The 117,489-nt window shown below is 41.5% G+C and overlaps 7 protein-coding genes across 9 annotated transcripts; all 7 read right to left on the reverse strand.

Moving 5' to 3' along the window:
* Nucleotides 1–21,528: 21,528 nt before the first annotated feature.
* Nucleotides 21,529–23,231, reverse strand: LOC132817632 (gamma-crystallin S-1-like). The gene is made up of 3 exons (XM_060828133.1): nucleotides 23,217–23,231; nucleotides 22,888–23,130; nucleotides 21,529–21,804 (listed from the first exon to the last, which is right to left on the reverse strand). The coding sequence occupies exons 1-3, from the start codon at nucleotides 23,229–23,231 to the stop codon at nucleotides 21,529–21,531; spliced, it is 534 nt and encodes a 177-aa protein (XP_060684116.1).
* An 11,141-nt stretch (nucleotides 23,232–34,372) lies between these two features.
* On the reverse strand, nucleotides 34,373–36,338 carry LOC132817189 (gamma-crystallin S-1-like). 3 transcript variants are annotated; one of them, XM_060827463.1, is made up of 3 exons: nucleotides 36,330–36,338; nucleotides 36,002–36,244; nucleotides 34,373–34,648 (listed from the first exon to the last, which is right to left on the reverse strand). In XM_060827463.1, exons 1-3 carry the CDS (start codon nucleotides 36,336–36,338, stop codon nucleotides 34,373–34,375), a joined length of 528 nt encoding a protein of 175 aa, XP_060683446.1. The 3 variants fall into 3 exon arrangements, with proteins under 3 accessions (XP_060683446.1, XP_060683448.1, XP_060683447.1); XM_060827465.1 differs by having other exon boundaries at nucleotides 34,373–34,638; nucleotides 35,998–36,244; XM_060827464.1 differs by having other exon boundaries at nucleotides 34,373–34,641; nucleotides 35,998–36,244.
* A 7,342-nt stretch (nucleotides 36,339–43,680) lies between these two features.
* Nucleotides 43,681–46,205, reverse strand: LOC132817190 (gamma-crystallin S-1-like). The gene is made up of 3 exons (XM_060827467.1): nucleotides 46,185–46,205; nucleotides 44,959–45,201; nucleotides 43,681–43,956 (listed from the first exon to the last, which is right to left on the reverse strand). The coding sequence occupies exons 1-3, from the start codon at nucleotides 46,203–46,205 to the stop codon at nucleotides 43,681–43,683; spliced, it is 540 nt and encodes a 179-aa protein (XP_060683450.1).
* A 9,766-nt stretch (nucleotides 46,206–55,971) lies between these two features.
* LOC132817633 (gamma-crystallin S-1-like) lies at nucleotides 55,972–59,520 on the reverse strand. The gene is made up of 3 exons (XM_060828134.1): nucleotides 59,422–59,520; nucleotides 57,470–57,751; nucleotides 55,972–56,247 (listed from the first exon to the last, which is right to left on the reverse strand). Exons 1-3 carry the CDS (start codon nucleotides 59,518–59,520, stop codon nucleotides 55,972–55,974), a joined length of 657 nt encoding a protein of 218 aa, XP_060684117.1.
* A 5,947-nt stretch (nucleotides 59,521–65,467) lies between these two features.
* Nucleotides 65,468–76,587, reverse strand: LOC132817634 (gamma-crystallin S-1-like). The gene is made up of 5 exons (XM_060828135.1): nucleotides 76,579–76,587; nucleotides 73,250–73,448; nucleotides 72,227–72,351; nucleotides 66,441–66,731; nucleotides 65,468–65,743 (listed from the first exon to the last, which is right to left on the reverse strand). Exons 1-5 carry the CDS (start codon nucleotides 76,585–76,587, stop codon nucleotides 65,468–65,470), a joined length of 900 nt encoding a protein of 299 aa, XP_060684118.1.
* Nucleotides 76,588–89,074: 12,487 nt separating this feature from the next.
* On the reverse strand, nucleotides 89,075–93,452 carry LOC132817191 (gamma-crystallin M2-like). Its single transcript, XM_060827468.1, has 3 exons — nucleotides 93,444–93,452; nucleotides 90,049–90,291; nucleotides 89,075–89,350 (listed from the first exon to the last, which is right to left on the reverse strand). The coding sequence occupies exons 1-3, from the start codon at nucleotides 93,450–93,452 to the stop codon at nucleotides 89,075–89,077; spliced, it is 528 nt and encodes a 175-aa protein (XP_060683451.1).
* A 5,614-nt stretch (nucleotides 93,453–99,066) lies between these two features.
* Nucleotides 99,067–100,315, reverse strand: LOC132817635 (gamma-crystallin S-1-like). The gene is made up of 2 exons (XM_060828136.1): nucleotides 100,022–100,315; nucleotides 99,067–99,342 (listed from the first exon to the last, which is right to left on the reverse strand). Exons 1-2 carry the CDS (start codon nucleotides 100,313–100,315, stop codon nucleotides 99,067–99,069), a joined length of 570 nt encoding a protein of 189 aa, XP_060684119.1.
* Nucleotides 100,316–117,489: the final 17,174 nt, after the last annotated feature.

Here is a 117,489-nt window from a genome sequence, read left to right on the forward strand (position 1 = left end):
TGCAGAAAAAAAGGAACAAAAGTCGAGGGACCCCAGTTATACTCAGAATAAAATACACAAAACATTGAACTGTGAACTTTGCTGAATAGTCATAAGCCAGACAACCTTCTTTTGTTCATTAACTATTACACCCACAAGTAGAAAAGAGGTGAATCCTAGTCACATTGACTAAACATAAAGTTAGACAATTATTCTGACTTTTTAATGGATAGCAAATCAGCAACCATTAGGTAATGGTTCATTGTCACCTCTTTCAACCCCTCCACTATTCCCATGTACACACTTAGCCAGCATCTCAACATCTATTCTTTGTAAACTCTAATGTATCTACCCTGCCTCCCATCACTCTTGAGTTCAATAACTCGCATTTGCTTCCAGTTCAGCAACATCTCAATTTCAAAATTCTCAATTTGTTTTAAATTATTCCAAATCGCCCATCTCTGACATCCCCTTATATTACCATGCAGCAAAAGAATGGAATTTGAGCAGGAGCATAGTTTTCATCTTTTATTTATAACCATATTATGCAGCTACAAACCTGCAATCACAGGTAAATCCCCAATTACTGTCTATCATCTGAATGCAATTCAATACAAACTTAATATGCAATTAACATATTTTTGTCGTGTAGATCCCCAGTTATCTAAGATGTTCTTGTGTGCTCCCTATTTTGGATTCTTGAACGGGCTTAGTTTTACTTCCTCCACCCATTTGAAGCTGGTCTTCAACTGCTTCAGTCATGAATTTGGAAATTCCTTGCTAAATCACTCCTTCTCTCCACAACTCTCTGTTCCTTCACGAGGTTTTGTAAAAGTTAATTCTTGGATCAAGACTTTGATCATCTGTTGTAGTATTTCCTAAGTGCTTTGATGTCCAGTTTTGGTTGATAATATTTTCAAGCATGTGAACTTAACTCCATATTCTTTCTATATGGTATATGTTTTCATAACAATATCTTAAGATCTAAAGAAACTTAAAAAAAATTCAAATCCCTGATATTTGAGAATAAACTCAAAATGCTGGGAATGCTCAGAGTGTGGCAGGATCAGTAGAAAGAGAAACAGCAGGATATGACACATTCTGATCGTTGCTCACTGAATTGATATTTTAAGAAACTTGAGAAAATGCTCATTTCTCAGTTGTGATTGGTAAGTAAGTGTGAGAGATCTTTGAATTAATACTTCTACAGATCTGAATAAAATTCTGTAGCAGACTTGACAGTTTCTTAATGCTGGGATCATATATTTATGCAGCACTCATAGAGAATTATTTTTAATTGTACAGTAATTTGATAAATTCCACTGAAATGGTGAGCACCTAGGGTTCAGTCTTTATATTTGGCAGAACGAATTATGGCTACAGAATAATGGTGATATTATTGGCATGGTATTCGAGCTCAATCAATTTGGGACTGTCTAAAGATGTTGAATTGGATGGAGGCTGAGGACCATCAAAAATCATGCTGCTGTGAAAATTATTTCACTAGGATTCGGGCACAAGTTGCCTTTTTAATAATGCCAAGAGCATTTATTATACAGCCTGACTGTAAAATATTCACGATGCTGATGAAGGGCTTTTGCCTGAAATGTCGATTTCCCTGCTCATCGAATGCTGCCTGACCTGCTATGCTTTTCCAGCACCACTCTAATCTTGACTCTAATCTCCAGCATCTGCAGAACCCACTTTCACCCTGTAAAACTCTATTTCATCAAGTTCAATTACCAGGATTTTAAGAAACGGGTATAAACAGATCTTCTCCCTCTGAAAGCTAGCACAATCCAATCAAGTTCTGAGTAACATGGCTATGGGAAGATGTGTGGCAGAATTTTAGCAAGATCCATCTTGATGTCGAGATCATCTGGCCATGCCTCGTACCCTTTTATCAAGCAGCAGAACGAGAGTCTCGCTAAGGAGCAACAGATTTCTAAGTGACTCTCATTATTACTTGTTAAGCATCTATTGGAGAAAGTGAGGACTGCAGATGCTGGGGATCACAGTCAAGAGTGTGGTGCTGGAAAAGCACAGATGGTCAGGCAGCATCCAAAGAGCAGCAGAATTGACGTTTCAGGCAAAAGCCCTTCATCAGGAATGAGACTTGTGAGCCTTGGGGGTGGAGAGATAAATGGGAGGGGGTGGGGCTGGGGAGGCAAGGTTGCTGAGAGTGCAATAGGTAGATGAAGATGGGGGTGATGGTGATAGGTTAGAGAGGAAGGTGGAGCAGATAGGTGGAAAGGAAGATGGACAGGTCATGAGGGTGGTGCTGAGGTGGAAGGTCATATCTGAGATAAGGTGGGCGGAGGGGAAATGAGGAAACTGGTGAAATCCACATTGATCCCATGTGGTTGGACAGTCCCAAGGAGGAAGATGAGGTGTTCTTCCTCCAGGGTCGGGTGGTTAGGGTTTAGAGATCTGCATGTCCTTGGCGGATTGAGTGTGGAGTGGAGTTGAAGTGTTCAGCCACAGGGCGGTAGGGTTGGTTGGCGTGGGTGTCATGGAGATATTCTCTGAAGCGTTCTGCCAGTAGGTGTCCTGTCTCCCCAATGTAGGGGAGACCACATCGGGAGTAACGGATCTAGTAAATGATGTGTGGAAGTGCTGGTAAAACTCTGATGGATGTGGAAGACTCCTCTTGGAACCTTGGATGGTGAGGGGGGAGGTGTGGACACAGGTTTTGCAATTCTTGCAGTGGCAGGAGAAGGTGCCGGGAAGGAAGGGTGAGTTTCTGGGATGTGTGGACCTAACAAGAGAGTCGCGGAGGGAATGGTCTTTACGGAAAGCAGATAGGGGTGGAGAGGGCAATATATCTCTGGTGGTGGGGTCCATTTGTAGGTGGCATCTGCACCAGTTAAGCCCACTACCCTGTGGCTGAGCACTTCAACCTCCCCTCCCACTCTGCCAAGGGCATGCAGGTACTGGGCCTCAAACATTGCCAAACCCTTACCACCTGACCCCTGGAGGAAGAACACCTCATCTTCCGCCTTGGGATGTCCAACAACATGGGGTCAATATGGATTTCACCAGTTTCCTCATTTCCCCTCCCCCCACCTTATGCAGATCCAACCTTACAACTCAGCACTACCCTCATGACCTCTCCTACCTAACCATCTTCCTTCCCACCTGTCCGCTCCACCCTCCTCTCTGATCTATCACCATCACCCCCACCTTCATTTACCTATCGCACTTTCAGCTGCCTACACCCACCCCCTCTCAGCCCTATCTGCCTCCCATTTATCTCTCCACCCCCTGGGCTCACAGGTTTCATTTCTAATGAAGGGCTTTTGCCCAAAATGTCAAATCTGTTGCTCCTTGGGTGCTGCCTGACCTGCTGTGCTTTTCTAGCACCACACTCTCAACTCTATTAAACATCTTAAACAATTTGTCATAGGTTGCAATCATATGAATTAGCCCTTGAGAAAACTCGACATGGAAACCAAAGAAGCTTTTTGCTGAATTCAACTCTAACTTGCTCAAAATGACCTCTATGGTGGACACCATGCACATACTTCTAAGGCACCTCTGTGGACAATATTGAAACAGAACCCCCACATCCAAAGCCATTGGATCTGACATGCACCTGACTCTATAAGCCCTTATGGCACATGTCCAATTCACTTGCAGGAAATTCTTCTGCACTTCAATGCTGCAACTTGGGCTACAAGTAAACTATGTGTCCAGCAACACACTCCCAACTCACGGATTGGGACAGGTTACATCTCAGCGATTTTTGCTTGCTGTCATAACACTCACTCACAGGGTCACTGATCTGATAGGACAATAACACTTAATCCTGAATCAAACACAAAATCATTTGGATGTCCATTATCATCTCTGTCCCATCTGGTTGGCTCGTTCCATAAGAGTGTCTTGACTAATTTCTCTATTGGAAGTATCTCATCAAATACGGGTATGTTTTCTAATGGTGGTGCGTAATGTACCTTGTGGACCACTCTACATATGGAACAATCAATACTTCCAAGTTTCTGAAGCTGTGGCTCATTTTGCATATCTAATGGAGATAGCCTAGAGTTTTACGAATGTAGCTTTCCTTAGCAACGGCTGGATATTATCTGTGTATGGGAGGCCTCATTATCCCACAGACCTGCCTCTGGCTTTATGCATCAGGTGTCTGGCTTTTTCTCTGTGTAGGTTGCTCTTTAGAGTGCCCATATCTTATGAAGTTAATAAAATCTGCTTCCTTCTTGACATCGCGCTAGTCTTTTCATCTCACGTTCTGTCTGTGAGTCTTTTTACTTTCTGCCTCCAGCAAAATTTTGAAATAGCTTCTCCAAAGTATATTCTACATTTGACTGTAAGACATCTGACAAAAGTTCATGAAGAATTCCAACAACAATTCTGTCACTTATGAATTCTGACTTCAAAGCTCCATATTCACAACTTTCCACTCATCTATAGAGGTTATTAATGAAATTGTTTATGGAATCTTCTGGAAGCTGAACTCTTCTTGAACCTTGTTCATTCAAGAATTTTATTTGTTCTTAAATTGAAGTAATTGTTAGAAGGGATAATTTCTGGAATATGTGATTAAGGTAAAGCTTTTAAAATATATTCAAATGTTTCTGTGCTCTCTTTGAAGTCTTGACTGTTGATAACATTATTCCCAAAGTATCCATTGAATATACTGTAATAGTGTATTCATTTGCTCACTCTCAGTTTGAAAGCAGACCTTTCCCCTCCTTGGATGGAGTGAGAGAGGTGACAAGAAGGGTACGTGATTGGGTGATTTGGCTTTGGCAAGATGGCACTCTCCCCTTGCCTTCTTCCCCTGACGCTCTCTCCCCCAACACTTGTTATGGACAAGGCCAGACCACTCAAAACATTCTGAAGCAGGCAGCCCAGACCATAACTTTGCAATTTATTTCAGTAATTGATTGCTGGGCTTCTTGCTGAGATATTTGCATCGTCAATAGTCACAGGTGAGGTGCTGGAAGAATGGAGATTGGCTAACATGGTACCAGTGTTTCAGAAAGGGGGTAAGGAAAACTTAGGGAATTACAGACCGGTGAGCCCAAAATTGGTAGTGGGCAAGTTGTTGGAGCGTACCCTGAGGGACAGGATTTACAACTTTTGGAAAGGCAAGGACTGATTAGGGATAGTCAGCATGGCTTTATGCATGGGAAATCATGTCTCACGAATTAGATTGAGTTGTTTGAAGAAGTAATAAAGAGGATTGATGAGGGCAGAGTAATGGATGTGATCCATATGGACTTTGGTGAGGCATTTGACAAGGTTCCTCATGGGAGACTGGTTTGCAAGATTAGATCTCATGAAGTACAGGGAGAACTAGCCATTTAAGTAGAGAACTGGCTCAAAGGTAGAAGACAGAGGGGGTTGGTGGAGGGTTGCTTTTCAGACTGGAGGCCTGTGACCAGTGGAGTGCCACAAGGATCGGTGCTGGGTCCTTTACTTTTTGTCATTTACATAAATGATTTGGATGCGAGCATAAGAGGTGCAGTTAGTAAGTTTGCAGAGGACACCAAAATTGGTGGTGTAGTGGACAGCAAAGAGGGTTACCTTAGATTACAACAGGATCTTGACCAGATGGGTCAGTGGGCTGAGAAGTGGCAGATGGAATTTAATTCAGATAAATGCCGAGGTGCTGCAGTTTGGGAAAGCAAATCTTAGCAGGACTTATACACTTAATGGTAAGGTCCTAGGGAGTGTTGCTGAGCAAGGAGACCTTGGAGTGCAGGCTCATAGCTCTTTGAAAGTGAAGTTGCAGGTAGATAGGATAGTTAAGAAGGCATTTGGTATGCTTTCCTTTATTGATCAGAGTATTGAGTACAGGAGTTGGGAGCATGTTGTGGCTGTACAGGACATTGGTTAGGCCACTGTTGGAATATGGTGTGCAATTCTGGTCTCCTTCCTATCAGAAAGATGTTGTGAAACTTGAAAGGGTTCAGAAAAGATTTACAAGGATGTTGCCAGGGTTGGAGGATTTGCGCTATAGGGAGAGGTTGAATAGGCTGGGGCTGTTTTCCCTGGAGCATTGAAGGCTGCAGAGGGACTTTATAAAGGTTAATAAAATCATGTGGGGCATGAACAAGATAAATAGACAAAGTCTTTTCCCTGGGGTCGGGGAGTCCAGAACTAGAGGGCATAGTTTTAGGTGAGAGGGGAAAGATGTAAAAGAGACTTAAGGGGCAACCTATCACACAGAGAGTGATGGGTGTATGGAATGTGGTGGAGAAGGTGGTGGAGGCTGATACAATTATAGTATTTAAAAGGCATCTGAATGGGTTTATAAATAGGAAGGAATTGGAGGGATATGAGCCAAGTGCTGGCAAGAGGGACTAGATTAAGTTGGGACATCTGCTTGGATTGGACGAGTTGGACAGAAGGATCTGTTTCCGTGCTGTACATCTCTATGGCTCTATGACTCTAAGTGTACAGTGAAAGTTGCCCAGCGTAAGGTAGTTAGGTTGACTACCAGGTTTTAAAACAGACAAAAATTTATTCACAAAATTACACAATGAAACACAAAGAACAGACTAAACCGCTACAAAACTCAGTCTATCCAAACTAGACTTATAATGCTGTTCTGAATATATACAACAGTCTCCCTTAAGTAAAGTAAAAATGAAACAAAGGCTTACAGGTTGAAGTTAGAAGGGCAGAAGGAGACACAGCTTAGCAGCCTGTTTCCACACAGCCCACAGCTAAACTCCCATTAGTTCTGAACTAAACTGTTCAGCTAGTAAGCTGGCCACACTCCTTTGATTTATATAGACTACTTCTAAAAACATCAAAGCTTTGGCCTAAAGTCTCATCTGTTTATGTATGAACAAAAAGACCTCTCAATACCCTTTAATCTCTGTACCAAACCGGTCTAACTGGGGTCAGGAGCTCTTTACAACCCCTCCGGAAAAAAAACCAAGGACACAGTATCGTTGAGAAAAGGAACAACTTTTAGAAAAATGGACCAGCTTTGTGACACCTCACCTCTTTAAAAAAATGAACCATCACATTCTTAAAACCTTCAAAAACAAACTGATCAGTAGTCTATAAGACCCATATGCACTATACTAATGATACACATGCAAACATGCACAACCGCATTTGAATTCAGGCTGTGGCACACCCGCCACATAATCCTTCTATATCTCATTCGAGTCTCCATAATGCATTAGCAATCACGTTTTTATGACCTGCCACATGCGCAATTGTCAAATTGAATGGCTGCAACACAAGCTCCATCTAAACAGTCTGGCATTTTTGTTCTTAAATTTTTCCACAAATGTCAATGGGTTATCATCAGTGTATACGATTGTCTCAGATGCATTGCTGGTAATATAAGCATGGAAATGTTGTAATGCCAACACCAAGCTCAAAGTCTCTTTCTCCACCTCTGAATATTTCTGTTGATGGACATTCAACTTCCTGAAAAATACCCGATGAGTCTTTCTATTCCCTCATCATCCTCCTGCAGGAGTATGGCACATCACTGGCATCAATAGCCACCTTGAAAGACTTTGGTTAATCAGGTGTGGCTAATATTGGGGCAGTGGTTAACTCAGTTTTTCTGCTGTCAAATGCCTTTTGACAGTCCACTGTCCACTGTAACTTCTTGCCCTTCTTTAACAATTCGGTGAGTGGATCAGCCACACTGCTGAAGGTCGGCACAAACTTTTGGTAAAATCCACTCAATCCCTGGAACAGTACTACTGCTTTTTGCATCGATGGTGTGGGAAATTCCCCAATTACCTTTGTTTTTGCATCCCGTGGGGCCATTTGTCCATGTCCAATAACATGGCCCAGGAAGGTGACTTGGGCTTTGGCAAATTCACATTTAACCAGGTTTGCCACCAAGCCTGCCTTCCTACGTCAATTGAACAAGTCCGATAAATGCTGTAAATGTTCCTGAAGTGACTGACTAAAAATCACCAAGTCATCAATGTAAACATCACAATTGCTAATCCAGCAATGACCTTATTAGTCAGACTCTGAAATGTGGCTAGAGTGCTTTTCAAACTAAATGGCATGACTTTGAACTGATATAGTCCATTTGGCATTACAAAAGCCGAAATCGCATTTGCTCTTTCTAACAGAGGTACTTGCCAGGAGCCTCTGAGCAAATCCAACTGAGAAATGTGAGTTGCTTCTCCCACTTTTTCAATACAGTCCTCCAACTGTGGGATTGGAGATGCATCAGTCTTTGTAACAGCACTGACTTTGCAATAGTCCACACATAACTGTTGGGTTCTGGATCAGTGGTGCTGGAAGAGCACAGCAGTTCAGGCAGCATCCAATGAGCAACGAAATCGACGTTTTGGGCAAAAGCCCTTCATCAGGGGGCTTTTGCCCGAAATGTCGATTTCGCTGCTCGTTGGATGCTGCCTGAACTGCTGTGCTCTTCCAGCACCACTGATCCAGAATCTGGTTTCCAGCATCTGCAGTCATTGTTTTTACCTACATAACTGTTGGGTGCCATTTGGTTTTGGCACTATTAGTATGGGTGAGCTCCAGTCACTGTAACTCACTCTGATGATGCCATCTTGGAGCATGTGTTCGATCTCCTTCCGAACCTGTGTCAACTTTAGAGGGTTATGCCTATAAGGATGTTGTTTAATCGGAACAGCATTTCTTATATCGCCATCAAGCACAATTAGGTTCGCACTTCCCAGTTTATTTCTGCAGATCTCCCCATGTGATAGCAATAACTTTTTCAGGTCATTTTGATTTTCTTGTGGAAGGTAACTCAATAATTTATCCCAATTTTTGACAACTTCCTCATTGTCCAAGTTGATTTGAGGAATATCCAACTCAGAATCCTCTGAACTTGGTTCTTCTCTCTGTGCTGTAATCTTAACACCTTCTCCTCTTTCTTTCCTTCCCTATCAAAGTACCTTTTGAGTATATTTTGAGCATCTGTGTGAGATTTCTTCATTCTAGAGTCCTTATCAAGTAGTTCACCTCACTCCATTTTCTCTTGATTTGATGCAGTCCACTAAACCTTGCTTTCAAGTTTTCACGCATTACTGGAAGTAAATCAATACCTTATTCCAATTGCAAAATTGTGAATTTGTGATATTTTATCTGCTTCTTGTTTCATTGTATGCTGTGATACTTTTAAATGCTGTCTATCCAACTCTCCAGCTCTACGTAGTCATTCTCTAGATTTGAATTGCTTTATTCCCAAGTTATCCATAATCTCCTTGAATAGCTTGGATGTGAAGTTTGACCCTTAATCTGACTGGATCTCTATTGCTACAACCCTTTTAGCTGTAATATTGCATCATGGGATTGCCTCTGGAAACATGGTCGATACATCCATTATTGTTAATAAATGCTTATTCCCACATTTTGTTTGAGGTAGGCAAACTATGTAATCAGGCGAAAGTGAGGACTGCAAATACTGGAGATTAGAGTCAAGGGTGTGGTACTGGAAAAGCACAGCAGGTCAGGCAGCATCTGAGGAGCAGGAGAGTTGATGTGTCAGGCAAAAGCCCTTCCTGATAAAGGGTTTTTGCCTGAAACGTTGATTCTCCTACTTCTTGGATACTGTCTGACCTGCTATCCTTTTCCAACACCACACTCTAGATCTATGCAATCAAACAAGATTGTTGTGAAAGGTTCATCAAATGCTGGAATAGGTACTAAAGATGCAGGTTCAATTACTGCCTGTGGTTTTCTGATTAGCTGACATGTATGACACGTCTAGCAAATTTCAACAGATCCTTGTATAGTCCAGACCAGTAAAAATGTCTTTGTATTTTAGCTTATATTTTCCTCACTCCTAAATGACCTCCAAGTGATAGCTCATGCACCACTCGCAGTATCTCCTTGCTATACCCTACTGACAAAACAATAGGATGAATCTCTGCCCATTTCTCATCTGCTTGAATGTGTGATTGTCTACATTTCCTCATTAAGATATCATTTGTTAAGTAATAATGCACAGGGATGCATTTATTCTCTTTCTCTGTGTATGCCTTTTGATATAACGGTTTTAAATTCTCATCTTTCTGTTGTAACTCAGTAAGCTCAGCAGAGCTAAATACTTGCATGTTTATTTATTTGCTCCTGCTGTGTCCCACTTATTTGATAAAAAAATTCCCTGATAAAGCTATTTCAGTATCCTTATCTGTGCCTTTTGGTCTCTTCTGCTTCAGCTTGTGCCTCTGTGATCTTGTGATTGTACTCTCCTCACTGTATACCCATGACTGCGTCGCCAAATACCAGACTAATGCAACTTACAAGTTCGCTGATGGCACCACCATAGTCGGTTAAATCTCAGATGGCAATGAAACAGACTACAGACGGGAGGCGGAAGACCTAGAAAAATGATGCACTGAGAACAGCCTAGCTCTCAATGTCAGCAAAACCAAGGAACTCATTATTGACTTTCGGCGGGAGGTTACTCATGCACCCCCTCCCCCCCAACACACACACACACACACACACACACACACACACTCACACACACATTATCAGCACAGAGATGGAATGAGTGGAGAGTGTCAAGCTCCTGGGAGTGGTCATCCACAACAAGCTTTCTTGGATTCTTCATGTGGACACATGATCACAAAGGCCCAACAATATCTCTTCTTCTTCAGGCAGCTGAGGAAATTTGGCATGATGGCGAACACCCTTGCCAACTTTTATGGGTGCTCCATCAAGAGTCTAGATGTATCACTACCTGGTATTGCAACTGTACCATTCAAGATTGGAGACGGTTAAAGAGAGTGGTGAACTTGGCCCGGACAATCACAAAGGCCAACCTCCCATCTATAGAATCCATCTACCAGACCCGCTGTCAAGGAAAGGCAGCCAGGATTCTCAAAGATCCATCCCACCCTGGCAATGTTTTTCTATAACCTCTACCATTGGGCAGAAGGTACAGAAGCCTGAACACACACACCAGACGGTTTTGAAACAGTTTCTACCCTACTAGAATACTGAATGGACTCACAAACACTTAACATTCACCTGTACCCGTGTTTTTGTTTTTGCTGCTGTTTACCTATTATTTACTTAACTCTGTGATCTGCCTGTATTCTCGCAAGACAAAGCCTTTCACTGTGTCTCGGTACACATGACAATAAATTCAATTCAATTCAATTTAATTGGGATCACACAATCTGGATAAACATCCTTCATTACCTGCTACTCTTTACCTGCTACTCCTGGCCTATGTGAATACTCTTTACCCTTGCATGTATATTTTTAAGCAGATCTGGCACTTTTTCCTTAATCAACCTCTGATTATCTTGTACACTCTGAGGCAGTTGTCTAACTTCCCTTGTGCTTTCTGATACTAGTTCAACAAAACTCCCAGGCTTGTCTGGTTTTCCTACACCTGGCTTTCTCCTAGACCACCAATACTGTGATTTTGTGTTGCACACTTTATTACAACTAAATCACTGGAGCTTTTTAATTTCTTTGACCCCCTCAAGGGTTTCTTTTTTACCCTGTAATTTATCCTTATGATCTTCACTGGGATCTACCTTTCCCTTTCCAAGTGAGGATTTCTCTTTGCCCAGTTTCTATCTCTCATGGACTGAAATTGATTCTGGAAGCCAAACCGAGTTTTATGAATCAGCTCATAATCCTCAGGCACTTCCGCTGCGAACCTTGCTGTTTTAACTCTCTGCTCTTCCAAATGGGTTTGCACTACTTCAGGCAGTGAATTTTTGAATTCCTCCGAAATAACTTGCTCTCTAAGGGCGTTGTAGGTTCGCTTGATTTTCAAAGCTCTTATCCATCTATCAAAATTACTCTGGTTTGATTCTTTCAAACTCAATATAGGTTTGACTAGGGTCCCTACTTTGATTCCTGCAACATTGTCTATAGGCTGCTGGTACCAGCTCATATGCACTTAAAATGGCTTTCTCACCTTGTCATACTCCCCAGATACCTCCTCTGATAGGGATGTGAATACCTCACTAACCCTACCTCGCAGTTTTGTTTGGATCAACAAAACCCACATTGCCACTGTTGGACCTGTTTAGCCACTTTTTTAAATGATACAAAAAAGGCTTCCACTTTTTCTTCCCTTAGGGGCGGCACGGTGGCACAGTGGTTAGCATTGCTGTCTCACAGCGCCAGAGATCCGGGTTCAATTCCCGCCTCAGACAACTGACTGTGTGGAGTTTGCACGTTCTCCCCGTGTCTGCGTGGGTTTCCTCCGGGTGCTCCGGTTTCCTCCCACATTCCAAAGATGTGCAGGTCAGGTGAATTGGCCATGCTAAATTGCCCATACTGTTAGGTTAGGGGTATGGGTGTGTTGCGCTTCGGCGGGTCGGTGTGGACTTGTTGGGCTGAAGGGCCTGTTTCCACACTGTAAGTAATCTAATCTAATCCTTCTCACCAAATTTAGACAATGCTTGCACATACTTCAACAGTTTCTCATCAGGCTTTCGCCCACCATGGGGTTGCCTGGTCCACTCTCTTCCTCACTAGACTTGCCTTCAGCCTTCATCTCCATCCATTGAAGCTGACTTTCATTTTTAAGTGTCAGTTTCTGAAGTTCAAACTCTCACTCTTTTTCTTTCTCTTCTGAAAAAGCCATTTTTCATTTTCTTTCTCTTCTGCTTTTGACCATAACTCAAACTACTTCATTTTTGCTGCCCTTTCCTTATCTCTCACCTCTAATTCAAGCTACTTCATTTGCAATTGAATTCTTGCCATCTCTATAGATTCTGATGGTGTGTCCAGCAAGTTTAAATGCTGAGCTACTGCTGTAATTATCTCTCCTCACAGAAGGAGCCAGCTCCAACCCAGCTTGTCTGCTAAGTCTTGCAGCTTGGTCTTATTCACCTTTTGCAAAACTTTCAAAGTCACCGCATCTGCCTCTAGAAAACATCTGACAACTGAGAGAGCCATTGCTATCCCAAGCCTTGTCTACCTAATCAAACCAACACCTGAAATAAGACACTAGCACCTACCACTTGCTGTTTAAAATCCCACAAAGAGTCCCCAATCTGTTATGGCCTAGGCCAGATCAGTCAAAACAGTCTTAAGCAGGGAGACATAGACCTAACTTGGCACGTTGTTTTGGTAAGCTACAGTGAAAAATTACCCAGAGTAAGTTAGTTAGGTTGACGACCATGTTTTAAGTCAGACAAATATGTATTCACAAAATTACACAATGAAACACAAAGAACAGAATAAAGAACACCTACAGAACTCAGTATATCCAAACTAGACTTAATTATGCTGTTCCAAATATACACAACAGTCCCAATCAGCAAGCCCTTAACCACAGTAAAAATGAGATAAAGGCTTACAGGTTGAAGTTAGAAGAGCAGAAGGAGAGACAGTTTAGCAGCCTGTTTCCACACAGCCCACAGCTGAACTCCCACTCGTTCTGAACTAACCTACTCAGCCATAGAGCTGGCCATGCCCCCCTGACTTACACAGGTTACTTCTAAAATATAAAAGCTTTGGCATAAAATCACATCTGTTTATGTATAAACAGAAAGGCCTCTCAAAGTCTTTAATCTCTGTACCAGACCAGTCTAACTGGGGTCAGGAGCTCTTTACAACCCCTCTGCAAAAAAAAACAATGACATGGTATCCTTGAGAAAAGGAACAGCTTTTCGAAAAAAGGACCAGCTTTGAGACGAACTCCACCCCATCACAAGAAGAAAGAAAGAATTCAGCTTCTCACTACTGGTGCCCCAAGGATCAGGCCTCAATCAGTGCTCTTGATATACAGGCAGTTTCTGGCTACTTGAGATGCCAATGTTGAGACGTGCAATAGGTTGAAAAACTCACCTACATTCATCTATCGACTCTTAATGAGCTGGCAGGGACACTAGTGAATGGTGTTCACTCAGCAATGGGGGTGGCTTGTTAATACTTAACACTCTCATCACACACTTTCAATACAACTTGGGAAATTATGCCCTGTAAGTTTTGGGTTACAATATAAGTTCTAACTCTAATATATATTTGTTAATTTGAGACTTTAACTTGTCAGACAACAGCAGACAGTCTGGAGAAGGAACTCAAGAGATTTTGCATAAGTTACGATATAGCCCTTATCAAGACAAAGTAATGAGTTTACAAGGTAAACACAATGACTGCAGATGCTGGAAACCAGATTCTGGATCAGTGGTGCTGGAAGAGCACAGCAGTTGAGGCAGCATCCAACGAGCAGCAAAATCGACGTTTCGGGCAAAAGCCCTTCATCAGGAATAAAGGCAGTGAGCTGGAAGCATGGAGAGATAAGCTAGAGGAGGGTGGGGTGGGGAGAGAGTAGCATAGAGTACAATGGGTGAGTGGGGGAGGAGATGAAGGTGATAGGTCAGGGAAGAGAGGGTGGAGTGGATAGGTGGAATAGAAGATAGGCGGAAAAGAAGATAGGCAGGTCAGACAAGTCCGGACAAGTCATGGGGACAGTGCTGAGCTGGAAGTTTGAAACTAGGATGAGGTGAGGGAAGGGGAAATGAGGAAGCTGTTGAAGTCCACATTGATGTCCTGGGGTTGAAGTGTTCCGAGGCAGAAGATAAGGCGTTCTTCCTCCAGGTGTCTGGTGGTGAGGGAGCGGCGGTGAAGGAGGCCCAGGACCTCCATGTCCTGGGCAGAGTGGGAGGGTGAATTCAAATGTTGGGCCACGGGACGGTGTGGTTGATTGGTGCGGGTATCACGGAGATGTTCCCTAAAGTGCTCTGCTAGGAGGCGCCCAGTCTCCCCAATGTAGAGGAGACCGCATCAGGAGCAATGGATACAATAAATGATATTAGTGGATGTGCAGGTAAAACTTTGATGGATGTGGAAGGCTAAAAGCTTGTTACAGTTCTTGCTTTCTTGATTGATTGATTGCCATGTGTACCGATGTACAGTGAAAAGGTTTGCACAGAGATTAGATTAGATTCTCTACAGTGTGGAAACAGGCCCTTCAGCCCAACAAGTCCACACTGACCCCCCCCGAAGAATAACCCACCCAGACCCCTTTCCCTCTGATTAATGCACCTAACACTATGGATAATTTAGAATGGCCAATTCACCTGACCTGCACCCCTTTGGACTGTGAGAGGAAACGTACACAGACAGGGGGAGAATGTGCAAACTCCACACAGAGTGTTGCCCAAGGCTGGAATTGAACCCAGGTCCCTGACGATGTGAGGCAGCGGTGCTAACCACTGCACAACAGGCAGATCATCATAAGCAAAGATGTACAGTTCCAAAAGATTTAGACAGAGGCACACAGATTGTATTGTTTATTGAGGCTAGAGGTTCCATTCATCAGTCTGATAATGGCTGAGAAGAAACTGCTCCTAAACCTGCTGATGCTGCTCCTAAACCTGCTGATTCTGCTCATGAACCTGCTGATGCTGCTCATGAACCTGCTAATGCATATGTTCAGGCTTCCGTATCTTCTGCCTGATGGAAGAGATTATAGGAAGTCATTACCAGGATGTGAAGGGTCTTTGATGACATTGGCAGCCTTTCTGCAGCAGCAAGCCATGTAGATGGAGTCCATGGATGGAAGGATGGCTTCAGTGACGGTCTGGGTTTGCACACCAACTTATGCTGTTTCTTATGGCCCTGGGCAGAGCAGTTGCCAAACTAGGCTGTTATGCACCTGGATAGTGTGCTTCCAACAGACATGCTGAATTTACTGAGCCAGTTTGGCTTTGGGGTTTATTTACGTTTGCTTGTCGTGTTGGAGTCACTAACTTGACTAGTGTTAATGCCCGTCAGTAGTTGACCTTGAAAAGCTGAAGGTGAACCCCCTTCTTGAATTACTGTAGTCCATGTGCTGTTAATTGACCCACAGTCCAAAGGAGGGGAGAATTCCAGGATTTTGACTCAGTCACTCTGAAGGAATGACAATGTATTTCCAAGTCAAGATGATGAATGACTGGGGAGGAACTTGCAGATGGTAGTGTTCCCTTGTATCTGCTGCCATTGTCTTTCTAGTGTTTGTGACCACAAACCATAAGACATAGGAGCGGAAATTAGGCCACTCAGCTGATCGAGTTTGCTCTACCATTTAATCATAGCTGATAGGGTTTCCAATCCCACTTTCCCCCTGTAACCTTTGATTCCCTTGACAATCAAGAACCTATCTGTTTCCGTCTTAAATATACTCAATGGCCTGGCCTCCACAGCCTTCTGTGGCAATGAATTCCAGAGATTCACCACTCTCTGACTGAAGAAGTTTCTTCTTATCTCTAAAAGACTTTTTCTCTAAGGCTGTGACCTCGGGTGCTAGTCTCTCCTGCCAATGGAAGCATCTTCCCAACGTCCCCTCTGTTCAGGCCATTCAATATGCTGTAAATTTCAATCAGATTCCCCCTCATTCTTCTAAACTCCACTGAGTACAGTCCCAAAGTCCTCAATCATTCCTCATATGTTGTGGTTTGGAAAGTGCCATCTAAAGTGGGTGGCATGGTGGCACAGTGGTTAGCACTGCTGCCTCACAGTGCCAGAGACCCGGCTTCAATTCCCACCTCAGGCAACTGTCTGTGTGGAGTTTGCGCATTCTCCCCGTGTCTGCATGGGTTTCCTTCAGGTGCTCTGGTTTCCTCCTACAGTCCAAAAATGTGCAGGTCAGGTGAATTGGCCATACTAAACTGTCCATAGCATGAGGTGTAGGGGAATGTGTCTGGGTGGGTTGCTCTTCGGAGGGTCAGTGTGGACTTGTTTGAAGGGTTTGTTTCCACACTAAGTAATCTAATCTAAAGAGTTTTGGTGAATTTCTGCAGTGCATCATGCAAATGGTATTCACTGTTGCTACTCAGCAATCTCATAAAACAGTGCCTTGATACCTGGGGATCAGCCTAATGAACCTTCCCCAGACTGCCTTCAATGCTGCTATATCTTTTCATAAACAGGAGACAAAAGTTTTTTCCAGTTTTCCAGCTGTGGTTTACCTCGTGGTTTACTTAGTTTTCACAAGGTATCCCTATTTTAAATCTCCATTCCTTTAAAAATAAAGGCCAACATTCCATTTGCCTTTTCTACTAAATTGAATGTCAGCATAGTGTATTATATACACTGAACTGCAAAATTCATCTGTGCTGTAGATTTCTGCAATCTTCCTTCATTTAAGTAAAATGCAGCTACTCTATTCTTCCTCCAACGTGCATAATCTTACATTTTCCTACATTATTTTCCAACAGCCAGGTTTTGGTCACTCTGTTAAAATGACTGTATCCCTCCACACTCTTTGTGTCATTCTCACCACATGCCTTCCCACCTAAATTTTTGCGCTTAATCTGACCTAATCATGAACCATCAATATCCTTGTTAGTCGTGCAGTGCTTACTGTTTAATTTTGAAGCACTGGCGTATCTTAAGAACTGACACTTCCATGAAGTCCAAACTTGTGTACTACGTGGTCCTTCTCTGACCTTGAATCCAATAGAAATATTATGCATTTTTCCATTTAAATGTGCTGATTAGGCTTATGACTGCAATGGTATTTTATATTTGTATCATTTCCATATTGCTTTAAGTCAGCTGTTCTTTGTATATTTGCATTCACTGTTGTAACACCTCACTGGGTTAACACACTGAAAATCAAGCCCCGCTACTCCCAGAGTTGTCACAAAAGTTAAAGATTTTAAAACATGCACAAACTTCCCCAAATTACCTAATTTTCAGACCCAGGCTAATAGAAAGCATGGACCATGAAAGCAGGACCTTGGACAAGAATTACTATTTAGTGCAAATAATTATACTCTAATCATAGGTACACAGATAAAAACCACCTATATGTTGATATACTAATTAAAACTCTAATCCTGTTTGAAATAAAATTCCCCATACACACATGCAGACACACACAGACATAGACAGGGGAAAAGAAAGCAACATGGACAGAGGGAAACTGGAAAAGCAGTTCCGTCATCTTTGATCACGAGATGTGTTATGTTAGTCCTTCTTGATCAAAACATCATGCCCTTGGCACCTCATGGTTTTCTTACTGAATAATTCATATTCTCCAAAAGTATTCTCAGCTTGGCTGCCTCTGCCCCAATTCCCTGAGCTTATTGGGATAAACACCTCCATGCCCTATTCAAGCACATTTTGCCTCAAATATGAGCTTTGATTCTAATTCCAGAAGATGTATGACTGTACAATTTTGCTTTCTAAGATGTTGTGAAACTTGAAAGGGTTCAGAAAGGATTTACGAGGATGTTGCCAGTGTTGGAGGATTTGAGCTATAAGGAGAGGCTGAACAGGCTGGGGCTGTTTTCCCTGGAGCATTGGAGGCTGAGGGTGACCTTATAGAGGTTTACAAAATTATGAGGGGCATGGATAGGGTAAATAGGCAAAGTCTTTTCCATGGGGTTAGGGAGTCCAGAACTAAAGGTTTAGGGTGAGAGGGGAAAGATATAAAAGAGACCTAAGGGACAAGAGGGTGGTACGTGTATGGAATGAGTTGTCAGAGGAAGTGGTGGAGGTTGGTACAATTACAACATTTAAAAGACATCTGGATGAGTATATGAATAGGAAGGGTTTGGAGGGATATGGGCCGGGTGCTGGCAGGTGGGACTAGATTGGGTTGGGATATCTGGTCGACATGGATGGGTTGACCGTAGAGTCTGTTTCCATGTTGTACATCTCTATGACTCGATGACTTAATGGTTTACTTTCCATTGCTATTGCTCCATTTTGTTAAATTTTGTCTCGATTTTTCCTGTGTTCAGGTTAACCATATTGGTGGAGCATAGTGGGTGAAGACAAAATGTTACAAGTTCCTGATTTTCTCATTGTTGTGGCACACTCAGCCCTTTTGTATGAAGATGATACCAACAACTGGGAATGCTGGAGATCTGCAACAACAACAGAAGTTGTTTGAGAAACTCAGTGGCACTAGCAACATCTGTGAGGCAAAAACAGAGTTAATGTTTTGGATCTGGTAACATACAACCGATGAAGAGTCATCAGAGTTGAAACATTAACTTTGCTTTCTCCCCTCAGATGCTGCAGGACCCTGCTGAGTTTCACCAGCAATTTCTTTTCTTGAATGAAAAGTCATGATGTCAATGCCCAGTTGAATGCGTGTCATCCCGTTACCCAGAGAACATCTTCCAAATGCTTCCCCAGTCTCCTGTGGGCAGTCAAGCATCACTGGAAATGATTATCTTTAAAACCGAAGAATTAGCCCAGTGACACTTTAATTCTGATACTGTTAATAGTGTTGAAAAATGTTTAATTCGTTTCCAGTTCAACTCAAGTGTTAGTGTAAGTAGTGTATTTTTATGATTCTTACTTCTGTCGAGCTGTCCTTAAGATTCTCCAACTCCTCAGATGCTGTCTGCCATTTTTTTCAACTCTGACTCTCCAGCGTCTGCAGTCCTCACTTTCTGCCTGGTCTTGGAATTCATTGAAATTGCCTTTATTGGGCCACTACCACAGGGTCCCGGCAGTTTTGTTTTCCATCTACTCATTTTGCATTGATTTATTTTGTGGGTCAAGGGCATCGCAACACACAGTAATGCAGCGTTAACTGAAGTACACATTATGTTATGCAAACTAACCTGTCAGTTGAGAATGCCACTAATGGTGGAAAACCACAACGCCATAAACAAACATATAGATCTAGATACCATCTATCAACCCCTCAGAAATTGAACAGGAAATGACATCACCAAAACCCCCAGGAACCCCATCGAGGACAAACATATAAATAGAAAGCAGGAGACAACAGCTTCGTTTCACTTGGAGGTCACCACTGATGATGTTACCCAGTCAGGTAATGAAACATCTGGATATCTAACCTATAGCTCAGCAAGCAAACCCACACCCTAAATGGTGGAAAATGATGACAATTTGTGTCTCACTGACAAAAGTTTGCTGTTATGTTATTATTAATTCTGAGGCTATGTGCATTGTTAGCAAGGACAAAATATATTGTCCATCCCAAATTGACCTACAGAAAGTGGTGGTGAATCACCTTCATGAACTATTGCAGTCTATCTGACATAGATACGTTGATAGTGCTGTAAGGAAGGGGGTTCCAAGCTTTGACTCAGTGACAGTGAGGGAACAGCATTATAGCTCCAAGTTAGAATGGTGTGTGAACTTGAAGGTAATTTGTAGGTGGTGACGTTGATATGCATTCACTGTGCTTGACACTGTAAGTTGCACTTTGGATAGTGCTAGGGCAGCATGGCTCAGTGTTAACACTGCTGTCTCACAGCGTCAGGGAACTGGATTCGATTTCAGTCTCGGGCAACTGTCTGTGTGGAGTTTGCACATTTTCCCTGTGACTGCGTGGGTTTGCTACAGTTTCCTCCCACAGTCCGAAGATGTGCAGGTTATATGAATTGGCCATGCTAAATTGCCCATGGTGTTCAGGGATGTGAAGGTTAGGTGCATTAAACAGGGGAAATGTAGAGAAATACAATAGGGGAATGTGTCTGGGTGGCTTACTCTTCAAAGGGTTGGTGTGGATTTGTTGGGTCACGTGGCCTGTTTCCAACTGTGGGGATTCTATAAAATTCTATGAAGGAGCTTTGGCAAAGTGCTGCAGTGCTTCTTTCACATTGTATCAACTACTGTCCCTGGTATATGCCCTGGAGGAAGTCAAAATTGGAAGTGTGGGATCGAGTGCCAATCAAGTGGATCATTTTGAAATGCTTGGAATCAAACAGAAGTCAGGTATTTCACATCATTGTATTCAGCCATGACCAGACGTTGCTGAAGGGCAAAATATATGACAATGGATGCGAGCAGGAGCTAAAGTGATATTGTGTGAAAAAGGCACATTAATTTGGGGCTTAAGAGTTTACCCAACAATTTGGACATAATTGCTGAATACCGCAATTTCAACTTGCCTGGAGGTAGTAGGCAGGACAGGTTTACCATTCAAGTGCTGATTTAATACAATGTAAAAAGCTGTATATGTGCATTCCTGGCATTTCAATCCAGTGAATGTTCATCATCCAATTCTTAGTACAGAGTGGCAAGTTACAGAATGGCAGAGGGACCACAGCGAAGGTGCACAGGTCTCAGAGATGGCACTGCAAGCACTAGTTTGAGAGGTACAGAGCAGAAAGATAGTTCTGTGCTTAGGAAAGATATCGCCTTACCCTCCTCACCTTCTCTTCTGCAACTAGTGTCGTTCTACCTTGTGTGACCTAGTTGTATGTCATATTCGGTCCTGAGAACAGTGAGTGAAATGCCCACAAGTAACGGCTCCTGTTCTGTTCCTGACCCTTGTAAGGTGTCACACGAAGTGGAATAGCACGACACTTAATATTTTTAGATGCAACCTTCAGAGAATTTCTAGAATAAAAATTCCTAGTGTCAGTAAATCTTGATTAAGTGCACTAGAATGTCTGAAAGAGATGCAAAATGCTTGAAATTCTGAGTTTGATATTTTCATAAAACTCAGTGAGGACAGTACCTTGCTGCTGTATATTATTTCATTTTCTATAACATAGTTGAAATAATTACTCCTTAATTATTGTCCTCCTAAGGTAATATTGTAAATAGATGGCTAGTGTAAAGAAACACAATCCAGTAAGGGTTATTAATTATGCTATTCACACATTTATTATGTTTGGGAATATTTTAATTTAGCAAAATCTAATTTTTAAGAAGTTAAAAATCTCTCATGCGCCTGAAAGATCCGATAGTTGAGCTGTAGCCTCCCCAGTCACTGTATCTCCTGTATTCACCGGGCCTCATGAAGTACTGTCGCCCTCTGTAGTTGGGATGTTCATAGAAGATCCAGTAACCATCCATCACATGGCAGGAGTGGATGTCACGGTAACGGAAACGATCGTAGACAGATGGACAGTCATCCATGAATTCCATCATCTGTCCTCCAAAGTCAGGCCTCTCGTAAATTCTCATTCTGTAGGAGCCTCCTCGGTACTGGAATAGAAATGAGATGATATTTCTGAGGAAACTACAAATCCATGTTGAGTACTTTCAGAAAAAGAAAAACATTATGAAGAAATGAATACAGTGAGGCAAGTCGAAGACACCAACAGTGAGAGCAAAGGTGATATAATTTATTAACATTGACTCAACAGTTCGATTATATTTGAGGTTTCTTTACCAATAACTAGCACCTACTTTGCATGCATAATCAGTGAAGTGTCTATGAGAGTAGATGAGACTGATATTAGTTGATGCACTGTTAGAGTGGTGCTAGAAAAGCACAGCAGGTCAGGCAGCATCCGAGGAGCAGAATTCCTGATGAAGAGCTTTTGCCCGAAATGTCGATTTTCCTGCTCCTCGGACGCTGCCTGACCTTGCTGTGCTTTTCTCGAACCACTCTAATCTTGACTCTGATCTCCAGCTTCTGCAGTACCCACCTCTGATTAGCTGATGCACACAGACTGAGGTTTAGTAATATCAGTAAAAGTCTAAACTTACTTCCAGTCTAAACTACTGTGAGGAATCTGAGGACAGCTTTGTCTTTCCTGTAATGTCTTAATTATTTACAGTCAGTGAATGGAGTGTGTACAAATATATTTCTCAACATACTGTATGGAGCCAGTCTACCTGTAAATGGCATGATTATTTTCTACACTGTGATTATAACAATTTGACTTTTACTGACTGTCTCATTAATGACAATAAACATTTTATTTACATCCCAGATGTTCACAGTGTTGCAACAGACTATTGTCAGATGTCACCTAGGAACTAAACTCCATGATTGCACAACAATTGACATAAGATCTAACCCACTTAATCTAGCAGGAAGGACAAAATGACAAGGACTGATAATAATTTCAGACATGTGTTGGTGGATCAGTAAATGAGTTGGATGTTTGTCAGGCAGACACTTCACTACCTGCTAACAAACACAGGAAAAACTTAAAATCAGACCTGTGGAAACAGGCAATTGTTCTCCAGATCTGATGCACACAAACGCAAATGTCGAGCACACAGGCCATTTCCAATGTCAGTTTGTGTAGAAAATACAAACCACCAGAAATCACATACCTGTGGGTAGGAGCGACATGACCTGACACAGTCATTGAATCCCATCCAGCGCTGGTAGTCAGGATACGCTCCCCTGGTCAGAACATACTGGTATCCCATGTAATTGGGTCTCTCATACAGCACCCACCAATCACTCTCAACACGGATGGAGTTACAGCGGCTGAAGTAAGGGGACAGGTCGGCACAGTCACTGCTGCACTCATAGTGCCGACCCTGGAAGTTCCTGTCCTCGTAAAAGATGATCTGTGGGGAAAATGTATTGGTCAGTTAATAATTTCACAAGTCAGACAATTTTTAATGATAAATAACATACATAAACTCTGACTTACCCTTGCCTTTCCCATTTTGAGCTCAGAGTTAGATTATCACCGAATGATTCACTGTTTCAACCAGTTTGGTATTTATACGCTGGGCAGTCTCCCTGGATTGTACTTCTGTCATTGTAATGAATTCAATGGCTTCAAATCAGCACAAAACCAGCAAAACAAATGCCATACATGGTCATTGTAAGGAAAGCTAATTAAGGCACTGAAATATCATTGTGTGACGAATGAAAGTCCATTGTGTTTCCAATACTGCACTTGCATTATCATTTTCAAATGGTTGGCATTACACATTCAACTAGGTATGTTTCCAAAAGTTCAGCATTTTGATTGAAATTGTCTCCAATACTGGTCAAGAAGCAAATGCACATTTCCAGAACCATTTGCTTTATTCCCAGTGTTTATACAGTGTGCTGCTCTATAATTGATTGTACATTTAGATTTCCAGATTGTGCTCTAAAGACCATGAATATTTATCAGCATATGCATCTATCTAGTCGGGTTACTGTAGTATTAAATATTTGGTTTCATATTGTAACCAGTGTCATTCAGTTGCAGACAATCTTGCGGTTCATTCTAAATTTTCAATTAGCCACATTTCAAGGTCACACAGAAATGTCAACATACAATTTAGGAACAGAGGTAGGCAACTTGACATTTCGAGCCTGCTCCAGCACTCACAAAGCTTAGGGCTGACCTGACTGTGGCCTCAACTCTATCTCCCCGTCTACCCACAATCACTTTTGTCTGCCTTGCATGTGAAGAATCTATCTTCCTCTGACTTATAAAAAAGTCAATAACCCATTGCTGTCTGAAAAGACAGTTACAAATATTCACAACCTTCTGAAAGCTAATGATTTTCCTCATCTGATTCTTAAATGCGAGACTCCATAGCTTTACAGTATACACTAGTTCTCACACAAGATGAAACAACCATTCAGTATCCAACCCATCAAGTCCCCTTAGGATTTTATAACTTTTAATCAGAACACCTCCAACCTTCTAAAATTCAGCTCAGCCCAAAGGAGAGGACAATGACGCTTTGATTTCCTCAGTGGGGTACAGCGTTATTATACGTTTTGCATTACAATAATTACATGCTACATTATCATTGTTCAATTCCCCTTAATCTATGCATCCAATCCTGTGATACACTTGATCAATGATGAACACCCCTATGGACAGACCTAATTTCCCCATCATCTCATGATACTTACCAGACATTGTAATCATCAGGCCTTGGGATCTTACAATGCATCCCATTAATTCCCATTAATCCAAAATATTCCTTTGGACATTTCCAGACGTGTTTATCTCTAAGGACTTCTCAAATTCTGTTATTCACTTTACCCCTATCAAATTCCATTGCTAATCTTATATTTCCCTCTGTCCTAATCACAGGAGATACAAAATGTAGTCAGGTCTTGCTATAATAGTTAAGATTCACAATATTAGTTCTTTTATAACATTAGTTATATGAATAGTTTTATGTGTACACCTACTGTTAACATTCTTTAGCTAATGAACTGTGAGCAGATTCAATCCCACCTGACCTTGGAGTCTCGGTTAGAACCTGCCCCTCTATCTTGCAACTGCATTACAAATCATTCTAGTCACATACTGTACTGGAGTGAAATTTACTGTCCTTACTCTGACTAACTTTCTTCCTAATAAAAAACATCTTTCTCATTGACAAGACTAAAACTCAATCACTTTCACAGCTCAATGAACTTGTCTGATCTTTTTAGGAGCCACAATCCCACCCTTATCATCGGTGTCTGTTATTGTAGGATCCTATTTTTCTCTTTAATGCCTGCTACAACCTTCAGGCTGTTTGTTCTTAGACATTTCTTATCAAACTGTCTTGTGCAGACCTTTGTACCTGCTGTTTGTGCGGACCTCCCTGTATATTAATTTGTATGATTCTTTGTTCAAAATAGACCCTGTTACCTTGAGATACCCCCTTCCTAGAACTAACATTGTCGTAATTATGATGTCATTTAAATGCTGGAACAGGCAAGATAATTCTATTACTGCAGCCATATTTATGCCAACACAGGCACTACTGCTGTCATAATTATGCCACTTTGATCAGGGACTAGCTCAACATCATCACATCTTGTTAGCCTAAAAAAAATGACCTATTTACACTGACCCTCTATCTTTATTTGATAATAAATCCTCAATCCATGGTAAAATGTTACATCCTGAACCTCATAAGCTCTTATTTTGCTAAATAGCCTGAGATGTTTCATGCCTTTTGAAATTCTAAAGTAAAGGACACCCAACAGTTTTCCTTTATTCATGTTGTTTGTTACTTCCTCAAATAACTACAATGTATCAGTCGCGCATGATTTTACTTTCACAAAGCCATGGTGATCTGCTTGATTGCATTAGGAATTTCTAATTGCCCCCCAAAAAACTCCTTTGTAATCCTTCAAAGAGTTATTTTAGAACACAAAACAAAAGTATAGTAGCGAAGATGGCAATGTGGTTAAAGTTAAAGAAAGGGATCTCGTTTTTTTTTGTGTGTTTCTAAAAAGAAATGCATTTAACAAGGTTCCATATAATTGACAGGATGTAGAGCTGTGCTAAGAAGACGCAGATGGAGTTCAACCTGGAAATGTGAGAAGTGATTCATTTTGGAAGGTCAAATTTGAATGCAGAATACAGTGTTAAAGGCAGGATTCTCGACAGTGTGGAGGAACAGAGGGATCTTGGGCTCTATGTCAATAGATCCCACAAAGTTGCCAGTTAGGTATAGGGTTGTTAAGAAGGCATCTGGTCTGTTGGCTTACATTAGCAGGGGGAATTGAGTTTAAGAGACATGAGGTTATGCTGCAGCCCTATAGAGCCCTGGTTAGACCACACTTGGAGTATTGTGTTCAGTTCTGGTTACCTCATTATAGAAAAGATGTGGAAGTTTTTGAGATGGTGCAGAAAAAACTTACCAGGATTTACCAGAAAATATTACCTGGTCTGGAGGGCATGCCTTATGAATATAGGTTGAGGGAGTTTGGGCTTTTCTCAATGGAGCGAAGAAGACTGAGAGGTGACTTGATAGAGGTGTACAAGATGATGAGAGGCATTGATAAAGTGGATATTCAGAGACTCTTTCCCAGGGCGGAAATGGCTATCACGAGGGGGCATAATTTTAAGGAGATTGGAGGAAGTTTTAGAGGAGATGTCAGAGGTAGGTTCTTTACACAGAGACTGGTGGGTGTGTAGAATGCACTGCCGATAGCGATAGTAGAGTCAGATATATTAGGGACATTTAAGGGACTCTTGGATAGGCATACGGATGATTGTAAAATGTAAGGTATGTGGGTTCATTTGATCTTAGAGTAGGGTAAAAGGTCAGCATAAAGGGCCTGTACTGCTCTATGTTCTATGATCTATAATGGGTTATTTTGCAAAATAAGAAATTAACGTATAGGGACTAACGCTAGTATGGATAGAAGTTTGGGTCTCTGGCAGAAAATAGAGTATTCATAAATGATTTTTTTTCCAGATTGGTAAGGTCTGTTGAATGGGGACCCATGGGGGTCTTTGCTGGACCCTGAACATTTTAAATTTATATCAAGGAGCATGTTGAAGACAAGGAGGCCAAATTTGCAGATGACACCAACATGGGTAAGAAAGTATTTTAAGAAGTTGACATAACAATGTTGCAGACTGATATTGGCAGATAAAGTGAGCAGCAAAAATATGGCAGATGGAGTATAATGTGAGAAACTATGAAGTTATTCACATTGGTAAGGTAAGGATGTCATGCTTCAGTTGTGTAGGTGAGACTACATCTCAAATAATGTGTGCAGTGACACCTCCTTATTTCAGGAACCATATAAATACAATGGAGGCAGTTGAGAGGAGGTTTACAAGATTGATAGCTTGAGTGAGTGGGTTGTCTTATGAGGAAGGATTGGATAGGCTGGGCTTTTTTTCACTGCTACTTAGAAAAGTGGGGACTGATCTTATTGAAGTTTAGAAGATGTTGAATGATATTGACAGCATGGATGTGAAAAGAATGTTCTCTCTTGTGGGGAGTTCCAAACTAAAAAATATTGTTTTGTGATGGCACTATGCCTTTAAGAGAGATCTGTTCTGTCCTGTTTCTCTTGCAGAGAGGTTTTGCCCCAGTGATTTCTCTTTCTGACAGCCAGTTGGTAAGCAGCTTTTGAATTTTCCCTGGGGATTTTTTTATAAAGGAACATAAGTAGATGCAGTCAGGACTCATATAGATCAAGGAAGGCTTTGAGTTTTGCTTCAGTTCAATGAAGATTTCTGCTGGCTGCTTCAAGATGTGCGACTGAAGTCTTAGATGAGAGGCTTCCTCTTAAAAATCAAAAGGAGCAAATTATGTCTTTCTACTGCACTGGAGAGAGATAGCACATGAGAACCATAACTGTTTTGCTGGGTGGTATTTTTGCTAAAGGGTATATTTGTGTGATGCTGCCTATATTTGAACAGCTAATAATTAATGGTAAAATAGTAATTATCTTGTCAAGTATTTCAATAGAGTGAAGTTATGGCAATTCTTTATTTCTTTGCATTTTAACTGCGCTGTAAGAACAAAGTGTGGTTTGATTGAACATAGCAGTGAACCAGTTGAATCACATATGGAACACAGCACCTTCTGCTTGCCTTTAAATGAATATATAAGTTAGGGCCTAGGCTACCTCCTTACAACACTTTGGAGGGAGTTGTGATCTGGTCTGGTCCATAACAGTTTTACCATTAGGGATTACCTTGTAGGCCAGAGATGAGATGGTTTTTGTTTCCTCTCAGTAGATTATGTTACTTTGAAACTCTCTGTTTCAGAATTTGGTGGAGGTGGGAGTCATCAAGTATTTTAAATCCAGATGTAGATAGAAGCTTGTTAGGCAGAGGAATCAAAGGTTTTCAGAACATAAATAGATCAGCCACGATTGTTTTGACTTCACCTGACAAAGGAGCAATGCTCTGAAAGCTTGTGATTTCAGATCAATCTATTGGACTATGACCTGGTTGTTGTGGGATTTCTGATGATTTTATTGAATGTCCGAATAGATTGGGCCAAATATCTTAATCCGATCTATTTTCACCTAACACTTAGAGTCATAGAGTCATAGAAATGTACAGCATGGAAACAGACTCTTTGGTCCAACCCGTCCATGCCAAACAGATATCCCAACCCAATCTAGTCCCACCTGCCAGCACCCAGCCCATATATATCCAAACCCTTCCTATTCATAAACGCATCCAAATGCCTCTTAAATGTTGCAATTGTACCAGCCTCCACCACTTCCTCTGGCAGGTCATTCCATACATGTACGACCCTCTGCGTGAAAAAGTTGCCCCTTAAGTCTCTTTTATATCTTTCCCCTCTCACCCTAAAACTATGCCCTCTAGTTCTGGACTTCTCGACCCCAGGGAAACGACTTTGCCTATTTACCCTATCCATGCCCCTCATAATTTTGTAAACCTCTGTAAGGTCATCTCTCAGCCTCTGACACTCCAGGGAAAATAGCCCCAGCCTGTTCAGCCTCTCCTTATAGCTCAAATCCCCCAACCTTGGCAACATCCTTGTAAATCTTTTCTGAACCCTTTCAAGTTTCACAACATCTTTCCAATACGAAGGAGACTAGAATTGCACACAATATTCCAACACTGGCCTAACCAATGTCCTGTACAGCCGCAACATGACCCCCCAACTCCTGTACTCAATACTCTGATCAATAAAGGAAAGCATATCAAACGCCTTCTTCACTAACCTATCTACCTGTGACTCCACTTTCAAGGAGCTATGAACCTGCACTCCAAGGTCTCTTTGTTCAGCAACACTTCCTGCTGTTGAAGGCAAAACCTTCACAATGAGTTACTTCCATCAGTGAGCATAGATTTCAATGGTGCTCTTCTCTGTTTTTGCCCACCAGCACAATATCACTTCCTACAATTCTGTCCATATACTGCTGGAACAGATCCTGGCTGATAGATAAACCAAGAAGAAGTCTCTGGCATCATCTTCCAAATGGTGTTCTGAAAGTTGTGATTTCTTGAGGTTGAATTGCCAAGTGAATTGACCAGTACCTATGTATGGCAAATTGCTTGGAGAAAATTTTAACTCCTGTGAATTTGAGATTCAGTTCAAATAATGTTGAAATTGTGTGTGGGCATATTTTATGGGAAGATTAGGGTCTAAACATACTCTGATCATGTCATATATCTTTATCATGCATGTAATAGAATTCATTGGTCTGTTCTGATATGCATGACAGATAACATGATTGTGTTTCATACCAAATATCTCACTCTCAAGCTTCTCTTGTACATGAACATTACAGTTTTGAGACAGGCAATTGACTGAACTATATCTTTTCTGAGATGCAATACAATGTGATCTTTAAAGTTTTCTGTGATACTGAATCTGTCTGGGTACAATTGTTATAGTTCCACAGTAACTCAATGTAAGTATTCTTACTTTTTCCTGCTACAATGAGTGTCTTGTTGATCTTGTGAATGGCTACGATATTGGGATCCATGCGTACCAGTAGACGTGCAGTAGGGCAATGCTCTTCCAACTTTAAATGCCGTTGAAAACTAGGAGGGTCCAAATTTCAGGAACGTCAAAATTCATGGCTACATAGACTACAGCTCTAAAAGAAGGAGGGAGAAGATTAAATATGAGGATAATTCAACCGGTAATATAAAAGATCGCAACAGAGGGCAAAGAGAGGCAGAAATGGACATTAGACCATTGGAAAATGATGCTGCAGAAGTAGTAATGGGGAACAAAGTCATGGTTCAGAAACTGAAAAAGTACTTTGTGCCAGTCTTCACACTGGAATACATGAATAATATTCCAAATGTTTAAGAGATTTGGAGTGCAGAGGTGAGTATGGTGGCCATCACCAAGGAGAAGGTGCTAGAAAACCTGAAAGGTCTGAAGGTAAATAAATCATCAGGATCAGATGGACCACACCTCAACGTTCTGAAGGAGATAGCTAAAGAGATAGTGGAGGCTTTAATACTGATATTTCAGGTATCACTGGAGTCGAGGAGGGTCCCAGAGGAATGGAAAATCACTAATGTAATCTCTTTGGTTTAAAAAGAGAGTGAGGCAATTTTGATCTGTGCCACAAGCTCATTTACCTTATTTCATATATTGCATTCATTCAGATTCAACAGCTTCACTCCTGTATTTACTATCCCTCTCCTCACTGTCATCCCTGTCTCCAGTTTGATTGAGGTTAGATTCTTAACCCTTTTGAAACCCTCTAACCTGTTTATGTTCTGGGCTCTTTAATAATGTCTCCTGAGTTCTCTCTTCTTTGCATTTCATTTCATACTTTTCCATGCAACTGAATTCACCCCCACCTGCTGCTTTGTTTCCCATTAGCCATTATACATCTTGGAGTTTTACCATTCTCTTCGCCCCTCATTTTTTAGTTTAAAGCCCTGTTGACAACCCTATTCACCCTTTTCACCAGAACATTGCTCCCAGCACGGTTCAGCCAGAAAATGTCCCAATGGTACAGATCCCATGAAATGGAACCCCTCTTACCCACACCTCTCCTTCAACCATGTGTTTATTTCCCCTATTCTTACATCCCTAAGCCAATTTGCACCAGGCCAAACCAGGGGAGAATGCCAAATGTCCTTTCCTGAAGGAGATTAGTGAATGAGATACATTTTCACATCAATCATTAATGCTTTCATGTTCACCATTAGCCCTTTAATTGCAGAGGTATTGGGCCACAGAACACCACGCATCTAAATGTCTTGGATAAATTTATTGATTGGTTCAGGTCGTAATCTGGAGATTGTAACCCTTGAGGACCTGTTCTTTAATTTAGTTCCTCGTTCCTGATAATCCCTAAATAGGTCCTCTTTCTTAATCTTGCCAACGATGTTTGTCCTGACGTGGAGCATAACAACTGAATCCTTCCCCCCTCTTTCCAATATCCTTTCCAGCCAGTTAGAGATGTCGCTCACCCTGGCACTTGGCAAGCAGCATTTCATCCTGCTTACAAAAGATACTATCAATCTCTCTAATTGTACAATCCCCTACAACTACCACTTGTCTTTTTGCTCCCCCCATTGACTGACCTCCTGTGTCACAATGCTGTAGTCTGCTGGCTCATCCTCCTTACAGCTCTGTTCCTCATGCACACTGGAGCAAGTACCTCATCCCTGTTGGACAAGGTCAAGAGCTGATGCTCCTCTGTTCCTGAATACATGATCCCTCTACCTGCCTCACCTGCAGACACACCCTGCTGTCCCTGACCACTGACTGACTTTGAGGTTGTTAATCTACCAGTTGTGACTACCTCCTGAAACAGTGCATCCAGGTAAGTCTTCCCCCTCCCAGATGTGCCCACAGTGTTTGAAGCTCAGACACCAGCTCATCAATTCCAAACCGGAGTTCGTCCAATAACTGACCCTTGCTGCAGATGTGGCCATTGCAGCTCACAATGAGATCTGCCAGCTCCCACACCATACAGCCTCGGCACATCACTTGCCCAGCCGTCTCTACTTAGTTAATTAATTTATTAGTCAGTTAATCCTGAATTAGTTGATTAATGTATTAACTAGTTTTGCAGGTTGTTTTCAAATTTAGGACACATTTCTGACAGTCAATCAGGTCACAGCTCCCCTGTGATATCACTTTTTCAGTTTGCTCCTCTCTGTGTGCTCCTCTTTCCGACTCCACTTTCTGGAATCAAAGCCTCGAAACCCTGAGGTAGTTAGTTTTATACTTACTGTTGAGAGTGTATTGCTGGAAAAGCACAGCAGGTCAGGCGATGCTTTTCCAGCAACACACTCTCAACTTTGATCTCCAGCATCTGCAGACCTCACTGTCTCCTACTTTAAACTCACAGTGCTCTGTGTGCTCCATGTGCTCCTCTCTCTGACTCCTCTCCATGGAAACAAGGCTATGTTTGGCATGCAAGCAGTCCTGTGTTGTATCTTCACCGGGATGCATCTCATTTTTAGTGCTGGTCCTAGCATCCCTCATGCATGCTTCACTGAACCAGAGTTAGTCCCCCATCTTGATAATAATGACTGAAAGAGGGAAATGCCAAGCCATGACATAACAGATTGTGTGTTTGAATAAAATTCTGCTAGTGCTGATGGTTCACAGCTCTTCACGGGTTTGAGTTGCTAGATCTGTTCAAAATCCACTCCATTTAGCACAGTGATAGTACCACACAACACAATGGAGATTATGCTCAGTGTAAAGATGGGACTTTGTCTAGCACCCATGTCCTTTTGGACTCTACTACCTTGGTCAACAGTGTTGCTACTGAACCCATCACAGAGATGCACCATACAATTCCCCATCCAGAGTACTTTGTGCAAACTTTCCACCCTCAGTACATTTTTCAATTGCTGTTCAACACACAGGAGAACTGATTCATCAGCTAAGGTGAGGCAGTAGGTGATCACCAAGAGGACCATTCCTTCCCATTTTTGATCTGAAGCCATGAGACTTCATTAGATCTGAAGTCAATGTTGAGGACTCCTAGAGTAACGCCCTCCTGAGTGTGTGCCAGTGTGCTGCCACCTCTGCTGGCTCTGTGCTGGTGGTGGGAGAGGAAATATCCAGGGATGGTAATGATGGTGCCTGGGACATTCTCTGTAAGCTATGAATCCATGAGTATGACTCTGTCAGGCTATCGCTTGAGTAGTCTGTGAGACAGCCCTTCCACGTTTGGCCGCGATGTTAGTCAGGAGGAGTCTGCAGAGTGGACAGGGCTGGATTTTCCTTTACTGTTTACATGGCCTTGATCAGAGCTGGGTACATTAACCAGTTCCTTCCCTTTTCTGAGATTTTGTAGCAGTTTGATAAAAACTGAATGCCTTGTCAGGCCAGTTCAAGCAGCATTTAAGAGTCGACCACATTCCTGTGCATCTGGAATCGAATGAAGGCCACACCAGGGGAGAATGCCAAATGTCCTTTCCTGGAGGAGATTAGTGATTGAGATACATTTTTACAACAATCATTAATGCTTTCATGTTCACCATTAGCCCTTTAATTCCAGAGGTTTTGGACCACAGAACACCATGCAGTTTTGATTGCTTGGATAAATTTATTGAATGGATACAGGGCATCCTTGTGAATAGCATAGCGTTTTATTTGGTGTCATAACCTTCAGGTATGGAATGCAATCAGTAAGTTATATTTCACAGGGATATTTTTCCATGAGTTACAAATAATGGAACTCAAAAAGAATTATATATTCCTATCCCAGGAACAAAGTTTTGTTTTATTCTAGTAAAAGGCAAAAAAACAAGCTCAAGATGGATACTGTACTAATAAGACCTGTAAATTTCAAGGTCCAAGTTTTTCACACCATCTGGTCCTGAACTGCCAACTGCAAAATGGTCAACTTGCCTGAAGGTGCTAAACAAGAGACCTTCAGGTTTACCACTCAAGTGCTGATTAGACCAGTCTTCATAAAAGTGTGTATATGGATTCCTAGCCATCAATTCCATTGAAATAATGGATTGTGCTGTCTCGCACACATTACCACTTTATAGGTTAACTAAAGCATTGAAATAGAGAGCATACAGATTCACAGTGTTAAGAGTGGAGGACACCCAGGGAAGGAGAAATGACCTATGTACACTGGGAGGAAAGATAGGACCTTGTTTCCTTGCACTCTCTACCTGCGACAACTGGAGCTACTCTGCCCTGAGTCTTCCTCTCAATCCCAGACCAGTCAGTGGAAAATTGAGCAAGATGTCTATGAGCAAGCATATCCTTTCGTCTGTGAGCTATGTAAGGTGCCCAACACAGTACAGAAGCACACTGCGTAATCTTTTTAGGGAACAACTTCAGAGAATTTCTGAATTTGGCAATGTGTCCCCAAATGTTGGAAACACAAACCAAATGTTGGGAGTGCTGTGCATGGTATCTTTCACAAAATATAGCACAGTTCATCCATCTGCAAAGCTGTCTGAATTCAAAATGAATTCCAAATAAAAATATGGTTGCTTGTGTCCTTCCTTAACTTCAATGTTATGGCTCAACTATATGTCTCCATAATGCCCCTCTTAAGATAAAATAATTGTAACATCAAGGTCAAGAAAACACAATTCCAAATCTGTTATGCTGATAACATATTTATTATGTTTCAGAATATTACATATGTCAGAATTCTGTTTTCAACAAGGAATTAAAAGTCTCTCATGCGCCTGAAAGATCCAATAGTTGCGTTGTAGCCTCCCCAGTCACTGTATCTCCTGTATTCACCGGGTCTCATGAAGTACTGTCGCCCTCTGTAACTGGGATGTTCATAGAAGATCCAGTAACCGTCCATCACATGGCAGGAGTGGATGTCACGGTAACGGAAACGATCGTAGACAGATGGACAGTCATCCATGAATTCCATCATCTGTCCTCCAAAGTCAGGCCTCTCGTAAATCCTCATTCTGTAGGAGCCTCCTCGGTACTGCAATAGAGAAAAAACAAATTATTCATTTACTGGATAAGATCATCCCTGGTCAGGCCAGAAATTATTGCCCATTCCCAGTTGTCCAGAGGGCAGCTAAGAGTCAACCATATTGCTTTGGGACTGAAGTCACGTGTAGGCTGGACCATGGAAGGACAGCAGTTTCCTTCCCTAAAGGATATTAGTGAGCCAGATGGGTTTTTCTGACAATGGCAATGATTTCATGTACAATATTAGATTCTTAATTCCATTGCAGGATTCAAACCCAGATCTCCGGGAGGTTAGCTGGTTCTCAACATTAATAGTCTAATGATAATATCACTAGGCCATCAACTCCTCTGAAATGGAACATGTGTAATGTATCTATAAACATATTTGTACCAAGTGCAGTAAAATTGTATAAAAGAGGATGTGTTTTCTACTTGTAACATTATCAGGGAAACTACTTACAATTTTAATGAAAATTCTCAAGCAAAGGCATTAAACAGCTTGTTTTGTATCAAGCTGTTCATGTCTCTTTTTGTATGTTGCAGTATTTGGTGCTTGGCTCCCAGGCGTTTTGTAATCACTGTTTTGATAATATTCAATATTATCAAACATTGAATAAAAATTACTGTTGATAAAAATAAAACCATGAGCGGAAAAGTTTTTGGAATGAAATTACTGTGCAGCCAGCTTTGGAACTAGAAATGGATATCCAGTTTGTGAATACTAACTTTGGAAATATGGGAACAAAGAAACAGGAATAGGTTATAGTGCCCTTCAAGCCTCTTCTGGCACTCAATGAAGTCATGGCGGACTATGACCTAAAGAGTTGCTTCCAATTAGTATGTCCTGGGAAAGAAGTAGAAGAAAGTCTAGAAAGCATTTTGATACAATGTTTTCTCATGAGTTGTCCAATAAGTAGGTACAAGTATGAACATTTGGCTCCTGAAAAAATTCAGGTCACATTTCTCTCACCTTTCCAGCATGTGGTTTATCATGAATGCTTAGCCACACTATTTATTATTTATTTTGTTAATACGTGTATCAATGAGAGTTTACACAGAGATTGTTTTGACTGGTCCCTGTGTTTTCTTGGAAGATGAGTGGAAATCCACCCTGACTCTATCAGTGTATCCCAACAGTTCCATCCATTCTCCATCCAAGTTACAGCTATCAATCAGGCCAGTCCTGAGGAAAATCATGCATGTTACAGCAGAGGCAAATTAGTCATGAGCAGACGCAATGCAGGAATGTGGAAATGAGAAACCACGGAACCTTTTGATGGATTAAAGCAATAGGTGAACAATCCTTTATAAATATTAACCAAGTGACCAGTTCATTTTGTCTATAAGGACATGTTTGACTTACATGTGGGTAGGAGCGACATGACCTGACACAGTCATTGAATCCCATCCAGCGCTGGTAGTCAGGATACTCTCCCCTGGTCAGAACATACTGGTATCCCATGTAATTGGGTTTCTCATACACCACCCACCAGTCACTCTCAACACGGATGGAGTTACAGCGGCTGAAGTAAGGGGACAGGTCGGCACAGTCACTGCTGCACTCATAGTGCCGTCCCTGGAAGTTCCTGTCCTCGTAAAAGATGATCTGTGGGCAAAGGAAATGAAACAAAATATTTCTGTTTTCCAAATAATTATTAATAAAAGGTGACAACAATGAGGGTTAACCATACCTTTCCCATTTTGAGCTCACAGTTGGTGTAGCAGTGTCTGCACATGCTATCACTCTGGCTGCTCTGTATTTATACGTAGGAGAGGCCATTGCAGAGACTGCCTTTGTTATTTTAAACAATCTCAAGCACAGATCAGCAAAAAAAAACAAAAATGTGTTACAGATATTTCAATAAAACCGCTTTACTCAAAGCAATAGATTCTATTGGCTGTTTTTAGTTTGCTTTCATGTCATTTCAATTGTCCTGTAGAGAAAAAAAAGAACAAAAGACTGGGGGCCCTCGTTATTCTCAAAGTAAAATACACAAACAGCATTGAACTATATACTCTGCTGAGGTTATAACCAGATATTATTGCTTTGTTTATTATTTATTTTGCATACGCCACTTTCACCAAACTTCATATCAATAGAACTATGTGAATGTTTTTGGGTTACATAATCAGCATACTTTTGTTTGAATATGATCCCTTCACCTCTTTCAGATCTGCTGCTGAATTGACCTTTAGCACAGTCGAACTGTTCCAATGCCAGCCTCCAACCTTTTGCACTTTATCAACCTCAAGTGCTCGAAACCACATCTTGCCATTCTCTAAATCGCATAGTTTTTGTTCACCTTTCACCCCTTTTCATCATGATGTGCATTGGCTTCTCATATTGGCAATATCTCGATTTCAAAGTTTTCCTTTTTAATTTTAAATTGTCCCATTTCCTTGCCCTTTCCACACTGCAACTCAGATATCCAGAGAGTAAATGTTAAAACTGAAGGCTCGTCTTTAACTATAATCTTTTCCTGACAAAGACATGCGCTGTATACCACAGAATCTTGGAAACTGGTGTAACTGGAGGCTTTTGGTCCCATTACTGTGGGTCTGGAGTCACATGTAGGCCAAACCAGATAATGATGGGCAGATTTCCTTTGCTGATGGACATTAATGAACCAGATGAGTTTTTGTTTATAACAACTGGCAGTGGCTACATGATCTCCATTAGCTGGCCAGTAATTCCAGATCAGAGTATATGTCAATTTTGCTCAGTGAAGGCTCAGTATTATACATCCTATTTCTGCGTTGCTGCTTCAGAATGGCGAACAAGTCATTAGACTAATACATCACAACCTGTTGAGGTGGGTGATTGACAGCTGCTTAAAATACACCTTTTAAAGATACGTGCCCATCAAATCTCTACACCCCCATTTTCTAATAAAATGTTATCCTTAAATAGTCAACGTTATCACATGCCAAAGAAACAAATACAGAGTAATAAGTTTACCAGCGTCTAAAATGTATCAACAATTTGATTTGTTGTTGAAACATTTCCGACTGTGTTCGAGTCGCATAAGGATTTTTCAGTTTTTTCTCATTGTGATACTGTTCAGAATTAGTATTTATTTCCTCACACAATTTGTTTCTGGATGTAAGCTAACGATTTTGACCGGATTCCAAGACACATCAGTTGGACATTGTATTCAAACTTCCTGTCTTATATTCAGATCAGGTGATATGCCCACATGCTGGTCATGGAGGTCTTTCATATCCTTCCCTCAACCACTTTCATCCAGTCATGCATTGTGTATTCCTTGGAATATCCATGAGTGAGCTAGGGCAGTATTTGTTTGCACATGCCTGCCAAATAATCTTTCCCTATCAGTTCTGTGGTATAACATTTGCAAGTTCAGAATAGCTGGTCCAAACTGTGTTATGTAGCCCATTGGCTGATTATCTTTGTTGAGTTAAGTAACCTTCTCCCATTATAAGCATAGGGGTTCATTGGTGCTTCTTGTGATCTGCTGTCCTTAGCATTGTCTTGGGGCTACTCTACTTGCCATTTACCTGCATGGTGTCCACAACATAAGATATTTGAGGTGCGTATAGTGAATTTTCATAGTGACACTTATGTGTAGCCATGGTGTCCACAACATAAGATATTTGAGGTGCGTATAGTGAATTTTCATAGTGACACTTATGAGTAATGGATTCTATTCAATGTGCTTGTTATCCTCATCACCTGATGGAGTCACATAATTGGGGATTTTATGGATCTTGTCTTGATATTGTCTGGGACACTGTCTTGGTTGGTTAGAATACAGCACCTGTCTGGATTTTAGTTTTGGCTTCCCAAAACATTGCACCTGAGCCCTCTTCTGGAGTACTGCATGCAGTTTTGGTCCTCCTGTTATAGGAAGGATGTCATCAAATTGGAGTGTTTTCAGGAAAGATTCGCTAAGATGTTGCTGAGAATGGAAGGTTTGAATATGAAAATAGACTTGAAAGGCTGGGACTCTATTCACTGGAGCATTGGAGGGTGAGGGGTGACTGTACAGAAATTTATAACATCATCAAGAGCATCGATGAGGGGAATAGCAAAGACCTGTCCCCTATGATAGGGGAGTTCAAAACTAGGGTACATGTTTTTAAGGGGAGAGGAGAAAGATTTAAAAAGGACATGAGGGGCAACTTTTTTACACAGAGTGGTTAGTATGTGGAATGAACTGCCAGAGGAAGTGGTGGATGCAGGTGCAGTTACAACATTGAAAAGACATTTGAATACGTTCATGAATAGGAAAGGTTTAGAGGGATGTGGGCTGAATGCAAGCTGATGGTTTAGTTTAGTTTGGAAACATGGTGGGTTTGGGCTAGTTGGACAGAAGGGTCAGTTTCCATTTTGTATAACTATTTAATTTTTTTTGCATTGATGCTTCCAATGTCCTCTGGTGCCACATTCCTTGCAAACATCATAAAAGCTGAGCATTTTCAGAGTGCATGCTTGAGGCTGCACTACCTGCATTGCCCACGAGGTTTGCCTGCATTGGCTACCATGTGAATGGTGGATAAATTATGTATAACCTGTAGGCTCTGTCAAAAGGACTGGGTGGCCATGCCATTCCGGTAGCTGTCAAGGTCACAGCTGTCCAGAATTTTAGTGCCAGGGCTTTCATTTCAAGGAGCAATTGGGGAAGTGTATGGCACCAACTCATCTTCGACACATAAACACATCCAGGATATCACTGATATCTTTTTAGCTAGATCTCATCTGTTACTGTCATTCCCTCACAATTAGCAGAGTCAAGCAACATGCGCAATAGGATGGCCCATCACCACTGACTGCTCCTGGGTTTAGAACACACCTATGTTACTTTAAAAATGCTCTATCATCAAATGGCAGCATTCATCAACAGAAGGGTCTTCCACTCCGTCAATGATTAAATTATATTCAATCATAGATGCCAGACCTTGGAGGTCTGTGCAAGATATCCTGGGAGGTGCCATGACTCTTGTCTTCCTGAGAATTGACAAGTTTCTGCCTTCTTTCAAGATCCTCAAGTTATACAGAGATGCTACTGGAATAGAAGGGCTGCCCTCAGCAAGTATGGCTCATGATGCCTTTATAAGACCCTCAGATTGACACAGGACTATAGTGGAACAGATGATAAGCCTGCTTAAAATGAGGTTCAGATGCCTGGACAACTTGTATGTAACCTTGTAGGGCAACCCAGAAAAGTTGTATCAGGTTGTTGGGCAGGTGGAGGGGGGAGGGGTCCCTGGATTCAGAGGAAATAGAGAATTGACAGCAATATTCTGAGGGAAAAAATACAGACAAGCATTAGGATGTTGACCTGTGTGAGAGAATAGTACTTCCTCAAATGTGAAAAGCCAGTGATATTTCAAATGTGAAAAGCCATTCTGCAACAACAAAAGCTGAGGCAGGGTCACTTGACGTGAAACATAAACTCTAATTTCTCTCCAAAGGTACTGCCAGATCTGCTGAGTTTTCCAGCAATTTCTGATTTACAGCATCCGCAGCTCTTTCGGTTTTTAAATAACCTCATTCTAACATGCTTCTAGAATGAATGTGCTGGGCTTGTATTTCCTTGAATTGTTTAGCATTCTGCTGTTAATTTGAGAAGCAATTCCTGCTAGTGCAGAGGACATGTGATCAAAATTACAGTAGATTTGTTTACCTAGTAACGGGGTCCATCCAATCACATTGAATGTGGGAGAGTCTTTTCATGCTGAGATTGGAAGAAGAATCGTGGGGTTTGCACTTTGCTGTCCTCACAGTTGTTTTACCAGGTCACTGTTGGACACAGAGGGCCCTGCAGCAATTCTAAAGCAAATGATTGTGGGAAGAGTCACTGGACCTGAAACATTGACTCTGTTTCTCTCCAAAGATACTGCCAGACCTGCTGAGTTTCTCCAGCTACTTCTGTTTTTGTTTTAGGTTCCTAGCATCCGCAGTTCTTTGTTTTTTGTTTGTAAGATGTGACAGTCAGAAGTTAGTCTATGAAATGTCTTTGATAGAGTTCCCATTCAAGTTGAAATAACACTAAGAATTGGAAAGAATGAAAATCTGCCATTCGAACTATCTTAGATGTCCTATGCCAATATATTCTTCTCAGCTCAATGTATAGTTCATTCTGCTATAACGGGTGTTTCGTTAACATGAGTTCACGATAACATGATTGATGAATTGGGAACACTGTTTCTAAAGCACAAAGGTTTAAAGCATGCATTGCTTATAATGCAATTCTGGACCCATCAGTTTAAATGATGCTGCTATTACATGATTTTCTTATAACACAAGATTGCACGAGAACGGAGCTACCATGTTATTGTGAAACTGATAATATATACATGCATAAATAGAATATCAAATCCGTAGGCAGGCACAAAGTATGATGGCAACTGTATCCTTTAGGCTCAAACTTCCAGGTGCCATATTTACCCAGATAACATTTCACATTTCTCTGCATTGAATTTCATCTGCCAAGTGTCTACCCATTTGGCCAACTTGTCAATGTCCCTCTGAGGTCACTCAACATCATTCCCACAATGCACTATTCTCCCTAGCATAGCATCATCTGCAAATTTATAGCTCTTTCCCTCAGCACCTAACTCCAAATTGTTTATATAAAGCAGCCAAATCAAAGGGTTCTAACACCGATCCCTAGGAAACACCACTTTCAACTCATCTCCAATCTGAGAAAAACCCATCTGTTTGCCATCTTTTAGGCAACTTCTAAACAATGCTGCCAAAATAAAATCATTCCCAAACATTTTTCATTTACTAGCCAACTGCTATGTGTCATTGTAAAAAATGCTTTCTGAAAATCCAAATATACAACATCCACAGCACTCATCTCATCCTTTGCCTGTGACAGCCAATGTTGCATTTCTTTTACAGAAGGACAATGGCTATTACACATCTGCCAGGTTTTACAGTTAAAATATAAAAAGAGCTGCAACACATACTAACTCATGCATCATCAGGTCACGGGGCTTCCATCTCAACTGGGAGAACTTACACATTTGATTATACCCTTCACAAAAGGGTTACATTGGACAAAAACACAACTACAAATGTTGGCATTGATCAGAGGTCAAGCAGACATAATAAGTAACACTTTATTGTCTTCCACCTACTCTAATTCGATAAAGAAACACCATTCATTTGGAAATCTTCACTCTTCAAATTTTCTCAACCAAATTCTTCTTATCAGTCATGGTAAAACAGACCTTCATGGCGTGAGGGACTAACACTTCAATCTGTGTTCATGAATACAAAGGAAGTGCTTATGTTCCCATGCTAATGTCTCTTAATGCTTCTGTCCTTCTGCAGGTGAAAAATATAAACAACCAATGTGAACATACACAGACATGTGGATTGGAGGTTGGTGGGTTGGGAATAGAGTGGCTGGTATGCCTTATGTAAGGAAGACAAGGTAACAGAGTTGTCAGGAAAGTAAGGTGTCATACCAATGCTGGTGGAGTGTTTGGAAGTGTACACTCCTCAATGGATTCTGCTACTTATGTGAGGGCTACAACTCATGATGCTACTATCTCTTTTCGTTTTACTTAGCAGTCTCTAGATCCCATTCCCAAACTGTGAGAAGGAAGCAGAAGAATTCTATCTTCCAATCCCATTTCTAGTGCCACCTCTGAGGAGGATGAGGTAGAACCCTCAGCAGATGCATTCTCAAGGCATTCTTCCTCACTCTCCACCAGCACGGAGACATTCATTTCAAAGGTAATCTACTGAGGACAGGTTCACTGTTGTACTCTGGCAAGCACCGCACTGACACAAATCTCAGTGTGAGGACGGGTCTTTATCTCCATAATGTTGATGCTGTGATCACTCCTACCAATACCCAAATGAACAGACACATTTGCAACAGGAAGAATGAGGACGAAACAAAATAGGTCTTTCTCTCATTTAGTTATAAGTTGACTTTAACTAGTCAAAAGTGCAGTTTGGTAGATATGTCCTTCAGGACTCATCCATGCTGTTCCGTACCAGTTCTACTGAGGCACCCAAATAGAACTCCCCCGCTCAGAATACATTCTGTGCCCTTGCATCCCTCATTTTCTCTTTCAAATATTCCTCAACATGAAGGAATATTGATTCATTAGTTGAGGATGATGATAGATGATGGCACTGAAAATAAAGAAAGAAGAATTTGCATTTACGTAGCACCTTTCGTAATCTCAGAATATCTCAAGGTTCTCCGCTTATAATACTGTATGAAATAGTCACAGAAACAGATGGCGGGAGTAGATCACTTTCTCGCAAAACTTGTTGAAATAGGTTTGGTGTGTGATATGTTTTCCAAAGTGTTTTTGATCTAATGAATTATATTCTCCTGGAGAATTTCTTGTGTGGCTACCACTACCCCATAAGACTAAAGTCATCTGAATATCTCCCCTACCCAGACCCTGACCATGCAACGTTCTACAACTCCTTTCCAGTCACCTCTCATGCCTCCGCCAATCATATCTTATCCAAATAAATGTCTCCTCATCCCTTGGTGCTGCAGGTGTTAAATTGCTAATGACCCCACTTTCCATCTTGTCTACTGCCTTAGTTGATGTTGTTGTTGGTTCCCTCTTTTCAGGTACTGTCTGCCTCAGTGGGGAAAGTGATACAAGTTGGGGACTAGGTGTTGCAAGTTAACACTTTTGCAGGCTGCAGTTGCACTGATAGAACATTGGAACCTGTGAGGCTGAGTGAGCTGAAACAAAGTAGCCTCAGCAATCTTGGTGCATTACTTAGCAGAGTAAAATCAAAAGATCGGCTGGTTCTAATTAATAGGATGAGCCAGTTTGAACCATACAAATCCCTGCAGTAGATAGTCTCCTCAGCTGTTCTGGATGTGTGGTGGCCCACTCATTTTCTGCATTTCTAAATGCTCCTTTTAATGATGATATCACTAAGGTTATTGTCGTAAAGCATTCTGCATGAGATCACCAACTGCAAGTACTATTTTGCACAATTATTATGCAAACCCCAAAATTGAACAATATGATGGTGTAATGGAGAGTATTTTATTAGGATGGCAAATATTTTACAATGACAAGCTAGAAATCCCTCATTCGCCTGAAAGATCCAATAGTTGAGCTGTAGCCTCCCCAGTCACTGTATCTCCTGTATTCACCGGGTCTCATGAAGTACTGTCGCCCTCTATAGTTGGGATGTTCATAGAAGATCCAGTAACCATCCATCACATGGCAGGAGTGGATGTCACGGTAATGGAAACGATCGTAGACAGATGGACAGTCATCCATGAATTCCATCATCTGTCCTCCAAAGTCAGGCCTCTCGTAAATCCTCATTCTGTAGGAGCCTCCTCGGTACTGGAATAGAAATAAGATGTTATTGTAGATATATACTTAATATATACAAAATAGTTAGCCATTGTTCAAATGGACAGTAGGTATCATTCCCTGAAAAAAAAGGGAGACACAAACACACACAGATCTTGGTTCTCAGGTACTACCTTATACTACTAATCGGGAGGGAGAGTGAGCAGACCTCCATGAACTGCTCCAGTTTTCTCAGGGACTGAAAACACACTTGGTATTCATCTGCATTTCACATCGTGCCAACTGTACTAGCCTAATCCCACATATGGCAGTAAACAGAAAGCAAGACTGATATATAACAAGGCCCATTTGATGACATTAACCATGGGAGCAAAACTGAGGTGACCTATTATTATCAGTTTAATAGGTTGCTGTGTTTGAAGCTTCTATATAATCTTGTGCAGCTAATCACAAAAGTGCCTGTAAGAGTACATGGAGATTAATATTAGTTGGACACAGACTGAAGTTTATCAATGTCCATAAAATTCTTTTGCGATTGCTGTCATTTTGTGTTTCTCCAAGTAGGACAATCTGTTCCTTCCTATATAATTTATTAAATAGTTAAAATTAGCTGAATTGAGTAAGTAAAATTATATCACTTAACAGATTGTATTCAGTTATCACTTAGTCCAGCTGTAGATTACTTTATTGTTTCAATTTGGATGGACTGCCATCATGTGGTACACAAAGCTAAGTTTACACAACTATTGCTTTAAGAAACAAACTGCCTAACTTAATCTCAAGATCAAAGTTACAGAGGCTTTTACTAGTTATTGGTAGTGACAGAAACATGTGGATTAGTAAATCAGATCAGATGGGTGACAGACAGACAGTCTACTGCCTGCTAACACCATTGGCAGAAGTTAACTTCTGGCCTGCGGAAATAGCCAATGATTGTACAGACTTGTTGCTCATGATTTAAAATTTTGAGCATTTTGATCATACCTCAGTGTTAGTTTGGGTCAGAAATGCAAACCACCAGAAATGACTCACATATGAGTAACTGCGACATGACCTGACACAGTCATTGAATCCCATCCAGCGCTGGTAGTCAGGATACTCTCCCCTGGTCAGAACATACTGGTATCCCATGTAATTGGGTTTCTCATACACCACCCACCAGTCACTCTCAACACGGATGGAGTTACAGCGGCTGAAGTAGGAGTGCAGGTCGGCACAGTCACTGCTGCACTCATAGTGCCGTCCCTGGAAGTTCCTGTCCTCGTAAAAGATGATCTGTGGAAAGAGATAAGTCTTTGTAAATTACTCATTTCTCAAAATCAGCAATACTTTATAGAAAATTCTGACAACATATAAACAATGTCATTCTTGCCTTTCCCATTATGAGCTCAAAGCTTAGAAACTGACTGAGTATTTCAGCTCCTCACACGGCTTGGTATTTATATGCTGGGTAGAAATGCCTCTCTGGGCCATACTTTTGTTATTGTAATGAGCACCATAGTTTAAAATCAGCACAAAAGCAGAAAAAAACCATGTCATGTTCACGCATTGTAAAGCAAACTATTTTAAGGCACCAATGTAGCATTGAATGTGTTTTGCCTCCATGCCATTTTAATTGTGTGAAGAAGGCAACACGACATTGAACGCCATTATGTTTCAATTACTGTATCTGCACAGAAGTTCTCGAACAGTTGTCACTAGATATTCAATCAGGTACACTTCCAAAAGGTTGGGGTAGTGACTGAAGTTGACCTTTAAACTGTTCAAAAGACAGATGTATACATCCAGAACAAATTCCTTTATTTATAGCACTCTCTGTCATGCCTAATCTGTCATTGCCAGGGTGATTTAATTCTGTATTGTTCTCCACAATCTATTAAAGATTTATCACTGCATGTATCTATTTGGTTTTGTGCATGTTATTTATTAACAGAAATTACAGCCTATACTCAGTAGCCTACCTTAATTAATGTCCATTGATCTTGCTTCTATTTTGTTGCATTAGGTTCCAAGTTTCAGTCTAGCTGAGACCATTTTGCAGTTATAAGCAGACCAATCAAAAGACAGATGATGGTGTGATCATACACATTAGAAGCCCTGACAGAATTTCAAGCCTGGACGGAATTTCACATTGGCCCCAAGGTCCCGTATTTCCCACGGGAGCCTGTGCCCCACAACCTGAGCCGCCTCCGGAATTTTAATTTTGTCCCTATTAAGGACGTAAAAAGGCGGGCCCTGTATCGACTGCTGCTGCACACTGTCCACCTTTTTTCCTTCATCCACCGTCCGAACATGCCTTGGCGTGCCCATTTGCCACCAGGCGGTGAGGATCCCCAGTGGAGGGCTCTCTATGCGGAGTCCTCCCCCTTTCTCTTGGGGATCTGGGGTGGAGGGTGCTGCACACAGCGGTCCCCTGCAACCGCAGATTGCGTTGGTTCACGGACTCCCAGCCCAACTGCTTGTTCTGTGGTGCTGTGGAGTCCGTGGACCATGTGTATATTGGGTGTGGTCATTTGCACTCCCTTTTTGATTTTCTTAAAAACCTCCTCCTCTGCTTTTGGTTGCACTTCAGTCCCACGCTCCTGATCTACGAGCACCTGGTACGGAGGAGGGAGTGCAGGTCAGAAGACCTCCTCGTGGGTCTGCTCCTGGGCCTGGCCAAACTGGCCATAAACAGGTCCAGGCAGCGGGCCGTGGAGGTGGTCTTTAGGGCCGACTGCCTGCCCCTCTTCCGCGGTTACGTTAGAGCCCGGGTCTCCCTGGAGAAGGAGCATGCAGTCTCCACCAACACCCTGGAGTTGTTCAGGGAGAGGTGGGCGTCGCAGGGAGTGGAGTGCATTATTTCCCCCTCCAACTCTATTTTGATTTAATCCCCGCCCTCCCCTTCACTGTTTGATCACACAGCATTGCCCTTTGATGTGAAGGGCACTGCTTGTCACTGGCCTCTCGGGTGTTTCCTTTCTTCCTGGTGGTGGAAAGTGAATAAAGATTTGTGCACCTCGTGTCTTTCACTGTGTCTTACACTTGCACACACACACAACATGGGTGCTGGGGGATAAAAATAAGCACTACTGCAGTTAGGCGGTAGTGTGAGGGTTTAAAAAAAACAACAAAAACAAAGTCATACACATTAGAATCCACATACTTTTGGGAGGTAGCTTGATTCTTTTAGTAATAACTAAACAAAAATCAAAGTTAAATATCACACAATACCAGGTTAAAGTTCAACAGGTTTATTTGGAAGCACTAGCTTTGGGAGCACTGTTCCTTCAGAGCGATACTCCACAGCCACCTGATGAAGGAGCAGTGCTCAGAAAGCTAGTGCTTCCACATAAACCTGTTCAACTATAATCTAGTGTTGTGTGATTTTTAACTTTGTACATCCCAGTCCAACACCGGCATCTCCAAATCAAAAAACAACCTCAGTGCAACATTGATCTGACCCTATTTGGAGAAATAAGTAATGTTACAACGAGAGTCTGAAGCAATGGCAAATATAATACGAGAAGAAATCATACTCAATGCTAGTTAATGGTCCTCACATCAGTGAACTGTGTTTCTGTAGCGAAAAGGGAACTGATGGCCGTCATTTGTTGGACTGAACCAGACACAAGCGGATTGCAAGGTTCAAGCAAAATGCTTCACGTGTTAAAGATCTGAAATTGAATTGCTCAAGAAACTCAGCAGGTCTGGCAACATATGTGGAGAGAGAAAACAGTTAATGTTTTGAGTGTGGTGTGGCCTCTTTGGAACAGATTGCGGAAACTTGGCTACAAAATAATCAGGTTTGGGTATTAAATATTGTAGTTATCCCATATTTGAAGAAAATAGAGAGGGCAAGTGAGGGAGTTGGAGAAGCTGTGATTATCAAAGATGATTTAATGGTCACAAAAAAAACCAGTTATTTACAAGATAAAAATTAGAATGTATATGAATCAAGATAAAAATAATAAAGCATCAATCGCATTTGGTGAAAGATAGGTGATTAAAATAAGATGCACACAACTTAGGGAAATGAATGAAATAAAATACAATAACAATGTTATAAGATTTCATATAATCTGATGTTAATTAGAGATAAAAGATAGGCACAATGGTGAAGGGATAACAGGCAAGGGAATAGAGTTCCTCCAATGTGTCCATAACTCCTTTTTCTACAAATATAAAGAAAAACCCAGCAATGGAAGATTCATTATTGGATTAAAGAATGGGCAATGAACTAGAACAGACAGGAGAAGTAGATGATACTTCTCAATAAAATACATGTTCAAAGGAAAACAGAGAATGTCTTAAGATGAAAACCAAGTCAACAGGTTGGAATAAAAGTGATTTTAAGAGGCTACGTTAAGTTAGTAATGTACCCAACATCTTATTTGCATAATTAGTGAGAAGAAAAGCAGAAAATATTGTGAGAAAACTTAGTTGATCTTGAGAAGGTGCTAGTAAGCTGCTTCTTGAATAGCTGGAGATCATCTAGAGATACTGCCAGAAACATTGTTATTCAGAGACAGAGGGGAACAGCAACATAGTTCCAAGTCAGGATATTATGTGTCTGTGAGATGAATTTACAGATGATGAGGTTCCCATCTATCATTTTAGATGGCAGCAGTCTTGAGTGTGAAAGGTGCTGATGTTGGAAGATTGGTGAAATACCACAGTGCATATGGGACACACAGCTGCCATGGTGCTTTAGAGAGAATGGACATTTAGGTGTTTCTGTGGTGCCAAGCAAGCAGACTGCTTTGTCCTGAATAATGTCAAGCTGCTATGCATGGTTGTAGTCATACTCATTCAGTAATTATTTTACAGTATCAGCAGCCCCACAGGCAGAAATTCCCTTTACATTGTAATCACTGTCAAGATAATTTTGATGGACTATATGCCAAGCTTCTGTTATGTTATTAACTTCCTAAATCCTCTGCCACCATTGAAACCTCAGATTAATGTGAAGAGTGTTCAATTCCATGCACAGTATCTCCCAATTATTAGATAGCACTGCCATTCACTAGTACACCCAGATCCTTTACAATTACAGTTCTGGTGTTTATTACACTTTCCTGATTTCCAGACATTGTACCTGACCCGACTTGCTTTTGATTTTTTGCAAGGTCCATCTTGATTTAAGTAGAAAATTTTCATAGTTTTATTTCCATTCAGATTTTTAAATTAATAATATGCAATATGAATGTTAAAGGGAACAGCTCTGAAACCAGGGCTCTCCTCAACCACTTTTTATTATTGAAGCTATTATATTTTCATGACTCTCTCTCTGTCTCCCTCACAAGCATTATTTCTACCTCAGTTCATTCAGTTGTTTGCAAATCAGCATTACTCAGTGGTCACCAAAAGCAAGCAGCTTATCAAAGTCTACATGAACAATAACATCGTAAGTTTCAATAAATCCCTAAAGACCTCCAGTAAGGATGTGTTTATTTTATGATTGCATCTTCTTTTGTGTCAATTAATGTCTTTGATTAAGGTAGTCTTTTAACAGTTCCTCCAAAACAAATGTCTAATGTATGATTCTATAATTGATAGCACTTTCCACTAATCTTTTTAAACTTGATGTTAATTTTAATTTCTCTCCATAATGTTGGTACAAATCCTGATTCTAAAAAATTCCTACTAAAGATGGCGGATTTTCTTGAAGTATGGCTGAAGGCCCTTGGTCTTACCCTGTTCCTGTTCCTTAAATAGTTTATTCAGTTCGCTTTCAGTAGCAATCTCTAATCTATGCTTTGATTGAACAGTGATAAATGGAAGTGAAAGTAAACAGTGTAACTGCTGCTTTTCAGTTTATATCTGTGCTTTAATTAATATTGCACGGACACTGATCAGAAGAGACTCAAAATGAAACCGCTGTTTCTTGTCTTCAGTAGTAAAATGTGTCAGAGGTGTGATTACCACGTACGTGATCTCACTGAGAATGTGAGATTCGGCAAGTCTTATGATCATCAACTCGTATTTTATCGTATCAGCAACCTTTGAACTATGGCTAGATCAGAAATAGTGATACAACAACAAATGAAAGAACAATTTGTAGAATTTAAAAGAGTGTTCAGGGATAGAATCAACTTTGTGGAACTGAAAAGAAATTAATGAAGGAAGATTCCACAGCTAAATATTTTAATTTTAAAATGCATTATTAAGCGTATACATTATGTGGTCAATTGCTCACATCCTGTTGTGTAAAAGTATGTCTGAATCAATGGTATGACATTGTTCCTGAAAACATATGAAGATATGTAAATGATGGGCAGGAAAATACCACCTTGGGTCCTCAAACCTGTCCTACAATTGTGATGGATGAAGTATCATGAGGGAACAGTTCCTCCCTCCTCACAGACACATCTGGCTATCCAGGCTATTGAGGGAGTGCAGCGTAGGTTCATGAGGTCAATTCCTAGAAAGGCGGGACTACCTTACGCTGAAAGACTAGAGCGACTGGGCTTGTATACCCTTGAGTTTAGAAGACTGAGAGGGGATCTGATTGAGACATATAAGAGTATTAAAGGATTGGACAACCCTGGAAGCAGGAAACATGTTTCTACTGATGGGTGAGTGCCGAACCAGAGGACACAGCTTAAAAATATGGGCTAGACCATTTAGGACAGAGATGAGGAGAAACTTCTTCACCCAGAGAGTGGCAGCTGTGTGGAATGCTCTGCCCCAGAGGGCAGTGTAGGCCCAGTCTCTGGATTCATTTAAGAAAGAGTTGGATAGAGCTCTCAAGGATAGTGGAATCAAGGGTTATGGAGATAAGGCAGGAACAGGATACTGATTAAGGATGATCAGCCATGATCATATTGAATGGTGGTGCAGGCTCGAAGGGCAGAATGGCCTACTCCTGCACCTATTGTCTATGGTCTATTGTCATATTGTCTATCACCTCCTCCTCTCTCCAACAATCCACTGGAACACCACCATTTATCGTCCACTGTCATTAGAAACTCATGAATTCAAACCTTCTCATATCCTTTAACTTTTCTTTCAGCTTTGAAGTCTTTTTTCCAAAGAAATGTCAGAATCATAAACAAAAAGTGTGGCGTTGGAAAAACACAGCAGGTCAGGCTGCATCCAAAACCAGGAGAGTCGAGAGTCGACGTTTTGAGCAAATGCTCTTCATCAGGAATGTTGCGAGGTGGGGTGCTCAAGTAGGCCGAGAGATAAATGGGAGGGATGTGTGACTGGGGAGAAGGTAGTTAGGAATGTGATAATAGGTGGATGAAGGTGGGGTGTGATGGTGATAGGTCGGAGTGGAGGGTGAAACAGGTAGGTGGGAAGGCAGATGGACAGGTAGGACAGTTCAACAGGGCGGTGCCAAGTTGGATCAGGATGAGGTGGGGGAAGGGGAGGTAAGGAAACTGGAGAAGACAAAATTAATTTAGTGTGGTTGGACCGTCCCTAGTGGAAGATGAGGTGTTCTTTCCCCAGGCCCTAGGTGGCTAGGATTTGGCAGTGGAAGAGGCCCAGGCCTTGCATGTCCATCGTGGAGTGGGTGGGGGGAGTGATAGTGATGTCAGAATCAGAATCAAAGCTGACCTCCATCAATTGCCCTGAGAAAAGGTTATAATCCTGTTAAATTAACTCAATATATGTTCTATGGAGTTGTGGGAGAAAGTGAAGTTACACTAAATGATGCATAAGCATTCTAGTTAAGGTGTTTTGATTATTCTTCCAGATTTCCCTTAGCTAAAATGATATAAAAATCTTTTACAATGATTCGTAAAATTACAAGTTGATTTCAATACAGAAGGAAGCCATTTGATTGCCATGTTTGTACAAGACTGAGAGGCACCATTTTTATCCCAAACTTCCAACCAAGAGCTCTGAGACAGTGAGTGGAAACTCCTCAGGCACTTACCACTTTGGTGAGAAAGTTGCGAACATTGTTGGAGTTTGTCAGTGAGGTGGTTGTCAACATCCAGATTAAAGTGTCCCATTTTCCAACCAATTATAGAGCACCAACATGAAAGTCTCATTATTGAGCAGCAAGAGGCCTAATTGCACACATTATCATGCACTAACATCTCACTATTATTTCAGCTCTCCTCACTTCTAAGCACACTCCCATTCTCCCACCTACAATGCCCGATATAAAATCAGAACAGTAACCTGACAAGTTGAACTCCGGCCCTCCATCTTTGGAGATGAGTCCCCAACATCTCGGAGTCTACTCCATGAGTAATGATGGCATGCACCAAGCATCTACAGGTATTGGCACCAGAGATGTACCAGCTGCACTACAACCACATGACACATCTTCAGTCCATGTACAATATGATGCTGCACTTCAATGCTGCAATTTGGAGCACCTCAGTAACTTTCATTGTAATGCTACTGTCAGGATACTGGGACAGGAACACGTATCATGGATTTGACCAAGGTGCATCTCAGGGCTCTTTGCTCGTTCTCTTAGCTCTCATTAACTTTGCGCTGCCATGGACGCACTGTGCATTTCTGCCTTGTGTTTTTATGCTTTTCCCTCTCAACCACATGTTAAAGGCTCACAACACTTATACCCTGCCTTACCTCTTACTGCACACAAGACCAGGCAAGTGTCATAACTTTCAGCAGTGAAGAGGTTGGACATGTTGACATACATCACCAGACTACATCAGTCTCACATCTGTATCATGTGCCAGGAGTATATGCAGCAAGACCAATATATGTGCATTAACCAAATGGCCGTGTCGCAAAGTCGAAGTAGAATAGTCTTCCATCAAATCACAGAGATGCCCTTCATCGATAGATTTCCAATGCAATCAGTCAGGGGTGGCGTCCAACATCAGTCTAGGGGCATGGTCATGGTCACTTTGCCACTTGGGGCTGGCAGAGGTCAGGTTTCTATCATCAAAAGGGGGCAAGGAGCTCAATGTTGGTCTCTTTACCACCCATCTTGACTTTCTTTCTGCCTGATTATGAGCCATTTCTCTTGGAATAAGAAAAAGAGAGGGTAAAGAGGAAGACTTTTGGAAATCTGTCAGTTTTGCCAAAAGAGCCGAGGCAATCTGCAATTAATGTAACCACAGAACTAATGAGGAACAAGAAGCCATCCCTCTCTTAAATCCTGTTCTACCCAGAAACCTTCTCTCTCTCAATGCCTGTTTTTTCTAGAAACTTTCTCTCTCAAAGCCTGTTCTACTATTGAGGCTACCTACATAAATAACTCCAAATATTCAGCTACAGAAACTATTGCAACTGATAATTTTGATTTCAAATATCTAACCTCGTCCCCTCTCACAAAGAGAATCTGCAGCAAGTAATGAACAAATTTGAATTTTAACTTGATAAACATGTTTTATCTGTAATGACTTTTAATCTTTGCATTTACATTTTATCTAATAAATGTAATATATTTTACTTATTAGCAATGGTTGGATCAGAAACTGACCTTCATTCTCACTTCAAACTAAAGCTCTGCTGCTCTTTATCTTTTGCATTGGAACATTAAAAAAAAATAAAATAAACTAACGAGCAATACAAATTGGCAGTTGGTGGAGCATGTTCTTGTGCTGTGATTGTGCCTGGCACCATTGCACCCTAGGAAATCTATCCCAGATCCCAAACCCACCTCAGATACCAATGTTCTACTTCCTGTCACCTCTGGTGTGCTGCTAATCACCTCAGATCAGTTACCTGTATTTCTAGATACTTCTAGGAGAAAGTAGGACCCGATCTTTGGGTGACCATCCTCCAAAGTGGACTTTAGGACAGACAATAATGCAAAGTGGCCAAGCAGAGGCTGATGGCCAAGTTCGATACTCATGGGGATGACCTCAATCGTGACCTTGGGTTCATGTCACATTAGAGCTGATCCCACTGCACTATACACTCTCTCTCTCACATACACACACAAGCGCACACACACTCTTACTTACTCACACACTCATGCAGATCCTTTCTCATACACAAGCTCTCTCTCATACACACACACATACATACCCCACACTTACACCCACACACGCACCCTCTCACAGGCTTATACCCCATCACACTTACACACATACTTTACAAAGCTTACACGTATGCAAACACACACTCTCTCACGGGCACTCACACCCACACACACACACACTCACATGCATACACTCACCCTGTCTCTCCTGCACATGCACACATAAAAGGCTATGGGTTGAATTTGTATCTGCAGAATTATATTTGCAAATATGTTCTATTTTGCTCAAAAAATGCATAACCTAGAGTCAATCCATGTAATAATCTATAAATCCCACTTTAGAAATAGAACCAGTCTGACTCAAGATTGGGGGAGGGACAAACTTTAACCCTGTCCCTTTAATACATTATCTGAGCTGAGATGGCACCTTTTGTTAGAAAAGCTAACATTATTTTGAGGATGTGACTTAAAAGAAGTTCTTGAATTTGCATAATAAAGAACTGAAATGAGCAATACCATTATAAAAGATGAAAGACATAATCTAGGTTCATCATTTCAGCTGCATGACACTGTAATCTTTTGCTATACATTATGTGTCTTACGATCCTGCTTCACAGCTACCTGATGAAGGAGCAGCGCTCTGAAAGTTAGTGCTTCCACATAAACCTGTTGGACTACACCAAATGTTTAATTTTGTCTACCCCAATCCAACACCGGCTCCTCCAAATCATAGCCTCAACAAGACTTTGAAAATGTTTATCATATTTTCTCTGAATTGTCTTTACTTTAAGAAGAACAATTCTAGCTTCCCTATCTACCCATGCAATTAAAATCCCACAGCTAAAACTATTCTCCTGAATCATTTCGGCAACATCACTAAAATTAAAAATGCTTCCTCAAGCATTTTACCAGTATATAAAGTAATATTCCAGGTTAGACGAAGCAATGCATACACTATCAACCTTTTTATAAACCTTCTGACGAACCTGCCTTTCTTGTCACTTTTTCAATCACTACTGACCCCTTCAATAATTTTTGCTCATATGTTTCCAGGTCTAGTAATTCCTGCACTTCCTTTAGAATTGTACATTTTTTCTTTTTTAAATTGACTCCAAACATTTTTCCCACCAAAGTCAATCAATTCACCCTTCTCAGGATTGAATATCCACCCATCTCACCTACCTACCCACATCTTCTTAAAGTCTGTAACCATTCTCCTCACAACGTAAAATACTTCTGAGTTTGTATGATCTGCAAAGTGTGAAATTATACTGTGCACACCCAAATCTAGTACATTATTATATGTAAAAAGAAGTTGTCAAAAACATCTGAATGTCCTTAGTGCACAGTTTCAGGCAGTCTGAAAAAATCCTGTGCACTATGACATTCTGTTTCCTTTAACTTTGCCAACTTCACATTGATTTTGTCACTTTCTCTTCTTTTTTTCTGTGAGTTTTAGTTTTGCTGCATGTCTAATAAGTGTTATTCAACAATCTCTATTTGGTACTTCCCATAGACCATTTCAACCACATTCCACTCATCAATCGTCTGAGTAATTTAACCAATAAAGTTCAATCAAGATAGATAAACATCCGTCACCTTTAACCTATTAATGCTGCCTTTTTTTTCTATTTATGTATAAGTGCCAAGCGACTGAAAATTGTACTTCAAATAAGCTAAATGTTTTGCTGCCACTAAGGTTAAACAGATTATCCTTTAGATGCTGGATTTGCACTTAACCCCATTTTTTGTCAAAAGATGCACCATTTGCAACTCTTCAGTTCTTTGTCACTGTTTCTGGATCTAAGGAGGATTGGGTGGGTATAGGCAGTACCATCACAAATTCTACCCTTAAGTCCCTTGGCATCCTCATTACGATTGTGAGATTCATTCTCATTTTCACCAAGTCAATATATTAAATTAACAATGACATGGGCAACATTCATTGCTAAATCTGCATATATTTGTTAACTGATAGAAAAGAAGTAAATTAAACAACATGAACCATCAATACTGAGAATTCCATGAGAGTTGTATTGATCTCCACAGAAATGCTTAAATGAATGAGAATAATATTGTGAAGTTCAGAATGTTTTATTATTTTTGAGAATATTCAGCAAACTAAGATCATATTTATCAAGAGCAATCTAGAAGTCTCTCATTCGCCTGAAAGACCCGATAGTTGAGTTGTAGCCTCCCCAGTCACTGTATCTCCTGTATTCACCGGGTCTCATGAAGTACTGTCGCCCTCTGTAGTTGGGATGTTCATAGAAGGTCCAGTAACCGTCCATCACATGGCAGGAGTGGATGTCACGGTAACGGAAACGATCGTAGACAGATGGACAGTCATCCATGAATTCCATCATCTGTCCTCCAAAGTCAGGCCTCTCATAAATCCTCATTCTGTAGGAACCTCCTCGGTACTGCAATAGAGAGAAATGAAACATCGTGAAGCAGCTATAATTGTATTCCATTATGAAAAAAAAATTATTGTAAAGTAGTTGCGTTATGCTTGTAAAATTGGCAGCCATTTTGATGAAAATCCTCCACCCGAAGCATTAAGCAGTCTTTTTGGCTTCTAAATATGGGCAGGACTATCGTATATGTTCAACACTTTGTTGGTTTCATGGATGTTCAGCAGTATGGTATCAATTTTAGTCCTCAGATGTAAGAGCTGCAGCATTTTGGATTGAAATTCTACTCAAGACAACTGTGAGAAGTGGAAACCAGCATGTGGTATCTGAATACCAATTTGATATTCAGCTGATTATTGACATTTAATGGGAAGACAGTGAAAAGACTCAACCCTTTGAATCTCTTCCAACATTGCATGAGATCTTGGCTGATCTGTCACCTAAATCCCCGTGTGGTGTGTAGTGAGTTACTCTTGGCTGCACTACTTAGGAGTGAAGTAAAAGAAAGTCTGGGGCCCTTGTCCATGCAGTATTTTGTGGCAAGTTGCTCAAAATGTCATGTTATTTCTATCTATCAAATGTTTGAAGACCGGAACCAGTCAAGTCAGATTTCAAACAGGTTTCCAAACCTTGATTAATTTAAATATTCCGGCAAACTACTTCTTTATTTTAAGAATCGTTTTACTAGGGGCTTACTCAGAGATTGTGGTGCTGGAAAAGTAGAGCAGACCAGGCCTAATCCAAGGAGCAGGAGAAGGGCCTATGCCCGAAAATTCAATTCTCCTGCTCCTTGGATGCTGCCTGACCTGCTGTGCTTTTCCAGCACCACACTCTCGACTCTGATCTCCAGCATCTGCAGTCCTTACTTTCTCCTAGCTCGGAGATTGTTTTGACTGGTCCCTGTGTTTTCTATGGAGGATGAATGGAAATCCGCCCATTCCCCGACCAGTGTTTCCAGCAGTTCCATCGATTTCTCACAAAAGTTACAGCGATAAATCAGGTCAGTCCTGAGGAATTGCTATTATGAATGATACGGCATTAACAAACAATTGAAACTTACAACTTTCAAATTTGGATGAATGATAAAGAATTTGATGAAAGGAAAGTGGGAATGCAAAACAATTGCAATAGCTTTGATTCAATCCATAAAGGATAAAGGAACCAACAATTACAAACATAAGTTGATTGACTTGTTCATTTTGTCTGGAAAGACAATTAATTTATGACTCACATATGGGTAGGAGCGACATGACCTGACACAGTCATTGAATCCCATCCAGCGCTGGTAGTCAGGATACTCTCCCCTGGTCAGAACATACTGGTATCCCATGTAATTGGGTTTCTCATACAGCACCCACCAGTCACTGTCAACACGGATGGAGTTACAGCGGCTGAAGTAAGGGGACAGGTCGGCACAGTCACTGCTGCACTCATAGTGCCGTCCCTGGAAGTTCCTGTCCTCGTAAAAGATGATCTGTGGAAAGAGATAGATTTGTGTTATAATCTTGTCAAGCTAGGAGGTATGTAATAAACAATTCCAAACAAATTCTTAAGTTTCTCTTGCCTTTCCCATTTTGAGCTCTGTTTGCTGAGTAACTGATCGAATGTGTCACTGCTACCCACAGCTTAGTATTTATAGGCTGGACAAAAATGTCCCCCTGGGCAAGACTTTTGTTATTTTAATGATTGCAACAGCACAAAAGCCACAAAACTCATGACATATGCACTTACTGTTTGAAAAAAATATTTTAAGGCATTTGTATGTCACCGGTTGCATTCTGCCTCCGTGTGATTTTAATTGTGTGAAGAAGATAACAATGGGTTACATTCCCAATGCTATATCTGCATAGAAGCTCTCGAACTGTTCCCATTACCTAATTGCCCAGCTCCATTTCCAAAAGGTCAGTGTCATAACTAAAGCTGACTCCAAATTTGGTTAAGGTGCGGATGCACATTTCTGGAAGTGATTGCTTTACAAAGTGATATACGCAATTGCTGATTTATAACTGACAGTACATTTAGTTTTCTAATTGTGCTCCATAGACCTTAAGCATTTATCAATGCACATGATTGCATGGTGAAATTACAATGTAATGTTGAGGAGTGATGTTTGTTAAAGCTGATTACAGTCCATACCCATTTTCATGTATTAATGAGTATCCTATTGTTATGTATTATCTTTCATTTAGTTTTAAATTTCAGTTTTGCTGAAACCAACTGGGTGCAGTAAGCAGAGGGGAAGGGGAGATGGACTCTTTTGTGGTTATGAAAAGAAAATCAAGGAGAAAAGATGCATGAATGAATGAGTGAATGAATGATTTTATTGTCACATGTTTTATAGTGAGAAAAACAGTAAAATACAGTGAAAAGCTTTTGCACTGTTACCACGATCTGGCACCATTTTGAATTGTTTAAGAATAAGGATATAAAAACAAGTCAATGGTTCCTTCTCAACAGGAATGATGGGCTTATGCCCGAAACGTCGAATTTCCTATTCCTTGGATGCTGCCTAAACTGCTGTGCTTTAACCAGCAACACATTTTCAGCTCCTTCTCAACAGGAATCCAACGTTGGTTTTGCAGATGTCATGTATTCAATTCCAGGAGATATTAGGCTCAGAAAGAGAAATTCATATAGAATCATTGAAACCTCTGGTGTGGTTCATGGTCATTCATCTCTTTGTGCCTGCTCAGGTTTTTGAAAGAATTGTCCAGTCCAGCACGATTCTTTATAATTAATCCAAATTACTGTGGGTGCTGGAAATTTGAAGCAAACACAGAAAATGCTGGATAAACTCAAAGTTCTGTAGAGAGCAACACAGCGATAATGTTTTTAGTTGAACCCGACTCTTCTTCAGAACAGAATAGCTTTGGGATATTTTAAAAAGACACTTTGACAGGAGCGGAGAAGGGATGAAGGGAAAAATGGTGTGGGGGCCTGATACAAAAAATAATGGGTTTGTTAATGGTGGTGAAAGAGGAAAGGAGGAGTGAAGTACATCTTCATTAAGGTGTTAAAGGGAGGGAATGGGTCCTCCCTATTGAGAGGAAAGTGGGCAAGACATAATGTTTGTTCTTCATTTTCTTACATTCTCCACTTTCTGCTCCCTCCTCCCCACTTCCCCTCCCACCCCCACCCCCACCCCCATATAAACCTGTCTTGTTTGCATCTTGTTTGCATTACATCGAGTAGAAAGGGCCCAGACTCTCCCTTTTTGGACTCCTCCTCAGTCCTAAATGGCCAGCCTGGTATCCTCAGACTGGTTCTGGATTTCCCGATCATCGGGAGTCTTCTGTCAATTCCTGTTAGAATTTTGTGAGATTCTCCAAGCTCTCCCTATCATTTGATAAACTCCAGTGTACATAGTCCTAACCAATCTAGTCTCCCTTCATACATCAGTCCGGCTATCACAGGAGTCAGTCTGATAAACCTTTGATGCTCTCCCTCCATAGTCAGGACATCCCCAGTTATTCAATACTCCCATACTCATTGCAAGGGGCTTTTTCTATCTGCCTTAGACTGAACACTCAAAACAGTGCAGTTCAATCCATTAAGGCCTATATACTTAAAACTTCATGTTTTATACATAACCTGTAGCTACAAATTTGGGTCTTAACTGATGTGGGTCAGACCCCCTTCCCTTCTATCCCATTATCAATATCAGACTTTGAACCAGTTGAGTAATGAGGTTTGTATCAGCATTTCTCAAGTATGTTCCTTTATCAAACTGTCTCCATATGAGCAGCAGTTGCATTTTCACTTCTTATTCAACAGAATCTTTGTGTATGCATTTCACAAGACCTTTTGTGTTATATTGTGGTCTCATAACCTTGGATATAGTCCTTCTATGAAAGCATCTAATTACTCCAGCTTAAAGTTTGACTTGAAACAGCCAACTGTGCAAGCTGCTGTTTCAGCTAACAATCTTCCTCAGCTATTTCATGTCAACTGTGAACCACTTTCAGCCATCTTGTGCTGCCTCAGCCATGGACAGCCCGATCCGATGATATGGCAGGGAGATAAGGAAAAGGAGAAATCTAAACTCACTGAGTTGTACCAGCAGAAAGCCGGCATGGTTACAATGGGATGAATGTCCTCCTTGGGTTCTGTAACTATTCAATAAGTTTTTATGATCTGCTACTAAAACCCTTCTGCCTTGTTAACCCCTGGACTTGGCTATCACAATATGATCCTGGCTGGCCTCCTATTTTGCACCAGCTGGATATCTGAGGTCAGCCAAAAATCTGGGTTTCTCCAGCACTTGCTATATACTTTTCAGATCTCAAGCATCTTCGATTCTTTGATTTTATCAAAATTTTCGCACTTCTTTTCATATTCCTCAAAAGCCTCACATTTCCATATCTCTGTAATCTTGCCTTGCCCTACTACCTCCTGAATATCTCTACTCAGTCAGTTCTGGTCTCTTGAATATTCCAGATTGTGATCATTTTATAAATGGCAGCCATGCCATCAAGCACAAAGGCCTATGTCTGAAATTTGCTCTCATAAGTTCTTTCACATCTCTTCATTTAAGCTACTTAGAGTCATAGAGATGTACAGCATGGAAACAGACCCTTCGGTCCAACCTGTCCATGCTGACCCAATCTAGTCCCACCTGCCAGCACCCGGCCGATATCCCTCCAAACCCTTCCTATTCATATACCCATCCAAATGCCTCTTAAATGTTGCAATTGTACCAGCCTCCACCACATCCTCTGGCAGCTCATTCCATACATGTACCACCCTCTGCGTGAAAAGGTTGTCCCTTAGGTCTCTTTTATATCTTTCCTCTTTCACCCTAAACCTATGCCCTCTAGTTCTGGACTCCCCCACCTCAGGGGGAAAAGACCTTGCCTATTTATCCTATCCATGCCCCTCATAATTTGTAAACTTCTATAAGGTCACCCCTCAGCCTCCGCCCTCTGGGGAAAACAGCCCCAGACTGTTCAGCCTCTCCCTGTAGCTCAGATCCTCCAACCCTGGCAACATCCTTGTAAATCTTTTCTGAACCCTTTCAAATTTCACAACATCTTTCCAATAGGAAGAAGACCAGAATTGCACACAATATTCCAACAGTGGCCTAACCAATGTCCTGTACAGCATCAACATGACCTCCCAACTCCTGTACTCAATACTCTGACCAATAAAGGAAAAGTACCAAACGCCTTCTTTATTATCCTAGCAACTCTACTTTCAAGGAGCTATGAACCTGCACTCCAAGGTCTCTTTGTTCAGCAACACTCCCTAGGACCTTATCATTAAGTGTATAAGTCCTGCTAAGATTTGCTTTCCCAAAATGCAGCGCCTCACATTTATTTGAATTAAACTCCATCTGCCACTTCTCAACCCATTGGTCCATCTGGTCCAGATCCTGTTGTAATCTGAGGTAATCCTCTTCGCTGTCCACTACACCTTCAATTTTGGTGTTATCTGCAAACTTATTAACTGTACCTCTTATGCTCACATCCAAATCGTTTATGTAAATGATAAAAAGTAGAGGGCCCAACACCGATCCTTGTGGCACTCCACTGGTCACAGGCCTCCAGTCTGAAAAACAACCCTCCACCACCACCATCTGTCTTCTACCTTTGAGCCAGTTCTGTATCCAAATGGCTATTCTCCCTGTATTCCATGAGATCTAACCTTGCTAATCAGTCTTCCATGGGGAACCTTGTCAAATGCCTTACTGAAGTCCATATATATCACATCTACTACTCTGCCCTCATCAATCTTCTTTGTTACTTCTTCAAAAAACTCAATAAAGTTTGTGAGACATGATTTCCCACGCACAAAGCCATGTTGACTGTCCCGAATCAGTCCTTGCCTTTCCAAATACATGTACATCCTGTCCCTCAGGATTCACTCCAACAACTTGCCCACCACCGAGGTCAGGCTCACCAGTCTATAGTTCCCTGGCTTGTCTTTACCACCCCTCTTAAACAGTGGCACCACGTTTGCCAACCTTCAGTCTTCCGGCACCTCACCTGTGACTATCAATGATACAAATATCTCAGCAAGAGGCCCAGCAGTCACTTCTCTAGCTTCCCACAGAGTTCTCGGGTACACCTGATCAGGTCCTAGGGATTTATCCACTTTTAACCATTTCAAGACACCCAGCACTTCCTCCTCTGTAATCTGGACATTTTGCAAGTCTTCACCATCTATTTCCCTACATTCTATATCTTTCATATCATTTTTCACAGTGAACACTGATGCAAAACATTCATTTAGTATCTCCCCCATTTTCTGTGGCTCCACACAAAGGCTGCCTTGCTGATCTTTGAGGGGCCCTATTCTCTCCCTAGTTACCCTTTTGTCCTTAATATATTTGTAAAAAACCCTTTGGATTCTCCTTAATTCTATCTCATGTCCCTGTTTTCCTCTTAAGTATACTCCTATTTTCTTTATATTCTAAGGATTCACTCGATCCATCCTGTCTATACTTGACATATGCTTCCTTCTTTTTCTTAACCAAACTCTCAATTTCTTTAGTCATCCAGCATTCTCTATACCTATCAGCCTTCCCTTTCACCCTGATAGGAATATACTTTCTCTGGATTCTTGTTATCTCATTTCTGAAGGCTTCCCATTTTCCAGCCATCCCTTTACCTGTAAACTTCCTAAAATTGACTCCTTTGAGCATCTTTGTGGTCATATGTCCTAAAAACTTTTTATATGATTCGGTGGTCAATATGTTTAAAAACTCTTACAAGAGATCTTTGGATATTTTCCTTAACTGCAGACCCTACAAAATGGCAGCGTGTTGTTATGGTTGCCCACAGGAGAAATTTTCTAAAGCCTCATATAATTTTGCTTGAAATGTGCACCTTTGTTTCACATTTCCTGGGAAAAGTGGAAGGTTAAAGAATTAATTACCTTGGTACATTTGCTCCTCATTTGTAGTGAAATATAATTTCAGTGTTTGCTTTCTATTGAAGTCACCAATCAAATAATTATTGTCATACTGGTTCACTTAGTATGGTTTAAAGGTCTTTAAATGCACCAGAGTCCAACTGCAGAGGTGAACCAAAGGCCTCTGAACCAACCAGAGGCCAAATCCAGAGCTTCGTTATAAATTCCTGCACAATGTCTGCCAAGTCCTTCTCAGGCATTGTGCAGCAGGGAATGGAAGAACCAGAATGTAGTGTTATGAAGGTGTGGGTGTACTGCACCTTTAAGAGAGTTAAAACCCAGTAGAACTACCTGACAGCACCAAGTGTTCTGAGCAAGAAGCAATGTAACATTTGGTCGAACAGCTAGATTAGGTGGATTGCCTGGAGACGACAAAACAAATCCAAATTTGACCAGTCATTTTAAATTATACCCCTAAAAAAAAACAAACTCCAATCAAGTTTGAATTGAGTATATTGACAATCCAAGTCAATTCCTGACTCAGGCGACTGACTATGTGGAGTTTGCACATTCTCCCCGTGTATGCGTGGGTTTCCTCCGGGTGCTCCGGTTTCCTCCCACAGTCCAAAAATGTGCAGGTTAGGTGAATTGGCCATGCTAAATTGCCCGTAGTGTTAGGTAAGGGGTAAATGTAGGGGTATGGGTGGGTTGCGCTTCAGCGGGTCGGTGTAGACTTGTTGGGCCGAAGGGCCTGTTTCCACACTGTAAGTAATCTAATCTAATCTAATCTAAAAAGCCAAAGACACAATCCAATGCTTTGGGGGTATAAGACAGGGAAAAATTGAACAGTTCGGGGAGAACTGCCAAAAGACCAATAGATGTAGGCTGCTAGTAAGAACTCTATGAGAGGTACCAGTCTACAGAAGGAGTTTGCAGTGAGAAAAAATCATCGACACCGACCTAGAGAGTAAATCTACAGAGTAAGATACAACAGCTGGCTGGCTTTGAAATTCAAATTTTTTGGTAAATCTTACTCGATGGTTTTATCAGACTAGTATTATAGAAGCTGAAAATGTGTTGCTGGAAAAGCGCAGCAGGTCAGGCAGCATCCAAGGAACAGGAGATTCGACGTTTCGGGCATAAGCCCTTCATCAGGAATGAGGAAAGTATGTCCAGCAGGCTAAGATAAAAGGTAGGGAGGAGGGACTTGGGGAAGGGGCGATGGAGATGCAATAGGTGGAAGGAGGTCAAGGTGAGGGTGATAGGCCGGAGTGGGGTGGGGGCGGAGAGGTCAGGAAGAAGATTGCAGGTTAGGAAGTATTATAGAAGGGAAAGTAAAAGATAGGTGAGAGAACGGAGTTTTAAATTGTTGTTAGTTAATTATTCATTGTTATACTTTAGGATATAAAGTTGTTCATTTTTACTTTAATTAGCTCTTGGCCTCTTGAATTTTCCCAGATGACTGCATGGGATAATTATTTTTCTGTGTTGCTGACTTAAATTAAGCAGGAGGGTTTCCCCCATGTCATAACAATAGCATGTTCCATTGTTTTTAATTCATTTTGTGAGATGTGGGCATCCTGGCTGGCCAGCATTTATTGCCTGTCTCTAGTTGCCCTTGAGGAGGTGATGAGCTGCCTTCTTGAATCACTGCAATCCACCTGCTGTGGGTTCAACCACAATGCCATTAAAGAGGAAATTCCAGGCTTTTGACCCACTGCAAACGAAGGAATGGGGATATATTTCCAAGTCAGGATGATGGGTGGCTTGGAGGGGAACTTGCAGGTGGTGGTATTCCCATCTATCTGCTACCCTTATCTTTCTGATGGAAGTGGTCATGGGTTTAGAAGATGCTGTTGGAGACTCTTTGGGGAATTTCTATACTGCATCTTGTAGATAGTACGCACTGCTGTTACTCAGCATCAATGGTGGAGGGAGTGCAGGTACGCATAAATTTATAGCGTAAACATTGGAAGTTGTTGATCCCATAACCTGCAAAATGCCTCAAGCCTCAAGAAAGTTGGAAATAATCATCATTGAGGCGGGTTCAGCTTGGATCATGAACAGTTCCTGCTTATTGACTGCAGAAACTCCCAAAAACATCAACAGGCGATGGTACTGGTGGGCCATTCATAATGCTTCCTACTTGACCCTGGCATTTTCTCCTTTTTCAATTATTGACTTTAATGATGATCATGTCACTGCAATCACTGAGGTAAAGTATTCTCAATGAAACCGCCAGATACCAGCACTATTCTTAACTATTTTAATGAGGAGCCAAGAATGAGTGAATTGAAAAGAAGACAGGGTCATAAAGCATATTTTATTATGTTGACAAATAATTCAACAAAATAAAGTAATGCATTATTGTTGCAGACTAAAAGTCCCTCATTCGCCTGAAAGATCCAATAGTTGAGCTGTAGCCTCCCCAGTCACTGTATCTCCTGTATTCACCGGGCCTCATGAAGTACTGTCGCCCTCTGTAGTTGGGATGTTCATAGAAGATCCAGTAACCGTCCATCACATGGCAGGAGTGGATGTCACGGTAACGGAAACGATCGTAAACAGACGGACAGTCTTCCATGAATTCCATCATCTGTCCTCCAAAGTCAGGCCTCTCGTAAATTTTCATTCTGTAGGAGCCTCCTCGGTACTGGAATAGAAAAACATGAGAGATTTGTGATGTAGCTACAAATATATCTACAATTGATGCATGTGTGACTGGTGATATTTCATGCATATAAACACAAGTATATTGATAGCAGTAGACACCTTAATGTAGTTCTAGTTGCTCTTGTGGGAAGACTTTTTTTCCCAAGTGCCAGCAGCTTTCTCTTTTATGTAAACTTTTCATTATTTACAGTTAAATGAATGGGAAGAATACAAACATCTCCATCGACAAGTTTTATGACTCAGGTTTTATCCAATTATCCTTGTTACATTCTGCAATGTCAATATGCTAATTTAACTTTCAGTTCGGAATATCAGAGTTGTTATTTGCAAACGTTTCAATTATATCCCAGATGATCATCAGCTTTGCAACAGTACATCAGTATATGATGCAGTACTAACTTCCCAGCTTGCACAAGTGTTGACTGAAGAACTACCTATATAACAAGTATAGTGACAAAGTTTTGGCAGTGACAGAAACACAATTAGTGAATTGGTAAATCAAACTGGTTGTGTCACAGTCCACTACATATTACCATCATTTATGAAAATTAAAATCAATCCTGTGAAAATAAAGATCACCTTTACATCTCATTCAGACAAACCCAAATGTTGAGTGCATTAATCATTATCTCAGTGTCAGTTTGATCAGAAAGTACAAACCACCAGAAATAACTTACGTATGGGTAAGTGCGACATGACCAAATGTTGTCATTGAATCCCATCCAGCGCTGGTAGTCAGGATACTCTCCCCTGGTCAGAACATACTGGTATCCCATGTAATTGGGTTTCTCATACACCACCCACCAGTCACTCTCAACACGGATGGAGTTACAGCGGCTGAAGTAAGGGGACAGGTCGGCACAGTCACTGCTGCACTCATAGTGCCGTCCCTGGAAGCTCCTGTCCTCGTAAAAGATGATCTGTGAGGGAAGAAACAGGTTTGTAAATTCATGATTTCTCAAACTTTGCTATTCCTAATAGAAAATTTTAATACAACATATGAACTCAAGATAATCCCTGCCTTTCCCATTATGGGTTCAGAGTTGGCTTTGCGACCGAATGTATTACTGCTTCACAGAGCTTGATATTTATACACTGCGCTGAAATGCCCACTGTGCATTTCTTTAGTTATTCAGACCATTTCAATGAGTTGAAACCACTACAAATGCTACATCACACCTGACTTATACAGTAAATGCAAAGAAAACATTCAAAAGGCACTTTAGTATTGTTTTTCAGTGTTTTGCTTCCATTTCAATTTAATTCTTGCATAAAAGAAGATAACAATACACTGGAGGCCATTGTGTACCCTATTCTATGCTTCCACTGCAATTCTCAGTGTCATTGCATGTTCAAAAGGATATGTTCCCAATAGTTCAATATAATTTAATAGGTCCACTCTCAAACTGATTAACACATAGGCAGGCATGTCTGGAGCAGGTTACTTAAATTATTACTCTGTAAGTAAGTTTGTTTTGATGTGTAACTGTTAATGTACTTTCATTCCAAATTAATCATCTACTAGTGAACTGCACTAATTATATATGGTATTTTATCAACATGTTATTGTACACTTTTGGTTCCATACACTAATGAGCATCCTTTTGTTACCTATTATTTTCTCCTTTGCTCTTAATTACACATTAGTTGAAGGGAGATTTGAATAAAAAACAAAACAACAAAAAGGCAATGATAGTTTGATGGAAGAAAAATTCAGAATGTACATACGTGGGGACAACAGATTGAATTATTTACTGCTTACAAAAAGGAAAGAGTGAAGAAAAAGCTTTGGAGTATCTTAATTAAAGAAGTACAGATCAACTAAAATCTGGTACATTAATGCCATGATCACAAATTTGGTTACCAGAACTGACACCTTTAGCTCAAAAGGTAAACATAGAATCATTGAATCTGGCAGCACAGAATGTGGTCATTCGTCTCATTATAACTATGCTACACTTTTAAAGAGAACTACAAGTGGTTATATTCATCTGCTCTTTTCACACAGCCCTGTAATTTCCTTACCTTTTCATGTGCAATCAAAGGTCCCCCTGCTCCCACATCTGTATCAGAGTTTATATTTTTCTTTAAAGTTGGGACCTATTACAGAAAGTTCATACATAACCTGGCCTGCATTCTGGCATCCTGCATCAACTCCTGAAAAAGGGTCAGCATTGGAAATGTTTGCATTGCCAAGCAAAACAGGGTGCCACCATTTAAGAAAGGTGGTAAGGAAAGGCCAGTGAAATATAGACTAGTGAGCTTGAGATCGATGGTAGGTAAGTTGATGGAAAGGATTCTGAGGGACAGGATTTGCATGTATTTGGATAGGCAAGGATGGATCAAGATAGTTAACACTTCTTTGTGTGTGGGAAATTGTGGCTCACTAACTTGATTGAGTTTTTTGAAGAAGTGACAAAGAAGATTGTTGAAGACAAAGCAGTGGACAGGTGGTATTCAAGAGGTGGGGAGGCTGCAGACAGATTTGGAGAATGTTAGGAGCGTGGATAATCAAGTGGCAGATGGAGTACAACGTGGGGAAATACGAAGTCTCGCACTTTGATCAGAAGAATTGAGGCAGGAATTATTTTCTAAATGAGAAGAAAATTTAAGTCTTAAGTGCAAAGAGGCTTGGGAGTTCTAGTCCAGGATTCTCTCAAGATAAAATTGCAGGTTGAGTCATTAATTAGGAAAGCAAATGCAATGATGGCATTTATTTTGAGAGGACTTGAATATAAAAGCAGAGATATACTTCTGAACATCTACAAGGCTCTGCTCAGACCACATTTGGACGATTGTGCTCAGTTTTGGATCCCATACCTCAGGAAGCATGTACGGTCCTGGAGCGTGTTCAGAGGAGGTTCACAAGAGTGGTCCCAGGAATGAAACACTTAACATATGAGGAATGTTTGAGGACTGTAGATCGATAGTTGAGGAAGTTTAAAAGGATAAGGGGGGAATCTAATTGAAACTTACAGAATACTGAATGGCCTGGACAGAGTAGACGTTAGGAAGATGTTTCCATTGGTGTGAGAGACTAGGAGCCAAGGGCATAGCCTTAGAGGAAAGGGAAGGCCTTATAGAACAGAGATAAGGAGAAATTTCTTCAGCCAGACAATGGTAAATCTATGGAATTCATTGCTGTAGAAGGCTGTGGAGGCCAGGTCATTGGGTATATTTAAGACTGAGATAGATAGATTTTGAGTATCGAGGGAATCAAGTATTATGGGGAGAAAGCTTGAGAATGGGTTGAGAAACTAATCAGCCATGATTGAATGGCAGAGCAGACTCAATGGGCTGAATGACATAATTTCTGCTCCCATGTTTTATGGACATTGTCTATGTGGATTTGCATAAGGCCTTCAAGAAGATTCTGCATGGTAGAGTGTTTAGCAAGGATAGATCAAATGGAGTCAGGAGAGTTTGCCATTTGGATACAAAATTGACCTGAAGGTAGGAGACAGAATGCGGTTGTTGAGATTTGCTTTTTGGACTGGAGGCCTGTCATCAATGGTCAACTGCAAGGTTCAATGCTGGGTCCACTGCTTTTTGTCATGTATATAACTGATTTGGATGTAAATCTCAGGGATATGGTTAGTAACTTTGCAGCTGACATGACAATTGATGGTATAGTGGACAGCAAAGAAGATAATGTCACAATACAACCATAATCAGATTGGCAAATGGGCCAAGGAGTAGCAATTGGAGATTAATTTAGATAAATATGAGGTGCTGCGTTTTAGGATGGCAAATCAGTACAGGACTTACACGCTTCATGTTAAGGTCCTGAGGAGTGTTGCTGAACAAAGAGACTTCAGAGTCCAGGTTCATATTTTGTTGAAAGTTGATTTGCAGATGAACAGGATAGTGAAGAAGGCGTTTGTTACACTTGCCTTTATTGCTCAGTGTATTGAGTAAATGAGTTGGGTGGTTATACTGCGATTGTGCAGGACGTTGGTTAGGCCACATTTGGAATATGCCATTCAATTCTGGTCTCCCTGCCATAGTAAAGATGTGTGAAACTTGAAAGGGTTCAGAGAAGATTTACAAAGATGTAGCCAGGGTTGGAAGATTTCAGCGATAAAGAGAGGCTGAATCAACTGGGGCTATATTTCGTGGAGTGTCAGAGGCTGAGGGGCCACCTTATAGAGGTTTATAAAATGATGAGGGGCTTGGATAGGGTGAACAGTCAAGATTGTTTCCCCAGAATAGAGGAGACCAAAACTAAAGGACATAGTTTAAATTGAAGGGGAAAATTAAAAGGGGACCCGAGGGGCATTTTTTTCATATAGGCAGTGTGCGTATATGGAATGAACTGCAAGAGGAGATGGTGGAGACTAGTACAATATTTAAAAAGCATCTGGATAGAAAAATGAATAGGAAAGGTTTAGAGGGATATAAGCCAAATGCTGGCAAATGGGATGAGATTAGTTTAGAATATCTGGTTGGCATGGACAAGTTTAACCTAAGTGTAGCAGCCTCCTGTATAAAAACAGGGCTCATCTACACAGCTTTCTCTTGGAACCGCTCTTGAAGTCATCTGAAGCTTTCTGAGGAGACCAGCATAGTAAGAGGCAGAGACCAGCTGGCGAACCATAGAAAGGGAGAGGGCAAAAGCAGCTTCACAGACCCAGAGGTAGGACCATAGAGAAAGCAACTGCATCAATTTATAAGAGACTTGGAAAGTATTGTATTCTTAAGAGACCAAATAAGATTGTGGATAATATGTTTAGCATTAAAGATTATTGTAATTATGTTTCTAATAAAGTAGGAGTGTTTTGATTTGGTATCAGCTTGCGTCATATCGATTTGACCATTTTGGTATTGTAGGTCCACCTGGTCAAATTCAGTCCTAATAATCTGGTCGGATTTATCTGTAACTCATTTAAATGGAACCAGACAACAGAAAGGTCTGTTTTCACGGTGTCCATCTCTCTGACTCAAGGACTCTAATAGTTTTCAGGAAGTGAGGAAACAGCTCCCACCCTCTAAGATTTTGGCACAATATGATCCCAAATGAGATCTGGGATTAACATGCAATGCTCTCCCTCGTAGAGCTGAGGGGTTACATTAGCTCAGAGATGGCGCAATGGAGAGGGACACTCAATGCATCCAAGACTTTGGCTAATGTGCCCAGATAGTGTAGAAAGGATTGGCAGTCATATTTGGAGTCAGGAAAAGTTCCAACATTACTTTATGAAAATTTGAAACAATAACAGACATCAAAACCCTGCTAAGTCTACTTAAAGAGGGCAAGGCAGTGCCATCCATAGCTTCAGGCAAAATTCATCAGTTGACTCTAAGATTAACTGTGTATAATTACAAGTTAGAACACTGTCTGGGAGGTCAAGTAGCAAACATGGATGCACTGAACTGCCACCCACTGGCAGATAAAAAACACATGGTACCACCACTGGAGGAGTCCATAATGATGTTAAATTTTCTGGACACGTTTCCAATCACAGCTGACAATGTCAGACATTGGACACAGAAAGATCTGCTTCTGACATATTAGAAATAGCTGGTGGTGATGCGAGAATCACTGTATACAAGATAGACAAGATCACTGTATATTCTTGTGGAAAGCAAGAGTGATTACCTTGAGCAAAGGTCACCATGAGATACTGGCTGAATACGATACTGGTCATTCAAGGGGTTTCCAAAATGAAGATATTGGTGAGAAATTATGCCAGGTGCCAAGATTTGGATACAGACAGAGCCGTGTTGGTGGGGCAGAACCCAGAGTGCCACCACGGACAAAAATTACCACCAGCAGCTCTGCCACATTGTTGGGAATGGATGCAGTTAGACGTAAATTATGTTGGTGCATTCATGGATCAACGTTCTTAGTAATTGTGGGTGGCCGCTCAAAATAGCCGGACATGCATAGTGTTCATGCATAAAACACAGTGACAACAATACAAAAATTGCACACATACTTATTTGCCAACAAGAAATTTGAGAATTTGCTAAAGTCGAATGGGATTCATCATTTAAGGACAGCTTCATACCATCCATCATCCAATAGTCAGGCCAAAAGAACAAACTTTAAAGGTAGGCTTAAAGAAACAGCATACTGCTTCATGAGATACAAAACTGCTCCAGTTTCTATTTGATTATAAGACTACCCCTCATGCAACTACAAGAATAACTTCAATAGAGTTGCTAATGGGGAGAAGACTCCACATCAAGTCAAACCTGATCTTCCTGGACCTGGGAGGCAAGGTGAAATGGCAGCAGAAACGCCAATGATGAAAACAAGACTCCACTAAGTGACAGATAATTTACTTTAGGGGATGAAGATTGGTGTAGGAAACACAAGAATGACCCGGCATGAGTAAGAGATGGTCGACGCGAGATCAGAAGCAGTTACATGCAAAGTTCAGGTCAGCGCATGGTCCTGAACATAAGTGAACCATATGAAAGCTGCAAACTTGCAAATGGTGCAGGAACAAAGCATGACCAGCTCCTCGACAGCCTTTCCGACTGTTTTGCAACCCATGGCTTTTCCTTCTTCCTCAGGTGTTGAAGACAGCTCAGAATCTGAGATGGATACGGTGGATATTGCCACCTCATCACCTTTGCTGTCTGAAGCAGAGAAATAATTTCTTCTGAGATGCTTGACGAGCTACAGTGCATTACACAGCGTATGTATCAGCAGCAGGGTTGGAGGAAGCTGACCCACTGGTAAAACACCTCAGGAGAAACTATGAAATTAAGAACTGGCCGATATCCTCAGACTCAGAGGGAGAGGGCTGTAGTGATTGTAACAAAGTCAGCCAGGTGACCGTCATTGAATGTGAGTTCCCTGATTGAGGCTGCTAATCTGGTCCAACCAGGGAGCCCTGGCTGACAGATATAAACAGGGGTACCAAAGGTTCAGTTCACTCTAAGAGCTGGCTCTGAAGGAGCTGGATCAGTGTCAAGGACTCTCCATGTGTAAACAAAGGGTGATTTGGTGATTGGATACCAACCTCTGTGGAGGTATTACATCTAGAACAGAAACATTGGAGCTGCTAGATCCCATACTTTGCAAAATGCCTTCAGCCTCAAATTGGAAATAATCATTATTGAGGCAGGTCCAGCCTGGGTCTTGAACAGTTTCTCTCTTATTGACTGCAGAAACTCCAAAAACATCAGCAGTCGATGGTACTGGTAGGCTATTCACAATGCTTCCTACTTGACTGTGGCATTTCCTAATTTTCTAATTGCTAACTTTAAAGTTGATCCTGTCACTGAGACACTGGTAAAATACTCTCCATGAAGCCACCAGATACCAGCACTATTTTTAACCAATTGAACGAGGTCCCACTAATTAATGAACTGCAGAAGAAGACTGTGTAGCAGAGAATATGTAATTACGTTGACAAATATTTTAACAAAATAACGTCACATGTTACAGACTCAGACTAAAAGTCCCTCATTCGCCTGAAAGACCCGATAGTTGAGCTGTAGCCTCCCCAGTCACTGTATCTCCTGTATTCACCGGGTCTCAGGAAGTACTGTCGCCCTCCGTAGTTGGGACGTTCATAGAAGATCCAGTAACCGTCCATCACATGGCAGGAGTGGATGTCACGGTAACGGAAACGATCGTAGATAGATGTACAGTCATCCATGAATTCTATCATCTGTCCTCCAAAGTCAGGCCTCTCGTAAATCCTCATTCTGTAGGAGCCTCCTCGGTCCTGGAATGGACAGAAATAAAAGATTTGTGATGCAACTAAAACTATACCTACAATCGATATAGGTGGGACTGGTGTGATATTTCGTGCATACAGACAGAATTATCAGTAAAAATCTTAATGTATTTCTGGTTGCTCTTGTAGGTAGATTTTTTTTCAAACGGGACCAGCTTTCCCTTTTCTGTAACCTTTGCAATATTTACAGTTAACTGAATGGGATGAATACAAATATCCCCATCGATAATTTGTACTGAGTCACATTTTAGACAATTTGACCTCGTAACATTCTGCATTGTCAATATACAAATATGTCTTTCAGTTCAGAATATCTGATCTGTTATTCGTAAATGTTTCATTTATAACCCAGATGATCATCAGTTTTGCAACAAGTCAGTATATGCCGCATAACGATCTTCCCAGCTTGCACAACTATTTCGGAACTACCCATAAAACAAGCGATGTTACAAAGTGACAAGGGCAGTTGTTACCTTTTGGCAGCAACAAAAATGCAACTTAGTGGATTGGGAATTGAATTTACACGGATGATTGTCCAATACCTATTACCGTTTCAAAGAAAATTGATGTCAAACCTGCGAAAGTAAACATCTCCTTTACACCTTATTCAGACAAACCCAAATGTTGAGTGCATTAATCATTATCTCAGTTTGATCAGAAAATATAAACCACCAGAAATAACTTATGTATGGTAAATGCGACATAACCTTTAAACAAATCATTGTTTGCAGCAAACTGCCCAGCCTTCAGGACAACATGGACCACAGCTGTGCAACCACTACCAGATGTGTCAGAGTTTCAACACGGATAAAACCATTACACGTGGGGACACCACACAACGTGTACACAGCTGGCACTCATGTGATTTGGCCAACGTTGTCTATCTCATATACTGCAGGCAAGGATGCCCTGAGGCATGGTACATTGATGAGACCAAGCAGATGCTATGACAACGGATGAATGGACATCGCATGACAGTCTCCAGATGGGGGTGTTCCCTGCCAGTTAGGGAATACTTCAGCAGTCAGTGACATTCTGCTTTGGGTCTTCAGGTGAACATCCTCTGAGGCGGACTTTGGGGCAGGTAACAACACAAAGTGGAGAGCAGAGGCTGATAGCCAAGTTCGGTACCCATGGGGATGGCCTCAACCGGGACCTAGGGTTCATGTCACACTACAGGTGACCCCACTACAGATCTGTCTGTCCCTCTCTCTCTTTCACACACGCACACTCTTACACACTCACACATTCACAAGACCTTCTCTCATACACGCACACCCCACACTGACTCTCACACAAACATCCTCTCACAGGCTTATGCCCCATTACACTCACACACACACTTTATGAAGCTTTCACACACGCAAACACGCACTCTCTCACGTGCACTCACACTCACATGTGTACACTCACATGCACACACTCATTCTCTCTCTCTCATGCTTGCACACACACACATATATGTCTATGGGGTGAATTTGCATTTGCAGAATTATATTTGTAGATGTATTCTATTTTGCTCAAAAAATGAACAATCTGCGGGCAGTCGATACATGTAATATTATGTAAATTCCACTTTGGGAATAGAATCAGTTTAAGTCAAGACTGGGATACAGATAGTCTCTAACCTCACATCTTTAATGCATTGTCTGAGTTGAGATGTCACATTTTGTAATAAAACTTTAAATTGTCTTGAGAAGGTGACTTAAAAGAAATCCTGGGATTTAAATATTAATGAACCAAAACCTGCAACCCATTCTAAAAGAAGAAAGACTTAACAATCCAGATTTGTTCAATATATTACTGTATGATACTGTAATCTTTTGTTATAAATTCTGTGACTTATGATCTTATACTCCACAACACCTGATGAAGGAACAGTATTCTGAAAGTTAGTGCTGACAAGTAACCCTGTTGGACTATAATCTGGTGTTGTGTGATTTTTAACTAGGTTTAAGGTGAGAGGGGAAATATTTAAAAGGGACCAATGGGGCAATATATCCATGCAGAGGGTGGTGTGTGTATGGAACAGATGAGGAGATGGAGGCTGATACAATAACAACATTTGAAATACATTTGGAAGGGTATATGAAAGGGAAGCATTTAGCAGGATGTTGGCCAAATGTTGGCAAATGAGGTTAGAAGAATGTAAATATCTGGTCAGCACAGATGAGTTGGATCAATGGGTCTGTTTCATTGCTGTACATTCCTATGACTTTATGACTGTAACATCCTATCATCCTGTAAGGAGTTGGCACGAAATGATCACAAGCAAGATCTGGGATTGACATGCAATGCCTTCCCAGACAACATTAGGATAGCATTATCTTAGTAGCATTTGTGTCCCCATCAAGAAGAAGCCCCAATAATGTATAAGTCATAGAGTCATACAGCACAGAAACACACCCTTTAGGCAAACCAGTCCATGCTAACCATAACCCCAAACTCAACTTGTCCCACCTGCCCACACTTGGCCCATACCCCTCCAAGTATTTCTTAATCATGTACTTATCCAAATATTTTTTCAACATTGTAACTGTAACTGTATAGAGGGCTAGGCTAATGCTTATTGCACATCGTGCATTACCCAGAGGTCAGTTGAGAAGCAATCGCATTGTTGTGGGTCTGAAGTCTCATATCATCCAGACTAGGTAAGGATGGCAGTTTCTTTCCCCAAAGGACGTTACTGAACCAGATGGGCTTTTCCCCTGACAACTGACAATGGCTTCATGGTCATCATGAGACTCTTTAATTCCACCTTCTGCCATGGCAGGATTCAAACCTAAGTCCCCAGATCATTGTTTAAGTCAAATAGTCATTGGATCATAGAGATGTACAGCATGGAAATAAACCCTTCGGTCCAACTCGTCCTTGCTCAGATATCCTAACCTAATCTAGTCCCATTTACCAGCACTTGGTCCACATCCCTCTAAAACATTCCCATTCATATACCCATCCAGTTACCTTTTAAATTTGGTAATTGTACCAGCCTCCACCACTTCCTCTGGCAGCTCATTCTATACATGCACCACCCTCACTGTGAAAATGTTGTTCCTTATGTCGTCCCATTTCCCCCCTCCGTTGAAGCAAAATGCTCAGAGACTCAGTGTAGTTTTACCTCTTTCATCTTTATTCCAGGCCCTGGAGGGAGAGAGAACAATCTCCCATGTACATAGGGACATGAGTTCATGGTCTTCTCTGGAATATCAGTTTTTCAATTAACTATATCGTCATTTTACAGGGAGGAGCATCCAGATAAGACAACATACATATTGATTGGGTGATGGTTACAATCAGCGAGCATCAACAGTAGAGATTAAACCATCTGCTGTTACACAATGAATGTTCTTGAAGCTGTTAACTGGCTTCACATAATGAATACTTTTCCCCTTGTTAAGTGGTGTTGCATACTGAATGCTTCAGATATTGTTAAATGGCTCTATACAGTGAATGCTTTTTCACCTTGTTAACCCATTACCCTTGCCTGCAGCATCCCATTGTTAACTGTAAATTCTTATCTAATCTGAGTCATGCTCAGCTGAATCTCTTGTTTCACAAAACTCAGAACTTAACTCTTTCCCTGCCTATGCACATTCTCATTCCCTCCTTTTATCATTTTATGATAACCAATGGCATTACCAGCTTTCATAACACTCTGACAGCCTGTATTTAAGCAAGTTTTTGACACACATCATACAATGAATATAACAACAAAAATTACCATCTGTTACAATAAATAGAATTTGAAGAATTCTCCCATGTGGAAAAAGGTCACTAGTAAAGCTCTTAAATCCACAGTCCTTAGTGCCAACTCCATGCCCTCCAAGTCGCGTGGAAACGAGCCAGTTCTTCAAAATTCTCCTTCAGTAAAGTCCAACCTGAAAACAAAATCCATTCTGTCCTTGCATACTACTCCATGGAGAATCTGAATTCTTGGATAAGGGCAGTTAAATACAACACAAGACTGACAAGACTTCTATCCTTCAAAAGATACTTCAGATGGAGGATACCAGTACATCTGAGTGTGCAGTGCAGCAGCTGCAGCAGCAGGCTAGGTGAAGCCCGCTGTGCTGTTAAATGTAACAAAGCCAACTGGCTGTTGTGAAGTTTGTGTGATTAGTGAACCTTCATATCCCTTAAATGATCAGAAGACAAGGTTAATCTCAAATGGTTTGATGTCTATAGATTAGATTAGACTTACAGTGTGGAAACAGGCCCTTCGGCCCAACAAGTCCACACCGACCCGCCGAAGCGCAACCCACCCATACCCCTACATTTATCCCTTACCTAACACTACGGGCAATTTAGCTTGGCCAATTCACCTGACCCGCACATCTTTGGACTGTGGGAGGAAACCGGAGCACCCGGAGGAAACCCACGCAGACACGGGGAGAACGTGCAAACTCCACACAGTCAGTCGCCTGAGTCGGGAATTGAACCCGGGTCTACAGGCGCTGTGAGGCAGCAGTGCTAACCACTGTGCCACCGTGCGCTATAGGAAGGCCACTGACAAAAAACATACCTCTTCATTGTTGTTATTTTCTTAACTTTTTGTGTTCATTTGGGGAGCTGATTGAATCCATTAGATCAGGTTGTGGAGGGGTGGGTGGTGGTCCGAAGGTGTGCTTTACCATGAATAGAGAAACTCTCGAGAAGATGTTAGCTGCTGAAAGTATATCTGCGTTTCCTCTCATTCCTTCCTAGCCAAGGTAGTTATCAGTATGAAGACAATCTTACGTTTAACTACACTAATTTGTGTCTGCTATTTCAACATCCTTTGAATGCTTGAAGTCTGTTACTCTGTTCATTATTTATTCCATTATCAAGTTTTATACAATCAAGAAACTTCTAAATTGGACTGCCTAAACAAGTTAGTCAATTATAAACAATAATCAATGGTCCTAAAATCAAATCCTCGGTGCCTCCATCCAGATTACTCAAAAATTATTTTCTTTTAGTAAATTGATACTTGGCTAATGTGAAAACTATCAGGAAAAGTATTTCAAAAATCTGGAAAACAACAAAATGTTTCCTGTGCTTTAGCAATTGAAGAGGCAGATATTTGTGGGAAACAATTGCTGAATATATTAAAATATTTTCTCTAAATGAAACTTCCCAAATAAAACAATCAGAATTACATTGGCAACTGTGGTAGACATGATTTGGAAATGCCGGTGTTTAACTGGAGTGAACAAAGTCAAAAATCACAACACCAGGTTATAGTCCAAGAGGTTTATAGAGTCATAGAGATGTACAGCATGGAAACAGACCCTACAGTCCAACCTGTCCATGCCGACCCAATCTAGTCCCACCTGCCAGCACCCAGTCCATATCCCTCCAAACCCTTCCTGTTCATATGCTCATCCAAATGCCTCTTAAATGTTGCAATTGTACCAGCCTCCATCACATCCTCTGGCAGCTCATTCCATACACGTACCACCCTCTACATGAAAAGGTTGCCCCTTAGGTCTCTTTTATATCTTTCCCCTCTCACCCTAAACCCATGCCCTCTAGTTCTGGACTCCCCGACCCCAGAAAAAGACTTTTGTCTATTTATCCTATCCATGCCCCTCAAAATTTTGTAGACCTCTATAAGGTCACCCCTCAGCCTCCAATGTTCCAGGGAAAATAGCCCCAGCCTGTTCAGCCTCTCCCTAGAGCTCAAATATTCCAACCCTGGCAACATCCTTGTAAATCTTTTCTGAACCCTTTCAAGTTTCACAACATCTTTCCGATAGGAAGGAGACCAGAATTGCACGAAATATTCCATGTCCTGTACAGCCGCAACATAACCTCCCAACTCCTGTACTCAATACTCTTACCAATAAAGGAAAGCATACCAAACGCCTTCTTCACTATCCTATCTACCTGCGACTCCACTTTCAAGGAATTATGAATTTGCACTCCAAGGTCTCTTTGTTCAGCAACACTCCCTAGGACCTTACCATTAAGTGTATAAGTCCTGTTAAGATTTGCTTTCCCAAAATGCAGCACCTCACATTTATCTGAATTAAACTCCATCTGCCAGATCAATCACCTGATGAAGGAGCAGTGTTCCAAAAGCTAGTGCTTCCAAGTAAACCTGCTGGACTATAACCTGGTGTCGTGTGATTTTTAACTTTGGTAGAAATCAACATTCTTTGAATTTGTAATATGAAAAGGGCCAATGAAGTCTTAACAATAATTAACAGAATTTAAACAGCTCAGCCTCAAGTTCTGACATTCTCTAAAATCCAAATGAAACATCACACTCAAAATGCACTCTCTTTTTCTGAACACTCTGCATTAAAAACACAGCAGCAAAGATATTTTAACATAATACTCTCCTCTGGCTAAAGAATGACCACTGACCCAGCTCTTCTTTTTTAAACAGGCATTATATAATTTCAGGACACTCAATCAATTTATTTTAAGGTTACAAGTTTGATAACTTAAAAGGACATAATGATGTAAAATTTTAATGTAAGAACAAAATCTGCCCTATTACACAGCCGGAAAAACACATTGAATTGAGATCCTGATTCGAACAAGATAAAACAGTTACTTAAAAGGATTTTCTGAACCAGTATTTTAACAAAATAAAATTTTGAAACATCAAACACATCAAGTTTCACCACTTCGGGACTTTAACCCCTTTCTTACTTTATTCCTCATGAAGACTCGAACCCCATTCAAACACAAAGAACCCAAATGCCACTTAAACACAGAAAACTTAAACCCCAATTAAACACAGAAAACTCAAACCCCAACTAAACACAGAGCGCTTAAACCTCACTTAAACACAGAAACCTCAAACCTAGTTTAAACACAGAGAGCTAAAAGATCACTTAAACACAGAAAGCTCAAACCTCAGTGAAGTGCGGAGGATTTGAACCTTAAATTAACGCACCCAGTAGACTCAAACCATAGTAACGCGCAGAGGACTGAAACCTGAATCGCACCCACCCAGGGGGCATTAACCCCAGTACCGTGCAGAGGACTCGAACCTCAATTACACCCACCCCAGGGGATTCAAACCCCAGTACCGCACAGAGGACTTGAACTTCAATCACACCCACCCCAGGGGACTCTAACCCAGTACCACACAGAGGATTTGAACCTCAAATACACCCACCCCAGGGGACTCGAACCCCAGTACCGCACAGAGGACTCGAACCTCAATCATACCCCCTCCCCCAAATGCAACACAGAAGACTCGAACCTCTGCCTGCCAGCGCACTTGAGAAACTGTGTCTCTCTACTGAACTAATTACCATTTGAGTCGTCCATAGAGGAAGTGCGAGCGAGCAAGGGGACCATCACCAGCACACAGGAATATTGAGAAGGACCAAAGTTTAAAATGTTACCTTGTGGGCTCGTCCATCTCAAGACATTGACATTCCGGGTGGCAGCTGACACTGTCCGATTGTAACTATTCGTTTGGATCCAGCCGACTTCGCCAATATTGTTGTCCCATTCCCCCCTCAGATGAAGCAAAATGTTCAGAGACACAGCGTAGTTTTACCTCTTTCATCTTTATTCCAGGCCTTGGAGGGAGAGAAAATAACCGTCCATTTGCATAAAGACATAGGATTGCATTCTTCTCTAGAACAACAGTTTCTCAATGAACTATATAGTCATTTTACAGGGAGGAACATCCACATAAGGCAATACACATTAACTGGGTGATGGTTGCAATCAGCGAGCATCAACAGTAAAGATTAAGCCATCTGCTGTTACACAATGAATGTTCTTCACTCTGTTAACTGTCTTCACATAATGAATACTTTTCACCTTGTTAACTGACGTTGCATACTGAATGCTTCCAATATTGTTAAATGGCTCTACATTGTGAATGCTTTTCCACCTTGTTAACCCATAACCCCTGTCTCCTGAACCCCATTGTTAACTGTATGTTCTTATCTGATCTGATTCATTCTCAGCTGAACCTCTTGTTTCACAAAACTCAATTCTTTCCCTGCTTGCTTATACCCTATACGCATTCTCACTTAGATCCCTTTTACGTCTTTCCACTCTCACCCTAAACGTATGCCCTTTAGTTCTAGACTCCCCCATCCCAGGGAAAAGACTTTGTCTATTTATCCTGTCCATGCCCCTAATGATTTTATAAACCTCTATAAGCCACCCCTTAGCCTCTGACAGTCCAGAGAAGACAGCCCCAATGTATTCAGCTTCTCTCTATAGCTCAAATCCTCAACCCTGGCAACATCCTTGTAAATCTTTTCTGAACCCTTTCAAGTTTCACAACACCCTGGCACAGTGGTTAGCACTGCTGCCTCACAGCGCCAGAGACCCGGGTTCAATTCCCACCTCAGGCGACTGACTGTGCGGAGTTTGCACATTCTCCCCGTGTCTGCGTGGCTTTCCTTCGGGTGCTCCGGTTTCCTCCCACAGTCCAAAGATGTACAGGTCAGGTGAATTGGCCATGCTAAATTGCCCATAGTGTAATGTAAAAGGGGTAAATGTAGGGGAATGGGTGAGTTGCACTTCGATGGGTCGGTATGGACTTGTTGGGCCGAAGGGCCTGTTTCCACACTGTAAGTAATCTAATCTAATCTAATCTACTAAAAAAATCTTCTGATAGAAAGGAGAGCAGAATTGCACACAATATTCCAAAAGTGGCAAAACCAATATCCTGTACAGCTGCGACATGACCTGCTAACTCCTGTACTCAATACTCTGACCAATAAAGGAAAGCATACTAAATGCCTTTTTCATTATCCTATCTGCCTGCGACTCTACTTTCAAGGAACTATGAACCTGCACTCCAAGGTCTCTTTGTTGTGCAACACTCCCCATTAAGTGTATAAGTCCTGTCCTGATTAGCTTTTCCAAAATGCAGCATCTCACATTTATCTAAATTAAACTCCATCTGCCCCTCGTCAGCCCATTGGCCCATCTGATCAAGTTCCCATTGTCCTCTGCGGTAACTTGCTTCACTGTCCTCTACACCTCCAATTTTGGTATCACCTGCAAACTACTAACCATACTTCCTTGGTCACATCCAAATCATTTATATAAATGATGAAAAACAGTGGACCCAGCACCAATCCTTGTGGAACACCACTGGTCACAGGCCTCAAGTCTGAAAAGTCTCTGGATTAATAGTCTAGCAATAGTTTAGCATTACCTCCCACTCTGGATCAGCAGACACAATATTGGTCTCGTTACTTAGGAAATGATAGAATTTCTTCAGAAGCAGTTCAGAGATGGTTCATGTATCTGATTCCTGGGATAATGGGTCAATACTCTTATGAGGAAAGGTTGGATAGGTTGCACCTATATTCATTGCTGTTTAGAAGAGCAAAGATGATATTGTCCAACCATAACTCCTGAGGAGATTTGATGGGGTGAATGTTAAGTGTATGTTTCCCCTTGTAGGTGCGACTCCAATGAAGAAGCACAGTTTAAAAATAAAGGGGCTTCCACTGAAGACATAGTTGAAGATTTGGTTTTCTTTCAGAGGTCAATAATCTGTGGAATTCTCTTCCTTAGGGAGCACAGGAGGCAGAATCATTGAATACTTTTAATGCTCAGTTTACGAGATTCTTGACTGACAAAGGAGTCAAAGCGTAGATGGGAAGGTAGGCACCGTTCAGTTATAATCTTATCAAATAATGAAGCAAGCTCAAGGGCCAAATCTTCCTCATCCTAATTGATCCGTTCAAAGTTTGTCGTGTAATGTACCAAAAGTCATAGATGATATGTAGCTGTAAGTGGAAATTTCTGCTGAGAAGGACAAAATAGATGCCCAAGCAATACAGGCAGGTTAATGGAATATGTACAAGGTGGCAGATGCAGTTTAATGTGGAGAGGTGTGACGTAATTCACTTTGGTGGTAAGAATAGAAAAGCAGAATAATGTTAAAAAATGTCAACCTTCTAAATTTTGATGTTCAAAGAGACTGGTGTGTTCTTGGAAAAGCAACATAGAAAGTTAACGTGCACGAGCAGAAATGATTTGGAAGGCAAATGGCACATTGACCTTTATTGCAAGAAGGTTGGAAATACAGGAATCAGGAAGTCTTGTTACAACGAGATGGGCAATTTGTAAGAAATACCTGAAATATTGTATGCTGTTTTGGTCTCCATATCTAGGGAATGATATACTCCAATGGAAGTGGTACAGTGAAGATTCATTGACTTGGTTGCTAGGATGAAGGAGTTGCACTATGATGACAAGCTGAGTAAAGTGGGTCTCAATTCTCTGGACTTTAGAAGAATGGGAGATTATCATTGAACTATTGTAGAATCCCTACGGTGCGGAAACAGGCCATCCAGCCCACCAAATCCACACCGACCCTCGGAAGAGCACCCCACTCAGATTGACTCCCCCACCCCATCCCTGCAAACCTACACCCCCTACCCCCATAGGTAATCCATCCGTATGCATCCAAGACTTCAGCTAATGCAGTGCATAAATACAAACCAATTAGAGAAGGAGGGTTTGGCAGTCATATCTGGAGTCAGTCACCAATCCCTTTACAAAATATTTGAAACAATAACAGAAAACAAAACCCTGCACCTCTACTTAATGAGGATAAGGCAGTACCAACCATAGCTTCAGGCCAATTTCAGCAATGGGCTCTAATACTAAGTGCTTATAATTACAAGTTTAAGAGCAAGGTTTAAGAGGCCACTTAACAAATTTGGATGCACTGAGCCACCTCTCAATGACAGATACAAAACACATGGTGCCACCACTGGAAGAGTCCATAATGGTTTTAAATTTTCTGGACACACTAACAGTCACAGCTGACAATGTCAGACTTTGGACACAGAAAGATCTGCTCCTGATTAAATTGAAATAGCTGGCGGTGATGGGGAAACCAAAGGGCCATCACAAACAGAAGTGATACCTTTTTGGGCCCTGAGAAACCTGATCACTGCAGAGGAGAGCATATTATTGTGGGGAGCAAGAGTGATTGTCCTGAGTACAGGTCACCATGAGATACTGGCTGAATACCATCCTGGTCATCCAGGGGTTTCCAAAATAAAGATGTTGGCGAGAAGTTATGTCAGGTGCCAAGATTTGGATACAGACATAGCTGCACTGGTGGGGCGGTGCCCAGAGTGCCACAAGGGCAAAGTTACAACCAGCAGCTCTCCCACATTCGTGGAAATGGTACGGTAAACCCTGGACTCAGTTACACATTGACTGTGAAGGCCCTTTCGTGGGCTCAATGTTCTTAGTCATTGTGGAGGACCACTCAAAATAGCTGGGTGTGCATAAAGTTCATACATAAAACACGGTGACGACAATAGAAATAATGCACGCATCTTTTTCAATACGTGGACTACTGGAACTGAGATCACAGATAATGGGACATCATTCACCTGCAGGGAATCTGAGTTATCCTAAAGTCGAATTGGATTTGTCATATAAGGATATTCGATGGTTCGATGGTCTGGAAGAAAGTGTAGTCCAAACTTTGAAGGTAGGCTTAAAGAACCAGCCTACTGCTTCATTAGGTACAAAGCTGTTTCAGGTCCTATTTGATTACCCCTCAAATAAATATTAGGATAGCTCTAGCAGAGTAACTCATGTGGAAAAGACACTGCAACAGGTTAAGTCTGGTCTTCCTGAACCTGGGGGTGAGGATGAAACAGCATCAGGAAACATCAATGTTGGGTACTCCAGGGGAAAAAGGTTGGTGTAGGAGCCACAAGAATGGCCCTGCATAGGTAAGAGCATGGTCAATGCAAGGTCAGGAACAGTGACGTAAAACGTTCGGGTCAGTATGAAGGTCCTGAACAAGCACCTGGACCACATGAAAGCTGCAAACTTGGAAAGTGTGCGGAACCAAAACATGACCGGCTCCTCTACAAACTTTCCAATTGTTCTGAAACCTGTGGGTTTTCCCTCTCCATCTGGTGTTGAAGACACCTCAGAATCTGAGATGAACACAGTGGATATTACCACCTCAGCACCTTTGCTGTCTGAAGATGAGAATGAATTTCTTCTGAGATGCTCCAGGTGCAAGAAGTGAGCTACAGTGCATTACAGGGTGTATGTATCACAGGCAGGGTGGGAGGAAGCTGACCTGGTGCTAAAATGTCTCTGGAGAAACTACGAAGAAAGAACCAGCTGTATTCTCAGACTCGGAAGTAGTGATCTTAATAAGGTCAACCACGTAGCCATCATCGAATGTGAGTTCCCTGATTGGGGCTGCTAACCTGGTCCAATCAGAGAGCCCTGACCACCAGCACTGGATGGGATTCAATGACAACATCAGATCATGTTGCACTTACCAATAGGTAAGTTATTCCCACTGGTTTATATTTTCTGATCAAACTGGGGTAATGATTCATGCACTCAACTGTTGGGCTTGTCTAAATCAGGTGTCAAAAAGATTTTTATTTTCACAAGATTAATTTTAACTTACGTCAATGATGGTGACAGGTAGTGGATTGTCACACCCAGTTGGATTTACCAAGCCACTAAGTTGTGTTTCTGTCTCTGCCACAAGTTAGTAACTGCCCTTGTCACTTTGTGTAATTATACTTGTTTTTTGGTACATATGTGCTCAATTCTGGTCTCCCTCCTAACAGAAGGATGTTGTGAAACTTGTAAGGGTTCAGAAAAGTTTTAAAAGGATGTTGCCAGGGTTGGAGGGTTTGAGCAATAGGGAGAGGCTGAATAGGCTGGGGTCTGTTTTCTTAGAGCGTCGGAGGCTGAGGGGGGACCTTATAGAGGTTTATAAAATTAATAGAGGAATAGATAGGATAAACAGTCAAGGTCTTTTCCCCAGGAGAGTGGAGTCCAAAACTAGAGGAAATTGGGTTAAGGTGAGAGGGGAAGATCACAAAAGTACCTAAGGCCAACCTTTTCACACATAGGGTGCCAGAGGAGGTTGTGGAGACTGATGAAACATTTAACAGGCATCTGGACGGGTATATGAATATGAAGAGTTTATAGGGATATTGGCCAAATGCTGGCCAATGGCACTAAATTAATGCACAATATCTGATTGGCAAGGACGAGTTGGGCCAAAGGGTTCGTGCTATACATCTCTCTGACTCTATTAGTCTAATAGTGAAGTGAAGAAACAGCAATCATCCTCTAAGGTGCTGGCACACAATGATACCATATGAGTTCTGGTAAGGACATGCGATGCCTCCCTGCACAGCATCAGGGTAGCATAATGCTCAATCACATATGCATTTTGGCTATTGCCGAGCGGATATATGCCCAGACAGAGGAGGAAGTTTTGGTGATCACATTTGGAGTCAGGAAGTTCCGCCAATATCTTCACAGATGTAAATTTGTAATAATAACCAACAAGAAGCCCATGCTAGATCTACTTAAAGAGGACAAGGCAGTGCTGCCAATAGCTTCAGGCCAAATTCACTGGTAAGCTCTATTACTAACTGCCAGTAATTACAAGTTGGAGTACCACTGGGAGGCAAAGTAGCTGCCTCCCACTGGCAGATACACCCCTGGTGCTACTGCCACTGGAAGAGTCTGTGATGGCTTTAAATTTTCTGTACACGTTTCCAATCACAGCTGACAATATCAGACTTTAGACACTGAAAGATCCTTTGCTGACAAATCTGAAATAGTTGGCGATGATGGGGGAAACCAAAGGGCAGTCACAATTAGAATTGATATCTTTTTGAATCCTTGAAGACCAGATCACAGTAGAGAACAGTATGTTATTGTGGGGGGACAACAGTGATTGTCCCAAGCAACTGTCGCATTGAGATTCTGGCTGAATACCACCAGAGTCATCTAGAAGTTTCCAAACTGAAGTTGCTGGCAAGAAATTATATCTAGTGGCCAGGATTGGATGCAGACTTTGCTGCATTGGTAGGGTAGTGCCCAAAGTGCCACTAAGGACAAGAAATTACGGCTAACACTCTTCCACATTCATGGGAACGGCCAGGTAAATCATAGACTCGAATACAGATCAACTATGCAAGTCCTTTCACAGACTCAATGTTCTTAATCATTGTGGATGGCCACTCAGAATGGCTGAACATGCATAGAATGCATAACTGCATACATCTTTTGCAATAAACAAACTCTTGGAATTGTGGTCACAGATAATGAGCCATCGTTTACCAGCAGAGAATTTAAAGTATTTTATAGAGTCAAATGATATTTGTCATGTAAGGGCAGCTCCACACCATCCACCATGCAATGGTATGGCAGAAAGAGCAGTCCAAACTTTGAGGGCTGCCTTGAAGAAGCAGCCTACAGCTTCACTCAATACCAAATTGTCCCAGTTCCTATTTGATTATTGGGGCACCCCACTTGCAGCTACAGGGATAGCTCCAGCAGAGTTGCTAATGGGGAAAAGGCACTGCATCAGGTTAAATCTGATCTCCCTGGGTATGTGAGAGAGAGTGAAACTGTACCAGGAGCACCAACGCTGACACAAGACTCCTCTTAGCCAGAGAGACAGTTTAGTTCAAGGTGACAAAGTTTGATGTAGGAACCACAGGAATTGCCTTGTATGGGTGAGAGACAAGGTTGATGCGAGGTCAGGTCCATTGATATATGACGTTCGGGTCAGTGCAATGGCCCTAAACAAACATGTGGACCACATGAAAGCTGCAAACTCACAAATGGTGTGGGAGCGCAACATGCGGGCTCCTCAAAGATCTTTCCGATTCTTCTGGAACTCATGGTATAACAAGTGTAGAAGATATTTCAGAATCTAAAATGGACATGATAGATATCATGGCCTTGATACCTTTGTCACCTGAAGACGTGAATGAATTTCTTCCAGGATGTTGCAGGATGTTTCAGGGACAAGAGGCATGGCACTGTGCATTACAGGCCACAAATATCCAAGGCAGAGCTGGGGGAACCTGACCCGGGGCCAAAATATCCCGGGATCTGCAACAAAAAAGAGAACTAGCCTTTGTCCTTGGAGTAAGAGGGGAGGGATATAGTGACTGTAATGGGACTGGCCAGGTAAACCCTAGGTCGACTATGCAAGTCCTTTTCCTGGACTCAATCTTGGTCAGCCAGGTGGCTGCCATTGAATATGAGTTCCCTGATTGAGGCTGCTAATCTGATCCAATCAGGGAGCCCTGGCTGACAGATATAAACAGGATTGTCAGAGGTTCTGTTGACTCTGAGAGGTGGCTCTGAGGGAGCTGGATCTGTATTAAAGGTTGTCCACATATAAATAAAGGGAGATTTGGCAACAGGATACTACGCTCTGTGAAGTTATTACATTTAGAGCAGAAACATTGGAAGCTGTAGGATCCCATAAGCTGCAAAATGCCTCAAACCTCAAGAAAGTTGAAAGTAATCATTACTGAGGCAGGTGCAGCTTTGGCATTGTGCCTTTGCTGTCTCACTGACTGCATACATTTCAAAAAACATCAACAGCGGGTGTAATGGTGGCCCGTGCAATGCGTTTCCTTCCTGACCATTGCATTTTCTCCTTTACTATTTACTTACTTTAAAGATGATCATGTCACCAAGATCACCGTGATGAAGTGTTCTCCATGAAACCACCAGATACCAGCATGCTTTTGAACTATTTTAATGAAGACCCAATAATGAGTGAATTAAACAAGAGTGCAGTGTCATGAAGAGATGTTTTATTATTTTGACAATTAATTTAACAAAATATGGTAATGCATTACAGTTGCAGACTAAAAGTCCCTCATTCGCCTGAAAGATCCAATAGTTGAACAGGTTGCTCCCCAGTCACTGTATCTCCTGTATTCACTGGGCCTCATGAAGTACTGGCGCCCACTGTAATTGGGATGTTCATAGAAGATCCAGTAACCATCCATCACATGGCAGGAGTGGATGTCACGGTAACGGAAACGATCGTAGACAGATGGACAGTCATCCATGAATTCCATCATCTGTCCTCCAAAGTCAGGCCTCTCATAAACCCTCATTCTGTAGGAGCCTCCTCGGTACTGGAATAGAGAGACATGAAAGATTTGTGATGCAGCTACAAAAATATCTACAATCAATAAATGAGGGACTGATGATATTTCATGCTTACAGACAGAAGTATACTGTTATCAGTAGAAATCTTAATGTATTTCTGGTTTCTTTTGTAAAGAAACTATTTGTCCAAGTGGGGCCAGCATTCCCTTTTCTGTCATCTTTTCTGTCATTTACAGTAAGATGAATGGGATGAATGAAAACGTGCCCATTACCAGGTTTATTGTGCTATATTTAAACCAATTTGGCCTTGGTACTTTCTGCAATGTCAATATCAATATGCCAATTAGACTTTCAGTTCTGAGTATCTGATGTGTTATGAGTAAATGTTTCAATTGGATCCCAGCACCAAGTTGTAGTTAAATGATGCAGAACTAACTTCCCAGTTTGCACAACTATTGACTGAAGGATTACCCATACAACAAGTGCGGTTACAATTTGACAAAGGTAGTTACTAATTTTTGACAACAACAGAAACACAATTTAGTGGATTGCTAAATCAAACGGGTCTGTAACTGTTCATTACCTGTGACCGTTGAAGAAAAATAAAATCAACCCTGTGAAATGAAGATCGCATTTACACCTTACTTAGACAAATATGGAGTGCGTTAATCATTATCTCAGTGTCAGTTTGATCAGAAAATACACACCATCAGAAATAACTTACATATGGGTAAGTGCGACATGACCAGATATTGTCATTGAATCCCATCCAGCGCTGGTAGTCAGAATACTCTCCCCTGGTCAGAACATACTGGTATCCCATGTAATTGGGTCTCTCATAGAGCACCCACCAGTCACTCTCAACACGGATGGAGTTACAGCGGCTGAAGTAAGGGGACAGGTCGGCACAGTCACTGCTGCACTCATAGTGCCGTCCCTGGAAGTTCCTGTCCTCGTAAAAGATGATCTGTGAGGGAAGAAACAGGTTTGTAAATTCATAATTTCTCACATTTAGCCATTCCTAATGGAAACTTTTAATACAATATGTGAACCCCTAATAATTCTTGCCTTTCCCATTTTGAATTCGCAATTGGCTTCGTAACCAAATGTGTTACTGTTTGACAGAGCTTGGTATTTATACGCTGGGCTGAAATGCCCACTGTGCATTTTCTTTTGTTATTCAAATAACTATAATGATTTGACAGCGCCACAAAAAAAACTGCATCACACATGACTTATACAGTAAATGCAAAGAAAACATTGAAAGGCCACTTCGTGTATTGTTGATAGTGTTTTGCTTCCATTTCATTTTAATTGTTGTGTGAAAGAAGATAACAGTACATTGCAGCCTATTATGTTCCCTATGCAATGCTTTCACTGGAATTTGCAGTGTCATTCAAAAGGATGTGGTTCCCATAGTTCAATGTAGTTGCCCAAAAAAAAGTCAGCTCCTAAACTGATTAACACCTAGATATGCATGTAAGGAGGAAGTTGCTTAAATTATGACTCCAAAAGTAAGTTTGTACTGATGTATTACTGTTCTGTGTATTAATTCTAAATTATTCATCCAAGTTCAGAGATCTTTCACTCATCACATTTATTTGCGAACAATGCTATTTATAGCTCTGATGATGTATTAAGTTGTGTTATTGTGCACTTTTGGTTCCATGAACTAAAATGCACATCCTTTTTTTCCCCTGTAGGTCAGACAGCATCCATGGAACAGGAGATTCGACGTTTCGGGCATAAGCCCTCCTTCAGGATTCCTGAAGAAGGGCTTATGCCCAAAACGTCGAATCTCCTGTTCCTTGGATGCTGCCTGACCTGCTGCGCTTTTCCAGCAACATATTTTGAGCTCTGATCTCCAGCATCTGCAGTCCTCACTTTCTCCATCCTTTTTTCCCTACTATTTTTCCCGTCTAAATGACACATTAACTAATATGAGATGCCCAAAGTTTTTCGTCATTTATATAAATGGTTTGAATGTGAACATATGAGATATGGTTTGTAAGTTTGCAGATGATACTGAAATTGGTGACATAGTGGACAGCGAAGAAGGTTCCCTCAGAGTACAATGATGATCTGATGGACAAATGGGCTGAGGAGTGGCAGATGAAGTTTAGATTAGACTTAGATTAGACTTACAGTGTGGAAACAGGCGCTTCGGCCCAACAAGTCCACACCGACCCACTGAAGCGCAACCCACCCATACCCCTTACCTAATACTACGGTCAATTTAGCATGGCCAATTCACCTGACCTGCACATCTTTGGATTGTGGGAGGAAACTGGAGCACCCAGAGGAAACCCACGCAGACACGGGGAGAACGTGCAAACTCCACACAGTCAGTCGCCTGAGTCGGGAATTGAACCCGGGTCTCAGGCGCTGTGAGGCAGCAGTGCTAACCACTGTGCCACCGTGCCGCCCATTGCCACCGTGCCGCCCATTGCCACCGTGCCGCCCATTGCCACCGTGCCGCCCATAATTTAATTTAGATCAATGAGAGGTGGTGCATTTTGGAAAAGCAAATCAGGACAGGACTTATACACTTAATGGTAAGGTCCTGGGGAGTGCTGCCGAACAAAGAGACCTTGGAGTGCAGGTTCATAGTTTTTTAAAAATAGAGTTACAGGTAGACAGGGTAGTGAAGAAGGCATTTGTACACGGGCCTTTACTCTTCAGTGCATTGAGTATAGGCTTTGGAAGGTCATGTTACAGCTGTACAGAACATTGGTCAGGCCACTATTGGAATACTGCATTCAATTCTGTGTGTCCCTGCTACAAGAATGATCTTGTGAAACTTGAAAGAGTTCAGAAAAGATTTACATGGTGTTGCCAGGGTTGGAGGCATTGAGCTTCAGCGAGAGGCTGAATAAACTGGAGCTGTTTTCAGCAACTAGAAGAAAGGGAGGACTGCAGACCCACTGATTCCCACAACTGAAATGACTACACCTCCTCCCATCCACCTCCCACAAAAATGCAATCCCTGACTTCCAATTCCTCTGCCTTTGTCGTATCTGCTCCCAGGAGGTGCAATTCCACTCCAGGACATCCCAGGTGCCCTCCTATTTCAAGGACCACAATTTCCCCTCCCACTTTATCAACAATGCTCTCCAGCATATCTCCTCCACTTCCCATACCTCCACCTTCGAACCCTGCCTCTCCAACTGCAACAAGGATAGAACCCCCATTCCTCACCTTCAACCCCACTAATCTCTAGATAAAGTGCATCATCCTCCATAATTTCTACCACCTACAGTCAGACCCCTACACTAGAGATGTGTTTCCCTCCATATCCCAATCTGTGTTCTGCAGAGACCATTCCCTTGTTAGGTCCACCCCCTCCCCCACCTACCCACTCTCCACTCCTGGAACCTTCCTCCGCCACCGTAAAAGGTGTAAAACCTGCATCCACATCTCACCCTCAGCTCCGTCCGAGGCCCCAAAGGATCTTTTTATATCCAGCAGAGATTCACCTGCACATCCACCCATCTTATCTACTGCGTCTGTTGCTTTCAAAGTGGTGTCCCCTGCTTTGGGGAGACAAGACACCAATTCATGGAACAATTCAGAGAACATCTCTGGGATACAGGTACCAAACAACCCCACCGCCCTGTGGCCGACCACTTCGACTTCCCCTCCCACTCAGCCAAGGGCATGCAATTCCTGTGCACCCTCCACCATCAAATGTAAGCCGCCTGACGAATGAGAGAAGAATGCCTCATCTTCCACTGAGGGACAGCATTACAGCTGTACTGAGAGACGGTATTCCCAGAAATACATCCAGGGAAGTTATTTGAGTTGAACTGAGAAATAAGAAAGGGATGATCACCTTACTGGAATTGTATTATAGATCCCATAATTGCCAGAAGGAAATTGAGAAACAAATTTGTAAGGATGTCTCAGTTATCTGTAAGAAAAATAGAATGGTTATAGGAGGGGATTTTAGCTTTCCAAACATAGACTGGGGTTGCCATAGCGTTAAGGGTTTATGGAGTCATGGAGTCGTAAAGATGTACAGTATGGAAACAGACCCTTCAGTCCAACTCGTCCATGCCAACCGATATCCCTACCCAATCTAGTCCCACCTGCCAGCACCCAGCCCATATTCCTCCAAACCCTTCCCATTCATATACCCATCCAGATGCCTTTCAAATATTGCAAATTGGACAAGAACTTGTGAAGTGGATACAGGAAAATGTTTTGATTCAATATGTGAATGTACCTACCAGAGAAGATGCAAAACCTTATTTCTTGGGAAATAAGATAGGGCAGATAACTGAGGTATCAGTGGGAGAGCATTTTGGGGCCAGCGCCCATAATTCTCTCAGTTTTAAAATAGTCTTGGAAAAGGATAGACCAGCTCTAAAAGTTGAAGTTCTAAATTGGAGGAAGGCTAATTTTGATGGCATTAAGCAAGAACTTTCAAAGGCTGATTGGGGGCAGATGTACACAGGTAAAGGCTGAAAAATAGGAAGCCTTTTGAAATGAGATAATGAGAATCCCAGAGAAAGTATATTCCTGTTAGGGTGAAAGAATAGGCTGATTGGTATAGGGAATGTTGGATAACTAAAGAAATTGAGGGTTTAGTTAAGAAAAAGAAGGAAACATATGTCAGGTATAAACAAGATAGATCGAATGAATCCTTAGAAGAATATAAAGGCAGTAGGAACAAGCTTAAGAAAGAAATTATGAGGGCAAAAAAGGGGACATGGGATAGCTTTGTCAAATAGAGTTAAGGAGAATCCAAAGGGTTCTTACAAATACATTAAGGACCAAAGGGTAACTAGGGAGAGAAGAGGGCCCCTCAAAGATCAGCAAGGCGGCCTTTGTGTTGAACTGCAGGAGATGGGGGCAATACTAAAAGAGTATTTTACGTCAATGTTCACTGTGGAAAAGGACATATAAGATATAGAATGTAAGAAAATAGATGGTGACATCTTGAAAAATGTCCTTATTACAATGGAGGAAGTGCTGGATGTCTTGAAACAAACAAAAGTGGATAAATCCCCAGGACCTGATCAGGTGTATACTAGGACTCTGTGAGAACCTAGGGAAGTGATTGTTGGGCCTCTTGCTGAGATATTTGTATCCTCTGTCATCACAGGTGAGGTGCCAGAAAACTGGAGGTTGTCTAATGTGGTGCGACTGTTTAAGAAAAGTGGTAAGGACAAGCCAGGGAATTATAGACTAGTGAGCCTGATATCGGTGGTGGGTAGGTTGTTTGAAGGAATCCCGAGAGACAGGATTTACATGTATTTGGAAAGGCAAGGACTGATTAGAGATCATCAACAACTTGATTGAGTTTTGTGAAGAAGTAACAAAGAGGATTGATGAGGACAGAGTAGCGGACATGATGTATATGGACTTCAGTAAGGCATTCGACAAGGTTCCCCATGGCATACTGGTGAGTAAGGTTAGATCTCATGGAATACAGGGAGAACTAGCCATTTGGATACAGCACTGGCTCAAAGGTAGAAGACAGAGGGTGGTGGTGGAGGGTTGTTTTTCAGACTGGAGGCCTATGACCAGTGGAGTGCCACAAGGACCGGTGCTAGGTCCCCTACTTTTCTTCATTTATATAAATGATTTGGATGTGAACATAGGAGGAATAGTTAGTAAGTTTGCAGATGACACCAAAATTGGAGATGTAATGCACAGAGAGGAAGGTTACTTCGGATTACAATGGGATCTTGATCAGATGGGCCACTGGACTGAGGAGTGGCAGATGGAGTTTAATTCAGATAAATGTGAGGTGATGCACTTTAGGAAAGCAAAGGTATACACTTAATGGTAAGGTCCTAGGGAATGTTGCTGAACAAAGATACCTTGGAGTGCAGGTTTATGGCTCCTTGAAAGTAGAGTTGCACGTAGATAGGATAGTGAAGAAGGCATTTGATATGCTTTCCTTTATTGGTCTGAATATTGAGTGCAGGAGTTTGGAGGTCATGTTGTGGCTGTACAGGACATCGTTTCAGCCACTGTTGGAATATTGCGTGAAATTCTGATCTCCTTCCTATCGAAAGGATGTTGTGAAACTTGAAAGGGTTCAGAAAAGATTTACCAAGGATGTTGCCAGGGTTGGAGGATTTGATCTTTGGGGAGAGGTTGAACAGGCTGGGCTGATTTTCCTGGAGCATCGGAGGCTGAAAGGTGACCTTATAGAGGTTTACAAAATCATGAGGGGCATGGATAGGATAAATAGACAAAATGTCTTCCCTGGGATGAGGGAGTCCAGAACTAGAGGGCACAACTTTAGGGTGAGAGGGGAAAGATATAAAAGAGATATAAAGGGCAACGTCTTCATGCAGAGGAAGGTACGTGTATGGAATGAGCTGCTGGAGGAAGTTTTGGAGGCTAGTACAATTGCAACAATTAAGAGGCATTTGGATGGATATATGAATAGAAAGTGTTTGGAGGGATGTGGGCCAGATGCTGGCAAGTGGGCCTAGATTGGGTTGGGATATCTGGATGAGTTGGACCAAAGAGTCTGTTTCCATTCTATACATCTCTGTGACTTTATGACCCTCTAACCACATGGAATCAATGTTGATTTCAATAGTTTCCTCATTTCCCCTCCCCCCACCTTATCCCAGATCAAACCCTCCAACTTAGCATTGTCCTCTTGAACTGTCCTATCTGTCCATCTTCTTTCCCATCTTATCCATTGCACATACCACCCCACTAACCAATCACAATTAGCCCCCACTTGCATCCACCTATCACCTTCCCATCTACCTTCCCCGAGCACCACCCCCACCCCCCATTTATCTCTCATCCCCCTTCCTCCTTCATTTTTCTGATGAATTGTTTATGCCCAAAACGTCGACTCTCTTGCTTCTTGGATATGCCTGACCTGTAACCTGCTTTTCCACCCCCACACTTTTCAACTGGAGCTATTTTCATGGGAGCATCAGAAGATGAGTGGTAACCTTATGGAGGTTTATAAAATCATGAGGGACATGGATAGAGTGAATAGTCAAGTCTTTTTGTCAGGATAAGAAAATCTAAAACTAGAAGGCGTAGTTTTAAAGTGAGAGGGAAATGATTTAAAAGGGGTCTAAGGGGCAGCATTTTCATGCAGAGGATGGTGTGTGCATGGAATGAGCTGCCAGATAAGGTGATGGTGGCTGGTACAGCTACAACGTTTAAAAGACATGTGGTTTAGGTATATGATTGGAAAAGGTTTAGCAGAATATTGGCCATTTGCTGGCAAATTGGACTAACTGAATGAAGAATATTTGGTCGGCACGGATGTGTTCTGTTTCCATGGTGTACATCCCTGTTATGACTTTATGACTGTGACAGCCTTCAGGGACATGAAGAAACACCAATGATCCAAGTGTTGGCGCACTATGATCACAAGTGAGATCTGGAATTGACGTGCGGTGTTTCCCCATACAGCACCAGGATAGCATTACCAGGCAGCATATGTGGCCCAATAGGGAAGAACACCCAATAATGTATGATCCAGGAATTCAGTTAATGCAAAGTGTAAATACGCTCAGTTGGAGAAGGATGGTTTGGCAGACATTTTTGGACCCGGCCAAATTCCACCAATACCTTTATGATGAGCTTGCAACAATAAGGGACAACAAAACCCTGCAGGCTATATGAAGAGGACGAGACAGTGTCCCTCAAACCTTCAGGCCAATTTCAGCAATGGATTCTAATACTAAGTGCTTATAATTACAATGTGAAACACAATCCAAGAGGCGACTAAGCAAATTTGGATGCATTGAGCCACCTCTCACTGGCAAATACAAAACAAATGGTAGTGCCACTGGAAAAGTGTGTAATGGTTTTACATTTTCTGGACTCACTTACAGTCACAGCTGAACAATGTCAGACTTTGGACACAAAAAAAATCCACTCTTGACAAAATTGAAACAGCTGATGGTTACCAAAGGGCCGTTACAATCAGAAGTGATAACTTTTTGAACACTGAGAGACCAGATCGCTGTGGAGAGCAAGAGTGATTGTTCTAAGCATAGGACACCATGAGATACTGGCTGAATATCACCCTGGTCATCCAGGGGTTTCCAAAATGAAAATATCGATGAGAAGTTATAGCTCAAATCCTCAAACCCTGGCAACTGCCCCATATTAATGAGAATGGCTAGGTAAATCCTGGACTCAGTTAAACATTGACTATGAAGACCCTATCATGGACGCAATGTTCTTAGTCATTGTGGAGAGCCACTCAAAATAGCTGGGTGTGCATAAAGTTCATACATAAAACATGGTGACAACAATACAAATATTACACACATCTATTTCAATGCATGAACTCCTGGAAGTGATGTCACAGATAATGGGGCATTGTTTGCCTGCAGGGGATTTGAGTTTTCCTGAAGTTGAATGGGATCTATCACATAAGGATAGCTCCATACCATCCGTCATCCAATGGTCTGGAAAAATAAGTAGTCTAACATTTGAAGGTGGGCTTAAAAAAATAGCCAACTGCTTCATTAGATATAAAACTGCTCTGGTTCCTATTTGATAATAGGACCACTCCTAAAACAAATACAGACTTCTTCATGCAGGTTAAATCTGATCTTCATGGACCTTGGGGAGGGAGGGTGAAATAGCAGCAGGAATGCCAATGATGGACACAAGTTTCCACAAAGTGAGAGTGACAGATTACTTCAGGGATGAAGTTTGGTGTAGGAGCCATGGGAACAGCCCTGCATCGGTAAGAGCATGGTGAACGTGAGATCAGGAACAGTGATGTATAAAGTTCAGGCCAGTGCGATGGTCCTGAACAAGCATCTGAACCAATATGAAAGCTGCAAACTCGGGAAAAGTGTGGGAGCAAAACATGTCCAACTCCTCAGCAGCCTTTCCACCTGTTCTGAAACCCACGGGTTTTTCCTCGCCATCAGGTGTTGCCACCTCAGCACTTTTGCTGCCTGACAAAGAGAATGAATTTCTTCTGAGATGCTTCAGGTGCAAGAGGTGAGCTACAGTGCATTACACAGCGTATGTATCAGAGGCAGGATTGGTGGAAGCTGACCCACTGGTAAAACACCTCAGGAGAAACTATGAAATAAAGAACTAGCCGATATTCTCAGACTCAGTAGGGGGAGGGGTGAGGGGGAAGTCAGCCAGGTGGCTGTCATTGAATGTGAATTCCCTGATTGGGGCTGTTAACCTGGTCTAATCAGGGATCCCTGGCTGACAGATATAAACAGGAGAGTTAGAAGTTCAGTTCACTCTGAGAGCTGGCTCTGTGGGAGATCCATCAGTGTCAAGGACTCTCCATGTGTAAACAAAGGGCGATTTGGTGATTGGACACCAGCCTTTGTGATGTTATTACATTTAGAGCAGATACATTGGAGCTTTAGATCCCATAAGCTGCAAATGCCTCAAGCCTCAAGAAAGTTGGAAATAATCATCATTGAGGCAGGTCCAGCCTGGGTCTTGAACGATTTCTGTCTTATTGACTGTAGAAACTCCAAAGAACATCTGCAGTCGATGGTACTAGTAAGCCTTTGACAATGCTTCCTACTTGACCTTGGAATTTCTTCCTTTTCAAATTACCGACTTGAATGATGATGGTGTCACCAAGATCACTGTGATCAAGTATTCTCCATGAAAACATCACTTACCAGCACGATGTTGAACTATTTTAACGAGGACCCAATAATGAGTGAATTAGACAAGAGTGCGGTGTCATAAAGTTATTTTACTATTTTGACAAATAATTCAACAAAATAAATTCATGCATTAAAGTTGCAGACTAAAAGTCCCTCATGCGCCTGAAAGATCCGATAGTTGAGCTGTAGCCTCCCCAGTCACTGTATCTCCTGTATTCACCGGGTCTCAGGAAGTACTGGCGCCCTCTGTAGTTGGGGTGTTCGTAGAAGGTCCAGTAACCGTCCATCACATGGCAGGAGTGGATGTCACGGTAACGGAAACGATCGTAGACAGATGGACAGTCATCCATGAATTCCATCATCTGTCCTCCAAAGTCAGGCCTCTCGTAAATCCTCATTCTGTAGGAGCCTCCTCGGTACTGGAATAGAGAGAAATGAAAGATTTGTGATGCAGCTACAAATATATCGACAATCGACATGTGCAACTGGTGATATTTTGCATATGCAGACAGAAGTATATTGATATTGGTAAAAATCTTAAAGTATGTCTGGTTGTGAGGAGACAACTGGTGCCAGTATTCCCTTTACTGTGATCATTTCAATATTTACTGTAAGATGAATGGGATGAATATAAACATGTCCAATGACGGGTTTTACTGAGTCATATTTTAGTCAATTTGACACTGTTACTTTCTGTAATGTTAATAAGGCGATTTGACTTTCAACTCTGAATATCTAACTTGTTACAAACAAATGTTTCAATTATATCCTTGGTGATCATCAGCTTTGCAACAAGCCATCAGTATATGAGGCATAACCAACTTGCCAGTTTGCTCAACTATTGGCTGATGAATATCCATACAACAAGTACAGTTACAAAGTGACAAGGGCAGTTACTAACTTTTGGCAGCGACAGAAATCAAATTGGGTTTGTGACAATCCTCTACCTGTTACCATCACTGGGGAAAGTTAAAAACAAACCTGTGAAAGTAAAGATGAAGTTTGGAGCTAATTCAGACAAACCCAAATGTGGAGTGCATTAATCATTATCTCAGTGTCAGTTTGATCAGAAAATACAAACTACCAGAAATAACTTACGTATGGGTAAGTGCGACATGACCAAATGTTGTCATTGAATCCCATCCAGCGCTGGTAGTCAGGATACTCTCCCCTGGTCAGAACATACTGGTATCCCATGTAATTGGGTTTCTCATACAGCACCCACCAGTCACTGTCAACACGGATGGAGTTACAGCGGCTGAAGTAAGGGGACAGGTCGGCACAGTCACTGCTGCACTCATAGTGCCGTCCCTGGAAGTTCCTGTCCTCGTAAAAGATGATCTGTGAGGAAAGAAACAGGTTTGTAAATTGATAGTTTCTACACTCGGCCATACCTAATGGAAACTTTAAATATAATATATGAACTCAGAATAATCCTTGCCTTTCCCATTTCCAGTTCAGATTTGGTTTAGTAACTGAAAATGTTAATGCTTCACAGAGCTTAGTATATATATGCTAGTCAGAAGTGCCTCACTGAGCATTTTTTTTGTTATTCAAATAATTGCAATAATTTGAAACCACCACAAAGACTGCACCACACATGACGTATACAGTAAATGCAAAGAAAACATTTGAAAAGCACTTAAGTATTGTTGATAGTGTTTTGCTTCCATGTCATTTTAATTGTGGTGTGAAAGAATGCAACAATACATTGGAGCCTATTGTGTTCCCTAAACTATGCTTCCACTGCAACTTTCAGTATTATTACACATTCAAAAGGACATGTTTCCAAAAGTTCAATATTATTATATAAGTCCATTCCCCTACTGTTTAACATTTGGACATGCCCATCTGGGAGAGGTTGCTTCAATTATTACTCTGTAGGTTGGTTTGAATTGATGTATAACTGTTAATGTGTTTTAATTCTAAGTTATTCATCCAAGACCAGGAGACTTTTAAATTTGCTACATCTATTTGAGAACTATACTATTTATAACTATGATGATGTGTTGTTTTCATACTCAAATGTACATCCTTTTGTTACCTACCTTTTTCTACTTAGTTCTGAATTACACACTAGAAAGGTAGTATTAGTTTAATGAAAGCTCAATTCAGAGTGTGGGGACAGCAGCTTGGATTCTTTACTAGGAAACCAGTGAAGGAAAAGCTGTGGGATATCCTAAATCAAGGTCAACTATAATTTGATGTATTTTATACCATGATCACAAATTTGGTTACCAGAACTGACATCTTTCAACTGAAAGGAAAAGGTAAACATGGAATCAATAAACCTGACTGCAAAGAATGTGGCCATTCATCCCATTATAACTGTGCTACTCTTTTAAAGAGAACCTCAAGTCATTGCACACCTCTGCTCTTTTCACATCACCCTATGATTTTCTGACCTTTTCCCGTTGTGTGCCCAATCCCCATTTGAAATTTGCAACTGAATCTCATTTTTCACCTCTTCAGCTATTACATTCCGGAGTAAAACAATGTCTCAGATCGAGTGTATTGCTGAATCCAGACAATGGAGCAGACAATCCATGAAAACTGGGAAGGATTATTAATTCAGCTTTTTCAATAGTCCAGTGACAACCATTTTCTCCAGAGTTAGCCAGCATCAGGACATTATCTATTATATCTAGGACTGGGATTCCGTGGAATTTAGTGATATGCATCTGTGAGAATTTTTCCAAATCCTTCAGTGTCTTTCTTTCACAATTGGAAGAAATTTTCTCATCAATCATTTCAGTGGTTGTATTACACATCTCTGGAGCATGGGACTTAAACATGGGCCTCCTGGTGCAGAGGTAGGAATACTTTATCACAAGGACCCTTCATACATCATGGAACTATTTATGGGCTAATTTGTTCGCAATATAGGTAGTAATGACAGATTTTTTTCATAGTTTGCTTGGAAGCAGACTCCAATGGCACAGCGGTAGTGTCGCTGAAAACAGGAGGCCTGATCTCAAGCCTCAGTGGTGTGTCTGAACATGTTTAAAGGCTCCTTCAGTAACACCTTCTAAACCCACAATCATGACATTTAGAAGTCAAGGGCAGTAGAATCACAAGGGCACTACCATTTGCTGCTTCCCCTCCTAGCCACTTATCATCCCATCTTAGAAATGTATTACCATTTCTTCATTGTTGCTGGATCAAAATCCTGAAACTCCATCCCAAACAGAATTGTAGGTTTACCTGCAACACAGCAACTCCAGCAGTTCACCAAGGTAGCTTGATGCCATCTTCTCAAGGACAACCAGGGTGGGCAGTAAATGCTGGCCAAACCAGTGAAGCCCACTCATGGAAATGAAAAAAGAAGAAAATTTGCCAAGTTGAACAATGGAGCATTGATCAGGCAGTGTTTATTTCACAGGGAATATAAACATTTTTTCATGTAACTCTCTTTTGCATGTCTTGAAGAAAAGTTAGAAACAGCTTGTGTGAGGTTTGGGAATAATATTAGAGGCAATTCCAAGAAGATTTCAAGATGAGTTTGAGAAATGTCGAGTCAATGATGTCTGCATACTTGAGCAGTCAGGCACCAGCTTGGAGCGAAATAGGAGAGGGTATCCAGAGAGCCTGGCATTCAGCTCAAAAGAGAAGCTCATGTTGTCACTGACCAAATTCCACTTGAACAAATTTCTCTCTTTCTCACTCACTAGTTTTTCTCTTCATGTGGACCTTGACTATCAACTTCAATGACTCCCACCAAGAACAAGGTCAGAAAGACATGGCCCAAATCTTGAGAGGTTTTAATTTTACATATTGAGTGATGAAATCAGTGGGCAAAGGTAGCCCAGATAAGACCTGCATTGAATGTTTTCAAGATGATTCCTCTCTGTTGCAGGAGGGGGTGCCAGCAAGCTGGAGGACAGCTAATGTAATATCATCATTCAAAAAGGTAGTACTAAACTAGGAAACTACAGACCAGTGAGTCTAACATTAATTAGAAAGAAATTCTGAACCACAGAATTAACCTCTATTTGGAGGAATAAGGATTAATCAAGCATAGTCAGCATGGCTTTGTCAGGGAGACACCATGCCTAACAGAGTAGATAGAATATTTTCGAGGGACTGAATAGGTGTATAGATGGGGATAGTTTGGTTGATATAGTTTGCATGTACATCAGTAAGGTCTCACGTGGAAGACTGGTTAAGAAGCTTAGAGCTCATGGGCTCCAAGATAACTTGGAAAATTAAATCCAAAATTGGCTGAGTGCCGGGAAACAGAGAATGATGGTCGAAGGGTGTTTGTGACTGTGTCCAGTGGTGTATCACAGGCTTTGATGCTGGGTGCCTAAATGTGTGTAGTTTGTATAAATGATATTGAAGTAAATGTAGAAGAATCATCAATAAGTTCACAGGTGACAAAAAAATTGGGAATGTGGTAAATAATTATTAGATTACTTACAGTGTGGAAACAGACCCTTCAGTCCAACAAGTCCACACCGACCCTCTAAAGTGTAACCCTAATTTACCCCTTCATCTAACACTATAGGCAATTTAGCATGGCTAATTCACCTAACCTGCACATCTTTGGACTGTGTGCGGAAACCAGAGAAAGCCCACACAGACAGTTGCCCGAGGCAGGAATTGAACCCAGGTGCTGGTGCTGTGAGGTAGCAGTGGTAACCACCGTGCCACCATGCTGCCCTATCGACTCTGCTCGGCATGGCGTCTCCCTGACAAAGCCATGCTGACTATCCTTGATTAACGCTTATTTCTCCAAATGGAGATTAATTCTGTGGTTCAGAATTTCTTCCTAATGATGAGGAAAATTTTGACGTACTTTTGGTGGACTAACAAAGCAAATGTGTACAATCCTAAGTACAGAGATCAGAAGGAAGTCGACGTGCATCATTGAAAATAGCAGGATAGGTGGTCAAGATACCTTTTTTAGTTAAGGCATTGAATACAAGAGCAGGGAGATTATGATGGAGCTGTATATGATGTTAGTTAGTTAGGGTACAGTGTGCAGTTCTGGTTGCCACCTGTAGGAGTGTACTTGCAGAAAAGATTCACCAGGATGTTGACTGAGCTGGAGTGATTCAACTATGAAGGGAGGTGAGATTGGCTGGGATTGTTTACCTTACAGTAGATAGATGGTGAAAGGATGTGATTGTAGTGTGCAAAGTTCTGAGGAACATAGACAGATAGACAGAAACTTTTCACCCTAGTCAATAACTAGCAGACACATTTTTGGGTAAAATGTTTCACAAGATTTGAGGAAAAATGTATTTTCCTCACTGAGAGAGTTGTGGGTATTTGGAACTAACTGCTTAAAAGATGCTGACTGTCCAACATCTGCAGTCCTCACTTTCTCCTAGTTGCCTACAAGAGTGGTAGAGGCATGAAGCCTCAAGACATTTAAGAAGCATTTAGATGAGTACTTGTAATACCATGATGCATAAAGCAGCAGGCCAAGTGCTTAGCATAGATGGAGGTTCGATGGCCAGCACAGACATAATGGGCTGAAGGCCTTCTTCCATGCTGTAAAAACACTGTGACTTTATGGCATGTTTTGAAGCTAACCAGAGAGGAGGTTATATTAGACATGCAATTGTGTGATGAGATAGTTTTAGTTAATGATCTAATAGTAAAAGCACCCATAGATACCAACAAACAAAATACATAGAGCAAAGCTGGCTAAAATGTGATGACAAATTAAGCTAAAGGATTGGTCATTAAAGATGCAATGGGAGACATTTAAGGGGACATTTCAGAATACATAACAGATAGATTCCAACAAGTAAGAAAAATTCCAACAGACAGACTCAACATCGGAAATTAACTAGAAATGTTGAAGATAGTATCAAACTAAAAGAAAATGCATATCATTGTGCAAATTTGCAATATGTGAGGAGATTAGATGAATACGAGAAATGCAAAAAATGACCGAAAAGATTTATAGATGGGGAAAATAACAGACTATGAGAGAAAGCTAGTCAGAAATATAAAAACAGATGGTAAGCATTTCTGTTACTATTAAAGCAGTAAGAGTGAATAAGATGAACATTGATTCTCTGGAAAGTGAGAATGAAGAATTGATAGTATAAAGTAAGGAAGTGGAATATGAATAGAACAAATATTCTGTGTGAGGCTTCATTGTACAGGATAGAAATAACATTCCTGTAGCAGTAATAAATCAGGAAATAGAAGGGAGGGAGGAACTCAGGAAAATTCAATTCACCAAAGAAGTAGAAGTGGGCTGGATCTTATACTTTGTGGATACGTGTGAATTGTGTTAAGACTTTTAGAGAGATTCTCTCCCTGAGGCCTAAATAAGATTTCTTGTCTTATCTTACTAAATTAATTTCACTAATTGAAAACAAAAATTGCTGGAAATTACAACAGGTCAGGCAGCAACCATGGTGAGAGAGCAAGCTAATGTTTTGAGTCTAGGTGACTCTTCATCAAAGCTGGCATGACCCTGAGTTGCCTGACTTGACTGAGGCCAGCTGTCAACTATGATGAGCTTTCTAGCTTTATGTTTGGCAAGGCACGACAGAAGCAATATGAACCTGATAAAGTGCAAAAAGACAAAGCACGGCAATGATGAATTGGGATACTGTGACCATCCAGGTTGGCTCTAACAGCAACCAGAGAGCTTGGAGGTACAGCTGGGTGCATTATGTGAGCTGGGACACATGCTCCTGAGTGCACAGTGTCCTCGCTCTGCATTACAATGATAGTTGCTATTACAGCCCAAGTGTTGTCTTAATTCACCAGGTTTCATGAAGTACTGCTGGCCTCTCAGCCTTGCATGTTGTTGCCCTGACATGTTTGCATCGCTACCATTACCAGCATTGTAGGAGCTAACTTCTGTCAGTGAAGAGAGTACGAGAGCATGCTGGGAGTAGCACCAGTATTCAGCAGAGAAACAGAGAGAGAGAGAGAGAGAGAGAGTGTTTTGATGAAAGGCCATTGATCTGAATCATTAAATCTGGTTTTGCTATGGATGTTGCCTGGCCTGCTGAGTTTTTCAGCACTTTCTTTTATTCTTAAGTCATAAGACCATTTTGCACTATCCCACAAGGTCAAAATTCATGTCTCACTGTTTTGTTTTCAAATGTTCTTGTGATTTCAGGTGCCCCATCAATCTATGGGTTGATGATTATAAGGTCAGCTGCAAGTTCTTCAACCACTGCATGGTGGCTCAGTGGTTAGCACTGTTGCCTCACAGCACCAAGGACTCAAGTTCAATTCCCCAGGAGATTGTGTGGACTTTGCACATTCTCCCCAAGTCTGCATGGGTTTCCTCTGGGTGTTCAAGTTTCCTCCCACAGTTCAAAGATGTGCCAGTTAGGTGAATTGGCCATGGTAAATTAACCATAGTATTCAGGCATATATAGGTTAGGTGCATTAGTCTGGGTAAATGTAAAGGAATGGGTCTGAGTGTGTCACTCTTCGGAGGGGTGGTGTGGACTTGTTGGGCCGAAGGGCCTGTTTCCACACTACAGGGATTCTATGATTCACAAACAGATGTGCTAACGTATCTCAGGATTAATACAACTTCTGTATATTTCCAGTTCTCTGGATGAGGAACACGTAAACCTCAATGATCAGCAGCTCCAGAGTCATGGAAAGCGATTTCAGAAATGAGGATATGATGCAGAGGACTTTAGCTAGCAATCCCTGTTACATCTTACTCCAACTTTAGCTTTGGATTTTCGAACTTGATGTGTTGCACCAACAATTTTTTCATTCATGGAAATAGGTATCACTGGGCGCTTGCCAGCAATTATTGAACTGAATGGCTTGCTAGGCAATTGAGAGTCATCTATATTGATATGGGTCTGGAGTCACATGGAGGTCAGACCAGGTGAGGATGGCAGATTCCTTTTCCTCAAGGACATTAGTAAACCAGATGAGCTATTCCCGACAATGATTTCATGATCGTCAGTCAATTTTAATTCCAAATTTTTTTATCTTATTGAATTCAAATTCCACCATCTGCCTTGGTGGGATTCTAACTCTGGTCCCCAGAACATTAGCAGAGTTTCTGGAGTAATAGTCTTGCAATAACACCACGAGGCCATAGCCTCTCCTATTGTGGCACCCTATTTAGTCATAGAGCTGTACAGCACGGAAACAGACCCTTCGGTCCAACTCGTCCATGCTGACCAGACATCCTAAATTAACCTAGCCCGATTTGCGAGCATTTAGCTCATATCATTCTAAACCCTTCCTAAAAAAAAGCAATATGGTTTTGTGCAGGGGAGAATGTGTCTTCCAACTTAATAGAGTTCTTTGAGGAAGTGGCCAAGTTGATAGATGAAGGAAGGGCTGTAGGTGTCATATACATGGACTTTAGTAAGGCATTTGATAAGGTTCCCCATGGTAAACAAACGGAGAAAGTGAAGTCATATGGTGTTAAGGGTGTTCTGGCTAGGTGGATAGCAAACTGGTTGAGCAACAGGAGACAGAGAGTAGTAGTTGAAGGGAGTTCCTTGAAATGGAGAAAGGTGATCAGTGGTGTTCCACAGGGATCAGTGCTGAGGCCACTGTTGTTTGTGAGATATATAAATGATCAGGAAGAGGGCACTGTTCATATGATCAGCAAATTTGCAGATGACACAAAGATTGGAGGAATAGCAGAAAGCATAGGGGACTGTCAAAAAATACAGGAGGATATAGATAGACTGGAGAGTTTGGCAGAGAAGTGGCAGAATGAGTTCAATCCTGGCAAATGTGAGGTGATGCATTTTGGGAAGTCTAATTCCAGAGCAAACTATACAGTAAGTGGAAGTGCCTTGGGAAAAGTTGAGCAGAGATCTGGGAGTTCAGGTCCATTGCACCCTGAAGGTTGCTGCGCAGGTGGATAGAGTGATCAAGAAGGCATATGGTATGCTTGCCTTCGTTGGACGTGGTATTGAGTATAAGAGCTGGCAGTCATGTTAAAATTGTACAAGGCATTGGTTCGGCTGCATTTAGACTATTGTGTACATTTCTGGTCACCACATTACCAAAAGGATGTGGACGTTTTGGAGAGGATGTAGAGAAGGTTACGAGGATGTTGCCTTGTATGGAAGGTGCTAGCTATGAAGAGATGTTGAGTAGGTTAAGATTGTTTTCATTAGAAAAAAGAAGATTGAGGTCTACAAAATCAAGAAGGGTATAGACAGGGTAGACAGAGGTAAGCTATTTTCCCAGGGTGAAAGATTCAATAACGAGAGGTCAAGCTTTCAAGGTGAAAGGTGAAAAGTTCAAGAGGAATACATGCGGCAAGTACTTTACACAGAGGGTGTGTAGGTGCCTGGGACATGTTGCCAGCCAAGGTAGTAGAGGCAGGCACGGTAGATTCATTTCAGATGCGTCTTGACAGATGCATGAATAGGTTGGGAGCAGAGGGATACAGATGCTTAGGAATTGGGCGACAGGTTTAGACAGTGGATTTGGATTGGCTCAGGCTTGGAGGGCCGAAGGACCTGCTCCTGGGTTGTAAATTTTCTTTGTTCTTTGTTATTTTGTTAATGTATGCATCCAGAAGCCTTGTAAGTGTTGTACAAGGCATCTGAATCCAGCCTCCACCACTTCCTTTGGCAGCTAATTCCAGACGGGCACCAGCCTTTGCGTGAAGAAGTTGCCCCTTATATACCTTTTATATCTTTTCCCTCTCACCCTAAACCTACGCCCTCTAGTTCTGGACTCCCCCACGCTAGGGAAATGATCTTCTTTATTTACCCTATCCATGCCCCTCCTGATTTTATAAATCTCAATAAGGCTCTAAGTTTTGCTGTCATTCCTTCGTTTATTCCATGAAAGTGATTTTTCTGTTTTTATTTTCTCTCGCACATTTGGCTACACTTTATTGCCTAACTACTTTTCAATTTTTTGATTTTAGATTTATTACAAAATAATCTAATATCTACCTGCTTTGCTCTCCTTTCCTCCACATCAGTTTGTACAAATGCCTCTGCTCATGGTTAATATACATTTAGTACTTTATTACTTGCATTCTTAAAATTAAAATTACATTTCCATATATAATGTGACTGACTACAGTCCCTGCATATTATTTGCTCATGTTTTAAACAGAACTTTGTTAGAAACATCATAAGTTATAATAGCCTACAGCAAATATGTAAGTTGTAATTTGTCATTTAGAAATAAAAGTGATGTTTCTTGTTTAGGAAAAACTATTTAAGACTTAGCAGTTTGAAATCCCAGCAAGTTTGTAATTACTCCTACATAAGGGCTCAAAAATAGAAATCTGATAGATGACAGATCTTTGGATAGTTTTCTTGTGCTACAAAGATACACGTTCTTTTGGAGCTGTGTGCACAGTGAAGCTTGGCTTAATTTTTAAAAATTACTTTAACTTCTTTATGTCAGTTTTTATCAAAGGTAAGAGAATACTTACAGTGTGGAAACAGGCCCTTCCGCCCAACAAGTCCACACTGACCCTCTGTAGAGTAGCACCCCACCCCCCCCCCCCTACATTTACCCCTTCACATAATACTATGCGCAATTTAGCATGGCCAATTCACCTAACCTGCAGGACTGCAGGAGGAAACCCTCACAGACAATGTGCAAACGCTAGACAGAGACAGTTGCCTGATGCAGGAATTGAACCCAGGTCTCTAGCACCGTGAGGTAGCTGTGCTAACCACTGTGCCACCATGCCATCCATTGTGCCACTGTGCCGCATCACGTTTGATGTCAATTGGTTTTATGCGGTCCTCATTCACGGTATTTTACAGTGTCATTTTCGTTTTCAGCAGGTAGGTACCTCAAATCTCCACAGTGCATTTTATTTGATCATTTCCACGAGGCCATATGAATGAGAGCTGAGACAAAGTGATGAAATATTTTGTCTGTGAACCCGTGATATCTGTGCAATTTTCACTAGAATTCAAAGGTGAAAACACAAAATGGTAGTCCTGCCACATCCAGTCATGAATGGTGATGGACAATTAAACAACTCACTGTAGGAGGAGGCTCCACAAATATCCTCATCTTCAAAAATGGAAGAGCACAACACATCAGTGCAAAAGATAAAGCTAAAGCATTCATAGCAATCATCAGTCAGATGTGCCCAAAGGATGATCTTTCTTGGCCCCCTCCAATGGACCCCTGCGTTACAGATACCAGTCTGCAGCCAATTCAATTCACTCCACTTGATATCAAGAAATGATTGGAGATACTGGATACTGCAAGACTATGGGCCCTGACAATATTCTGGCAATGCTGCTGAAGACATATACTCAAGAACTTGCTGCTCCCCTAGTCAAGCTCTTCCAACAATGGTATCCATCCGGCAATGTGGAAAATTTCCCAGGTATGCCCTGTATGCATAAAGCAGGACAAATCCAACTCAGACAATTACCAACCCATCAGTCTACTCTTGATCATCAGTAAAGTGATGGAAGTTGCCATGGAATTATCAAGCAGCTATCAATAATCTGCTCAGTGACGCCCAGTTTGGGTTCCACCAGGACCTGACTTCCTCACAGCCTTGATTCAAATATGGACATAAGAGTAAATTCCTGAGGTGAGGTGAGAGTGACAACACTTGACACCAAGGCCACACTTGACTGAGTGTGGCATTAAGGAGCCCTCATAAAATTGCAATCAATGGATATCAGATGGCAAACTCTCTGCTGGTTGGAATCATACTGACACATAGTAATGTGGTTGTGGTTGTTGGACATCAATCATACCAGCTCCAGGCTACCTCGACAGGAGTTCATTCGGGTAATATCCTAAACACAAACCATCTTCAGCTGTTTCATCAAAGCCCTTCCCTCCATCATAAGGGCAGAAGTGGGGATGTTTGCTGATGATTGCACAGTGTTCAGCACCATTCATGACTGCTGAGATACTGGAACAGTCCACCTTCAAATGTAGCAAGATCTGGACAATATCCAGGCTTAGGCTGACAAGTGGTAAGTAACATTTGTGCCAACCAAATGCCAGGCAATAACCATCATCAAGAAAAGACAATCTAACTGCTTCCCTTTGACATTTGATTAGATTACTTACAGTGTGGAAACAGGCCCTTCGGCCCAACAAGCCCACACCGACCCGCCGAAGCGCAACCCACCCATACCCCTACATATACCCCTTACCTAACACTATGGGCAATTTAGCATGGCCAATTCACCTGACCCGCACATCTTTGGACTGTGGGAGGAAACCGGAGCACCCAGAGGAAACCCACGCAGACAACGTGCAAACTCCACACAGTCAGTCGCCTGAGTCGGGAATTGAACCCGGGTCTCAGGCGCTGTGAGGCAGCAGTGCTAACCACTGTGCCACCGTGCCGCCCAGATGTATTACTATCACTGAATGCCTCACTATCAACATGCTTGGGGTTACCATTGACCAGAAACTCAACTGGACTCACCAACTAAACACAGTGGCAACAAGAGCAGGTCAGAGGTCAACTCTTGACCATTAGTTTTGGATTGTCCCAGGGCTGAAAACATTATCTCCACGTATACTGTGTAGAATCCACATTTGTCCAACTATATTTCTGTATTTTATATAAAATCCATTGCTGCTATATACAATACATGTCACTTAGTATGTTAAGTGTAGATAATTGCATTCATAGAAACAAAACTATGAATCTTTATTACTGCTATAAATATAGTGACAGGTAGCGTTATACCACATGCAAAGGCTGGGCTTTTAAGTGCAGATGGTACCCCAGTTGCTGGTCAAAGAATCAGAGGTATGTCCACTCTCACTGGCTGTAGAAACCACACCTCAATCCTTTCATGAGCAGCTTCATCATTGTCAACAGTCATAGCTTCTGTTCCTCTGAGACAATGTGTCCCTTTGCCAGTGGGAGCGGTAGCCACTGTAGATGGCCACAGGCAGACCAGAAGCCATCGAAGAGGCTCAGAGAGGCAAATATGTTCAAATGTTGGCAAGACCAGCCAGGCAGGCCATAGTGGGGTGAAGGTGAGTTGCAAGGGCAGAGGCATGGTCTACCAGCAGGGGAAGAACTTAAGGCTAGGGAACCTTAACTAGACCACACATTGACTGTGAGCAGGAAGCAAGCCAACTGAACCCATAGGGAAGGCAGCACATGGGGTGTATTTTAATGTGGAGACAGTTGGAAGAGGCCATCAAAATGTCTTTAACTGATATTGCCCACTCTCCCACTGAATTGATAACCTTCCACTACCTGCTTCTTTCCAGGCTGATCATAACAAAGCTTTAGAGCTGAAAAATGTGTTGCTGGACAAGCGCAGCAGGTCAGGCAGCATCCAAGGAGCAGGAGAATCGACATTCCGGGCATAAGCCCTTCTTCAGGAATGCCATTCCTGAAGAAGGGCTTATGCCCGAAACGTCGATTCTCCTGCTCCTTGGATGCTGCCTGACCTGCTGCGCTTTTCCAGCAACACATTTTTCAGCTCTGATCGCCAGCATCTGCAGTCCTCACTTTCTCCTTAACAAAGCTTTAGTCCACATGAAAATTGTTTATGGTCGATATCGATAAACATAATTGACCCACAAGCTATTATTTCCTGGAATTCCATTGCAGTGAAATATACAAATCAGCAAAAGTAACTTACCTGTGGGTAAGAGCGACATGACCTGACACAGTCATTGAATCCCATCCAGCGCTGGTAGTCAGGATACTCTCCCCTGGTCAGAACATACTGGTATCCCATGTAATTGGGTTTCTCATACAGCACCCACCAGTCACTCTCAACACGGATGGAGTTACAGCGGCTGAAGTAAGGGGACAGGTCGGCACAATCACTACTGCACTCATAGTGCCGCCCCTGGAAGTTCCTGTCTGTGGAAAGATATTTTGCTGCAAGTTAATCATTTCTCTAGCCAGTTGATCCTTGAGGACGAAATCAAATGAAATGCAAAAACACAGAGTTATCCCCGCCTTTTCTATTTTGAATTTACAGTTGGTTTATTAACTGACTGAATATTACACTGCTTCACAGAGCTTGGTATTTGTACAGACTGGGCAAAAATGCCTCATTGTGCTGTACTTTGCTATTCCAATAATTCAATCCTGAAAAATCAGCTGAATTCACAAGATGCATGTTGTATTGATGGTAGTTAAACACTTCAAAGACATTTCATGTGTTTTGATTATTTTCCATTTGTCTTCATGTCACTTTAATGGTTGTTGGAAATGTTGTCTGAAACAGTCCTACCTCCTAAATTGCCCAGATCTCTTTAGTGTAATCACCTGTTCCCAAATGGTAAAGATGAGGCCATGGATATCCAGAGAATCTAACTTTGGAAATGATCATTTCCATTCCTAGTTGATACATAATTGTAAGGGGATTTATTTCCTAGATTCTTCAATCATCTATTCCCAAAACCTGTCATGTAGTGATATCATGTATGGCATTAATCTGCTGATATTGATATTATGAGTGATGGGTATTGACGCAACTTGCACACGATACGTGTTTCATGCAGTCCAACCAGAGTCCTGCATACAAATGTACTGGATTGATTTGAATTAAAATTTAGAGACAACTAAGAATAAATATGGGAACAGGTAAGATAACAATAGAAAGTTAAGCTGTCAAGTGACAGAATTAAAACAAACTTTTTAGCTATATTTATCTGTGGGTAACAGAATGAACGTCTCATGCTATTGACAATATGTAAGACAATGTTAAAACACACACACACACTCATGCTCTGTAAGCCAATGTATTATTTACTCTTGTGTCACATTAATCATTTTGAAACATGTGTCTGTGCTTTTATTTTTCTCTGTTATTTTCTCTGGCTATGGTAAAGTCATTGTGCTCTGGTCTAGTCTTCTAGTGATAGAATGAAACATTGAAGAAGAGCACCCTGATTGAGGAACTGAATAATGAACATGAGGACATGAAGGCAAGATTGGAAGGCAAAGACAAGCCAAAGGTTTTTGCTAAAAGCCTGTAAAGTAATTTTAAGCTGTGTTGGAGCTGTCAGTGATCCGTGCCCCATTGTTTCTGTAACAATAAATATGTCTTCTTCACTCAAACATTGGAGATTAGAGGTAATTCCCATATAGCCGCCTGTGTTTCTTCAAGCATAACATTGAAAAGGATGACCAGAGAAAATAATGGCTGCATACAGAATAGTGATACAATTAAAAGCCAACTAAATTGGCTGAAAATAGATGAAAATCTAAATGGTACATTGTCATCGCTGGGAAATGGTTTACAAAAAGACATCAAAAGTAAACTCACTGAAGATGGATAGAACAGCTTTGCCAACTGCTCTAAAGACATATCAGGAAATCTGAGGGTGGATTGATCATGTGGCATAGATTCTGACTCATGGGATTTGTCAGCAGCCAGTGACATTATGTGAATCTGTACTATTGTTAAATAATAACATGGTTGTAAACATTGAGATCATTTAGACTAAGTGAAGAGGTTTTATAAATAGAAAGTTAAACATCAGGAAATAGCTGGCTAGGACAAAAAAAACTGGATAGATGGAAAACATCAGAAATTGGACAAAGGGAGGAAAGATACTGGTGTGCAGCAACACAATGAACAAAGAGAAATCCCCTCATGGAAAATTGTTAATTATTGTTAGACCCCAAGGCCAATATGTTCAGAGAAATAACTTGGAAAAAGTGAGATTGTTTAGTTTTCGTAGTATGCACACTTTCACTTAAATATCACTGTTTTGCATCCCTGTAGGGTAAACAAAGACCCAAACAACTAACTTTATTGAATGACCACCAACAGAAGGAATTACCAATGCCTTTTATAATATTGACTTTATTGTTGAATAGGAACAAACATGGATCAAGTATGGATTATCAAGCAAATGATACTTTGTAAAAAAAACATACAACAATAGATTTCATCTCCAGGTTTGGTCATGATTGTCATCACCAGGATAAGAATTTGACAGTCCTGACAGTTATACTATCTGGAGTTCCTTTCCAACCAACCAACCAACAATCTGACCCCAATTCACAGTTTGGTCACTCCTGTGGAAACACTTAACTCTTTAGAATCTTTGAGCTGTTCCACATTGGGCACAATTTAAGCCAGTTCATGCATTGTGTCTAAAAACCTCCTTTTCATTTCCTGTCAAATATTAAAATTTGCTCATTTCCTGAGAGAAATTTATTTCTGCTCCTCACAAGAATTTTGAATATGTTCCTCTTTCTGTCTTTCTCTGCTTTCTCTTTGTGTGTGCATATGTATACTGATTGTCTTCTTTATCTAATGCAACTGTTTTTTTTTAACAGCAATAACTTCTTTGTTTTCTTCTCTATGTCTAGTTGTATGGCTTTTGTATCTTAACTTCCCATTGGTCTTGGTCACCAGGTTTCATGGAGCAGTATTTCTGAAGAAAATTGTAATTGATCTATTTACAATTGATGCAACTACCTAAAAGTAATTTCCAAATGTTGTTAAAAACAATTATAGATTCCATCAACTATTTAAATAAGTTATAATTTTTTTTATTTTCACCAGCAGTCACTATAATTATCACAGGGAAATCTTTCTTTTATTTCAGCAATCTAATGCAATTTCAAAACTGTGAATTTTACATTGACAATTGTAGCTGTGATTATTTGGCAACAAACAATCACTGGATTTGACCGATATATTCAAAATTTCGTATAAATTGGGAAAGGTGGCTGAGGCAAATGGTTAAAAACAGATAAGGCTTATTTATTATTAAAGCTGAAATAAACTAATAAACTTGACAATATGAAAAATTGCACCAATATGTCATAGCCACAAAAAGCAGGACAACTTAAATCTGATCAATTACCACTCCATCACAATCCTCTCAATCCTCAGCAGAGTAATGGAAACTGCTGTTGACAGTACCCTCAGGTGGCACTTTCACAGCATTAACTTGCTCACTCATGTACAATTTGGCGTCAAAAAGTACCAGCAGAACTCTCCATTGCTTGGAATCATATTGAGCAGAAAGGAAGATGATTGTGGCTTTTGGAAATAAATTATCTCAGTCCCAGGACAGCGCTACATAAATTCTTCAAAGTACAAGACTAAGTCCAATCATTTTCAGTTGTTCCATTAATCACCTTCCCTCTATGATCGTGTCAGAAGTAGGGATTATTGTATTGTGACTCACAGTCATTTTGTCACTATGCTTTTAAGAGACACCTGATAACATTATCACAACACCATAGCATGTAACCTGAGGGCATACAATCTCATTCTCCATTTTACCCTGGGATCAATTGAAGGCTGACATGCTATGGAAATCACACTGCTGTAATATAATCTAATGTTTGTATATAATAGTTAGCTGTAGTAAATATCTGTTGGATTTTCAATACCCTAATACCCGTGCGCAGTTTATTCTGTTAGAACACAGAACATAGAACATTACAGTGCGGTACAGAGCCTTCGCCCTCAATGTTGTGCCAACCTGTGGAACCAATCTGAAGCCTATCTAACCTACACTATTCCATTAGAACGTAAAACATTCTAGTACAGGTGCTTCGGCCTATCATCTAAAATAAAATAATCTAACCTATGCCCCCTTCAATTGACTGCTGTCCATGTGCATGTCCAGCAGTCGCTTAAATGCCCCTAATGACTCTGCATCCACCACCGCTGCTGGCAATCTATTCCATGCATTCACAACTCTTTGCATAAAGAACCTACCTCTGAAGTCTCCTCTATACCTTCCTCCTAACACTTTAAAACTATGACCCCTTGTGGCAGTCAATCCTGCCCTGGGGAAAAGTCTCTGGCTATCAACTCTCGTTACCTCATAAACCTCGATCAGGTCACCTCTCTTCATTCTTCTCTCCCGAGAGAAAAGTCCAAGCTCAGTCAACCTCTCTTCATAAGACAAACCTTCCAGTCCAGGCAGCATCCTGGTAAACCTCCTTTGCACTCTCTCCAAAGCTTCCACATCTTTCCTATAATAGGGTGACCAGAACTGGATACTATATTCCCAAGTGTGGACTCATCAGAGTTTTATAGAGCTGCAGCAAAACCTCACGGCTCTTAAACTCGATCCCCCGTTAATGAAAGCCAAAACACCCTATATGCTTTTTTAACAACTCTATCCTCTTGGGTAGCAAGTTTGAGGGATCTGTGCACTTGAACACCAAGATTCCATAGCTCCTCCACACTACCAAGACTCTTGACTTTAATCTAGGAGAAAGTGAGGACTGCAGACGCTGGAGATCAGAACTGAAAATGTGTTGCTGGAAAAGCGCAGCAAGTCAGGCAGCATCCAAGGAGCAGGAGAATCGACGTTTCGGACATGAGCCCTTCTTCAGGAATGAGGAAGGTGTGCCAAGCAGGCTAAGATAAAAAGTATGGAGGAGGGACTTGGGGGAGGGGCATTTGAAATGCGACAGGTGGAAGGAGGTAAAGGTGAGGGTGATAGTAGTCGTACGGAGTAGTTGGGTTGATTGGTCCGGGTGTCCCAGAAGACCTCTGGGACACCCGGACCAATCAACCCAATCACCCCGTGGCTCAACACTTCAACTCCCCCTCCCACTCCACCAAGGACATGCAGGTCCTTGGACTCCTCCATCGCCAGACCATAGCAACACGACAGCTGGAGGAAGAGCGCCTTATCTTCCGCCAAGGAACCCTCCAACCACAAGGGATGAA

The sequence above is a fragment of the Hemiscyllium ocellatum genome, chromosome 7 (assembly GCF_020745735.1).
Source record: "Hemiscyllium ocellatum isolate sHemOce1 chromosome 7, sHemOce1.pat.X.cur, whole genome shotgun sequence".
Classification (NCBI taxonomy): domain Eukaryota; kingdom Metazoa; phylum Chordata; class Chondrichthyes; order Orectolobiformes; family Hemiscylliidae; genus Hemiscyllium; species Hemiscyllium ocellatum.

What these genes read in the sequence shown, in the direction of transcription:
- LOC132817191 (XM_060827468.1), bottom strand. An exon ending in CATGTCGCACTTACCCATAT is followed by an intron (nt 89,351 to 90,048) that starts GTAAGTTATTTC and finishes TCTCTATTCCAG; the next exon opens with TACCGAGGAGGCTCCTACAG.
- LOC132817190 (XM_060827467.1), bottom strand. Translation starts at nt 46,205, where the DNA reads ATGAAGGAAAAAAGGTGGACA. An exon ending in TGAAGGAAAAAAGGTGGACA is followed by an intron (nt 45,202 to 46,184) that starts GTGTGCAGCAGC and finishes CTCTTTCCACAG; the next exon opens with ATCATCTTTTACGAGGACAG. An exon ending in CATGTCGCAGTTACTCATAT is followed by an intron (nt 43,957 to 44,958) that starts GTGAGTCATTTC and finishes TTTCTATTCCAG; the next exon opens with TACCGAGGAGGCTCCTACAG.
- LOC132817634 (XM_060828135.1), bottom strand. An exon ending in GAAAGGCTGTCGAGGAGCTG is followed by an intron (nt 66,732 to 72,226) that starts GTCATGCTTTGT and finishes TATTAGGAATAG; the next exon opens with CAAAGTTTGAGAAATCATGA. An exon ending in CATGTCGCACTTACCCATAC is followed by an intron (nt 65,744 to 66,440) that starts GTAAGTTATTTC and finishes TTTCTATTCCAG; the next exon opens with TACCGAGGAGGCTCCTACAG.
- LOC132817632 (XM_060828133.1), bottom strand. An exon ending in CATGTCGCTCCTACCCACAG is followed by an intron (nt 21,805 to 22,887) that starts GTATGTGATTTC and finishes TTTCTATTCCAG; the next exon opens with TACCGAGGAGGCTCCTACAG.
- LOC132817633 (XM_060828134.1), bottom strand. Translation starts at nt 59,520, where the DNA reads ATGATCGGGAAATCCAGAACCAGTCTGAGGATACCAGGCTGGCCATTT. An exon ending in CTGGGCCCTTTCTACTCGAT is followed by an intron (nt 57,752 to 59,421) that starts GTAATGCAAACA and finishes CATACCTCCTAG; the next exon opens with CTTGACAAGATTATAACACA. An exon ending in CATGTCGCTCCTACCCATAT is followed by an intron (nt 56,248 to 57,469) that starts GTGAGTCATAAA and finishes TCTCTATTGCAG; the next exon opens with TACCGAGGAGGTTCCTACAG.
- LOC132817635 (XM_060828136.1), bottom strand. Translation starts at nt 100,315, where the DNA reads ATGGCCGAGTGTAGAAACTATCAATTTACAAACCTGTTTCTTTCCTCA. An exon ending in CATGTCGCACTTACCCATAC is followed by an intron (nt 99,343 to 100,021) that starts GTAAGTTATTTC and finishes TCTCTATTCCAG; the next exon opens with TACCGAGGAGGCTCCTACAG.
- LOC132817189 (XM_060827463.1), bottom strand. An exon ending in CATGTCGCTCCTACCCACAT is followed by an intron (nt 34,649 to 36,001) that starts GTAAGTCAAACA and finishes TCTCTATTGCAG; the next exon opens with TACCGAGGAGGCTCCTACAG.